The sequence below is a fragment of the Prionailurus bengalensis genome, chromosome C2 (assembly GCF_016509475.1).
Source record: "Prionailurus bengalensis isolate Pbe53 chromosome C2, Fcat_Pben_1.1_paternal_pri, whole genome shotgun sequence".
Lineage (NCBI taxonomy): Eukaryota > Metazoa > Chordata > Mammalia > Carnivora > Felidae > Prionailurus > Prionailurus bengalensis.
The window spans coordinates 136,778,450-136,922,628 of record NC_057350.1 but is presented as its reverse complement, the minus strand read 5'-3'; the positions used below and the strand labels follow the sequence as shown (position 1 = coordinate 136,922,628).

The 144,179-nt window shown below is 39.0% G+C and overlaps 1 pseudogene; it reads left to right on the top strand.

Annotated features, from left to right (window-relative positions):
• Positions 1–1,123: 1,123 nt before the first annotated feature.
• On the top strand, positions 1,124–1,491 carry LOC122492420 (annotated as a pseudogene).
• Positions 1,492–144,179: the final 142,688 nt, after the last annotated feature.

The window sequence follows — 144,179 nt, the reverse complement described above, 5'->3', positions numbered from 1 at the left end:
TTTTTTTAAATTAGGCTTACCTTAGTTTTTAAAAAAAAATTTTTTTTTAACGTTTATTTATTTTTGGGACAGAGAGAGACAGAGCATGAATGGGGGAGGGGCAGAGAGAGAGATACACAGAATTGGAAACAGGCTCCAGGCTCTGAGCCATCAGCCCAGAGCCTGACGCGGGGCTCGAACTCACGGACCGCAAGATTGTGACCTGGCTGAAGCCAGACGCTTAACCGACTGCGCCACCCAGGTGCCCCAGGCTTACCTTAGTTTTTAAAAGTAATGAAGCTCCTGGATGGATTACACAACGTAATTCTGTGCTCTATGGCACAGACTCATCTAAAACAAGGTACTTCAGTAAGTCTGAAAAGAAAAGAATTAAGAAGGGTAAACCAGAAAATAAAAATAAACCAGGGACTTCAGACAAACAGTATTAAGAAAGAAAGCCTAATAGTGCAGAAGTATGTAACTCACAATGGGCATATTACAGTTATGAATATCTGTGCACCAAACATTCATAAAGCATAAATTACAGGTGATAAAAGCAGAAATAGACATAAAAACACTAGTGGGAGACATGAATTCACCTCTCTTGGTCCATGTCAGATCAGGTGGATGAAAATAATTAAGTATATTGAATATTGAAATAACATAAATAATAAGGTAGAGCTAATTGATAAGGTAATTCTGTACTTTATTACTTTTGAATACGCCTTGGAATATTTGGGAAAATTGGCCATATATTGGGTCACCAGAAAATCTTTAAACTATTCTAAATTAAAAATAAATAGGAATCTTAGGTCCAACCATCTGCAATTACCATACAATGAAACTGGACAACAGAAAGACCCTCTTACCTGGAATTTGTAATAACATTTTCTTAAAGTCTGGATTGAAGAGGAAATAAAAAATGAAATTGCGTCATATAGAAAAAAATGTAATAAAAACACTTCAGAATCTATGGGATGCAGTTCAAATGGAGTTTTTAGGCAAATTCATCATCCTAAAACACTTACCTCCGTAAAATATGGAGTCACGGGGCTTCTGCACCCCTGTGGACCAGTGCAGAGCTTCCGGGAAGCTGTTGGACGCATACCTGGTGTATTCTGCCTGGTCAGAGTAACAGAGAGCAATGCAGAAGGACTCCATCCCACCAGTGCCTTTTTGCACTGGATTGGCTTTGGCTCCACATCACCGGTTGCTTCTGGTGGGATCATTGGCTATGCAAAAGCAGGTAGCGTCCCCTCAGTGACTGCCGGGCTTCTTTTTGGTGGTTTGGCAGACCTGGGTGCTTATCAGCTGTCTCGGGATCTGAGGAACATTTGGGGCTTCCTAGCTACACCTGGCACCTTAGCTGGCATTATGGGAATGAGATTCCACCACTCTGGAAAATGTATGCCTGCGGGTTTAGTCGCGGGTGCCAGTTTGCTGATGGTCCCTCACCTTGGAATTAGTGTGTTGAATAGATCCCGTCAGTAGTAGTCGTGTCCCAGCTTGGAGTCATGAAGAATTTAAAAACTTCCACTCTTTTTAGTGTATTAAAAGAAGTAAGTGCAGCATTCTCACATATTCTGATATTTTACTTAAAAAACAAACAAACAAAACAAAACAAATGACACTGAACTTTGAACTTTACAGGAGAAAAAAAGCAGTCGTTAATCATTACAACCTTAAAGAGATGGGTGGTATATAACCCAAAAGCATATTGTTGTAGTTTCACACAGTTGGATTCTTGTGTGTTGATGTTATCTCTTCTTTCTGTATCTATAGGTAACGTTCCAAGGGATAAAATGCCCTACTCAGAACAGTATGAAAAAATTTTTTTGAGATTTAGGATTTCTGTTCTTTGGCTCATCTTAGGGCACAGACATACTTGGAAATTATGTCAAGTGACAAGTCAATGGAAATAAAGTTTACTGTAAAAAAAAAATGGAGTCATGAATAGATACCCAATTCAAAATTTAGAGGCCAGAAAATGAAATTCATTAGCCTAAGAAACGTTGAGGAAGTTTGGTAGATTGAATATTGGTCCCACTTTCAACTCTCTCTGTATTGTCTGCTCCCTCTTGCCTTTGTGCTCTGCCATGTGGATTTCTTTGGCAGATGGGGGGCCGGTAGATGGGATGCATTCTAGGCTTGCAGCACTCACGCGCAGCAGCGTAAAAATCTTGCGCGTCTGCAATTGCCTTCAAAGTAACATGCATTAAGTAGCCTGTCGGTTCTGGAGGAGGAAGAGAGAAACCTAGAAGAGAGATGCACAAACAGTCGAAGGCATGACACAGAGCGTCTTCAACCACCAAGACCTGGAAAGAAACTGCCCCAGGCAACATTGAAGTTCAAGAGTGACAGTGCCATGGAGATTTTGTGGTTCTTTGCTATGTGGCATTAGTATGACAATATGAATTAACTAATTAAAAAATAGAACAATGGTAAATTTTATTTTTTTAAGTTTTTACTTTAAAAAATTTCTTTAGCTTTTATTTATAAGCTTCTATTAAAAAAACTGATAGATTGTTAATCTCATCAGAGACAGAGAGAGTGAGAGAGTGAGAGAGAGAGAGAGGGAAAACCTCAATAGCAAAAGTAAGAAATGTTAAAAGAGAGGGAGAATATTCTGAGAAACAGAGGAAATTTAAAGCTCAGTAAAATCATTTTGCTGCAATATCTAAATAAATTTGAAAACCTTTATGCAATGTTTTATTTTCAGGAATACAAAATATTCCAAAACTTATCTCAGGATGAAATAGAGAATTTAAATGGACTGGTTCCATAGAAGAGAGCCACTACCAAAAACACCAGACCCGAAGAGGTTCATTGAAGAAGTCTACTAAACCTTAATGAGAAGATAAGTTAATAATTTAAACTTTTCCAGAGCATTAGAAAAAAAATCTGAAATATTTTGTAATGAATACAGATATCAAAATCTAACAAATATTGTACAAAAAAGAATGCTAAAGAACATGATCACTTATGCACATCAATGTAAACATTCTCAATAAAACATTAGCTAATGGAACAATTAAACAATATACCAGAGAAGAACTGGGTTCCACTGAAGAGATGCAAGGATGGTTTTATATTAGGGCGTCTATTAATATCCTTTATCACATTGATACATTTAAGGGGAAATATATGATCATAACTAAGCATCTGCAAAGGCATTTGATAAAGGTTAACATTCATTTTGGATTGAAAAATGATAAACATGTAAGAATAGATACAAGTTTCCTATTGATAATCTTACAACTGTGTATCTACCTATTTTTGCCTCTATCTATCTCAGCTCCAAAGCCACATTTTACTTGCTGTGGAAATAAATTGCTTTCTTAGTGCAATTTATAAATATTATATAAAAGAAGGGGCACTGGGGTGGCTCAGTTGGTTAAGCGGCCGCCTTCAGCTCAGGTCATGAACTCAGGTCTTGAGTTTGAGCCCCTTGTCAGGCTCTGTGCTAACAGCTAGGAGCCTGGAGCCTGGAGCCTGCTTCAGATTCTGTGTCTCCCTCTCTTTGCCCCTCCCCTCCTCATGCTCTGTCTGTCTGTGTCTCTCTAAAATAAACATTAAAAAACATTTAAAAAAAGATTATATAAAAGAAGCAAAAACTTACATACCAAAGAAATATTAATAGAAAGTGAAAAAACTAAAAATAAATCTCACAGGAAATGTGTAGCATATATATATATATATATATATATATATATATATATATATATATATATATATATATATATAAAGGACATATTAAAAAGCTCCTGAAGGATACATGCAGAAAAACCCTGAAGAAATGGAAAAAGAGACTATGTTCTTGGTAGGGTACTCTATATCATAAATATATCCAATCTTCCCATGTGAATTAATTTTTTATGATCCCAATAAAAATATCAATTAAAAAAACTAGAAAAGCTGATAAAGTTCATTTGGAGAAAATAAAAACCAAAATGACCAAGAAGAATTTTCATATGGGAAAGCACAAGTGGTGGGCTAAGCCCTTTCATATATGAAAACATCATTAAAACACTCTGGCATTTATGAATAATAGAAAAACAAACCAGTTGGATAGAATTCCAGAAATAGAGCCAAGTGCATGTACAAATGCATTATATAATAGAGATGGGATCTTTAATCTATGAAAACTGGGTGAAATGTCCCTTACAGTTGAATATATATGTGATATCATATACCATAGCAAATTCAAAAAGGATGTAAAAATATAAAATAATAAAAACACTAGAAGAAAACATAGGTTAATTCCATTATAACCTTGGCATGAGGAAGTCCTTACTCTGACTCAAAATCCAGAAGCCATGAAATAAAAGGTTGATAAATTCAATTGTGTTAACAAAACAAAAACAAAAACAAAAACACCCAAAAAACAAAAAACCTGCGCTTGGGAAATGAAATCACCATTAGCAACAATAAAAGATAAACACTAAAGTGTGACTTATGTACATAAATATCTGACTGACCTTACAGATGAAGGGCTAATATCACCAATTTATAATGTACTAGAAATTGCGAGCAACATCAATAACCTTATTAAAATATGAGCCAAAGATATATACAGATACCTCATGAAGAAGCAAATATAACAGGCTTGAAAACACATGAGAAGATGCCCACTTTTATAAAAAAATGCACATTAAAACTACACTAGAATGTTATTTTTTTAAGCTTTAAATTGGCAAGTATTCCAAAGTTTGATAGCACCTTCGTTTGCAGAGATGGTGGGACTAGATAGGGTGAAAAAGGATATTGACTCAAACCAGTATGGTTTCTAAGGGTAATTGGCCATATCTGTTAAAACTGTAAATACATTTGCCTTTGACCCAGCCATCTCATTTCTCTTATTTATTTGAAAGATATGTTTGTACATGTGCAAAATAATGCAGATTGTTATTCATGAAACATAATACATGCATTTTTCTAATATACAATGTTTGGAAATTACTTGAATATCCACCAGCATTGGACTGATTACATAAATTATCTATATATCTATATCTCTCTATATATCTCCTTTCAAAGGAATATGATGTAGCTGTAAAAAGGAAGGAGAAAACACACTATGCATAGATCTATATAAAGGTCATCGGGGTAGATAGATGCTGTGTGTGTGTGTGTGTGTGTGTGTGTGTGTGTGTGTGTGTTTATATATTTGCATGTTTTTATATATTTGTGTTTAAGGTAAAAGTGATTTTTAAGTGATTGGCTTTAGAAAGAGAAAAATGTAGGTATAACATGCAATGTTTTGTCTATAATCGAGGGCACAAAATATGTGTATTTGTGTGCTTATTTAGCTTACCTACAGAGATAATGACATTGGTGGAAACACAAAAACCAGTACCAGAAGTTGTCTGTGAGGGAATGGGAATCAGGAAGGGCACTGGACACACACAAGCAGGGGTGGGAGCAAGGCTTTCACTCTACATCACTTTACATATTCTTTTCATTCTGAATCACATGAATGTATTATCTATTTAGAGAAAAGTACACCCCAGTGAAGGAATAAACATAATAGCCAGGAAAACATTGATGAGGAGGGGGAAATACATCAGACTGCAACCAGGAGACTAATGAATGAGTGTAGAGAGGAAGGGATAGAATCAGTTCCCTAAACGTTGTCATATTGTGTAGTTTGGGGATCAAAATCTCGCGTCCCACTGGCCGAATTTAGCACAGAGATGTGTTTTTTTTCTTTCTGGCCAGCACACTATTGTTTTACAGTGACAACCTTAGTATCTGCGTAAGCCTGTACTTTCCAGTTTGCTGTGGTCACCGAGCCTCTCTTATTTTATACCAGATGCTGAAAAGCATTTGAGTTCTAATCCCTGATGGGGAGTCACTTGTGGCCATGTGTTTTCATTATCGGCTGTTGGAAACTTTACCTTCTCCAGATCAATCCTTAAGAAATTTTTCACTGGAGGAGAGCGATTAGCTTCTAAAACTCAAAATTTCAGGTGATCCTGTAACCAAGGTGAGAGATAATCTTTTTGAACCCACTTCCTCAGGAGCTAGGGGACCCAGACAAGGTGCAAAGGAGCATCTGTGGTTCTGCCACCTGTAACATATTTGACCTGTTTGTGAAAAGCTTTTCAGAAGAGAACCAAATGTTCCCCTTAACATTTACTTAAAAAATTAGAAAATGCGTTAGTAACAGCCTTATCTCCCAGATTTGCACAGGAAAGGACAACATGACCTTTTAAATATTCTTTTTTAGTTAATTCTTGGGATCAAGATTGAGGAAAGAAATTGAGAATAAATATTGGAAAAAAATATGACTGTTAAACAGCCAAACCTGGAAGAGTGAGCCCCACAAAAGGGAAAGTAATTGATAGATGAATAATACAATGTGTAAAGATGTATTAGTGTTTTCATTATTTTGTACTATTTCTATTCAGTTGGAACTGATTTCCATAGTAATATAGTTAGCTAAAAATCTGCCTTTGTATATAAGGTCTCCACAGAAAAAGCAAATATGAAAATGGCAATTTTTAAAACAATATTCTGTTTTTTGTTTAATAAAACTAATGTTTCCAAATCTGCTTTTATTAAAACACAATAAATACCATCAATTTTTGACATGAAATCTCATTATATACTGTAAATATTTATCACTTTCTAGGGGGAAGATTATGCAGTAGATGACTTCTCATTGATTCGCTCATAAAGCTGAGTTAGAAGTGAAGCTTCTTTTTATTTTCATAAAAATAAAAGGAACTCAGAATTTGACATCCATTCCATTTGGACCAGCTAATCAGACAAAGCACAGATGGTGCACTTTTCAAGAGCATTTTTTTTTAGCATTAGAAAAATTATAAAAGTGATGTTAATATAAAAACCTTCCAGGTAAAATAGGAAACAGACAATGCTACCGCAGAGATTATTTCCTCTCCTTTCTGGGATTTATTCTCTTACTAAATCTAAAGTTTTGGTATCAAATGTTACATTTAAAGATGGGCAGGACAGTATAATTTATATTGTTTTATGTCTATATGTCTGAGAAAGAAAATGTTTAGAGTCAAACAATGGCTGAAGTGGAATACAAGGCAATGCGTGCTCTTGAGGTCAACAAGCATAGGGCTCCTTGGGGATCAATGTAGCTCAGTCATTGGTCACATTGCTACAAACTTATAGATTCTTGGTCACTGATCATTGATGTCAACAAAGCTATAGATTTGTGAACTCTGGCATGGCTTTTGAGAGTTTGATGAAAGCTACCTATGTGCATACATCCAGAAAATTTTGGATATGAATCCAAGTGGGTCACAGACCTTCAGAAGTCTCTCACTAATAGTCCGTAGACCACTGGCTAACGACCTCTGAAATAAACAATCTCTAAAAACATACTCCAAATATGTTTTATCCATTTATTATTTGCCCTCTTACATTTCTTTCTCTTTTCTAGAAATGTGTGAACCATTGCCCACCTACAAGTATTCTGATACTGAAGATCTAAGGTTGATTCCATCATTAAGAGTCTTTTGCATAAACTCCTACTTTTTAGTTCTAGTCATAAATCTGACTATCAATCCCACTGTTTGAGACAAAAGAGAGTTAGACTTTATTCATTTTATCTCTTGTTCCTTCTGGGCTAATGATGATGGGGAAAGAAGGGCAGGTGAAATTTCACCACCTTTACTGAATCAATAAAAGTCAACTCATGCAAGACCTGGCATGTTAACTTTTAGATATTTGCTTTTTACTCCAAAGCACCAAGTTATCCTCTAAGACAGTGACACATAATAGTTTGGTGTATTTTTACTGTACCTAGAAAATTTTTTGTATTAAACAATATAAGATCAGATCATCAAAAGAACAAACCAGTTAGCCTTAGAACACTGTTTTTTATTTTGACCATTAAATGCTTAATTTATGTTTTTGAAAAGTGTAGTCGCTTGGTAGAGAAAAATAACATCTTAGAGTTTTCAAAATGATTCTGATTTTTATGATTCCTTCTGAAGGTCAGAATTTTTTTTTTTTGTGGATGCAACTTGCTGATGCAACTACTCATATGCAATTAAACAATTTATCTCTTAAATATCATGGCTTTGCAATACTAAATTGATGTATTTTTAAAAGGGAAAACTATCCACTTTATGAAAGCAATTATTTAGTTATTCTGGACAAAAAGAAATAATAGCAAGCATAACATCCCAGACTTAGCCAAAGTCAATTTCAAATGCTGGCCTTCTCTGTTCTCGGCCATCATCCTTATTGTGTTACAGTCAGACTCCAGGACTAAAAATAATGAAATGTGTTGGTCTTGAACTTGGTGCCTAGAATATCAATCTTAAAAGACCATCCATCTCCTTGAATGTGTTCTGGGAAAACTGGGTTAAGATAGCAAACAGCAGGTAGTTAACTTTCCTCCTGCTCAACACTTCTGAAAATAATAAAGATAATTTTATAAGAAATAAATAATTACTGTGTCTAAAAATTTTTAAAGTTATCAGTGGAGCAGAAATATTCAGAAATTCCTGAATAAATGGAAAAAAGATAGAGTTAGATACATGGCAGTAACTGAAGGTCATGATGTATACAGAAGCTTGGGCAATTGTTTTATATAAGTTCAAAGTTAAGACTCGAAGATTCAGTAGGAGGAGGGGGCACAAGAACAATGGTGAGCGTGATAAATTGAGGAAATATGTTCTGAACACATGGGCAGCTTACCTATCCCCTTCTGACTTGATTCAGTAGGATAAGTTAAAAAAGCAAATGATTGGGAGAAGCTGATTAATATCCAAGGATATGGCAACTTTCAGGAAGGATGTAGAATCTTCCACAATTAGAACACCAATTCCAGGCACTCTCTGTCCAGGAGCACATTCCACTCCCATTGTAATATCACTGCTGGAGAGATATTTATGAATATTTGAACAGGGTAATTCTCCCAAAATGATATATAATTATATGTTTGTGTGTGTGTGTGTGTGTGTGTGTGTGTGTATAATTTCAGAAAAGTCGTATTTGTCATGGAATAGAGATCCATGAATTTCAACACCAATTCCATCTAAAATTTGAAATTCTAGTAAAAGGAAAAGGAAGAATGGAGGAGAGGAAATTATTAAGGAAAGCAAAGGTAGAAAGTAATTCCAAAGAAAGAAAGAAATGATTTTTCATCTTTTGAGATATACTTCATATTAAGCAAAATATAGGCAGTAATTTTATTTCATGGATAAAATTTTAAAACCATTGAGGATGATGAGAAAATTTAAAGTTTCTGGAAAGATAAAAACAGGTTTTGTACAAAGAAATGGAAATCTAATTGGCATCACACTTCTCATCAAAAACAATGTATGTTAGAAAACACTAGAGGAAAATGTTGACTAGTGCTATATTCATGTAAAAACTCTGACATACACATACCTCAAAGTAAATGATGTGGAAGATCATGTAACAAGATGCTAAAATGGTTTTAGATAAATCACTAAGACGTCCCAAGGTGAGATTCTGGGTCAGAATGAAATTTTCAAAGGAGGTGAGCAAAATCCAGTTATATGACCCTTACATCCTCTGCCCAAAAGAAAGATAAAAAGGATTGGATTTAGAGAGAAAGTAAGTAGAGAAGTTTTGGAGAACCCCACCCCCCAAAAGAAAAAGAGTTCAACAAAGATGACTTGAAGAGCTTACTAGGTGAACCTCCAAGAATATAAGGGACACAGGGTATCTGATTCCATTGTAAGAAATCTAAAAGACAAGACATGGTTTGTGAAATGCTTTCAGGATGCAGTAAAGGGGCAGGCTTTGCAGTACAGCCTATATCAGAGAAAAGGATGCAGAAGTGTGTCCTGAGGCTCTAACTGTGAGCCATGTGAAAGAGAGAGCAGGCATGGAATAATCTTAGGTTCTATCCAAAAGGACCCTGGATGACAGACGGATCATATACAGAGCAACTCTAGATATCACTGAATGTCTGTAGATCCCAGAAAGGGGAAGTAACCAGGTAGAACAGAGATGGATTTGCCCACATCAAAGAAAGTGTACCTGAGAGTCTCAACCATGCTCTAGAAAAGAAAGAAGCAGATTCAAACATCTTCTAACTTGACAGAGTTCTACTGGTCGATCGCTACAACAGTAGTAGTTAAGTCAGAAATTTCCTGCTCCCTTGCCTCGGTTCTCCCTACTTCAATTCAGAGACCATCAATAGCAAGGTGGAGGAGCATGAGTAGAAGGGCCAGCAAGAGAAAAAGTAAAGAAAGCCCACCCTCTGATGGCAGGCTTCCCACCAACCCAAGGACTGAGTTGGATGAGAGGTAACTTAAGGAGGTTAAAAGTTGTCTCCTACGCAGGGATAAACATTTTAAGTTATTAAACCCAGATTGTGTTGGAGATTTGAAGTACCAAAGGTTTTACTACTGAAGAAAAATAAAAAAACTAGATGGTGTGTGTGGTCTTTGTCGAAAAGCAGGGGACACCTTAAAATAGATTTAAAGGCATAGAGAGAAAGAAAAGTTGTTTTGTAATTACCTCTCTGAAACTGTGTTTGTTCTCAATTTTGCCATTACAATTTTAAAAGGGGACAAGAAAAAGATATATTTCACAACCACTGAAAGTAGGCACGTGCCAATTATAATACCAGAGAAAATAGAATTTAAGGTGAAAAGTATTAAGTGAGATAAAATCTTATTGGTAAAAAGTAGAATTCATCAGAAAAATATTGAGTCACAAACCTCCAGGCACCCAAAAGTATAACTTTGATACATATTAAACTAAAACTAATAGAAATTCAAGAAGTAATTGAAATAGATGTATAGGTTTTATATATGCAAAAATAATTTATATTCCATTCAAAATTCAATGAAACATTCCCCAACATTAACCCTTTATTAGACCTTCAAGTGTATTTCAACAAGTTTCTAATTCAAAAGTCATGTTAGCCATGTTTTCTGGAAACAAACAATTATGCTTATTCTAAATAACTATGATTATAGAGGAAATCCAACACGAAATTACAAATACTTAGAAATAAATGATGAGAGCAATGTGTGTGTGCACACAGACGTGTGTGTAGCCATATTCTGTAAAGTGGTACTCATATGAACATATCTAATATTAAATATATTTTTATGAAGCCGTAAAGAAATGAGTTATGCATTCATTTTAAGAAGGTAGACAAAAATAACAATGAAATATTAAAAAAAATTAAGGGAAGAAATTAAGAGAGAAAAGTGAAGATTAACCATGTAAAAAAACAAAAGCAGGGGCGCCTGGGTGGCGCAGTCGGTTAAGCGTCCGACTTCAGCCAGGTCACGATCTCGCGGACCGTGAGTTCGAGCCCCGCGTCAGGCTCTGGGCTGACGGCTCAGAGCCTGGAGCCTGTTTCCGATTCTGTGTCTCCCTCTCTCTCTCTGCCCCTCCCCCGTTCATGCTCTGTCTCTCTCTGTCCCAAAAATAAATAAACGTTGAAAAAAAAAAAAAGATAAAAAAAAAAAAAACAAAAGCATAAGCCAGGTCATGAAACCAAATCTCATTCTTGGGAAAGACCAATAAATACAAAGTCTTTGGTAAATCTGATCAAAGAAAGAAGAATACAGTTCATAGGATGCCTGGATGGCTCAGTCAGCTGAGTGTCTGACTCTTGATTTCAGCTCAGGTAGTGATCCCAGGGCTATGGGATTAAGCCCCGTGTTGGGCTCTGCGCTGTGTGTGGCCTGCCCAAGATTCTCTCTCTCTTTCCCTCTCCCCCTCTTTCCTGCTTATGCGCGCATGCTCTCTCTTTCTCAAAAATAAAACAAAGACTGCATTTCACAGTTTTTGACAAATGTGTAGTCTCATGCATCCACCATTACCATATCACACAGAATACAATCACTGTCCTAAATATCTCCTGTGTTCCACTTATGTATCCCTTCATCCCCCAGAAACCCTGGCAACCAGTGATCCGTCATTATAATATCATTTAGAGTACTTTCACTATCCTACAAACCTCCTATGCTCTACCTGTTCATCTCTCCCCACCACAACCTCTGGCAAACAGTAATCTTTTTCATTATATCCAAAGTTTTGCCTTTCCCAGAATGTCATATAATTGAAATCCTACAGTGTGTAGCCTTTGCAGACTGTCTTCTTTCGCTTGGCAATATGCATTTAAGTTTCCTCCATATCTTTTGGTGGCTTGAGAACATATTTCTTTATATGCTGAATACTATTCCTTTGCGTGGGTATACCGCAGTTTGTTTATCCAGTCATCTATTAAAGGACTTGGTTGTTTCCAGTTACGGCAATTATGCATAAAACTGCTGTAAACATTCATGTACAGATTTTTGTGCAAACATGTTTTCGACTCATTTGGATAAATGCCTGAGAGTGCAATAGCTGGATTCTTTGGTAAACCTATGTTTACCTTTGTAAGAAACTGCTGAACTTTCTTCCAAAGCGGCTGAGGCATTTTGCATTCCCCTGAAAGTTTCTGTTGCTCCATACCCTTGCTGGCATTTGTTGTTGTTAGTATTTGGATTTTAGTTATTCTAATAGTTGTGTGATGGTATCTCATTGTTGTTTTATTTTTTTTAATATTTATTTTTGAGAAAGAGAGAGAAAGATCAAAGAGAGAGGAGAGAGAGAATCCCAAGCAGGCTCTGCCTGTTAGCGCCAGCCTGACACAGGGCTGGATCCCACTAACCATGAGATTATGACCTGAGCCGAAATCAAAAGTTGTCTGCTTCATTGGCTGAGCCACCCAGACACCCCTCTCATTGTTGCTTGAGTTTGCAATTCCTGAATGACATGTGATGTTGAACATCTTTTCATAGGTTTATTTGATACCTGTATATCTTTCTTGGTGAAGTGTCTATTCAGATCTTTTGCCCACAGTTTTAATTGGGTTGTTTGTTTTCTTATTACTGAGTTTTAAGAGCAGTTTGCAGATTTTGGATACAAGTTCTTCATTGGATGTAGGTTTTACAAGCCTTTTTTCTCAATATGTGTCCTGTCTTTTTTTTTTCTCTTAACAATGTCTTTCATAAAGCAGAATATTTTCGCTTAAATGAAAGTTGACATCAACTTTTTTTTTCATAGATTGTGTTTTTGGTGTTATATCTAAGAATTCATCTTCAAACCCAATGTATATCTTTTTCCCGGATTATCTCCTAGAAGTTTTATATTTTTTACTTTACATTTAGGTTGTTTTCGGAAAGGCAAAATGTCTGTGTCATTTTTTTCTTTTTTCTTTTTGTCCTATTCTATTCTACTCTATTCTGTTCTATTCTGTTCTATTCTGTTCTATTCTATTCTATTCTATTCTTCTATTTTAGAGCACATGAGCAAGCAAGAGAGAGGCAAAGGGAGAGGGAGAGAATCTTAAGTAGGTTCCACTCTCAGCATGAAGCCCAATGCGGGGCCCAATCCCACGACCCTGGGATAATGACCTGAGCCAAAATCAAGAGTTGGCCACTTAACTGACTGAGCCACACAGGCACCCCTGTGTCATATGAGTTTCCATATAGACTTCCATTGGTTCCAGTGCCCTTTGTTAAAAAGATTATCCTTTTCCAATTGAATTGCTTTTCTTTCTTGTCAGAGATCATTGGCCATATTTTCGTGGATCTATTTCTGGGCTTTCTATTCTGTCCTGTTAATCTGTGTTTTATTCTGCCAATACCACACTGTCTTATTTACTCTGGCTTGAATAGTTAAGTCTTGAAGTCAGGTAGTATCAGTCTGCTAACTTTGCTGTTCTTCAATATTGTGTTGGTTATTCTGTGTCTTTTACCTTTCACTATAAACTGTGCCATCATTTTGTCAATATTCACAAAATAATTTACTGGGCTTTTGTTTGAGATTACACTGAATCTTTAAATCATATTGGGAAGAACTGATACATTAACAATATTGAGTTTTCCTTTGCTTGCTGGATCTGTCAATTACTGATACAAGAGTTCTGAAGTCTTCAACTATAATAATGGATTTGTCTATTGCTCCTTAAAATTCTATCAGTTTTTGCCTCATGTATTTTGGTTAAGGTTTGTCAAGTCTTGGAGAAATGACCCTTTCATCATTACGTATGACTCTCTTTATCCCTGAAAATTATCCTTGCTTCTGAAGTCTGCTTCATCTGCCATTCATATAGGCACTTCAGCTTTCTTTGATTAATATTAGCATGGTGTATCTTTTTTCATCTTGTACTTTTTTTTTCATAGCATCATAAGTCATAACGTCCTCCCCTTTGAGAGAAGCGTGGTCGTACAATCACTTTTGGAGACACCTCAAAGATTGTTTGGCACTTTGGTACAGAAAGGATTGGTCCAATTTCTTGCTCTCTTGGGATACTGTTGGTGGCTCAAACCCACCCTGGGCTAGGGTAGGGCAGAAGATAGATAGGAAGGGGGTCTGGGACAGATGGGCAGAGCATGAGTGTGTGCTCAAGTTTTTGTCAATAGAGATCGTCGTGGGGCGCCTGGGTGGCGCAGTCGGTTAGGCGTCCGACTTCAGCCAGGTCACGATCTCACGGTCCGTGAGTTCGAGCCCCGCGTCGGGCTCTGGGCTGATGGCTCAGAGCCTGGAGCCTGTTTCTGATTCTGTGTCTCCCTCTCTCTCTGCCCCTCCCCCGTTCATGCTCTGTCTCTCTCTGTCCCAAAAATAAATCAACGTTGAAAAAAAAAAATTAAAAAAAAATAGAGATCGTCGATCCTAGGTGGATGCTGGGATGGCAGAGGGCACCCTGAGGGCTCAAGCTGGGTGATGTTACTGTGGTAGCGTTCTTTGGCCCAGTCCACCAGCTCACTTCTCTGGAATCACAGCTGGCTTTCCTTCGGGGTCCCCTCCATGAGGTACTGGCATAAATGACATTCCCACAGCTTCACGGACCAGTCCGGGCTGTTTTGGGGAGCCTCACTCTCCCATCAGTCCTCCTGTGCCCACCCCTCAGGTTGTGCCCTGATGTGAATGTTGAAATCTGTGAAGGTGTCGGGAACAGCCTTAGCTAAGTTGGTGTAGACTTCCTTGGGGCCTTCCCAGACCATGGCCACCAGGGGGGCAGTGGCTGATGAGGGCTGGGTAGAAGGTCTTCCTCTGTAGGTCATGGTAGAGCTCAACAAGGATGCTTTCTGGCACCTGTGGCATCTCCACCCCCCACCAGCTTGTAGCCCCTCTTCTCCAAGCACTGGATTACATGCCTGCCCCAGTGAGTCACTGCTGCAACCCTCCTCACCAGAGTCTGCTTCAGGTCCAGGAGGGCCCTCCTGAGCTGAGGTGCACAAGCAGCCTCTACCAGGGGCAGCGGGCTGCTGAGAAGGCTCCATAGCACCGTGCACCAGAAGAGAGGCCACTCATGACACCCCACCTTGTTGAGCCAGCCTGACCCAGCTGCCTGAGGCCCCCTCCATCCATTTACTTTTAATCTATTACTTTATAGTTAAAATGGGTTTCTTGCTGAGCTGGGCCTGGTTTTTGTTTGTTTTTAATCCATGCTAACAGTGTCTGTCTTTTAACTGGTGAATTTAGACCATTTACATTTAAAATGATTATTCATACAGTTGGATAAATTAACTGCCCTGTTTTTACCATTTCCTACTCATCGCTCTTTCTTTGTTACTTTGTTATCTTCATATTGTTTTCTACCTTCTCTGATCGTAATTCAGCTTTTTTTTTTTTTTTAAAGGAATCTCTACACCTATCTTGAGGCTGGAACTCACCACCCAGAGATCAAGTTGTGTGCTTTTCCAACTGAGCCAGCCAGGCACTCCTAATTCAGCTTTTTATGTGATTTGATTTTCTCCCCTTCCTTAGCATACCAATCACACATTTTTAAAAATTTTTAATGGTTGCCCTGGAGTCTGGCAATGAACATTTAGTAATCGAAGCCCATTTCTGAATGACACTAGATCACTTCACAAGTACTGCAAGGTACTCTCTAACAGGGCATTTCCAATCTTTTCTCTCATTCCTTAGAACATTGCTGTCATTCATTTCACTTATCCATAGGCTTTAATCATCCAGTGCATTATTGCTACTATTATTTTGAGCAAGTTACTTTTTAGATCAATTATCAAAATAAAGTCTTTTCTTTTACTTTCATTGATTCCTATTCTAATGTCCTTTCTTTCTTCATGTAGACTGAATTTTCTTACCTGTATCATTTCCCATCTCTCTGAAGAATTTTTTTTAAACATTTTCTGAAAGCAAGGCTACTGGCAACAAATTCCCCCAATTTTTGTTTGAGAATGTCTTTATTTTTCCTTAATTTTTGAAGGACAATTTCACTGGATATAGAAATCTAGGCTGATAGGTTTTTTTTCCCCAATACTTCAAATATTTCATTTACTGTCCTCCTGTTTGCATGGTTTCTGAAAAGAAATCTGATATAATTCTTACACTTTTTCTTATATAGGTAAAGATTTTTTTCTCTCTGATTTCAAAACTTTTTAAAATGTTTATTTATTTATTTTGAGAGAGAGAGAGAGAGTGCAAGCAGGGTAGGGGATGAGAGAGAGGGAGAGAAAGAATCCCAAGCAGGCTCCATGCCACCAGCACAGAGCCTGATGTGGGGATCAATCCCATGAACTGCAAGATCATGACCTGAGCCAATATCAAGAGTTAGATGTTTAAATGACTGAGCCACCCAGGCACCCCCTTTTTAAAAATATTTGTTTATTTATCTATTAGAACTTTTTATTTGTTTATTTTTGTTTTTGTGTTCTGCAGCTTGAATATAAGATACCTAGGTGTAGGGTTTGTGTGTGTGTGTGTGTGTTTATTATTTATCCTGCTTGGTGCTCTCTGATCTTTGATCAGAGGTTTGGTGCTTGTTACTAATTTTGGAAAATTCTCCGTCACTATTGCTTCAGATATTTTTCCCGTTCCTTTTTTTCCTCTTCTTTCTGGTATTCCTATTATAGGTGTCTTACGACCTTTGTAATTGTCCCCAAATTCTTGGATATCTGTTCCTTTTTTTAAAGACTACTTTCTCTCTGCTTTTCAGTTTGGGAAGTTTCTGTTAACATGACTTCAAATCTTACACCACTGATCACTGATTATTTCCTCAGCTGTTTTCAGTCTACTGATGAACCATCAAAGCATTCTTCATTTCTGTTACCTTTTTTTAATTTCTAGCATTTAGTTTTGATTCTTTCTTAGTTTCCATCTCTCTGCTTACATTACCCATCTGTTCTCCTATGCTGTTAACTCTTCCATTAGAGTCCTTAGTATATTAACCAGAGTTATATTAAATTCCTGGCCTGATGATTTTAAAATCTGTCCTTTCTGAGTCTTGTTCTGATGCTTGCTTTGTGTCTTGAGACTGTGTTTTTGTTTTTTGTTTTACCTTTCTTAACTTATATCTTGTAACTTTTTATTGAAAGCTGGACACGATGTATTGGTTAAAAAGCCGAGGCAAACAGACCTTTCGTGTCAGGTATTATATTTATCTGGCTAGAAGCTAGGCTGTTTTTATTGTTTGCTCTTTCTGCAGGTGTCAGAGGTTAAAATTTTGTCTGGTGTCCTTGTTTTGGTGTCCTGTGTTGCCTTTGGGTTTCTCTAAAGATTCCTTTTTAAATAGAATCCGAGCATTGCAGGGGTGCCTGTGTGGCTCAGTCAGTTAAGTGTCTGACTCTTGATTTTGGCTCACATCATGATCTCATGGTTCATAGGTTTGAACCTTGCATCAGGCTCTGTGCTGACAGTGTGGAGCCTACTTGGGATTCTCTCTGTACCTCTCTCTCTGCCTCTCCCCTGTTCTCTCTCTCTTTCTCTTTCAAAATAAATAAATAAACTTAATAAAAAATTTAAAAAGAGAATCTGAGCATTGCAGTTCTTTCTGCTATACTTCCCTGTTATTATAAAGGAGTCCTGTTGCTGTGACAGTAAGGTGTGAAGGGGGAGTGTTCTATGACCATACTATTAGATCTCAATCTTTCAGTGGACCTGTGCCCCTGGCCTGTGATCTTTACAAGTACTTGTCAGCTTTTCCTGTCCCTTTGGTGAGACAGGGAGGCTTGATGGCACTGGAATTGTGCATGACTTCCTCCCATCTGACAAACTGGAGGGAATTTGTTCTGGGCACTTCCCTTGCCGCATATCAGTTGGGGTCTGGTAAGATAACTTTTCTTGAAGGAAGCTCTTTGTTAACAGAGAACAGAATGATGTGGGCATATTGCAGAATGGTTACTTTCCCCCTTCCTTTGTTAGAACACCAGATAGTTGTCTCTGACCTTCACTGTAAGAAGCTGGTGGGGCTTATAAGGGTAAGACTTACAAAAGTGTGGAGACACCCTTAATATTTGGCTTTTAGGAGTTTTTATTTCTTAAGCTAGTCCATGCTTAGCCTCCAGCAACTGATCAACTGCCATTTATATGTTCCTGCTAGTTGCTGGATGCAGTGGCTTCTGTTCCCAATAAGCTGTAATTCTCTCTCTCTCTCTCTCTCTCTCTCTCTTTCTCTCTCTCTGTCCCTTCAGTTGTGGGGGCAGCAGTTTGTCCTGTGGTCTCAGTCTTCTGAAGGATCCAAGAACAGTTGTTGATTTTTAGTTTGTTCAGCAATTTTGTTGTGAGGATTGAAGTGATGGCTTTCAAACTCTTTACGTGTTAGACCCAGACTGTTTTATTGATAAATTCTACTAAACTTAAAAGAACAGATCTTAATGACATAAAAATTACGGACCATCATAAAAATGCAATGATTTCAAAAGAATATACAAATTTATTATAACTCTTATACAAATACTAAAGTTACACAAAAACGGAACATTGTAAGTTCATCTGTCTTAGGAACCTAGAGGTAAATGTCCTAAATAAAATATTTAAAGCTGATCAGTCAGATTTTTTTTATAACTACTTTTCCTTTAAAAAATATTTTTGGAGAAACATCTTAGCTTTCCTAATGGCTTCATTACCACAAATGAGAGTCTTATCATTTTCAATTCCCTGAACCATTTATTGAGCACAGTGCGGGGCACAAAACAGTATTCTACAAACTTGTTTGCAAAGAACGAGTGAATGAATATTGAACACAATGCTCTATAAGGGGAATTGTGAGAGGCACATAATGAAAAGTGCAAGGTCACTGCCTTTCCAGAGCTCACAACCTTGTGAGGAGTCAGCCACAAACATAACAGACTAACCCAAATCGGATTGTGATAATTGCCGCTATAGAGAAACAATCACACTTCTATAAGCGTATGTGGGAAAGAGAGATTAATTCTAAAAGGCAGTGTTTATTTAGATCATGGCTTAAGAAATAGAGGGAAATGAAGCTTTCTGACTAAACTTAATTTCACAATTACCCAGAATCATAGAATTAGATTTGCACAGTGGTCTATCAGAGGCTTAGTTATTGCCAATTAGATCATAGAATCATTTTAGAATGCATTCTAGATTTAAAAAAATGATTTTGGAACCTGGGTTTTCTAGGACTTTGTTATTCTAAAGATAATATCAGGTCATATTTATGGCAAATATAAAATACCCTCGGTATCTTGTGTCAATGTGCAGACCTTTAAAAACTCTAGCCCCTAAATGTTTCCGGAGATCTTCAAGAATAGATTCAGTAAAGAATCTTCTGCCCTACTCTGAATCTTTACTGAATCTTCTGCCCTCTTATTTGGTCCACAGCTCTAGAAGCTGCTTATGGTGCACCTCACCTGTCACTGCTGCTAACACCTCCTGACCCTCAGCGGTGATGCCTTCCACTTTTTTTCTGCAGCAAAGTTAGTTGTTTTACCCATAAAACAGGGAAAAGGTCTCTGTGTGGCCCTTTGTAAAATGGGGACTAGTGTGGCTTGAGATTTCACATTCCATAATGAGGTACACACACACACACACACACACACACACACACACCCCTCTTCCTTTCTTTTTTGCCTTCACCTAAACCTGCATGGTTTGGCAAGGGGACCATCTTCAAAAACACGCTCTGTTTTCTTTTCCCCATTCCCCATGAACTTTCCCCATTACCCTCTCTTATAAGAAAAATACTCTCTGCTCTCCCAAACCAGGCAAAAAACTTCTCCAAATCCTGGAAGCTCAACTCATCAGTTCTTGAAATATCTCTGATCACTCCTAACTCCCAGTGTAGGATATGAATCACCCTTCACAGACTCAGGAAGACAAGAAAAATCACATCTCTTCATTTTTTATATGTCAACTTATTTTGATTTTCAGGTTCTTCCTGCTTGGTAATTCTCTGGGGCTTCATGCCATGTTTGGGACACGGGGCTCTATTTCAAGTCCTCCCAGAATCCCACTGTCCAGACATATCATTCTTCTCTGGAGATTTACTGCTTCCTCAGGCTGCTGCCAAGGAGATGCACACAGCCCTCCCTGCTTGCAAGAATTTCAGATCTTTCTTTCCTTTCTCTCTACCCCAACCTCAGTCCAGAGGGATCTCCTTATATTTGTGTGTGTGTGTGTGTGTGTGTGTGTGTGTGTGTGTGTGTGTATGGAGGGGGGGTGGTTTATCTCTCTCCTGCTCCTATATTTTTTCCCGAGCTCATCTGCCTCGTACTGCGTGTTACTTTACTTCCTTTCCTCCATCTCTCAAAAGTGCATGTGATTTCCTAAAGGCTTGGGTTTGGGAGATAAAGAGCCAAGATATTCCTGGTTTCGGTCCCATGACATCCTCCCCGGGCAATGCTTGACAGAGAAGTCTGTACTTTGAAGGACAGGAAGGAAAAGAGGCACAATATGGGGTTAAACTAACCCCCAAATTTACCTCAAATACTGTCCCTTCGCATCAGCTTCAACTTCAACTTATATTCTCCACTACATTTTAGAATTGTAAAGACATTTAGAGATGGCCTATTCCTATCCTTGATGACAAGAAAGATGCTCATAAAAAAGTCGATTTAAAGGGTGAATTCTGGTTATCTATTAACTGGGTAACGAAGCATTTCAAAACTTTGTGGCTTAAAACAACGACAGTATTTATTATGATGATCATTATTATCTCTGAATGGCCTGGAATTGACTGAGCTCAGTCGGCCATTCTTTCGTGGAGTCTCTGCAAGGTTGAATCAGACAGTGGTGACTTGGGATACCTGAAGCCTTGTTCATTCACACGTCTGAAGGTTAAGGTTGCCTGGTGGCATTTTCGAGTGGGGGCTGAACAGATGGGGCTTCTTTAGCTTCTTCCTCTATCTTTATGTAGTCTTTTTTTTTTTAAGTTTATTGATTTATTTTGAGAGAGAGTGAGAGACAGCACAAGCAAGGGAGGGCCAGAGAGAGAGAGAGAGAGGGAGACAGAGAATCCCAAGCAGGTTCCGCACTGACAAGTGCGGAGCCTGACGTAGGGCTCGAACTCACAAACTGTGAGGTCATGACCTGAGCCCAAACCAAGAGTCAGGCTCTTAACCAACTGAGGCATCCAGGCGCCCCTTTATGTAGTCTGTTGACATAATCTCTCCAGCATGATTTCTTACCTTGTGGATCAGGGTTCTAAATATACATGTTGAAAGTGAGACTGAGTGAGAGCTGGCTGAACCCCCTTTCACAAGCTAGCTTCTGACAGTCAGTCTTAATGACATGAGTAGGGGCAGCCATTTTTCAATGATGAATGATTAGACTCTAATTTTTGATACAAGTATCAGGTCATTTGCAGACATGTTTTAAAATCACCCCAAGTCATATATCTTCTTCCAGGATGTTGATCAGCTCCATTTTCTTAATGTCTCATATCATATCTAGCCTCCCTCCCCAGCATATAATTTATTCCTTTAATATGGTGATGGTTAATTTTATGTGTCAACTTGACGAGGTTGTGAGATGCCCAGATTATTTGGTTGAACATTATTTCTGGGGGTGAGGATATCTCCAGAAGATGTCAGCATTTGAATCAGACAGTAAAGAAGATGTCCTTCCCACTGTGGGAAGGCAGAGGGAGGGAGAGTTTGCTTTCTCTTGAATGCTTGAGCTGAGACATTGGTCATTTTCGACCTTTGGACTGGGACTTAACACCATCAGTTCTTCTGGTTCCTAGGCCTTCAGGCTCAGACTGGAATATGACGCTAATAGTTTTTATGGGTCTTCTGCTTGCAGATGTCAGATTGTGGGACTTCTCAGCCTTTATAACTGCATGAACCAATTCCTTATATTCATTCTCTCTTTCTACCTCTCTCTCTCTTTCCCTCTCCTTATCTCTCCTTCTCCCTCTCCGCCCCTCCCCCGCACACACACACACACACACACACACACACACACACACACACAGTTTCTCTGGAGAACCCTGACTAATATAATATATCTTTCAGATTGGAAAATTTCTCTTCACTCTTAGAGTCAAATTTCTTATTGGCTCCCTTGTCACTTAACATGTAAAGTTCAGCCAACTCCTCTCTCGCTTTCTTGCCTTTTCCACTTTTCTGCCATTTTTTTCCAGCTCTAGTCAGGCTTAAACGTTAGAGTTAAAATTATTTTCCAGACTCTAAGATGATTTCATTCATTCATTTTTAGACTAATTTAAAAGATACATTAACACATTTCATCCTATCTGAGAAACTGAAAACTGTAGTTTGAACAAGGCATAGTAATTATGGAATACTGAGGGTCTGACCTAAGGGAGTCAGTCCTGCTGAAGAGATTCTAAATTCCATCTTACTTGCATGAGAAGTGTTGATTCACAGTTAGATGTTGCATACCAAAGGAAGTCTTGTGAAGGAGATAGCTAGGACTCAACTGCTGATTTCTCTGGAAAGTGAAAAGCAGAGAGTTTAGGACAGAGCTGGCAAACACCCAGACAAAATGGGACAATGCTCGTTTTCCTTACTCATGTTAGGCATGGCTAATCAGTCATAGCACTATAGCTGGAAGTGGCCTCAACACCATGCCCAAGAGCTACTACAAATAAAACTTTCTGGATTGATACAGAAGAGAAAAATGTTGTGTCCTCTTGGGTCCACAATCTAGAGAAAAAGAACTGAAGTCAAACGACTGTTAAGAAGACTGTGGGTGTGGATTTTTGCTTCCAAAACTTATTGATGACAGAAGACATATTTATAGCAATGGGAACGTGGTGGTTTTCTGACCGGCATGAAAGTCCTGCCAGACGATCCATCCGAGCAGATATAGTCAATATTCACTTGTGTTGATTGTGATGTGTGGTATCTTCAGATTGCTGTGTCCTCAGCCTCTAAGAGATTAATTGTCTTGGGTACACATGGGGACATAACATTCTGTTGTCATTGGTTTTCTCAAGCTATGCAACTTGTCATGATAAGTGGCACAAGAATCTTCCAGCAGCAAATAAATTGGTGTAATTGTGGTAAATCCGATTCCATCCTCAAAATACTTCCTTTTCAGACTTCCTTCATTTCCTGGATTTCTTTTACTTCTCCCACATCCTTACCTCTGTGTAGAATTTAGCACTCTGAAGAGGTATAAGAATCAATGATGATGACGTGACACAATGATTTTTAATTTTATACCTTTCAGCATGCTGCCGAAAAATCAAAAAGAGAAATTCAGAAACGCTTTACAAGAATGCCACATGTATCATTATGGATACATATATAGTGTCCTGATGTTGCAGACAACTGCTTAGCTATTCATTTTATTAAAAACAAACAAACAAACAAAATTACCAAAAAAAAAAAACCTGAGCCCCTTAAGAGCTGAAACTGAACCACATTTTGATTTTAATGTTTAGAAAATAGAAAAGAACATTTTGGCAAGCCTGTGATTATTTCTAATTGCCTTAGAGAACTCGTGTTCTGGGGATGGGTTTGATAAGAAACAAAGCATAAAGAATCGATTTTGTATGCTATTAATTGGATGCCAATGCCACACTCAATAAATGACCATTCTGTTTCGTACCAGCTCCTCCTAGAGGGCAGAGTGGAAGACAGGTAATTCCAGGGCAACCGTTGGGTCAATCTCTGTGGAAGGCCTCAGAAACACATGCTATCTGGGCATGCGCGTTTATCAGACAATTTACACAATTTTTTTCCAAGCCTATATTACTGACATGACACAATTACTAGATTTATTAATTCCTTGTTGCAGGGACTAGAGATTTCCCAATGTGATGGACTAATGCATATTGCATTAGCTCTAACATCCGGGGCTCTACACCCACCAATATCAAGAGATTAACTGAAACATAACAATATAACTCAATGCGAGCCTCCTCCCTCCTTCCTTCCCTCTCCGTATCTTCCTCTTTCTCTCGCTCTCTTAAGCACTCAACAAGCTTTTCTGAGCAAGGAGAGTAAAAACGTGTTTGATTTACAACCTCATTTTGTCTCTGCTTGTATTTCATCTTCCATCTTCACATTTCTTATTGAAACCAATATGAGTAGGGGGAAACGAATAGAGTATCTATTTCCCTCTCAATCTTTCAAGTCTTTGGAGGAGCACCAATCACCATTCAGGTTGTCAAGAATTCTATCAAGATCTAGGAGCAGGGCTCAAAAGAGCACAACAGCATATGGTTCTTACATTAGACCTGGGGCCTGGGGGCCACTTCATCTTTTGGTGGGGCTAAGACAACAGGCAGAGAATATGATGGTCATATGCCTACTGGGATCATTGTCCTCTCATCACACCTGCTCACATAAATGCCTTCTGCCATCACAGTTCTTGTTGCCTGAGATTCCTCTGTTGTCAGTACTGCTGTCTCTTATCTCCCACTTCCTTTTTTTCTTGCTGTCCAATTCTTGTGCCCTAGGATCTTGCCTCTAAGGCAAATGTCTAAGGCAGGTGTTCCAATGTAGGTAGTTATTTGTAAGATTGCATGTGGAAGCAGATCAAGCTTTTAAAAAGCAAGAAAGCAAGCACTATGATATCGATGGCAATTGGCAAATGGCCTCGATGTTGCAGAGACAATGTCATAGTCATCATGAACTGATTCCTCATGTCCTGACTAAAAGGGGCACCCATGCCTCTAGCCAATTTGTTACCATATACGCCCCAATTTTCCAGATCTTTTTATTTTTCAAAAGAAGCCAGAAACATAGATTTCCATGTAAACTCTATTTATGAACATTGGCAACTAATTCACATTTTTAAAAAAGTGTAGTGCAAGCCAAAAAAACCCATCTGTAGGTGTGATTAGACCCATGGGATGATGGAGGGACACCTCTGTTTTAGGACTCTATTTCTCAATTGGTATGCCCAGCAATGCCAGGAAATCTTGTCCAGAAGTTTAAGCTTAAATAGCTTTTCCTCATCAGTGGACTGCTCCTCAATATGCTTTTGCCTAAATACCCTTTATCTTCTCACACTCTCTCCTCATCTATTCTATGTCAATTCACCAAATGTTCAATTGAGTATCTCTGATAAGTGAGATGCCATACAAGACACTATGAGAAGTGCAAAAATGTTATCGAGAATGGACTAGACTGCTGCAAAACTGACCCAAATCAGTGGTGGCTTAAACAGATAAATATTTATTTACCCATATAAATCTTAGGAGTAAATAATTCAGAGGTGACATGTTATCTCCACAATGTCAGGGGCCCAGATCCTTCTGTATCATAATTCTGTTACCCCTGAGGTGTTGAACTTGACTACATGGCCTTCAGGTGGTTCACTATCTGCTCTGGTGAAATGCCACCAGACTGTGCTGCAGTAACAAATTTTCTCCAAATCTGAATTGCCTTATATGGGTCCAGTGGTCCTTCTCATTGCTATATATTTGGCACTAGCGGCCTCCAAGTTTATTGTGGAAAAAGAGAGATGAAGAAAACACATTGGGTCTTAATTAACTCTTTCTGGAAGTGACACAACTCATGCTTCAATCACATGGTAAGAGATGGTCACATGATCCCAACATACTGGCACAAGAGGATGGAAAATGTAGAGGACCACATATATATTCGGTAACTAATAATATTCTTTGCTACACCATCAAATTTATATGCCACCTAGCAGGAATATGAATTGGCAGAGGGGAGGGGAATGCCCAAAAAGTGCATGCATAAGTAGCAACTTTATTCCATCGTGTACATTTTTATCAGGCGGTTATTCCTAGCTACAAAGGTGGCTGGCTGAGAAATACAGCTTTAATTCTGGGCAACCATGTGCTTAGCTAAAACTTAAGGTTCTAGTATGATAGAAAAGAGAAAAGGAGAAAACAGATATTTGGAGGCAATTAGAATATTTTGCTATAATGAAGTTGATATGGTCTTTGCCCCAAAGGATCTTACTGTTTAGTGGGAAAGATAGATGTGTACATAAAGGATTATATTGAGGTTAATTGTGTTTTGCTTTAAAAGAAAAAAACTGTTATGGGAAGCATAAACAAAGTTAAGGGAGAGATAATCCATTAATAATAACTTAACGAATCAAACAAGTATAATGAGTTAGAGAAAAATTTATTCTTTGGAATACCCTAGGGTCCCGGGGAAAGTTTACCAGTCCAATCAGGAAAGCCCTCAAAGCTGAGGAGACAGAACTGCATTTCCTATAGGTCTGCTCACAGTGGGTAAGGGTCACATATTGGTGGGAAAACCTGTCTCTTGTTTTCTCCTACGTAGTCCAGGTTTACACTTATCATTCTAGTGCATTATTAATAGTGAGCTCTTTTAATGCCGAAATGTTCTGATTTGGGTAATAATAAATTATTTGGTCACTCTAGTGATTAGAGGCTGGGCTCTAGGAAGGGGGGAGAGAATGGGAGTGGGGCTGGGAAATGGTGGAAGGCTGTGTGGTGCCCAGTGTGATTTTTTTCCCCCAAGTTTTGTAAATGTTCATTAAAGTTACTAACTTCATGAAATCATGAGTATGATTGAGCTTCTTATGGAAAAAAGTGAATAGGGTAAAGTCAGTATACTAGCTGGCATGGAATCATTTCTATGAAAATAAAAACTTGCAGAAATCTTGGGAAAGGTGCTAGGTTTCACAGCTATGAAATTGAAGGCTCAAATCAAGTTTAGTTGAGCGTCCAAAGGAGAAGGACAGTCCACACAGCATCAATGTTCTATCCTACACTTAGTTGTAGGTACCATCTGAGCAGAGTCCTGAAGGACACTTTATTGATTTGGAATTCTGCTTGGGGTCTGCTTTTCCATGGGTATCCAAGTCCCCTTTCATATCCTCTAATAAATCAGTAACTCCCTTGCAACTTTTCTTTTTATACTCATGATCATTTTAAGGGCATACACTAAAGCTTTCTCAACTTCTTTCTTCGCCAGATAGAATTATACAAGCCACCCCACAGCAATGCTCACTACTCGTAACTTTTCCACTCCTCATTCATATCATAGCTGATGTATACAAATGAAATGAAAATGAGAAAGCACTGGTTCAGGGCAGGCTTGCCCACATGCCACTCAATGAAAACATGTAAACGAACAATGAACTGACACTCAGGAGAACTGAGTTGAATTTTAATTTGGAATCGTCCACAATTTTTGGGAAAGTCGCTTCACCCCTTTGAATTTCAATTTAGATGTTCATAAAATGGTACTTGGAGACCAGACCAGTTCTTGACTAAATGTTTATTCCATGAGATGCTTTTCTTCAAGTAAAAAACAAAACAAAACAAAACAAAAAAACAAAAACAAAAACAAACAAAAAAAGCAACGCTTCCATTGGAGTGCATGGGAAACTGACATCACACATTGGAATTCCTGGAAAGATTTCCTCCCTTAAGAATTCCTTAATTCTTGAGAATGGTGAGATCTACCATATCCCAAACAAAGAATGTCTCTATTAGTATTTAATATTGATAGAACAAAGCTGGCTCCATATTTTGGATGCTTGCATGAATCAAATATACTTTCCCATAAATGGGCAGAAGACGTGAATAGACACTTTTCCAAAGAAGACATCCAGACGGCCAACAGACACATGAAAAGATGCTCAACAGCACTCATCATCAGGGAAATACAAATCAAAACCACACTGAGATACCACCTCACACCAGTCAGAGGGGCTAAAATTAACAAGTCAGGAAACAGATGCTGGTGAGGATGTGGAGAAACGAGAACTCTCTTGCACTGTTGGTGGGAATGCAAACTGGTGCAGCCACTCTGGAAAACAGTGTGGAGGTTCCTCAAAAAATTAAAAATAGAACTACCCTATAACTCAGAAATAGCACTACTAGGAATTTATCCAAAGGATACAGGAGTGCTGATTCAGAGGGGTACAGGTACCCCAATGTGTATAGCAGCCCTATTGACAGTAGCCAAATTATGGAAAGAGCCTAAATGTCCATCAACTGATGAATGGGTAAATAAAATGTCGTTTATATATACAATGGAATATTACTTGGCAACGAGAAAGAATGAAACCCTGCCATTCGCAGCAATGTGGATGGAACTGGAGGGTATTATGCTAAGTGAAATAAGTCAGTCAGAGAAAGACAGATATCATATGTTTTCACTCATATGTGGGTCTTGAGAAACTTAACAGAAGACCATGGGGGAAGGGAAGGGGAAAAAATAGTTACAGAGAGGGGGGAGGCAAACCATAAGAGACTCTTAAATACTGAGAACAAACTGAGGGTGGATGGATGGGGGGGCAGGAAGAGGAGAAAATTGGTGATGCATATTGAGGAGGGCACTTGTTGGGATGAGCACTGGGTGTTGTATGTAAGTGATGAATCACAGGAATCTAACCTCAAAACCAAGAGCACAGTGTATACACTGTATGTTAGCCAACTTGACAATAAATTATATTTAGAAAAATAATTTAAAAAATTGAAAAAAACACAAATATACCTTCCCTTCATCTATTTCCGCCCATCTATATCCACACTAGTTTGTTTTCAGCTCCTGCTTTTCCTGGCTATGCTTAGGGAAAGTTATGTCCAAATATAGTTACCCAGGGAGTCCTGGGGCAGCTCAATCCCACCTCATTAGGCTTTTCCTTTCCTAAGGTCACCTCTACTCTGGGTCTTCTTCAACTTAGCATTTACAGTGCACTTCTGAATTTTCAACGTTATTTTCTGAATTATACCTTCTGATATTAAAGCACAATTTGCCTATTCTTGGTTTTGTCTCTGAATTTTCTGAAGGGCTTGAACCTATTCTGAGCTTAGTTTTTGAGCAGTATTTCTCCGTTTAGTCTTTCCTTCCAGCTGTCTTTTCTTTTAGTATTTTTTCTCTTTAGCTTAAATGGTGCTCCTGTTTGGTTCCATGACCCAACTGTGGTTAACATTTTTATGTCTTGTTGCTTTATTTTAGCTGGGTTTTTGGGGAAGGGGTTGTAGATATTGAACTTCATAGATTATCACACTATTTTTCCCGTCCAAGCAGTGTCTTAAAGTCATTTTTGGAAAAGAGTGGGTGATGAATTCCTGGAAACTTATCTGGTTTTTATTTATAATACATTTATTATAATGAGATGTTTTGTTTTTATTTGCCAACTTTACTAAGAGCTAAACGAATTATTGACTCAGAGTAGGTGGAACGGTTTTTAATCACCTTGTGCGTCCAGGGGTCTCCTACCACCTTGGATAGGTAGACAAAGATTTTCTAGAAAGAAATTATTTGTAACCTTCTGGTCTATGAAGATGTCCCACATGCCTATTTAGATCTCCCCCTCAAGCTGGTCTAAAGAGAGAACTTTGAAGAAAGGAAAACCTGTTTTAGACAAAGCATGGAATTGTGTTATTGCCAGCAAGCTATTTAACTTTGATCTTCATATCCTCAACTGTATAATGGGCATAATGATATCTATTGTATTCAATGAGTTATTCAAGTTGAGTTGCTGATGTTCAACCATTTTTGATCTACAAAAATGGCGATTTCGTATTTTTAACCTTGTACCTAGTAAAATGAGCCAGCACCAGTCATTAATAAAAGCTGATTCTCTTAACCTCCCCTCCACCATATGATTTCCCCAGTGCCCTAGTCCTTCTCTACACTTCTTCCTCTCTCTTTAGGCTCCCATGTTCTCCCTAGGCTCTTCTATCAAAGCTCAGGAATGAAAGACTGAAAATAAAAAAATAAAAACCCAAAAGTCGTGCTTCATTCACCACATTTCATAAACATTTTTTTCTGATAAAATTAATGCATTTTTTTCTGTAGAATATTAGGAAAATACAAAAGATTCTGAAAAACACTAATAATAAACCATTATCTACCAGCCCTCACAAATTTGTTTCTAACATTTCCAGATATACAGAAAGAGAAATATAGCATGTAAATATATGGGGGAGGAGAGAGTTTTCATTTTAGTTTTTCAAAATAAGTTTATTTGGTAGGTACTCTTTTGTATCATTTCTAAATTTAATGTATTGCCAACATTTTCAATGCTATCTATTATTCTCTTACATATTTTCACATGTTTTTAATGGGTTGCATGATATCCCATCTTAAGGAAATACTAAAGTTTATTTAAACAATCTCCTGGATATTTACAGATGTTGTTTGGTCTTATAGAACATACCATGATGAAAATTCTAATAAATAAATGTCTGTACCAATCTACAACTCTTTGCTAAGGATTAACTACGAGAGGTAGAAATTGTTGGTCACAGTTACCCAAATTTTAATAGCTTTGATCCTGTAAATTGCCCTGCAGAAAGGTTGTACCAATTTACACACTCAAGGGCAATTCATACATACTTAGATCAGCAGTTCTCAAACTTTTTATTCTCAGACCCTTTTAGGCTTTCAAAGATTACTGAGATCCCCCAAAAGCTTGGGTTTATGTGGATATTATTTATGTATTAATACTTGCCATATAAGAAATTAAAACTGAGACTATTGTAAACGTTTATATGTTAATTGATTTCTAAAATAATAAGCATGTTACAGATTAATAACAGTTAACATTTTAATGAAAAATAATTGTGTTTTCCAAACTAAAAAAATCTCTTTAATATTTGGCTTAATAGAAGGCTGTTGGGCTCTCATATTCGCTTCCACATTCAACCTGCCTTTGGTTGAAATATATATGATTAAAGGTTCTGACTCTCATAGAAAGGTAACTGAAACAGGGAAAAGCATTTGAACAGCCTTTTCACATAACTGTAGATATGTTTTCTACTACCTGAAATTCAACAAGTAGTGGTTTCTTAAAGGTCAGTTGCATATGGAATCAGAAGTCAATGTTTTGTACTCTGCTGAGTTAAAATCCAATGGTCTATCTTCCACTTAAATGGATCTTTTACCATCCACCAGTACCTACAATACTGTACTGGTCACACATTGGAAAATATTGTTTTTCAGAGTTACGCATGTCTTTCAATCTTTGACGCATTTCACTATAAAATATCAAAACCCTACATTTATTAGCATCAACATCAGTCTCATCAGAACATTCTTGAAGTATTGGGGAGCTGTCAAGGCACTGCTGCTTGAAAGCTTTAATTTTATTATTGGCCGTAAATATTGTCAGTTGTTTTCCTTGAGGCCACAAGCTCCCTTCATTTATATTCAAGCTAGTATCTGCCAAATATCCAACTTTGAAAACCCGTACTTCATCCCTCATTCTTACAGGTAAAAATGGTCATCCTTGCACAATCACACAAGTGCTTTTCCTTGAGATAATTGTCATACGTTGGAATGCAGCAGAAGGGCTTTAAATGTTCTTCCCATTTCATCACACAGAATATTAAAAATACTTGTACTCAAGGGTTGAGATTTAATGAAATTAATATTTTTACTACTTCACCAAGGACTTTCTTAAATGAAACTGACTTTTCCCCCCTGCACATGAATATTGGTGAAGAATATTTATCATCAGCATACTTTGTTTTCATGGTCTTAATTCGTGTTAGGGCACCCTTGCTTTGGCACCATCAATGCAAGTATCAGCACAGTTTAAAGGCAAATAGTAGCTGCGTGTTACTGTGAAAATAATTTTGGCCTCGTGGCCCCCTGAAAAGGAAAGAGTGGCTCTTGCTACTGTATTCTGATGATGATGATTGTAACTATTCTTCGTCTCTCCTCTTCAGTGAACGAGGGCAGGGATGAATTGAGAGTTATTTTTGGATCCCCGCCTTCTCCACCTCCCACCAGCAATATTTACTGTTTAATTCTACTTACTAATACTCAAAAAACAAAACCAAACATCTCAACTGATGGCACAAAGGCACCACAAAGACACAGGTTCTGAAGCTGAAGAGAAGGTAAACACAGAATTACTTTTTTAAAAAATGATTATTTATGTGCTTAAAGCACAAATCAGTTTGGTAGAGAACATCCTATGTCTGTTTTATTTCCATATCTCTCAGACTGACAATGGGATGCCTATCAATTAATTCATTTAGAAAGCCATACCCCACAAGAAATAAATTATTTGTCCTCTGGAGCTTGTCACAAGGGGATTTTTTAAAAACCATTAAACAGAAAGACAACTGCTCATCTTGGAAAGATGAAAGGCCACTTCTTTTTCCTCAGCTGATAGTTTCTTAGTAATGATACCTACGAGGTATGGTGTTTCACATATTATAAAGCACGTCCAAGTGTAACTTAACTCAGCCTCTTTGAACCTCACTTATCTTATATGTGAAATTGGATTAATGAGAACATTTGGGGGGTATTTAATACGACAATGCACATGATGTGTTTAGCACTGTGCCTGACACCTAGTAAGTTTTCAGAGTGGTCATAGTGGTAATAGTGATAGCGGATCAGCACTACGAGTGACGGCTGTGGGGGTTGTTGTTTTAGGCATCAGTAACGAGGCCTGGCAAAGCGAATGGGCTCTTTCCTGACAGGCAAAGATGGAGGGAGCTGCTCTTCAGACCCTGGCTATTTTCACTCCATGCCCCTAATTCTTCCTTCTGAGCCACAGCCGTACCCCGGGGGCTCTCAGAAGGTGTCCTTAGCTCTCCTGCTGGCTTCATCTACCTCCTGCCGTTGGGTTTCTCTTAACCAGCCTAGCAAGCGGGGCATCTAAGCTGGACCCCTCCCTGCCGTGACATTGATCCAATGCTTCCGGAGAACGGAAGTCGTGCATCTACACGGAAGCACAGGTAGTAAAGGGTATACAGCCCGCGCTTTGGAGTGAGCAACACCTGAGGCAGAATCCAGTCTGTTTCCTATACCCTTGACATTGTGCACATGGGACGGTGCTAATCTTTGCTTCCGGGAGCTGCGATGAAGATTATTATATGAAGTTGGCACCTGGAAACAGCTGAGCGCCAGCGCACAAAGCCGGGCACACAGTGAGTGATAAACAAATAGCCTATTTGATGATTAAGTCTTACAGAAACATTTGCTCTTCTGGGTCCTGATTTTTAGTCTCCTAGACTAAACAGTTCCACTATTTTCCTTACTGCTCAGACCCAGACATGTCCCACAATTATAATATTAAAAACTCAGGATTATCCCTACACAGAATTTTCCATAACCCTCTTTCTTCTTGGAGCTCCTAAAGCTATTTCATAAAAAAGTGACCTTATTTTTAAATAGAGGGGGCAATTGAAAATCAGTGAACGGACCTACCCCCTAATGATTTTTTTCTCAGACATAATTATAATAATTAGCATTATAAAGTGCTAATTATCTTTGGACACAGAGGACCTGCACACCAGAGACAGAGGTCCGCATTAAGTAAAGTGGATTTCACTTTCTTTAGTTACGAGATTTCTCTATTTTTCTCTTTGAAGTGATGCAAAAGATATTTAGTCCATCAAGCCTCACTTGAGAACTTTTTTCAGATAAAGAAACTTACCTGCTGGCCATCCACAGCCTAACTCCATCTTGAACTTATGGAGGTACAAAGAATTGTTCCAAACTCACCACTTTTTGTTAGATGATTGTTCTGGAGTTCTAGGCCAATACCTAGAACCCAGGAGGAATCTCAAACTGTAAAGATCACGAGTTTCTTGTTTAGATGGCAGATCACTCTTATTAACAATTGGATAGACAAACATCATACTCCAAGTCTTGGAAAGTCTGGTGGGCAATTGCTGAATGTGTTAGGTATGTAGAAGAGAAATTCAGGACGTGGCATATAGAATTTCAAGCTGAATGGCACTAAGGAATCATTTATTCTAACCATTTAATTTTACAGAAGGGAAATTGAGACCCAGAACTACTCGCTAAGAGTACCAGGATTGAAACCGGAGCTGTGGGTGTTTCCAGTAGAATTTTTGTCACACCATATTGTGCTTTAAGTTACAGGGCTCCTTATTAGGTAAAATCAGGGTCATGTATTAAAGTGTAGAAAAAAAATTAGGGCAAGTAATGAGGCATTGGTGTGAGACTATGAAGAGTATAACTCTGGACTCCCTTTTATCATCTGTTGTCAGTGATGAATAATTGTTAGTATTATCTAGTACTCACCTCATTAACACAGACATTGGATAGTGAGGCAGAGTTTAGAACAGAATATTAGTAATGCAGAGCTGTGAAGAGCCATGGACATTTTCTGAGAGCCTAGAACACTGCATCCTTAGTTCATTACCCTGAATCCAAAGTAGGCACCTGTGTCCCACATCAGCCTAGACATACCCAGCCCTCCCCAAGTGGGTCAGTGTCATCCACCAATAGCTCTATTCACTTGGAAGTTCTCATCTGTGTAAGGTCAAAATCTACCCCCTTAAATGTCCATTTACTGGACATGTTCTGTACGTTGAAGCACAAATGAATCGGTCTCACTTTCACGGATACTTTCAGGGAGCCTGGGTGGCTCAGTCTGTTAAACGTGGGACTCTTGATTTTGATCTTGTGGTCCAGCATTCCATGTGCCCAATGTCAAGGGTGTAGGAAACAGAAAACTGGATTCTGACTCAGGTTTTGCTAACAGCATGGAGCTTGCTTAGGCTTCTCTCTGTTTCCCTCTCTCTCTGCCTCTCCCCCACTCATTCTCTCCCCCTCTCTCTCTTTCTCAAAAATAAAGAAACTTTAAAAAAAAATAAAAATAAAAAAATAAAAAATACTTGCAATTATTTAAAAATATGAATCCCCTTAGATTTCTCTAAGCTGGAGTTTCTCAAATTCAGCTGTATTGGAATCCCTTGAAGGATTTGTTAAATCACCTATTGCTAGTCAGACTGAGAAAGACAAATGACGTACAATTTCGCTCATATATGCGGATTCTAAAAAAACCCAGAGAAGCAGACAAACCAAAAACAGAATCAGACTTATAAATGCAGAGAACACCCTGATAACTAAAACTAATGTAACTATGCGTCAACTATAATCAAATTAAAAAAAATTAAAAATCCCCACCCATTGCTGGCCCCATGCTTAGAGCTTCTGATTCAGCAGGTCTGGAGTGGTACCTGAGAATCAGCATTTCTAAGTTTCTAGGTGGATGTCTGTATGCTGGTCTGAGGACCACATCTTGAGGTTCTCATCTTTATAAAGCCCCTCTATTATACTTTTTGTGGAATCTTTTCTAATCTGATGCCATTCCATTTGTCTTTTTTCTCAATGCTTTACAAATTTGGCTGTTCATCGTTTTTTATACTTTTTTATTTTTGTTCAAGCTTTCCTTAGTAGGCATATATGACTTTTTTTTATTTAGAAAAAATCAGAACATTAAACACTTTTAATTACCATTTTAGTGTTAAGTCATTTAGGAAGATTTTGGGGGAATGTACTCTCAAAAAAAGCCCAGATTCAGATCTGCATTAGTAAAAAACTATGCCAAACCCTGAAGAGTGTGGATGTTACGACTTTTCTGCTTGGGGGAAAAAAGCGCATTTTTCTTTAAAATAAAGTTAAATAAAAGTGTAATTATCAATGTAAAGCAAGATGGCTAAAAAGAAACTGTCTCATTATTATGTTTTTATAGCTTATGTACAGATTATTTGAACTAGAATGCATTTGCTAAGTCGATTATTTCTATTTCTGTCACTGCACACTATGGTGATTGGGGGAAAATACGCCTTTTTGGTATTAAGCTTATTTTCACATTCTGGAGTTTATGGTAGTGTGAGAAGGCCTAAATTTGTAAGCAGAAGGCCTGATTTTGTAACCCAGAGATCTGGATTTCATGGACAGTGATGTTGTTTGCGTGTCTTTAGACAACTTTTCCGTCTCCTCATTTTCAAATGGCAATAAAATAGTAATGGCTGCCTTTTATACTCCATACAGAAGTAGGAGAAAACATAACAGCACTTGTGTATCTATAAAGGCTTTGCAAATTTTGTTATTATCTCTAATGTTTATTCACATGACTGCTGCTTTCATTTTTTTTATCTGGAATTCCATTTTGTGAGAAGAAAAGTAACGGAAGACTTCATCTTGCCTCTAAGTGCCCTTAGGCATGAGCCTTCACCACTGAGCACATTGCCTGCCTCGTGTCACCTAACTCAAGTGAACTTCTAGTTAGACCAGGGAGTGATGGTGCACTGTCTCCAGAGAACGCCAGGTCCATGCTTCCTGAGCACCTGCAGTCTGTGCCTCTTAGCACCTCTGAGTAGACAGTGGTGGTAATGAGACTTGAAGTTCCCCTTGGAGGCCACAGACGGTACCTGTATTTCCACCCAAGTTTTAAATGTATACTCTTTGTTAACAAAGAGTGACAATGGGGTGTCTGGATAGCTCCGCCAGTTAAGCGACAGTCTCTTGATTTCGTCTCAGGTCATGATCTCACGGCTCGTGGGTTTGAGCCCTGCATCGGGCTCTGTGCTGACAGTGCAAAGCCTGCTTAGGATTCTTTCTCCCTCTCTGTCTACCCCTCCGACCCCTCAAAATAAATAAATAAACTAAATAGGCTATAAGAAGTGATATTTTGGGTTTTTTTAAGTTTTATTTATTTTTGAGAAAGAGAGAGATTGATCAGGGGAAGGGCGGAGAGAGAGGGAGACACAGAATCTGAAGCAGGCTCCAGGCTCTGAGCTGTCAGCACAGAGCCCGACAGGAGGCTTGAGATCGTGACCTGAGCCGAAGTCGGATGCTCAACCGACTGAGCCACCCGGGCGCCCCAAGAAGTGATATTTTGACATCACTGTTTTAGGCAAAGACACCCACACCAGCTTACTCTGTAAGAGTTTCTGATCTGAGAAAACCACGTGGATCATTTTGATTTGCTCCGGTGCTAGGCTGAGTCCTAAATGATTTTCTGTGCACACGAACACCTGGTGAGAAGGCTGGGAGATGTCACGTATACATCTCTTTATTCTGGTGTGTGTGGTGTTGCCATATTTTTCTTAGCCTTTGTTTTGCCTTGGGATTTTTTTCTTCTCTGTGCTAAAACTTTACTTCTGTCTAGTCTGAGTTCAAGCAAACCTACAAGCTCACGAAAAGATTAAAAACAACTTATGAAAAAAGTGATACAGAAAGAAAATGAATTTTCCAAAAAACAAGTCCTTTGCAGACCTCCTGCAGCACCTACTACCTTCTATTGTCTTGTCTTCCTTCTAGACTGAGTATCATAAAGTTTCAACTCATTACATTCTCAGTACAAGCTCACTTACTAACCTTCAAGTTATTCTTTGGTACTCATATAAGCTCCTTTTCCATGTTCAACTGACGTATTATTCAACTGATTTCTCTTTTCAGTTGTATTTTAATACATATTGATCATTGATTTCTATAATTCAATTGATATATTTTGGATGTAATGAGTTGGATGGAACACATGGTCATTTTTCTATTTAAAATGAAATGACAACCCTTTTCATTTAACAACTTCTTCCTTGGGGCTGAAGTTTTCAGGGATATATGAAAGTCATTAAGTGAGGCCTGTGTGTGTACACACACACACACACACACACATATATATATATATATATATACATATATATATATACATATATATATATATATACATTTAAGAATTTACAGCAAAAGAAGTGACAATTTACCCAGGCCGAGGGATAGAACTTTAGACCTCAGTTGCCTGATTCTTGGGACAAATCAATTCTTTATTCTTGGATATTTTTGTAGAATTCCCTCCTCCCCTTCCAGTTGCCAAGTCAATATTTATACCTGAATGTTGCTCAGCTCCTTAAAAGATGGGCTGGCTGGATCAGTTGCTGTCTCAGACAGACTTTAAATGTATTTTCAGCATGTCTTCAGACAGTTACTTTTCCTCTGTTCAATTTTGTTCATCTTCTTACTTAACTTTTCAAGTGCTACTATTTCCTTTTTAAATGTGGAATTGAGAAGTGCAAACATTATTGGAAGAGAGAGTCTTACTAGCATAATTGTGCATTATCTTCCTTTTATATTGCAGATGGAAAACATTAAATCTAGGGGGAATAGAAATCTGCTCAATCAGATAATGATAGTACAATTTCCTTTAAAAATACTTACCTGTGGAGAAGAAAAGTACTGATTTTTTAAGGTGGCACCTTTCCATCATTTTTAAAAACAGCCAAATGACACAGAGAGTTAAAATTCTGTCTTATGGGAGCCAGACTTCCTTGCTGAGGCTACTCCTTTCTACTTGCAATTTGATATTTTAGGTAGAGATTTGGGTGGGGTGAGAAGAAGGCATACTCCAGAGCAATGTATCGTAATTTGGGGATTAGAAGAGTACTTAGGAAAGGGCACAATGCTCTGTCCGATGTCTTATATTAATTTTTGTAACAATAATTACTTTCAAAACATTTTAACAGCTTTATTAAAGGGCAATTGAGAGAGTAAACTGCACATATTTAGTGTGCAATCTGATACAATTGATCTATGTATAAATCCATAAACCATCTTCCAAATCAAGATAGTGAACATGTTCATCGTCCCCACTAGTGTCTGCAATCCTTGATCCTGGTCGGATACAACCACTTATCTGCTTTCTGTCCCTGCAGAGTAGTTTACATTTGCTACTGTTTCATATAGGTGGAATTATGTTGTATATACTCTTCATTGTCTGACTTCTTGCATTCTGCATAATTATTTTTAGATTCATCTAGGTTGTTGCTTGTATCAACTGTAATCCATTCCTTTTTATTGTTAGTTACTAGTCTTTGAGTGGACATGTGCTTTCATTCATTTGGAGCCAATAAATAGGATTGGAAGTAGTTAACTCTATGGTGGATGTCTATTTACTTTTAAAGAAATAGCTAACCTACCTTCTAAAGAGGTTGTATCTGGGAAAAAAAAAGAAAACTGGACAAAATACTTCAAATAATGGATTTGAAGACAGTGAACACAGTTGGCAAGTAATTTGGTCCCTCTTACTCCATGTTTTCTAGAAGCAGAAGAACAATAATTACTTTTAGTGAGAGAAAAAACAGTCAAGGAGAGCATGAGATTTCAATCTTTTTTCAAAAACAGCATGAGACCTTAGTTGAAGAGATAATATACAGAAGTATTAGCCAAACCAGAGTTTTACTCCACTGTCATGTTCACAGTGGTTCATACGAAGATCTGAAATTTCACAGACCTGAAAAATTTTGTGATTTGATAAATGATAATTTTCATCATAAGGATAATTCTGATCAATGACAATCTTCAGAAATATAAACTTTGCTAGTTAGAAAGGGGAAATTTTTCTTTTGTGTAATAATTCCCAGTGTAAAGGTGTTCTAATAGATTAATACTTCAATTTCCTGAGTCTTTCTTCCAAACTGGAATCAATGTAGAAGTCTTTGAAAAATACTAACATTGAACATTCTCCCCTCTCTCTAAAAATATGGTTCTCATAGAATACAGATGTTTCTTAGACATGAAAATAAGTGAGCATAATTAGAGAGTTTAGCAGTTAAAAGGAAATGAAATCTAGGGAGCTGGGCTCATCAGAGCTTTAGGGAGAAGTGGCTAGCTTCAAAGACCTCTGACAAGAAATGACTGGATACTGGCTGGAGAAATGACTGTTACTTAGCTTATCTTCTCTCACAGTGGAAACCCATACGTAGTGCAATAGACGTACTAAAGATCTCAAAAAAAAAAAAGTACTAAGGATCTCCATATGGGTATGTATTGTACCTCTTATTAGCTCTTGGTGATATCGATTCTTCATTACCCTCCCTAACCCTTCCCACTCATGCCAAAAATCCACAACCAAATATTTATTTAATTTCAAGGTATCCATCTACTTTCAGATACAATTTATTTGTCTGGCTACTGTTAGAATTATTTTTCTAGACCAATACTGCCACACTCTTCATCTTCAATCTCGCCCCTATAAAGATGGTGATTGCTAATTCAGAATGCAACCTCCAAAGACAAAATCAGCTCCATCAACCCAAATGGCTGTCTCGAAAGTCCCTAAAATCATTATTGTTCAAGGCTTGACATGTTGTCTTCATTAGCCCAGCCATGTGTCCATCATAAATCCCATCAAAGAGCTGACTTTTCTCCACACTGTTTTGAAAGTCTAATTTAAATGTTAACTAGCCCAGCAATAATACAATTCGGATTGTTAACAGCAACCTCCAGACTCAGAGACAGTTCAAATGACCATTATCTGGAAAAACGAGACAGAGTGAAGAGCTGTTTCTTATTATGATGCTTAATTTACAAATTAAAAGCTCCTCAAACCCTCATTTCAGAGCTGGCCCTATTTGGGGCAGTGGTGATGGATAACAAACATTGTTCTAAATAATAAAATTGTTTTAAAATGTAGGATGGCAAAATAATTATAATTACATTGACAATTTTTTCAGTTCCTTAAAATTTTCACAACCATGATGCAATCAAAATTGTTATGGGCATTATTAGTCTATAAATAAACGTGAATTAAATAATACGTACTTAATTTAGTTTTAAGTTTTCTTTGACTATCACTGCCTAGAATTTAGTCTTTCTAGACTGGGAGAAAACATCTGCCTTTAAACATATAGAGAAGTAGAGGTGTTCAAGATTGGCTTTGTTAGCTCTTTTTAAATATAAATATATATACTGCACACATATGTATTTAAGAACTGAGATCATATAGAATGTCAAAAATTATGAATGATGATTCTTGCCTTGGTCTACAGAGGCTCAGAGTTATTACCATCTGAAGAGAGTTTGTTTGTTAGACCAGTGTTTTTCAAGTTTCAGGGATTGATACTTTAATTTTTGTGACAGACAGGATCTAAGGTGACCCCCCAAGTCTTCTCCTGGTATTAACGCCCTTGCATAATTGCTCCCATTTGAGTATGTACCGGACCTATGATGTGCTTCCAACTAATAGAGTGTGGTAAAGCAGCTATCAGGGCATATGTGATTCCGTCTGTGTGATCACATTATACGATGGTAGTACTTGTTTTCGCAAGGAGATTTGTTCCCTTCCTGGCTTTAAAAAGCAAGCTGCCATGTTGTGAGCTTCTCTATGGAAAGGGTCACATGGCTAGAGACTAAGGGCAGCCTCCAGCCAGCCGGAAACCCAACCTTTTTGTCCAGCAAGCCTACAAGGAGCTGAATGCTGACAAAAACCAAGTGAGCAAGGGAATGAATCCTTTCCCAGTTGAATCTCATGTGAAACCCCAGCCCTGGATGACCTGTTGACTGCAGCCTTGCAGAGGATGCAGCCAAGGTACACATCGATCCCTGACCCACGGGAAGTGTGACAAAGTAAGAACGTGCTTTTTTAAGCTGCTGAATTTGTGGCAATATTGTTACACAGTAACAAGCAGTGAATATAATGGTGTAAGATAAATTTGGTAAGTGGCCATCTACAATTAAAAAAATGAAATAGATTGGATTAATAGAACAGAATGAAGTATAAGCATATTTCATTAAAACTTTATTATATATATAGTATATATATGTACATCTACATTGGGTCACAATATATATGCATTTCACAGTGTGGGTTGTAGTAAAAAAATTGATGAATCTTCTGGAAAAGACCCTTTGAAGTTTGAAACGTGTATATTCTCACTTGTCTACGAACCCTTTGCAAGGCCCGTGAATCCTGCTGAAACAGGAGTATAGGAGCAGCCAGGGAGAAAGTAAGAATATTGAAGACTAAGAATATCTCATCACATTTGGGGGATTTTAGATTTTGGAGGAGTACTAAGAAGGTTATATCGGGAGTAAATTATAGAGTTATCTACTGTTCGGTACTCAATTTATAAACATATAGAGACAGAAGAACTAGGCAAGACTTTGGGTTGTTCTAATTTAGACTTTTCCCCACAAAGTGTAGCGTTCATTTCACTGGTAGTACTGTACAATTTTAGTTTGCACATAGACAATTCCATTTTTTTAAACATTTATGTGTTTATCTTAGTATTCAAACCCCAACAATGTTACTGCTTAGCTGATATTAAACTGTGCCCCCATTATCATCTCTGCTTTCTTTTTAGCAGCAGTCCGTGCTCTTTTGAGGACATGTGAATAAGGCAGTAAAGCATTAGGAAGGTTATTTGCAAATGTCTGAAGTCTGAAAATTGGGAAACCCTTTCCCAAGTCAAACTCTGGTGTACCAAAGAAACGGAACCTCAGAGCAGTTAGGAGGACTTGCCTTTGCTCCCTTGTTACACATGGGGTCAAACACTGAAGGAAAGGAATTGAGCTGTTGCCCAAGTTTACATAAACTGCAGACTCTCCAGTTAAATACGTTACACAGGTAGGGTGCTTGTGATGTGGGTAAATGTCTGAGGGGAAATGTGTGGTTGCGCATGTGTGTTTTCTGGTGAGTCCTGTGTCAGACATTGTGCTAGACATAGCCGATGAGATGGCTAAGGTATACTTCTTGTTCTATCAGAGTTTACAGATTAACAGATAATCATTGTTAGTTATAAGCCCCAATAATCAATGAATTGATGAAATGATTATTAGAAGCCTCTTTTGAGGGCTTTACAAAACATGCAAAAGAACATTGGCTTTCACATTAGGAGATGTGATTGCAATTTTTTTTTAACGTTTATTTAGTTTTGAGAGGGAAAGAGAGAGACAGAGTGCCAGCAGGGGAGAGGCAGAGAGAGAGGGAGACACAGAATCCGAAACAGTCTTCAGGCTCTGAGCTGTCAGCACAGAGCCCAATGCAGGGCTCGAACTCACAGGCTATGAGATCATGACCTGAGCCAAAGTTGGACACTTAACCGACTGAGCTACCCAGGTGCCCCTAGAAGATGTGAGTTCAGATTCTAACTCCACTACTTGCTGGCCTTGTGATCTTGGACAATGAAACCTCTGTGAGCTTCGTTTTGCTCGTGTATATAATTGAGATCTGAGTTCTTTCTTCACTGAACTATGTATAGTCAGGGTTCTCCAGAGAAACAGAACCAGTTGTGTATAATATATATATGTGTATATATATATATGTACTATATTTATATGTAATATATAGTAATATAGTATTATATATTATATAGTAATATAGTATACATATTGTAGATTAATACATATTTATATATTTATAAGTAAATATTATAAATATATTAATAATATATATTAACATATATAAGGAGATTTATTTTAACGAATCAGCTCATATGATTATGAAGGCTGGCAAGTCCAAAAATCTGCAGGATGGGATGGTAGGCTGTAGACCCAAGGAAAATCCAATGTTGCAAAGAGTCCAAAGAATGTCTGCTGCACAAATCCCTCTTGCTCAGGGAGGGTCGATCTTTTGTTCTCTTCAGGTCTTCAGTTGATTGAATAACGCCCACTCACATCATAGAGAGGAATATGCTTTACTTAAAGTCCACTGACTGGGGCACCAGGGTGGTTCAGTTGGTTAAACATCCAGCTCTTGGTTTCTGCTCAGGTCATGATCTCACGGTTTGTGAGTTTGAACACTGCATTGGGCTCTGTCCTGAGTGTGGAGTCTGCTTGGGATTCTCTCTCTCTCTCTCTCTCTCTCTCTCTCTCTCTCTCTCTTTCTCTGCCTCATTCAGACTCATGCTGTCTCTCTTCCAAGATAAATAAACTTAAAAAAAAAGTCCATTGATTTAAATGTTAATCTCATCCCAAAAAACTCTCACAGGAATATCTGGAATAATATGTGCCCATGTATCTGAGCACCATGACCCAGCCAAGTTGGCACATTAAAATTAACCATTTTGAGTTCAACCCCTGTCAACTTGGCACCCATGCGCATCTCCTTAAGCTGTACTTCATTTCTAAATAAAAGTCATACTTCCATCTGTCATGATACAACTATCCTGTGTGCAAGTGAAAACACACTAATCCTTTTCTCAGAAGAGAATAGAAAGTCACTGGATGATGTTCACCCCTCTCCTTGATATCCCGTTACTTAAATATTATGATGTAAGGTAACAACACTTAAATACAATGATATATGGTCAGTACATCTTACGTTATATAATAAGAGGATTCGAAAGGGAAGAAAACAAAGATTTTTTATTTATTCATGTATGTATATATGTATGTATGTATGTTTATATACCAATTACCCTTGAATGATGTGGAAGCTAGGGGTGTCAAATGCCCCATGAAGTTGAAAATATATGTATCCGGGCATCTGGGTGGCTTCGTCAGTTGGGTGTCCAACTGTTGATCTCAGCTCAGGTCATGATCTCACGGTTCGGGAGACTGAACCCCATCTCAGGCTCTGAGCTGATGGTGCAGAGCCTGCCTGGGATTCTCTCTCCCTGGCCCTCTCCCACTCTTTCTCTCTCTCTCTTTCTCAAAATAAATAAATCAACATTTTTTAAAAAAAGAAAAAAAAACTCCATGTATGACTTTTGACTCTGCCCAAACTTAACTACTAAGCTGAAAGCCTTACCAATAACATACATAGTTGATAACACATTGTTCATATGTTCTATGTATTATATACTGTATTTTTACAATAAAGCAGGCTAAAAAGGAAAATGTTAATAAGAAAATTACAAGAAGAGTAGATACATTTACGGTACTTTACTGTAAAAAATTCTGTGTATAAGTTGACTTGCACAGTCCAAATCCAATGGTCAACTGTGTGTGTGTATGTGTGTATGTGTGTGTGTGTGTGTGTGTATAGCACCTAGATTTTCCAGCACATGGCATATTGTTACCAGATGCTGTTTCTTCATACTATATTTTGATTTAGAATCGATCCCTGCTACATAGTGTCACATGTTAGCCGTGATAAGAATTAGCCTTCGTACAAGTGTGGGCATACAGATTTGTATGTGGTATGTGTTTACACTTTTTGGTAAATAATAAATTACATGTGCAGGAATTCGGTGCTTGCTTCTTTTATATAAAAATCACCTACTGAATTTCTCACATTATATACCATGGGCACATAATTGTGGAATTCTTGGCAGAGGAAATCAGTGTTTTTATCTTTTTGAGAATCTGAAACTAATTTATTAAAATTTTACCTGCACATAATGAAATAGGCCCAAAAGACTGCATGAGAATTGGGCAGCGATATACCTGTCTGAATTATTTGCCCTAAAGTGGGTGGTAATAATGGCAATTTTGTGTGTGTGTGTGTGTGTGTGTGTGTGTGTGTGTGTATGTGTGTGTGTGCATCTATGCATATACATATGTATGTGCATAAAATAATTGACTTTTAAATCTCTTGCAATTGATACCTGAAACTTTATGTATTTCGCTCAACGTTCAATCTAACTATATATCCACAATGTAATTGAAAATCCTGCCAATGTTATGTACGTTGCCTCCTGCTCTATCCTAGCTAATCTGAAATATAAAGAAAAATATTGGACTTTGAGCATTTAATCCAGATACAGATAAAGAGCTCTACTTCCATATACCTTGCATTTATACTCTCTTTTCCACTTATAAAATGTCTTTTCCTCAATAAGGCAAGAGATGCATGTCTACGTTAAAATTCTGTTCCTACCTTCATAATACTCTTCCTAATTCTCCCCTGAGTATAATAGGTAGCAAATATTTTTTCTATTAATTAAAATCCTTCACTTTTAGGATGAATTTTTTGAAAGCTCTCTAAATCTTTCATGCTCTCTAAAAAAATATCTTCTCACATGGAAATGCTGAATTCGTTACTTGACACTACAAAAATTAAAAAGTATTTATTCAAACTGGTCTACTTTGTCCTTCCTTCTCCAGTATCCATTATTCCCCTCCTCATAGGCGCAAACAAATAGGATCAGGGGAAGAAGACTGTCACTCACACACCTGCACAAGACTCTATGGAAAGTCTTGCATACCAAGAAGGCTAGTCCACATTATAGCTCTCCTCCTATCCAAAATTATAATAATCAGGATGACTAATGATTAGGAATTTAAATTCTGCTTTTTTATTTCCAATCATTATGCTAAGATCACAGAGATAAATAAACTTTTAGCAGTGTGGAGAGAGAGAACATCTTTTCAAATTCACCCAATCAAGTTATTCTACATCCAATCTTTCTGTGCCTTGCAAAATCAGCTATATCTGGTTGTTTTCACAATTTCCTGATTAAATCTGTCAATAGATTTTCTACTGCTCGTTCTGTTATTTATCCAGAGCATTAATGAACTTCTCTACCTCCTGTGGATCCATAAATATTTCTATTTTATTATCAAAAACAACCCCTAATTGGACTAAAAATAGGATTGTAGATCTATCTGCTCCGCCTAAGTAGTGAATTAACTTTTGTGGCTCCAGAGTCACCATCTATTTATTCATCACTCACTGCTATTTATTGCATGCCTACCACATGCCAGGCACCGTTCCTGGGGCTCCGGATTAACTGGTGAAAAAGACAAGCAGGGCGGCCGCTCCCACAGGTGTTAGATTCAGTAAGAGAGATAGTTAATACACACGTCATCAAATAAAGCAGAAACTTCTTATGATGGAAACTTGTGCAGGAGAAGAGAACGGGAAATCTGGAACGTGGTGACTAAATGGAGGAGAGGACAAATGTGTGCCAAGGAAGAGAGCCCCAGGAAGTCCTCTTGCTGGAGCTGACATCTGAACTGCCATCAGAATACTAAGAAGGAACTGGTCAGGCAAAGATCCAGGGGAGAGATTTTTCAGACAGCAGGAACAGCAGATGCAAAGGCCCAGAGTCAGGAAAGTGGTATGTTTGAGGACACTGAAAGAGTCATGTGATTGGAACTGAGTAAACAAGAAACTGCCACTAACATGACATAGGCAATGTTTCAACTATCTGACTTTAATAACAATGGCTAAAATGTCCTGGGCTCTCAGTATGAGCCAAACACTAAGTACATTCACTCACTACCTCAATTAATTAAAAAAATAACTGAATAAAGAAATTAACTTTTATTATTTCCATTTTACAGTGGGCTAAACTGAAATTTGGAGGAGTGATTTGCTGAAGGATACCTATCTGGTAAGTGGACCAACCCAAATTGAAACAAGCCCAATTCCTTAACCAGTAAGGTACATTGCCCACGTGACATCTTTTCCACAAATAATTTGAACTAGTTTTACCTTGTTTTATGAATTACTTTTGCAAGTAGTGTTTAGCCACTTTTGTTTCAGGACTACCATACACGATAACTTCAGCATCTGTATAATACTTTACCTCCTGGTAGGAGGCTGTGATGTACTGGTAACTGTTGAGCAACTAGCCCCTATCTTCCCCCGCAAAAGCCCAGATTTGTGGTGATTGTTGATTTCCATAGTGTAAATACTACCACAATGGCCTATTTCAAGTTCACAATGAGTCATCTGCTAAATGTGTGATTGAGAAGAGATGTGCCCAATCAGCTCCTAGGAGCCAGAATGAATGGGCTCCAATCTACCACTAGGAGATGCCCAATAAATATTCATTTGAAAGAAAGCCTACCCATAGGAAAACAGTTTGGGATCCCTTTGGTGAAAGTCAGAATCACAAAGGCTAAAGCAAATTGCATTTCATTACTTTCCATCCTCTCAATTTACTAGTTGGGAGAAAGGTAGGAGGCAGTGCATGAAAAAGAAAAAAATGGATGTCTTTTTCCCTGATGTGTGCCAGTGAGAGTTTTATCACTGCCACCTGAAACGTTTGCCATTGAGTTTGCTCATTGTTGAGCGAATCATCTTCCTGAATGTAGTATACACAAATGGTTATTTCAAAATGGAGAGGCACAGCACCTTCGGCACCTATATAAAAGTTCAGGATGGTTTTGCTAATTGAGAATTTAGGAGACCAAGCCCTTGGATGCAGCACCTAAGGAATTGTTTTACAACATGGAAGCCATTAGACAATATGGACCTTCTATGAATGAGAGGGAATCTTTGCGGAGGGGGTGGAGAAACTGCCTTCCAAGTGCAAATTCCAATGTGCAATCACCAAATCATAATTCATGACAGAGATACAACATATGCTCTCCTGATAGAGTGGGAGTTACAGGACACAGAGAGCAAGTAAGCAGCAGAACCTCCGTGAGTTATGGCACCTCATTGCCATTATAAAACATCTTTATTGGGAGGGAAAATGCAATATTTTGGTAGAAGGAGATGAAGTAGGTAGTCTGGATTGCTCACTTACGGTAGAATGTGCAATTTTACAGCTGGGATATGCCCGTCTGCTCTGTGTCTTCCTTGACTCACAGCCTGTCCTGAGCAGGCGTTGAGTATACACAGTTTAATCTGTAAAGCAATCAAGGTGCTTAGGTAGAACCTGGGAAATGGAGAATTTTATGAAAGCGAAGCCTATATGCTCTGCACGAAGTTCTCAAACGCCATCCCCTCCATTCCTTCTTTAATGTTAACTTGATTTGTGCTACTTTGGGGGAGCCGTGTTAGTGGTCATTGTGTGTGCGTTCTTGAGACAATTGGATTGATTCACCTGTATAAAATGCTTTTTTTTTTTTTTAACTGTTCAAGTTTGGAAGGTGCTGCCATTTCATTTTCTTAGCAAAATCTAAATGCTAAGAGCACATCACTGGATTCAGGTGCAAAAAAAAAAAAAAGCCTAGTGCCCTTGGATCCTTGAGGCTTACAGCAAAAGTCTGCTTTACTCCCCCAGTGTTATAGTGGCAGACAGGGCAGCTTAGAAAGTCATCAGAGAGATGCAGAGTCAATCTAAATTTTTTAGAGCTGAAAAGAAATCGACCATGCAAATCCTTCAGTAAGCTTAGTGCGTGAGAAGAGATGTTTTTTGTTTTTTGTTTTTTTACACCGCCCCCCCACCCCCCCCCACCCCCCGCAGGAGCAAGGGAAGGAAACTCATACTCTCTGCAAAAAGAGTTTTCAATCTAGCATTTCTGTGTTTTTTTAATTCTTTCTTGTGAAAGGACAAGTTAAAAGATTTGAACCCTTTATCTGTTTGACAAATCAGAATACCAAAATAACATGAGGAAGGTTTATAGCCAAAGATAGGAGTCTCAGAGAATGGAGATGTTATGTAAATGCATGATATTTAGAAGTCTCTACTCTATACCGTATCATTTTCATCAAAGGGAATATAATTCCTCTATGCAAACATATGAGTGAATTCATATATTCATTCTTTCTTAAATCACCTGCTTGTTTTGTTGAAATGTTCCTTTAAAATATTTAGAATCTCAATCATATGTTGAGGGATTTTTGAAAGATGAGAGGTCACCGATTTCATGATTTTAGTGACATGACCCTGAAATGTCATTATTTTCCTCTTATAAATTTGATCAGAAAAAAAAACTACCATAAAATGGTCATGGCGATTCCCTGTAAGGTAGTCTTCTAACATCTAAGTTTAGAAAAGAATGTTTCAAGGGGTACTTTATGTTGATACACATAGCTGTTAAGTCTTCTTTGTTATTGTCTTTTAAAAAGCATGAAAATGTCTTTTCTATTTGGAGTTGTTTTCAGGAAATATGGACTCTTGTCTCTCTCGTTACCTCCTGGCTACACTCACTTTCTATGCTATTTGTGTATCTACATTATTCATGCTTACAAGCCCAGCTGTAAAATAAAAATAGAGTGAATGAATGAGTTCTAAGGATCAACATAAAAATACGGCCTGAACTCCAGCCAAACCTTGAATCTAACTTATTTTACATAGTTCACCACTTTCTTATTTTATACAAAAATTCTATTAGTCAAACTACTTCTCTTCGGAAAACCTGCTCATCTGAAATTAAGTTTTGGGCCCAGGACTTTTCTTGATTAAAATGATAAAATCTACAATATTCCATGTGTCCTGAACATCACTAGATTCCCCGTGAGACCTGGGAAGTTTTCCTATCAATTAAAAATGAAGAAAAGTGCTTCATTTGGTTTCTTTATTTCTGAAGTTTAGACCTCTTTATTTTTATTTACTCATCAGTCGGAAAGCATCGTGTGGCCTTCTCTGAAGCTATGAAAAAATTAATACAAAATGGCCCCAACTTCACTATGCTAATATGCTGGGAGGCACCGTCCTCAGAGACCATCTTAGGCTGGCGGCGGCTGCTTCTGATGTTGGTAAATTGAAAAGCAAAATACCACCGACACCGTGAAAAAGCATGGTCAACTTTACATCAGCCTTCATTGTTCCTGCTATAATGCACTGCTTTCCACACTTAATAGTGACTGATCTGGGTGATCCTTTACACTTAGGGGGGAAAAAAACATTTCTAAATTCATTTTATCAGCTCCAGAGTTTCACATGTATAAAACAGAGAATTATATATGTGACAGGGCTCAACACTGGGACTAAGAGATCTCCAAGCCTGGAATGAAAAACATATAGTTTTCTGGCAATTTGAGCCTTTTGTAAATTCTCCTCTCAAGCTGATTCACATGGCTGAGTAGAAAAATGTGTATTCCTCATTGAACTCCAACCGGCAGCTTCCTAGCTTTCTGCCGTCAATTGTGGTGAAATCATTGTCAATTAATCAACTGGAAGAGCAAACACCTGCCCAATTTATTATTATTTTTTTACAAGTAATTAGGGGGTCCAATAAAGCAGCAGGAGTAGATACATTTTCAGGTAAAAGCATATGTCAAAACCCGCATGTTTCTAAGCAATCCTACAGCAGAGAGAGAGAGACAGAGAGAGAGAGAGACAGACAGAGAGAGAGAGAGAAAGAGACAGAGAATATATATATTTCTTGTGACAACAAACAACCACAAAAAAAAATCTAAAACGTGGAACAAAAAGGCTTGTCAAGCAATGATCTTTATTGCCTAGGCTCCCAGCACCTGCAAGCATATTTAGGCGCATGATGTGTGACAGATATATGTAGGTCACTGTTGCGTAGGTGGCACAGGTACTCTTGGCCTGGGTGCAGACCATGAGCCTGTATCTCCTGGTTTTATGTCTCTTTCATAAGCCAGACAACAGAGACGGATTTTGAAGTTTGTCTCTTCTCCATAGAGAGAGGGAGAGAGACAGAGAAAGAGAGAGAGGGAGCGAGACAGAGAAAGAGAGAGGGAGAGAGACAGAGAGACGGAGAGAACGAGAGACAGAGAGACAGAGAGAAGCAGCCGGGTGGCAGAAGCCCATGTATACTTGCACAAAACAGGTGGTGTTCTAGTTAGGATGCCATATTTGCTATTTAGGGTTCCTGTGATCTCTGGAAGGATGGGTAAGCTATAGGGTGCGTAGGATGAATCTACACAAAGCATCCATAGCGCTCCAAGCCTACAGGCTCCGTGCGACCTGGCACCCCACATACCGAGATGGGTTATCTTAGCAAGCCTGCTACGGAGTCTCTGTGAAATTTGGGTTACCGCATTTAGCTGTGGGATTACAGCACATAATACCACAGATAGGAGATAATGCCTGAGGCGTGTGGCTGTGGCAATGTGAGCCTCGGAAGGCTAATTATGGCAGATTTGGGGGCTGGGGGGCGACAGGGGTAAGGCAGGACGTGGAATGGGCAAGACAGCGTGGCTTGTGGCTTGCTGGTGGCTGTCGTGGCATAACCTGCCCCCACAGCCTGGCGCCCCACCTACACTGACAACCCGGACAAGGCTGTAAAACGTCATTCCGTGCCCCCATCCTTCTTTCTGAGGCGGGCGGCACTAAATCAGAATTTATTTTCCTCAACAGGAGTCCAACAGCACATAAAAAGGGCAGAATTTATTTTTATTTTTTTTCTTCTTACTTTTAGCTGTCTTTTTGGAGGCTGAAGTGATAGGTTGAAATTTTCTCTCCAGTGGCACCGTATGATTTTTCCTTAATGATTCGTGTTCACTGCTTCCAGTGGCCAGAAGCTCTCAAGATATTTATGAAACAAGTTGTCACCTCATGGTACCTCACCCAAACTGGGATCCCCCCCCCCCGCCACATTTTTGTTAGTGAGATTTACTTCTCACTGTATTCCTGTTGAATAATCTCCCCAATACTTGGACAAGTCCTGGAAAAATCTGATAGAGTTCAGAATAAAACTGACTGGCGGTGATAATTCTTGCTAATCCAGCTGTCTCGAATTTTGAACCCGTTCACATTTCCCATATCCCAGCATTTCCTTCTGATTTACAAAGGCCATTTGGGTACCGTATCAGCCCGCAGAGCCATCACACTTGTCTCGATTTTCTCAAACGGAAACGCTTATCATAATCGATGCCCTCGTCCCCTAACTAGCTCTTCTGAAGCTCAAGTGTAAAAGGTGTTGCTCACATAATTGAAGTATTTCCAATATACTACCGCGCTGTAATCTCTCTTCCCTTTCTCCCAGGTGCAACTCTTCTCGATCTTGGAAAAAATGCACGATGGGTTTTGAAGCATCTAAAAGACATAAATTGTCCAGAAAGTCTTAACGTATATTCTGAAAAATACTAGATATGGTAGTTTTTAATGCTATTCCCAGATTATTTTACAATCTCTGCCTTTTGGACGCAAGTTAAGATTATATTTCCTGCCCCCTTGTGTTTGCACAGAACAATCTGACCAGTTCTGCACAATTAATTGTGATCAGAAGGGCTGTGAGTCACCTCTGACTCAGGGTATTTGATGGTTGATAGATATATGAGACTTTCCAGAGCTTTCTTTTCCTCTAGCATGACCACTGACCCACTTTATGTGCTAGGCCTTTCTTCGGGTTTGGTCCATGAGAAGCTACAATGAACACAACACTCCTGCTGATCCTTAAGGATGTGCCAGACATGGACTATCAGCAGAAAATAAACGTGTGTTGAAATAAACCATTGAGATTTGGGAGGCTCTTTGTCACCTCAGCGTAACCTGGCCTATCCTGACTGTCAAACTAGTTCAGTGGGACTGCAGTACACGAGGTGTGCAAAAAGGGTTGCAAGATGAAACAAGTTTGGGAAAGGCTAGTTTGGACAAGATGAAATGAGTTACGTAGGCTCTTTCAGAGTCATGAACGGTCTGTGAATCTTCACAAATCTATTATAAGGGAATTAAAGCATCCCAATACAGCACTTCCTGCTTGAAGATCATCCCAAAGGACTCAATGCCAAGGGATGCATGCCAACTCTCCACCACCCTGCCAGTCTTTGTCCTCCAGTGAGGGCATCGGGGCAGTCTTTCTCACTCCTTGGTGACACTAGCTCATGGCACGGCACTGGTTTCACTGCCATTCCGGGTTCCCTGTAATCCATTTGCTTGAGGAAATCTGTAAATTCATTCTCCTTTTGAATGTTAGCTAATTTCAAAGGCAACGGTATAATACTTTGCACGTGGACGAGAGAGTGGTGCTATTCTCTAGAAGGTGATATATTTAAAAAAAAAACATAGACTTTGACATTTTTCTGGCTCACTAATTTCTTTTCTTTTTCTGATTAAAAAATACACCTCGTTTATGAGAAAAAATATATTACCATACGTGCTACAAATAGAAGCCAACACACCAAAGAAAGTAACTGCTGCTAAAAGCTGGCTAATTGAAATGTAATTCATTAGTTTCAAACAGAACTGGCTCTGCACACACACACACACACACACACACACACACACACACACAATTACACATATACATAGCATTTTGGCCTCACAACCCTTTCCAAGGTTGCATTTATGCTTCTTTATCTGGCAGTGTTTTTGCTGCACTTGAGAGACTGGAAAAACCTATTGTATTGAAAACTAAAGGTGGCCACTCACACACAAAGTCAGTAGCTATGTTTTTTATTCCATCACTATTTTTTGCTGTGGGATGATTGTATAGACGCCAACCTAACAAAGCATGCTGTCTGTCAATGGTGTGCTGAATTTGGAGAGGGTGATCAGAACTTAATTCTCAAAATGTTACTCTAATGCAAATCGAGGCCATTCTATTTCAAGAGACTCCAGTTTCTTTATTCAAAGTCATCCTGCATGCCTGGAGCTAATTTGGTCTGAAAAGTAACCGGTTAGGTGAAGAACCAAAGTGTTTCCAAGCCTTAGGCTGCAGGTGGCTGAGATAAAAGTAAATTCCAAGCTGTTAGAAGAAGACAAGGAAGTGGAGGAGGAGGGGAAAAAGTAAAATAAAGAAAAAAAGGAAATAAAAAGGGAAGAAGGATGGCAGGAAGGATGGAAGGCATGAAGGATGGAAGGAAGGAAGGAAAGAAGAAAGGAAGGAAAGAAAGTACTTCTGCTCCTGCACTCATTGACTTTCTGAATTGACACACGAGCAGCCCAGATCTTATCAGATAATACACACATTTAGAAATCCGTCTGCACGTGTCTATGTTCCTACAGCCCATTCTGCCTAGCTAAAACAACATCTTTTTTTTTTCCCGAAAAATCTGTTTCCTTCTTACATAGTCCAAATGTTAGAATGTGGTTTGAATTCTTTTTTGAACATTAATTTAAACAGTATGGGAATAGATCAGCCCTTATAAGTCTAAATAAAACTTCCTTCGACATATATAATATGGTGTGCTTATTTGGAGGCTAATGGAGCTGGAAAGAAAAAGTGGGAAAGAGTTAAATACAGAAAGGAGTAAGCTTCATGGGAGTTTTTTCTTATAAAAATTTAATTGCTGCGTATTTTTTTTCCATCCAACCTATTTAGCAGAAATTTACAGCAAAGCTTTAAACTGGTTTTCATACCGGCATTCCAAATGTTCGGATATTTTGACCTGAACAGAAAAATGCAAATAACACAGTGCCACTTAGTGGAAAGGGGAAAAAAAATCATGTGGATGAGGAAGAAAGTCAACAGGCATCCAAATCCTTGCCTGGAATTACAGATACAAGTCATGTTTGACATTCAGATGCTATGCCTTTTGATGGCTTTCAATCACATTAAATTTCTACTGCCACAATAATAAGTAAATTGTGTCACATGCTATCACAACAAACATTTCCAAAAAGAGCATGGAGGAATCCATTCGACGTTGGTAGGATAGAAACATTACAAACTATTCGCTCAAGGAGAGAAATATTAGTAACTTCTTAAGGTGAGACAGTCTCATCAACTGATGAACCATATAATTTTTGTAGCTATATGAATTATAATCAGACACTTAGACTGTGCTCAACAGAGCAACTTTCTTCTCTGCATTAAGGTAGAAGTCATACTCTTAGAAAAGCTGGTGAATCATTCACTTCCATAAGATTTTGAGGACCTTGGAAAAACCAGTACTGGGGTGGGACCACATCTCTCCAGTTTCTGGTGAGTCAGGGACCAGGGCCACCAATTTAGTTTGCAAGCTGAATGTTTCTTTTCCACTAACAATTAAAACCAGTCTCCACAATGAAGCTTTTTATAGCTGTTGTTGCATTGTCCTTGGGGGTGAGTTTGGAAATACCTTCAGGAAATCTCTCTGTTTACCTCTTAAACGGAGTCATCTATCCAGCTATCAAATAGCATTTCATTATTCTAATATTTTGCAAAATTCGCAGCATGCATGGACATAAGCACTGACTCTATTTATGTACATATAACTTGACACACCCAGTAAAGAGCATCAAGGCGCTCTTTCCCTCTCCCACTCCCTCCTGTTCTCTGTTGAAGCTAGAGCTTATTTATCCAGCTCCGAAGTGCTCTCAAAGTCTGCTTTCACCCACCGCCTCTCAGCTTCCCAACACACTTACAAAAATGCTACCTTTGGATACTAGATTTTATTTCTACAGCCCCACCCCCAACAGCACACAACTTTAGCCCTCACCTAGGTAACTCAGTGGGATACGTTCAAAAGTCTACAGGTCCTCCATTGGGCTAAGTTGCGACCTTTTAGGATAGGTAGCGCTGAATGCAAATGGCAGCCTGATGGTTTCACAAAAAGTATTTGAGGCATCCTAGACAGCACTTGGGGAGTCAGCATGGAATTAAAGATGAACAGCATTCACAGCTCTTAATCAGAAGCTCTTTTTACCAGAAAAAAAGAGAAATTAAAAAAAATGTTCCTACATTACCTACAGTGTTGTTAATGTAACTTTCTATTTACATAATATGCAAAAAGGGCTGTCTGCAAACTGCAGTAATCTATATGGAATGAGGACAAAAGATACTGATTTCTCTAAAATGTTCTTGTTAAGGAATAATCAAGAAGTTAGAACCTCTAATCTTGCAGTCAAAGCAGAAGTTTGGGAGATTTTTTTTCTTTTTTTCATTTTGCTCATGTATATATATTCACATGCACAGACGAGTACAGACAGATTTACAGATATCAAATATATCGTCTTTAACATTCAGGAACTAAATTAAACTTCAAAGAAAAAGTTAAAGTTCCCAGTAAAAGAAACATTTATTCACTTTTGATTTAGCCTTAAGTCTTCCAGCAAGTTTGCTCTGAGATGTCTAAGGAAAAGTTAAGGATGTGTGTGTGTGTGTGTGTGTGTGTGTGCGCGCGTGTGCGCGCGCGCGTGTTCCTGCTTGCATAAGAGTGAGAGACACCGAGAAAGGGGGAGATGAGAAAGGGAGGAGAGGAGAGGGGAGGAAGAAAGGGAGGGAAGGAAAGTAGACTGGACTGAACTGGAATAGAATGGAATGGAGTAAGGGAAAGTGAAAAGAGGTGGAAAGAGGGAAGCAGAGAAGGAAGGAGGGAAGGAAGAAAAGATTTCCAGATGTTCTTTCTATCATGAGTCCCTGAACTTTCCAATCTTTTAATCAGTGGGAGGGATATTTGACCAGGAGTTAAAGCACCGCCTAAAGGAGCTTCTGGAGAAGGAAATTCCAAGGGCAAAGCTATCTAAGAAAATGTCCAACTGTTTGTTGATTCTGTCTTCCACCGCTAGATGATGATAAGGAAAATTCTGGTTGACATCAACTCCGAGGGGAGAAGATGTAGAGAAAAGACTGGTAGGGCAACACAGCGTCGAACCAGCAAGGGATGACTGGATGAAGAACCAGCACCTGGAATCGCATTTGCAAACAGCCAGCTTCTAACCAATACCAGTGCCATTAGGCCCACTGTGTGAACTGCTGCATCCTGTATTTATTTTAGAGAGGAGAGAGCAAGCAGGGGAACTTCCCAGAGGGGATAGCAGGATTCAATGAGCTGGCAGTCTTGAAATTGACCTCCCTGTCCTCACAGTCCAAACGTCTGCTAAATTCAGGTGTAAAAATGTAAATCATCAGAAAGTTTCAGACTGATGAATGCATATTTTAGGACTAAGATTGCTATGAGATTTCACTTGCAGTTCTTCAGATACACCAACTAATCCGCCTGTTGATTAATTCGACTCTGCAATACAATGATAACTTAAAAATTCGTGTTAGTCTGACACTGTTCGAGTTTTCTTAAAAAAATTTTTTTTAACGTTTATTTATTTTTGAGACAGGGAGAGACAGAGCACGAACGGGGGAGGGGCAGAGAGAGAGAGGGAGACACAGAATCCGAAGCAGGCTCCAGGCCCTGAGCCATCAGCCCAGAGCCCGACGCGGGGCTCGAACTCACGGATCACGAGATCGTGACCTGAGCTGAAGTCCGACGCTTAACCGACTGAGCCACCCACGCGCCCCAATTGTTCGAGTTTTCTACGGTGAAATGGCAGCAGCCTAGATTTCCAAATCCAAACACCCAGGTTTGTGTCCCAGATCTAGTTCGCATTAGCTCTGCGTCCTTGTTCAAGTATCAGCTTACTCGGCACCTTCAGTTTTCCCCCCTGTAAAATAAAAATAGTATAAACAATACCTCACAGAGGCCTCATAGGAGTCAAATGAGATCATCTTTGTGAAAAACCTTTCTTGGTCATGACTAGTGTATCTATGGGGCCTTTTAGTGATTTCTTTACGTGGAAGGTTGACAACTGGTAATAACATCTCTAAAAACCATCCGTTTTAACACTGTTTATACCGTACTTGGTGGTCTAGAGTGCTGGGTCTCTTAGTCAAGCTGTTATAAAGACCCTTATGAGGAGAATCCAAATCTCCTTCCAGAATAAAATGCTGGATAATCTGCTTTATCTGCAGATTTCGTGGGGAAACCTGTGTGGAAGTGGAGTGCCCTTGTCAATTTTCCCAGCGGAACATCTTATCTACCACCAACTAGTCAGCTTTCTAAAGGGGACGAGATCTTTCTGTCTGCGAGGGCTGTTCTTACCATTCCAATATTTCATTTAAGCTTACTGAAAGTCCTGCGTGAAAGGTGGTATGCTATTATCATTCCCACTGTGCCGATGAAGAAACTGAGGTGTAAAAGCTTATATGTCTAAGATCACCAGATGAGCAACAAGGGAGGTCATACTTAGCTGCACCCCAAAATCTAAAGCCCATGTTTTTATCTACTGGTCAAAACACTTATTTCATTTTCACTTTTTCTCCTGCAGATCCTAGCAGAGGATTTGCCAGGGGGGAAAAATGCTTTCGGACAAAAAAAGAGCATAATAGAGAAATAGTATACTGTGTGAGTAAACCAATTAAAGCATATGTATATAATATGATATTTTAAGCATAAAAACTCTATGTGTTTTTATAGGGAGAGAGAGAAAAGAAATGGGAGATGGCCTGAAGGAATGGATACGTACCAAACTTAATGTTGGTGTAAGATAGCAGTGGGAATGAAACGTAAATTTTTATTATTTCCTATTTTTAAAATAAGTGTGTCCTATTTTGCTCTAAAAAGAAGAAAATTAAAACTGTGTGTATTCCAACACTTCTGATATTTTTCTAAGTTCTGTGTGTGGATTGATGTAAGCCAAGGAACAGCTATTTATTTGAACATTAGAGAATTTGCTTTGTTCCTTCACACACATTTGATCTTAAGGCCTCAGCTTCTATCAGAGTCATCGTAAGAAAGAGCCATATGAGGGGGCGCCTGGGTGGCTCAGTCGGTCGAGTGTCTGACTCTTGATTTTGGCTCAGGTCATGATCCCAGGTCTTGCTTAAGACTCTCTCTCTCTCTCTCTCTCTCTCTCTCTCTCTCTCTTTCCCCTGCTCTCCTTCTCCCCTGCTTGCTCTCTCCTCTCTAAAATAAAGGAAAAAGAAAAAGAAAGAAAGAAAGAAAGAAAGAAAGAAAGAAAGGAGAAAGCAAACCACATGGGAAGAACCTCTGTTTTCCTTGCAAAATGTTTATCGGGGCATTACTTACCGTGCCATTACTCTAACCTGTGTTAGGTTGCATACACTTATTAGAACTTAGTGCCAGGAGAAACTGTTTCCGCTTAAAGAATGAACATGCCCTCTTCTTTCTAATAGTACAGAAGATAGGCCAGATTCTGGAGAGGTCATCCAGATTTGCTCCTTCATTAGAGCTGTGTTGATCTTTGTGCCCAGTTTAACCATTTCCCTCTTATCCCTCCTCAGATCTTGTTTCCTCTTTCTTTGCTTTTCTTACTCCTACTGGATATATATTATTTGTTCCAAGTTTCTTCATTCAAAATAATTTTTGTAAGTTTATTTTGAGAGAGACAGAGACAACACGAGTGGGGGAGGGACAGAGGGAGAGAGAGAATCCCAAGCAGGCTCTGTGCTGCCAGTGCAGAGCCCGACTTGAACTCATAAACCGTGAGATCATGACCTGAGCAGAAACCAAGAGTCGGTGCTTAACTGACTGAGCCACCCAGGCGCCCCTGTTCTAAGTTTCTTCAAATCGTGTTTGAAAAGTGGCACTCTATAAAGTACTTAGTTGTACAATACAAGAATTAGTTATGCAGTTAGGAGGCAGAGCAATGCAACTGTCCAGAGTGAAAAAGAAAAAAAAAAAGACTTCCAATATAAATTTTAAGAAAAACATTACCCCCCACCTTTTGGATAACAACAAATAGAAAACTATAAATAATTGGAAAAATATGTTGACCATGACAAACTTGGTAAGACAACGGGTAGAGAATCACAGGAGTTCTCTGTTTGCATGAGTTGCAGTCAACTGGTTTAGTTGGGTTGTTCAGTTACTCACTTATATTTTTGAAACTCAACAACTGTAGAAATGACCGGAAGGTGGCCTGACCGTGGGCAAGAGTTAATGGCCACGTCCTGGGAGAGGTTTAAGGCAGAAACACTAAGTTTAAATTGGTGAAATATTGAAGACATTTGTCAGAGAGGGATTGGAAAAACCTTCTCAAGATGGATTGGGAGGAGATTAGCTAGAGTTGAACAAATTCCAGAGAGGTCTGGGCTTTAAAAAGGATGGAGATGTGATCTGTGCTATGAAGAGAGGCAAAGATGATAATATAAGGTGCAGAGACAAAATGCTCTGGCACGTACCATGGTGAGTGCCACAAAGGGTCAGGCTCTGTGCTTCGTGCATTGCCATGCACCAGACTGAAGTCACAATAAGGGGCACATGATAAAGGTAAATGGATGAGAGCAGACATCCATGTCTGGCGCTGAGGCTGTGGCGGGAAAACGGCAAAGGTTTTTTGAGATATGAAGGCTACTGGATCAAGATACGGAAAGTGACCGGATTCTGAGAAGTTATCCTAAACTTTCTTGTTTGGGTTGGGAGACCAGAGAAGATTTTCATCATCTGATGTGAGACAGTAATAGGAAAAGTAATAACAAAGGGGAGGCCATATTAGGTCGCTTGAGACTACAATGCTGAAAGTGATATTGACTTAGGGTACTAGTGGATGGGGAGGCTTTCTTCACGTCCTTCCCTTTGTCACATTACCCACACCACAAATCTGTCATTCCATAAGGGAAAGATCCAAGAACTGTGTGGTGCTCTCATCAGATGTGTTTTGTATACTGGGTCATATCCCCTCAGCTCAATTCTCAATCCACATGGCTGTGGTAGGTGGTTCCGGGCATGCCTACGACAGCCCACCTCAATCAGCCAGCTCAGCACCTGTTTTTCTGTCCTAGGACTTTGCCTGCAGCCAAAACAGTATGCTCAGAAGGCACGCAGATGTTCCCTGGAAGTGAGGGGGTTAACATCCCTATGGATATCCCTCAAGTAATGAGGAGTGGGTGTTGGTGGATATTTGCCCAGGCCTCTGATCCTTGGAGGCACGATTCTGATGACCTTTCTATACATTTGCTCACAAGTCCCCAGCTGGGTTGAGCCCCAATTGCTCACAGCAATAACCAGCTTGGTAATGTACAGGTTATTACTTGTGCTAGTTGCCCATCTTACTCTCCCTGTTCCCTCATTCCTGCTTCCTGGGATCACTTCCCAAATAAATGACCTATATCCAACTCATTCTTTTGCCTCTGCTTTCAAAGGGACCCAAGCTAAGGCAGAGCTCAAGGTGGTTCTTTAGAGTCTCTCTTTCCTATTACTTTACTGCCCCAACTTACTTCGGTGCTAATTTCTTAGTGATAAATCCTGTTTTAGTTCTGAAAAACACCAAAGGTACCCACTAATTGTTAGAGAAGCTGCCAGGCAAGAATTCTGACCTAAAGAAAGGTGAATTCAACCCTGAATAGTAACAGTCTTCCTCCACCCATGGCTGTTGCCTTTAAGACCTTTATTGATTCTCACCAATGACAAAAGTTAACAATCGCTTTATTCAGAGGTACTAATGTTGGAGGTGACAAGTAAAATGTAACTCTTGGAATGGCAAGAGTGGACCTGTTTTTCTTTATACTGGAAGACACAGTTTTGGTATGTACCCCCAAGTAACTCTACATTCCGAAGAAGGCCCTTTATAGGTATGGTGTATTTATACAATGGAGTAAAACCTAATGTACAGATATCACGGAGGGGCATTTTCTACATTTACCTATCAGATTCTTATTTTCATTTCTGTTCTCATCTCCAATAATGTATTTATTTGCACCAAGTTGCCCCTCTTTCATTAAACTTATAAGTAACTATCAATCATCAATAAGAAGTTTGAATGTCTAAGGAAAAATAAAATTATCCAATGATAGCTAGTGAGATGGGATAGTATTTTTATGTAGTAATCAATATCCTTTTGCAGAATAGCTTCTAAAACATTGATACATATTATCTTTGGGGAGTGGTTGCTACGGCAAAAATTGAAAAAAGAAATTGACAACATTAGGCTCATGAACTTCTAAGAAGGTGCTGTAATTCTAAGTTAAATGAGTAATAGTTTTGAGAAAAGCAGCACTTTTGAGTAGCAAGAGCCTGTATCTTTTAAGCATCAGATTCCAAGATGCTGACCCAAAATAGAGTCACAAAAGGACACACGATCGGTCAGGATAACTTATTGCCACCAGCCCAAACTAGATAACACAGGCTAGTTAGAGAACAGTCAGAAATGGAGCAAACTGGATTAAATGTTTGGAGGCTCACTGAAAAGGGGGTGCCTCCATTCTTATTCTCATTTGTGGGTGACAAAATGGAGGGCTGGCCATCCCCGAGGACTAGGTGCAATTGTGCCTATCAACAGATGCCAGAGAGTACACAGTCTGACGGCAGGGTGAGAATCCTCCCTCAGTGCCATCACACCTCCCATTTCCCTGGAACTCAGACAAAAACCATGGAGGATGAGGATGGGAGGAGAAAAATGTATAGTTGAGTGGCTTTAAATCTGAGTGGACTGATTTACCATTCTTCAACTTGGGAAGATTTCACTTAAAAGCTTATATTTCCAGTTTATGTCATTAAATCAGAAGATCTGGCAATACCAGGGGGCTCTTTCTGGCCTGGAATTTTCCCACTGGGTATTATCTGCCCTCTAATCTTAGTTCTCTAGTTTGTCTCAATCCCTTACCACTCCTTAATGTCTTACACCTGTACCAATGCACTCATTAAATTATTAGCCTGGGACCTATGGGTATTTAAGTGCCTATCTTTAAGTTTAGAGGGGAAAACAAGGGAAAGGAATTCTGCAGAAGATATACATCTATCTGCAGAATAGAAATTATATTTATCGTGTGTCCATGGAGTTCCCACTTCAAGCCCATCCAAGTCAGAGACTGTTTTACCCAGGCAGTGATTGCCTGCTTTTCTCATAAAAAGATTGCCACCTAGACTCCATGAGACTGGGTGAACAGAAGTCTTAGTCCCTACTGGATATAAGTGGATATAATGATAATAATTACAAACACGCATATGCCCAGTATGTGTGTGCGTGAATTAGCTCCCCTAGAACCCAGTAAGTTTGTCAGCATCTTTCTACAGAAAAGCTTAGTTAGAGAAGACCCGACTTTCAAGTTACAATTATGAAAACAAAACTGGTTTCTTCTTAATTTTGTAGATACCAGGTTTGCATACAGCATTAGCCATTTTCCTGTACATTTCCATTAGTAATGTCTTTGCTGATTAGTTTTTTCTAAATTAGCATGTTTATCCATTAGCATATCAATATTCCTGCCAACCATCCTCTTAATTTTTAGTTTTCTTGTTGCAACAAAAAAATTTTTTTTGCCAATAAAAGCAGGCATTTCTTAAAGCCTTAATTAACTCCAGCACAATTCCTTTCTGCTTCTTTAATAATAGTGTGTAATATTTACTAAGATTATAGATTTTGCCTTATTCAAAACCACCACTCATTCGAATAAGCAAAATCTTCACATTTTCGGGTTTGGCATTAGTACAGTCTACTCTTGTCAAGAATTTCCCTGAGTTCTGGAATGCTTTGGAAATACTGTAAGTTTTCAAGATAAGCATCAAAGAAACTTCAAGGATAAGGATTCCATAAATGTAAGATTTTTTACTAAGTGATGATTAAAATAAGTTGGACTTTCAGTAACCACGTTAAAGGGAAAAGATGAGGGTCGAAACTCGAATTCTATTGGCCAAGTGTCTTTATCTATATTATTCCACCACAAATAAACAGAATTCTGGCTGACTCATAGCTTTGATGTGTACAATTATATAAATTTAAAGTCACCTACATCAAATAAGGAACACTATGTTTAACAAAGTACACGGGAAGCAAGCTAAAATATATAGTCTGTTAAAGACTCCTGTCTACACTGTTATTCAAGGTAAGTTCTTTTCACTACAATGATTAAATATCTGCAATAATTTTTTTTCTGCTGAGTCTGAGGAGGCTGTGAAAGTTATGCTTACTCAATTTTAAGCACTGTCTTATTAAGGTAAGTGCTAGTAATTATAAATCTTTATGTGTAAGTGTGGGGTTTATTTTCACACCTTTCTGGTGATTAAAAAGGGAAAAATGATGAAGTTGATGATATCGATGACTGTATCTCACATACTGTTTGTGGGGGTGTAAATTGTCACTGTCTTTCTGGAGGGCAATTTGGCAATATCTCTCAAATGAGGATGTCCTTTGCCCTAAAAGTTCCACTTGTGAGAATTATTCCTAGGGAAATAATTGGAGAAGAAGGCACAGACGAATGTGCAGAGATGTCTGTAATAGTGGGGAAATGAAAAACCGTCTCAGTACCCATCGGTAGGAAATCAGTTGAGTAACTTATTAAAACCCAAATAATGGAATACTAGGAAGCCATAAAAATGGAGTGGATAAGACTCTATATAGATTAAAATGAAAAGGCTAAGATTTGATATTCAAAGTTTGAATACAGTTGTAGAATATTAGACATAATATGATATAGTAAGATACACTTTTATGTGTAAATACGAAAGACTGGAGAGAGATAAGCAAAACCGTTCAAACTGTTAATCTCTGATAGTCCAATTATGAAGGCATTTTCCCCTTTTTAATTTTCTTGACTTCTCTACTGTCTAATGGTCTCACAATTGGCAAGTTTTATTCAAGCATTGTCGATATCTACTACTTTAGGGTTGTGTTGTAGCACTTTTCCCTTTAATCTTCCTTTGGAGGGAAGTCCCAGTTGTGTGCCATGTGCCTCCTGGCTGAGCACAATTCTCACCCCCAAGAGGGTGTCAAGGCATCTGGATCCTCCCTCTTTCCACCCAGAGCTGTAAGGCACACACATGACCTTCTTTCTCCAGGACTTGATGCTAAAGAGAGCAACTCAAAGGCAGGGGAGGAGTTAGCCGTAAGGTTTGTTGTAGGGGTGGGGGTGGCATGGAACCCAACCATTCCCATGTGGTGACCCTTGCTGTAGGTCCTGCTGTCCAGCTCTTGGAACATTCCTGGTTCTTGTCCATTTGTTAAACCTCATCCTCTAGCCACCTGCCATTCTATGAGCCCTTGCTATGCTTCTACTTAATCTCCCTTTACCTTTTGATGGCCGCAGTCTGCTTCTGACTGATATGTATGTTTTGTTTTATAAGAGAAAACAAAACTCTGTTTCTATTTATCAAATGAAACAAATAACATACACTATTTAGAAATAAAAGCCAGACCACTGAATAAAAAAGCAAGAGGAAGAAAAAGAAGAAAAAGAAGAAGGAAAAAAAAAACCAAACCAAACCAAAACAAAAAAATCCTTGTGATTCCAAATGGATGTAAGTGTGGGGCAACCTGGCAAATTTTGATATGGGCAAAAAAAAAAAAAAAAAAAAAGAAAGTGAGAATAAAAGTTAAAGTGTGTGTAACCATGAGCATCTGAGGAGTATAATTAGTATATGTCAGGGAGAAGTTCACCTCTGTTTTGCTTTTCATAAAATAAAACAAGGGCTTTAATATTAAGGGTTTAATTCTTATTGTTCGCTGTAGATTTATTGAACTATGAGTCCCTTGAGGAGGCCTGGTTAATTTATTTCATATGAAACAGGTATCTTCTGAATTGGAAAGTATCATATTTTATTCGGTTTTGAATTGCTAAACTATCCAGACTTGTATCTTTCCCTTGCTAAGATTGGATAGATTCATGGAATCACAAATAATAATAGAAACATAAACAAATAATACTGAAATGGTTTATATCATGACTTTCTCTAAGCTGAAGACATAAATGTTCCTTTTTGAATACCTGAATAATTCAAGTAAAGGTATTCTTTAAACTTTTCCAGTATTCATATCTAAGAACATAAAATATTTTCACAATACAAGTACATTTACCAAGAGCAAATGTTTAAACAAAAGAACCAGGGTTCTTAATGAAACACCCTCAGGAAAATGTTTAAACTTTGCCCTTAAGTTTACTTTGTTCACTAATAGGCTTCTATTTCGAGTAGAGAGTAGGAAGGGTAAGTTCAATGTGTTAATAAGAAAAAAGTAATAATATTTAATTAATTCTGGCTGAACACACATGGTTTAATATACTTGGCAATATCATTCCATCACATGATATGATAATTTAATGGAACTTTTTTATTTAAATTGCTGGCAAGTTTATGAAATTATAAAGCAAATAGGCCATGCACTTGGGTGTAATTGACTGTATAAATGTGTTTTATACTATACTGTTGGCAAATTAGCCAATCCCTGTCACGGAATCAATTATTATCTAGCTGAATTCCACAAACACAATAGCAGAAATATTGCATTTATACAAAAAAACACCATGATTGTTAATCTTACATTGTGCATCTTAAAGCAATGCAATAAACATTTATACACTGGATAATCGTCTTAAGATAATGCGACCGCCAAATGACGCACATTTAAAGATTCCTTGTTGTTGGAGACAGTCGTTTGGATTTTATTTGTGTTTGCCTCTCTGGATCAATGAAGAAGATAATGGAAGCTTCAGTAGTTTGAGTCAAGTAGGGGTTCAGGCATCTGACCTGCATTTAAGAGACGCACACTGCCCAAAGCCAGCATAGCGAGGTCTGTCATACCTCTCTCTGGATGCTTTAGAAATAATAACAATGTCACGTGTTTACACAGAGCTATCACTTTCCCAGTGCTGTCACGCACGCTCTATCTTGTTACCTTTCAGGATGGAAACTGTCATGGATGGCCCAAAGAACTCTGTTTCTTCATCTGTTTCTAGTCTAGCTTAACTTAGCCCACTTCATTTGGACCAGAAGGAGGTTTCTTTCTCCCTCAGTTAGCCCTCCAGTGTCCCTAGCACAGGCTGCTGCAAACTGCTGGCTGGGTAAAGCCTTGACACCAGCTTTTCGGATTCTGAATGGTTGAGGGTGCAGCCGCGCTTGAGATAACTAACGTTTTCAAAGCTGAATCTGATGGGACCAAGTGTACCTTCTCCCCGGCCGTTCACATTTAAGCTTCAGAAAAGTCTGTGAGGCTTACTTTTTTCATTTGATGAGAAAACTGCGGCTTAAGAAGTCAGAGATTTATCCAAGGCGACACACGCAGAAAGAGAGAGTCTGAACGTCCGTCCCACAGACGGAAACACAGACTGTTTCAAAACCTTTGTTCTTTGTGCTAAGATACACATCCACACAGCAAGACCCTCTTCCTGTAGATGCTGACATGAAACCAAGTCTAAAGAAATAATGCTAAAACGGAGTCAACAGGGAAACTAGTAAGCATATTCCTTACAAGTAGGTTTTTCTCCTTAAAGAGAGCACATTCTTTTTTCTTTCATCAGTTCAGTGGGGAGTAGATTTCTTCAAATATTCAGCCGAAGCGTGTTATCCCCTCTTGGTCTTTTTCATATTCACTTGAATGCATATTATCAATGCCGGCTGTTTTTAATAGACATTTCTCTGCCTCGTAGTAAGCATTTGGACATTCCTTCCTTCCGGAAGAGGTTTGCTTCCCCCTTAAGATTTTCTTTCTGTTGTTTTTTAAAGTGCTGGCCTTGATTTGAATCCGTTTCTCCACCACTCCATTTGCTTCCTCCTCTTTAACCTTTGAATTTCTCCGGAGCCTTATTCTCTCTGCTTCATAGTAGTTGGCCACACTGCTTGGGGAGCTATGTCTCCAGGAGATTTGCTCTGTGGACCCTGAGGTGGAGGAGTGACAAAAGGGAGAAGAGATCCTTGCCCTGAAATAGGGGGTTTTCATTTCTGTTCGGCTTTGTGGGTGTGTGATGTTCAGTTAACATAACGATACTGAAAGGCCCTACCTCCATGCTGGGCCCTACCTACCATACAGATAAGCCCTACCTCGACGCTACAATTGTATTTAATATAAATGAATGCATTTAAAAAAAACTTAATAGCTTTGGGGCGCCTGGGTGGCTCAGTCAGTTAAGCGTCCGACCTCAGCTCAGGTCATGATCTCACAGTTCACGAGTTTGAGCCCTGTGTGGGGCTCTGTGCTGACAGTGCAGGGCCTGGAGCCTGTTTTGGATTCTGTGTCTCCCTCTCTCTCTGCCCTACCCCGCTTGCACTCTGTCTCTTTCTCTCTCTCTCAGAAACAAGTAAACGTTAAAAAAAATTTAAAAACTTAATAACTTTTACCATGAGATTTACTCATCTTTAGGGCATCCAAGGAGCCAGTAAACTCTTTAAAATCTGCAGAAGTCTTCCCTTACAAGATCTTTTATGGAATGAATACTTTTTGAATTCCTATATATATATATATATATATATATATATATATAAAATTTATTGTCACATTGGTTTCCATACAACACCCAGTGCTCATCCCAACAGGTCCCCTCCTCAATGCCCATCACCCACTTTCCCCTCTCCCCCACCCCCCCATCAACCCTCAGTTTGTTCTTTGGTCCATGACTTCTTTCCATTCCTTGCCTCAGAAGAAATGGGAAGCCCTGGGATATGGCTGTGACTTTTATAATAAAACAAAAGTGACTCTTGAGAAACTTCAAAACAATCACAGCAAGTTTTCCAACACAGTCATTAGTTCAAAGATTTATATCAAACTTAGAGCAGCTGTAGATTGATTTCTACATCCTTCTGAATATCCTTTGTACAGCACTGAATGAAAGTGAATGTTTTCCATTTACCTTGCCCCCAACCTGCAAAATGTGAAAAATGACAAAAAGAAAAGCAACATGTTTAATCCGCCTCATCAATCAACGTTTCAGATTTGGAAAAGAAGACAACAATATCTTTCCTAGAATATCAAGGAGAGCAGTGGGGATGTGGATTAAAGCCTACCTCAACTATAGACTTTCATCTTTTTTCTTGCTGACATAATTTAGATACTCGTTCAACAAATACTTGTTGATTTATTTAGGATCTTTGATATGTGAATCATTTAGATCCCGCAACAGTGTTCTTAACTGAATGACCAGATAAGTGATTGAATGTCCATCTCTGTGTGTGTGTGTGTGTGTGTGTGTGCACGCGCATGAGTGTACATACATGCATTTATCTCCAATTAATTGCCAGAAGGCTTCAAGTGGGTGTCCCCAAATTGTCCTAGTACAAAACTCCACAGGTACGAAACTCCAGGTACAAAAACTCCACATAGTCCCCTTAAAGCTGGCTCTTCTTCTTGGGGAAACACAGCTACCCAATATAGAAATATAATTTAGAGATACAGTCTAGAAATTTTAAAGTCATATTGGAACCCCTCACATAAACCAAAGAACCCACCAATCAATGAGTCTTCAATGCCTACCCATACTGCCTCAGAAATACCTCTTCCCCCTCAATTTCACTATGGTTAGTTCTGACATGTATGATTTCTCAGTCCTAGCGATACAAGTAGTTTTCTAATACGATGTAGCAAGTCTGACAGATTTCTCCATGTGGTCACTAACTTTTATACTGAAAAACTAAGCTTATATGCCATTTGTCTGCTTTAAAACCCTTAGGATGCCCCCATCTCTGACAGGGTAAAGTCCAATCTTCTTACCATGATAACTAGGTCCCTCGTGATCTTGTCTCCTCTTGTCTCCCAGCACGCCACACTGAAGCTGCTCCCACCAGACTTGTTGTGATGTTGTGTTTGGAAACAAGAATCTCACATCTTTTCGTGACGATGAGTGCAATTTTTTTTTTTTTTTACAAATCAATGTCTATGGGCCTCAAATTACTCAGGTATTAAATGTAGCTAGTAATATTGAATAGTTTATGTGAATGTTGTGAGGGTTAAAATAAGCTAATCCATGTAAAGTGCTTCAGCGGCCTCCGGCACATGATGCATCTGCAACAAATATTAGCTATTATTGTCGTTAGTATGATTCAAATATTGCTTTCAGTCTAGGAAGCTTTTATTCTCTTCATCCTCCTGGACAGTTCTGACTCCTAATGACCATCTCCTAGGGAAGTCGTCTCTGATTTGGCAGGAGAGTTACTCCTCTGTACATCTACGGTTCTTTGTTCATTTATCTAATAGAGACCTGCCTGACTTAAAATTATATATTGGTTTCATTGTTTCCTCCATTAAACTTTAATATCATTAAGAGCAGATACAAGGTCTTAATCTTTTTTGGAAGCCTCAGAAAGCTAGCCAAGTGCAGGCCATTTAGTAGGGGCACAATAAATGGTTGTTGGTTGAGTAAAAGATGTGTTACATGACATTGGAAAATGAAGACTGCTGTGTGATCTCTCTAAAAACGTAAGGGGACTTTAGAAATTTTTGAAAAATCTTAAAAAAATTTTTTTAAACATGTATTCATTTTTGAGTGATGGAGAGAGACAGAGCATGAGTGGGGTAGGGACAGACAGAGAGGGAGACACAGAATCCGAAGCAGGCTGTCAGCACAGAGCCCAACGCGGGGCTCCAACCCATAGACTGTGAGATCATGACCTGAGCCGAAGTCGGACACTTAACCGACTGAGCCATCCAGGCGCCCTGAAATTAAAAAAAAAAAATTCTAATAATCCATTTCCACCCCTAATAGATCTTGTCCTAGGCTGTTGAACAGTGGAAAGTCCTGCTTTGGGACATCTTTCTCAAGTGACATGGGAGATTGGCCCAATCTATTGTTTTGTGTCTCATACGTCAGAGAGAAATGGAATGGGTGGGGCAGAAATAGTCTACCTTACCTTGTCTTACACATATTTTCTGAGTTTGAGGTACAGTATGTCTAAGCTAGTAAAATTCAGAAAACATTTCATTCATTTACATATGATTTATGCCAGAGAGCTGCCAGAAGAGTGTAGATATGAATCAAAAAATGTGATTCATTATTCCCCATATAGAAGTAATTATCTGTGCCCATAAGATTCTCCCAAAGGGACAGCATCATATTTAAAACAGGAGAATTTATAGGCTCTCACACACATTTGCATCGTTTACAAAGTTGATAATATTTTGAAAAGAACTGTGTGGAATATATGGGTGCCCTCAGGCCTACAGAGTTCCAATGAATCCCGCCAAATATCACATACTGTAAAGAACTGCAGACTGATTGGCAATCCTTAGCTTGATCAACGGGTGTGGAATATTCACTTCTTGAGGGGGTACCCCTTGCAAGTAACAGCTCTTACACCCCAGGTTTTCTCCAGAACATGTTCTCAAGTGTCTTTTGGTTCTTCCCAAGTGTCAGGGGGACTGAGAATTAATTTAAAATGATTGATGATTTGGCATCCATAGAATGAGAATGATTCACTCCTTCCCTCCTTGGCAGTCGAAACGCAATTTGGTTTCCTGCTTTCTACAACCCAGGAAAAGTTTTCTGAGTTGTAGTGGATACTGTTGAATAGTCTCACCACTAGCCTTGGCTGACTTGCCAAAACAGGGGCCAGGAGAGGTCTAGGATAGGGAATAAAGGCTAACATCTTACACAGTTTTGGTGTTTTTTTTTTTTCTCAGCTGAACCCTAAGATGACAATGGGTGACTTAGGCTCGCCCCAGTCAAGGCAGACTTACCTGGTCAGAGAATGGCTCCATTTCAGTGGTTAGGGAAGATTTTAACTCATTCAGTTCTTAACGACCAGTCCCTTCCCCACTCCCTCTCTAGCCCAAGTTCCCCACGTTTTGAAGGGCTCGTCCAGTTATCAGTTCATGACAAGAAACTTTAATATGCACGCGAATCTCCCGTGGATCTTTGTGAAAAGGCAGTTCTTGGTTCACTAGGTCTGAGCTGGGGCATGCATTTCCAACAAGCTCCCAGCTAATGCTTCTGGGCTGCAGACCACACTGAGTCTCAAGTGTCTGGATGCAACCTCAGAGCAGGGTAGAGCCCTTTATGCCACTCTGGTTTCTCGGCTATGCAATATGCAGGCAAAAATTAGGTATTTTAGGATAGCAGAGCAAAACACACATTCTGAAAAGCAAAAGTTCTTCAGAAGTCATTTAGAATTGGAGAGTCTTAGACCCAAGAAATGACGTATCTTCTAATCTCGTTATAGATAAACAAAGGCCTAGAATTGCCCATATTTTTAGCCTTTTTCAGCATCACCCCAGCATGTCAAGAACAAGAAAAAACTTTACTAGACGTTTAACTTCACATCTCTGAAACTGAAATCCATTCTAGTGATATAAGGGTCAATCTTGAAACTCCTTAAAACCATCCAATTGATGTGCCTACTGCCCATTTGCTGGGGTCCTGTAGAGGTTGCTGTTTGTGCCTCATCTAGACCCCTTGGTGTGCCCATTCCCCTGTAGGCTGGGGGGAATTTCCCTGCTGGTCTGGGAGGCTACCCAACCCAGACCTCATTCCCGTCCCCTCCATCACTGCTGTCAGAGCCAGACCAATGACCAGATCCTCCTGACTTACCAAACATCAGCTCCCTTGCCTCAAGGTGGGCCCAGCTCCATAGTGCAACTCATGCTCCAGAGCTCCACATGTGAAGGCTGGAGATGATCTCTAATTGTCTTCGCTTCTTTGCTTGGTTCCTTCCCCGGCCGTACACTGCTTCCTTCACTCTCTTTATTTGAGGGCACTCCCCCAGTAAACACTCAGTACAATAATCCTTATCCCAGGGTCTGCTCCTAGGGAGTTGAGCTGAGATAGATTATATCATAACTTTCTTCTACCGAAGTCAAGAAATGCCGTTTAATTCCAGGAAATGTCATTGGGTTCTAGAAAGAAAAGAACAAAGAAAAAGAAGAAAAAGAAATGAACCATCTAAATGGTAGAAAATGATTCTATGATATGGTGGCAATATTAATTTCTTGAGTTATTCTTACTCCATTTGTAGTTTAGAATAGAATAATCTGCTCATCCTTAGTAGAAAGAATTACCAACGTTGATTTTTTTGCCTAAGTCAGATGAGACGGGAGAGCTCTCTCTGCTAGCAGTTACCTGCTAGGATAGCTAATGTTATCAATTCTTCAGCCAGAGCCACGGTCACTTCTGTTCACCTTCTGAAATCCAAAAGTGACTGGGCAAAAAGCAAATTCTCATATGAACAAGCCATACCCCAGATTGTTCAGGTTCGTATAGATTAGCTGTGTTCATAAGGCAAAGATGAGGCAATCATCTATGGCTGATGTCTCCTTACTTTATCTTGTCTTTGAATGAATGGGGGAGTTATAAATAAAATGTTGTTCAAGGAGGTGTATAAATAAATTGGCATAATTAGATGTCATAATTAGGTGCCCAATGCTGTTCCAGACACATTTACATAATTGTCAGTGCTGCAATGAAAATAATTGTTTGCCAGGATTGCTTCTGTTAAGGCTGATAGTTCCTTACTTAGTATAGTTTGTTCTAAGTGGTTGTTTAGAAAATATTCTAAACTCTGATTGTGGAATCATTGTACACAGATTAAATTTTGGTTTATTCTTTAAAAGTAAAGCAAAGGGCAAATATCTCATTTTTGGAAACTTTATCCATCAGTGGGACCGAGAAAAATTAAAGTTTTTATACACATGCACATGAAGAATGATATATATATATATATATATATACACACACACATATATATATATACACATATATATATATATTTAGAAAAATAAAGTATATTTTAAACTTCAGCTCTTAAAATCTAGAACTCTCTTTTGAGCATGAAATTGTACCCTTTATTAATGAGTAACTGGCTAAGTCCAACTGAAATATGGCTGAAAAGAAATTAGTATGCTTCTGTCTGAGAAAGGAAGGTAGGGCACAGGTGCTCTTGTTGCTTAGATCCCTTTATTAATCTCCTGTCTTAAGGTCTAGACTGTCTGGAATACTTTCTGGAATACTCTTTATCCAGATGCCCCTCACATCCTCATGTCTTTGCTCAGATGTCACCTTCTCAGAGGGTCCAAAGTTGGCCACTCGTTTTTAAAGTTGTTCTTCACTGTCCTGCTCCCACTCTCACCCCGACTTCTTGCCCTGCTCTACTTCTTTTTCACAGCATTTGCCATCTACCAGTCTATATGATTTGCTGTTTAATTATGCTTATTGCTTATTGCCTGTTTCTGCACTCTAGAAAGTATGTTCTATGAGGCAGAGATCTTTGCTTTAAAAAAAATACTACTGTGAAGAACCATAGCTGAAAGGAATTTATTGGTTCATATAAAAGTCCAGGAATATCCACCTGCAGGCATGGCTGTATCAAGGGGTTCACATACTATTCTAAGAATGTATTAGTTCCTTCTTTGTCTTCCGCCTTACTTTTCCCCTTCGTTCCAAGGCAAATTTTCCATATAGTGGCAAGATGACCTATAACAACCCCAGGTTACTTTCTATCAGCAGAGAAGTATCACAGAAAAGAGGAGGTCCTGCTTCTAACAGCTCCAACATAAGACTGAAGAGTGGCTTTCAATGCCAATTCCATTTAATGCCAATGCCATTAAACCTGGGGTTTAATGCACATTCATGGCCAGAACTAAGTCCCATACCCCTACTTGGGGGTTGGCAATGGGATGAACTCCACCAAAAACCCATTCCAGTGTAGTTTCCTAGAGAAAATCAAGGCTATACAAAGCTCTTGTATTTGTTGATTTTGCTTCTCTATTGAACACATCAGCCATTTGTAATTTAAGTATTTAAGAATACGTTTATTCTGAATTTTGATGCTTGTCCCTTAGGAATGATTTATGGATCTACGAATGCCCTCAAACACCTTTCCTTCCCGACTGAACAAATCATTACAACAATGAAGAATTCATGTGATCATTTGCAACAGAAGAGCTCAGTTCTAACCCATTTTTCAGGCCACGGACTGATTTCAGTGTTCTTCCTATCATTCAGAAGGATTTGCTACAAACTCCCTCTTGAATCTACAGCTGCTAAAGCCTTAGACTTTCCTGGCACTCAACTCCATCATATGAATGTACTCTGTGTTACAAAAATTGTTCCTAATATTAGGTAGAATGGGTGTAGCTCTGTTCTTCTAATTGCCCTGTTCTACTTCTACTAATAATTAATGCCTCTTCTGCTTGTAACATCATTTAACTTTTAGGTCGACAGTTATATCTCCCCTCAGCCTCCTTCAACTAGAATGAATATTCCCATGCTCTTAGCCTTCTCTCATAGGTCTTGTTTTCCAGGCCTTTTATCATTTTTGTTGGTCTCTTCTGAACTACCTACAGCCTATCTTCTTTAAAAACACAGTGTCTGATATTCTCACCTGAAGCAGAAACATGTCCTCACAGAGCAGAATCAGTTCTTTTGTTTGAGACATTTGGTGGTGGTGGGGGGGGGGGTAATACTGTATAAAGTCTCTTTTCTCACCCACAGGTGGGTTCTATTATTGCTCAACTGGTATTCCCCAGTTTTACATCTATTTGGAAATTTACCAATGTCATCGTCAGACCCCTGCACAGATGTACAAAATATAATGAAGCAATTATTTAAAAGAACATAAAACTAATTGTTAAAAAAAAAAACTTTCCAAGTTGATCCAGCTGTTAACTCTGACCTGCTTTCAGCAGGAAGTTTACATTTAAAGAAGAGAATATAATCTGCAGGTGTGGGCACCCCTTGACACAGAATTTAAGTTAAAAAAAAATTAACTTAGGATATTTGTTGTGCTACTTGGCTTTGTTCATTTTTTAGAAAAAAATCTTCCATTATACCTAACCAGACCTTTAAAAAAATGCAAACATGGATGCTTTTCAAAATTGCAATAGATACGGAAGCATTATAAAATTACACAATAGGGGGAAAATCCCAGTTACGATGAAGAAAATCCATCTGCCATTCTACATGTAATGTGCTGATCATATTTTCATTATTATAGATGGGCCACGATGGTTATAGTTTCCCTGCGAAAAGATGTCACTTAAGGCATAGTACAATCCAGAAGGCATGTATGATACCCTTACACTCTCTGACAGTCTAATGCAATGTACTGTCTGATTACACACACGTATTCTGTAACATACCGTTGTGCTACCCAACCATCCTTCTTTAATGAAACTTCAAACCTTTGTGCCATATCAATCTGCCAAAGAAAGTAGTCCCTTTGCAAGTGATACAAGCAAACTCAGCTGCTTCCCTTTTAAACTTCCAGGTTCCTCTCCCATAATCAATCTAGTTGCTACGATTATCTATGTGACAGATGTTAAATGGAGAGATGTTTAATTTTCCCAAGGTGTTATTATATACTTATTTTATGTTCATTTGTTTTCACTCATTTAAGTGCTTCATTGGAATGAAATTTCCTCAATGACTGTCTTGGGTTGCGAGAACTCCACATCTTATTCGTAAATAAGCCTTCCCTGACCTAAAAAAGCATTTTACTGTCCTATAAAAATAAATCCTTTTTGTTTTGTGTCTACTCAACTAGCTAATGATTAGATCCACATTTCCCAATGCAAGGTCCATTAGATATTCTATGACCAAAGGGTTCTCTGATCAAATATGTTTGGGAAACTGTGTATTCTATTCCCCTCTTGGAGAATTCACGTAGGTAGATATGGATACAAAAGGCTTTGAGTCGTCCCAGAGGAAAGAAGCCTGTTCAAGGCGGTGTTCCCCCACATTTTTGGACTTGACATGTTTTTACTCCCACATTGTTCCTATTAACAGTCCTGGGAAACCATTTGGAACATTGAAATATTGTTTTCTAACAGTACTTCAACCAATAATACTGTCATTTTCAGGCATAGTCTTCTACATCAAAGGAGTCAGTTCAGTGGTGTTTCCTTCATTTATATACTTCTGTAATATGTGAAGACAGATGACAAAATGGATGGACCCTCCATCTTGAGCCTGGGGGTCAGAAAGAGGCAGTGCCCATACTAATTTCTGGGAGGGGACAAGAAGGGAATAATGATTAAGCACCAAATTACATTTAGACACTCTTACATACTTCATGGACATACATACAATTATTTATTCAACAAATATTTGAGAAGTGCCTATTATTCTAAGAGCTGAGAATCAATCCAGAACCAGGCAAATTCCCCATTCTGATGGTACTCAGACTATCATGCAGAATCCTCGAGAGGTAAGGGCTTTATCTTCATTTTAAAGATGAGAAAATTAAAGCTCAGAGATATTACAGAAGTTGTCCAAGGTCACAGAGATAGTAAGTCAGCATGGGAAGGGTCTGGAAACTCACAGCAGACCTCCTTGTGAGGCTCACATCCCAGCCCAGAACGCTGTGTGCAGGACTTTGGTGCTGAGAAGTTTCAGGGGCTGGCATGGGAGATGAGATCAGGGGATGCTAACTGGGAGACAGCTCATCAAAGGCATTGTCCTCCACATACTTTATTACCTGTTACACACCCTCTTTACCAACGGTCTATAATAATAAGAGTCAAACCTGGAGGCATATTTATGTATAGGTAAATAACACTCCTCTCCTTTCCAAGACAATTTTACATCAGCATTCTCAGCAAGTACTTTCATCCTTGGTTTCCAACCTAACCTTAAGGGGAAACTTAATCTATATATTTACAAATCACTCTCTGACAGTGAGCCTCAAACCCATCTTTAAGTTCACAAAACCTCTTATTCTGCCTCTAACAGCTAAGAATATGCTGTATCCAGAAGTTCTTCTGAGCTCTTGGCCTGTGGCTTTCATGGGGATACCGAATGAGCTGTGAATTCTAGGTTGGAATCCATGTTTTTCTACTTACTTAGAGAATATGAAAAATTCAGACTAAGTTTATCTTACCTCCTCCTGCACTGCTCTTTCTCCTGCTTCCTTATATACAGGATATCCTTTCAAAACTTACTGTCAGGAAAAGATTTGAAAGGTATTCAGGCAACATAGACTCCTTTTTATGGTCTCGCCTCTCATGGGGTGAAGTTCTCCCAGGTTCTTTTCAGGAACTTGTCTTTGTTCTCCCTGAGGAACTCCTTCACACCCTTGGCTTTAACTCCTGCCTGGATGCTGTTGACTCCTCAGTCTCCAGGCAGGTATTTTCTCCTGAACTCTAAACCCTTATTTCCAATAGCCCACTTGGCATTGCCTTCTACATGTCTTGCAGATACCCCAAATTCACCCCATCCAAACCTGCTCCCCCACTAAGCATTCCCTATCTGACATCTGCTCCGTGACTTAACCACTCTATAGGTCTTGCCTTTGCCAGGACAGGAAATTTTATATTTATGTATTTATGCCTCTGCCTGTTTGAACCATGAGGTTTCAACCACAGCCCCTCTAAGTCATGATGATGCTTATTGTTTTGCCGTCTGTCTCCCCTTCCAGGCTGTGGACATTTTAAGGACAGCTACCATATCTTTTCTGCCTTTATATTCCCAATGCTTAGCAAGCACAAGTGAGTATCGAGTGAATGATAATTGCCTGAATGAGTGTATAAATAAAGCGTGAATACAGGTAAAAGCGACTGATAATTACTGAGTGTGATCTATTTGTGAAGTATACTTATATTTTAAAAGACTTATAAAGCCCAAATAAAGTAGTAAAACAGGAGCAGCAATATTCTTTATTTAACCATTTCTTCGGCAGTGGTTCTGAAAAGTTCTATGCACACAATACAATAGAGAGCCGCATGGGAATATGCCTACTAAAAGTGGTTTTAGGCCAATATCTATCAAGTTTAGGACACGTTCCAATTTTTAAAATAGTTATAACTTTAGGTTTACGTGTTTGTAATTTTTGTGGTTGTTGTTGTTACGGAGTCACAGTATCATTTTGGTACGACAGTAGAGGTGAGGAAAGCCTAAAATGGTGGTCAGAACATTTCTCCAAGTTCAGCAACTGTCTGGTATGTTTCTTCATGTCCGGAATTGCTCTACCCAAATCTTCCCACATTTTCTTCAGCTTACTGGTTTCCTTTGCCTGTAAAGAATAGAGAGTGTATGGCTGTACATCAAGTTTGTACAAATTGATTCTGGGACGATAGGAAAGGGTTTTAGAAGGCGAGCTTCACTTCCCTTGTCATCCGAGGCAGAACTTTACCTGCATATTAACCACACTAATGTCCACAAAGAACCCCTTTTTTTCTTATAGTAAAACAACAATAATGAGACTGTAGCCAAATTTCCCAAGTTTCTCCATATATAAATAGAAGAATCATAAGCCTTCTGGTCTTTAAGATGTTATCTGTGTTCTTATATTTCATTCAGTACACAAACAGGGGAGATTCCATAACTTTTTGTGTGATTCTGTTGACACTTGCCTTTCTGACAATGGAAAAGAACTAAGTATCCTACATTGCTTTTTAAGCATAGGAGTTTCACGTTTAAATGATAGTCTGTCCGCTGCACAAAATAAAGAACCCCACACCAGTTGTCTAAAAATGGGGACAGAGATCTTCCACTCCCAAGAAAATATGTATTGTGTCTGATAGCAGGGACTATAATGTAGTAAACGGGCCTTGGATTCGTAAGCAATAATAGCAAACACATACTGGCCTCTCCTATAAGCCAAGTTTTCTGAGTGTGTCACATAAATTAACATTTTTCATCTTCACAACCACCTTCTGAAGTAGGTACTCTTTTTCTCTCCTCTATAGTTGAGGACATTGGCCAGTAAAAATGTGCCCAGGACCAAGAGCACACATGTGGTAAGACCAGTTCCACTTACAATGTGGGCCAATAAACCTCTCTAAAGACATAGTATACAAATGTATAAAAATGATAATACCCACCATACAGGGTTATTGTAAGAATGAAATGAATGTTGAATGTAAAACCCTTAGTAGAGTGCCTGGTCTAGGGAAAGATCTCCCCAAATATAGCTATTATCAATGAGGACATTAAGACATATTTCATATGATTGCTATTAGACTGCATCACTGTCTCAGAAGGAAATAAGCGGCATGCTCACACAAATAATTGAGATAAGTTTAATGAAGAGGCCATTAAGAAAATCCAATAGGGGAAAGAAAGCACCCGAAGGCAAGATAGTAATTATGGAAGGCACCCCTAGACCTGAGAGGGACCAGACAGGGAGCAGTTTCTAGAACCTTCTTTTCCAGAAGGCTGCCTAATAAGTGCCGTGAGCTTCAGTGGAGGAAGCAGCCTCGCAACGTGCGGATGGGCAGGGAATGACATAGAGTGATGAATACCTAGACCTCTGTCTCGTTTCCTGCTGTCACCTCCTAGAGGCCACACCCAAAGGAAAGTCAGACTGTGAGGGAATCTGTTCCATCCTGTCCACAACCTTCTATATATGGTTTATGGATTCTGCCATTACCTCTGTTACAGTGATGTGTGCTTATGTGTGGTCTGCGTGCTTCTTTGGAAAAATGTGTTATAGACAAAATTTTAAATAGAGCATTGTAGACAATTTCTGGGCTGAGAGTGAATCATTCCTACCATCTCTAGACAATTCATTCATTTTAGTATGTCATGGCTAAAAGCTGAATGTATTTACTTATTTTCATTTATTTAACCCTTCCATAAGGCTTACCTTGCACTAGGCACTATTACAAATGCTCAAATATTAGCTCATTTAATTTAATCCTGGTAAGAAGCCTATGAGATAGATACTTTTTAAAATTTTATTTAATTATTTATATATTTTTAAATTTACATCCAAGTTAGTTAGCATATCGTGCAATAATGGTTTCAGGAGTAGATTCCAGTGATTCATCCCTTATGTATAACACCCAGTGCTCATCCCAACAAGTGTCTTCCTTAATGCCCCTTACTGATTTAGCCCATCCCCCCAACCACAACCCCTCCATACTGGGCTTTTTCCATACTTTGACTATTTTCAATAGCACTGCTATAAACATTAGGGTGCATATGCCCCTTCGAAACATCACACCTGTTTCCCTTGGATAAAGACCTAGTACTGCAATTGCTGGGTCATAGGGTAGTTCTATTTTTAATTTTTTGAGGAACGTCCATACTGTTTTCCAGAGTGGCTGCACCAGTTTGCATTCCCACCAGCAGTGCAAAAGAGATCCTCTTTCTCTGCATCCTTGCCAACATCTGTTGTTGCCTGAGTTGTTAATGTTAGCTATTCTGACGGGTGTGAGGTGGTATCTCATTGTGGTTTTGATTTGTATTTCCCTGATGATGAGTGATGTCGAACATTTTTTCATGTGTCGGTTGGCCATCTGGATGTCTTCTTTGGAGAAGTGTCTATTCATGTCTTTTGCCCATTTCTTGACTGGATTATTTGGTTTTTGGGTGTTGAGTTTGATAAGTGCTTAATAGATTTTGGATATTAACCCTTTACCTGATATGTTATTTGCAAATATCTTCTCCCATTCCATTGGTTGCTTTTTGGTTTTGCTGATTGTTTCCTTCACTGTGCAGAAGATTTTTAGCTTGGTGAGGTCCCAATAGTTCATGTTTGCTTTGGTTTCCCTTGCCTCTGGAGATGTGCTGAGTAAGAAATTGCTGAGGCTGATGTCAAAGTTGCCTGCTTTCTTCTCTAGGATTTTGATGGCTTCCTGTCTTATGTTTAGGTCTTTCTTCCATTTTGAGTTTATTTTTGTGTGTGGTGTAAGAAAGTGGTCCAGATTCATTTTTCTGCATGTCATTGTCCAGTTTTTCTAGCCCCATTTTCTGAAGAGACTGTCTTTTATCCACTGGATATTCTTTCCTGCTTTGTCAAAGATTAGTTGGCCACACATTTGTGGGTCCATTTCTGGGTTTCTATTCTGTTATATTTATCTGAGTGTCTTTTTTTTTGTGCCAGTATCATACTGCCTTGATGATTACAGCTTTGTAACACAGCTTGAAGCCTGGGATTGTAATGGCTCCAGCTTTGGTCTTCTTTTTCAGTATTGCTTTGGCTATTCAGGGTCATTTCTGGTTCTATACAAGAGAGATACTTTTTAATTGCCATTTTACAGATGAAGAAATTAAAGCAAGAGGCTACACCTAAGGTCACACAGCAGTATTTAGCAGAGTCTAAACTTGAACTCAGGCAGACTGACTCCAGAGTGAAAGCAAGTAGCAAGGGCACTGAACATAGCCCACTTTTCATGTGTTTATTGTTGAGGGCGTTGTAGTTTTTTAAAGTAAGTAACTTTGTCTTTTGAGTAAAGTTTTAAAGTCTACTTAAAAGTATAAACCTTCTCTGGATCCTGATTTGGACAAACAAACTGAAAAGAAAAAAAAGACATTTTATTAAACAAAGAAGGTTACACACTGCCTGGGTACTAGATGAAAATTAGGAATTATTGCAATATTTTTCAGTGTGATAATATTTAAAATATTCTTATCTCTTGGAGAAATATTGAAGTTTTATGGGTGAAGGAATGCAATGTCTAGGATTTGAAGAGTGAGCAGATGGATAAACAAGAATGGTGAAATGTTGGTAATTGTTGAAGCTGGGTAATAAATTGGTACTTGGGATTCACTGTGAATTTCTACTTGTGTCTATGCTTACAATTTTTCATCATTAATTGTTTTAAATACTGTTAATTCCTATAGAGATATTTCAAGAAGATTGAAAGAAAGGAAAACTTCTTAAGCGTAATGTAGTAATAACATTGATAGTAATTACAGTAAAACATAATAAATCGCACAAACACATAGGCTCGGACTGTCTTGCTTCTTAGGGCAGTGGAACCAATTTGGAATTGGTTAGCACTTCCTCACATTTATGTGTGTCATCTCTTGTAGTCTTTCCTACATGCCCAAATGACCACCTTTCACTGCAGTCGTGGTAAAAACCTTGTAGTAACAGCAGGTTTGCCTTCTTCAAGACATGAATCCACTGGAGCTGAGAGCTAACATCCTCCCTCAGAGAGCATGCATCTTCAAGCTGAGCACAGGCCCCATCACACCCTATTTTGTTACCCTCACCTGCTTTGCCCACCTGGAAGATTATAGTCTTTGAAGATTACAACCTCTGAAGACACATCTCTCCTCCCCCTCCCCTTTCTTCTTCTTCCTCCTCTTCTTCTCCCTCTTTTTCTCCTTCTCCTTCTCCTCCCCCTCCTCCTCCTCTTTTTCCTCTTCCTCCTTTATGTTCTCCTTCTCCTCCCTCCTCTTTTTTAATCTTAATTTCAGTATAGGTAATATACGGTGTTATATTTGTATCAGGTGTACAATACAGTGATTCAACAATTCCATGTATTAGTGCTCATCAAGATAAGTGTATGATTTCTTCTTAGATCCTAATGTGGAATACATTTTTTCTCAGGTTCATAGCTTTGTATGCATTGGAGACTCTGCCTGAAATTTACCCCTAGTCCTGCCCCACCCCTCCTCCATCACCTACCACTCCACGATGTTTCTCACCTGGCTAGATTCCCCACATCCTTTAATATTTATTTCCTTCCATTGGCCTTTCTCAATGGGCCATTCTGGATTTCCTTATCTGTCTTCCTCCTCTGTGTGGTCCTTGGGGGCAGACATTGGGTTTTTAAACATGTATGTGTTCTCATTTGCTAACATAGAAGGGCAAAATAAATGATTGTTGAGTAAATTAATGAAGCTGTTTATTTAAGCCTTGATGAACTACTGTACGTTAACCAGAGTTAAATTCTTCCAACCAAATTTACCAGTATTCCCTGGCACCAGTCATCTAGTCCTACTTTCCCATTTCTTTTCGTGTACATATAAAGTAATTTGAAGGACAAGTTTGGATGTTTTCTTAATGTTGCACTCGTATGGTTCCTCAAAAGTCACCATGCATGCCATCTGTATGGACTAGGTAATCACATGGTTTTTTATTTTGATTAGACTTAAGAAAATCTAAGAATTTAGAGCTTGAGAGGCCTCAGAATAATCTACTTTTTGCTACTCTTTCAGTAGCAAAGATATGGAGATACGGGGAGGTTAAGTGACTTGCCCAAGTTAAGTTATACTTAACTTTGGTCTTCCCCAGAGAATTCAATCTTGATTCTCTATTTTGGCCTTCCCTTTTAAGACCTGAGGCTTACATAATTTTGTCAATGCTTTTTAAGAAAAAGAACATAGAATTATAAAGACAAAACTTAGTACAAACACAATTATTTATTTAGGATGGGAAAATAGTCATCATTTAGTATTTTAAACTGCTAATAATACCACAAGTATCACAAATTCCAAAAGATAACTACATTTCTATAAATTAACTGCCTAATGAACCTCTTCATTAATCCATTTATTTGAGATTATTGAATTAGTGGTTTTAAAGAATTCTCTTTTATAATATTATATGGTAGGATTCCTTTGAAAATAGTTTAATGTTGTATGTAAGTTTATAATAGAAGGATATTTAATTCCTACAAGTTGTAAAACATTACCTCTGGTAGTTTCTGCCAGGTATACCTAAGTCATAACAGAGTCCCAGCAGCTAGACTTACATCAGACATGGCTAAGTAAGAGAAGTGACTGTGTAAGCATTCATTCATTCATTCATTCATTCATTTATCAGACATTCGTGACATCCCTACTAGGTGTCAGTCACTGTGCTGGTCACTAGTGATAAAAAGATGAATAAAGCATCTTGTCTTAACCCTTGAGGCCCCAGTCTACTGACAGAGAGAGGCAAATAAAGAATCAGAATTCAATGCCATACCTACTGAAACAGGGATGTGGAACGAGAAGATTAGAGGAGAGGTGGCTTATTCTTTTCCTGGGCAATATGTTAGAGAAGGATTCACAGAGGAGGTGACTCTGAGGTGAGTCTTGAAGGACAAGTAAAATGGGGAGAAGACTATAGGGAAAACATATTCAAAGATGAAGAACCAGAAAGGGATATATCTAGCTCAGTAAGGCTAGAACAAAATATCTTGGAAGGCAGTGTGAGGGCTCAGAGCTTAAAAGAGGAAAGGAGAGCTTAAGTGGCATCTATGGTGTGCTAAAGATCTTGGGCAATAACTAGTAGGTGATGAGAAGCCGTTATCTTAGTCTACAAAACAGAACAATGTGGACCGTATGGTTTAAGCAACAAACATTTATTGCTCATAGTTCTGGGGGCTGAGAAATCGAAGGTCAAGGGGCTAAGCTGATCTGGTGTCTGTGTCTTTCCTGGTTTGCAGACAAGTGTCCACTTGTATCATTACATGACAAAGAGCAGAGATAAAAGGGAAGGTCTTTGTGTCTCTTCTTGTGAGGGCTCTGATCCCATTCGTGAGGGCTCAAGTCTCATGACCTAATTACTTCCCAAAGGCCTCATCTTCTGATGCCTTCCCATTGGGGGATAAGACTTAAACATATGAGTTTGGGGGAGACACAAATGTCCCATCTGTTGCACTCTTGAAGAATTTTAAGCGGGTGAGCAACATGACCTTGGTACTTGTAGGGAGGGTTGACTAGAAAGAGAGGGGAGAGCCAGAAGATAATGATGATGTACACCTAATAGTCTAGGTGGGAAGGGGCATAAACAAAGGTGGTGATCCAGAGGATGAAGAGAAGAGAACCAAAATGAATTATCTGTAAACCATAAGAAAAACAGGACTTGGTGATTGATTATATATTGGTGATGAACAGAAAGGGAGGAATTGGGATTAGCTTGGGCACCCAGGAATGGAATTATCATTTGCTGAGATGAGAATATTAAATTAATATAGGTAGTCCAGTTGATATTCTAAATACTTTATATATATATATGTATATATATATATACATATATATAATATATTCACTTTCTACTTATAAAAATGTTCCAATTAGAGCAAAATTTAAGTAATAATAGTATTAATAATGATGCCTAAGTAGTTTTTAAACTATTTAATTAGTAGCTATGATCTCTGTTCTCTAAATACATGGGTTTTTTTGAAAAATATTTCATCTGTTTTATGTTTCATAAAATTTAGTCCTATCATCACCGCTTTGTGCAGCTGTTTCATATATGCATAGACCCACTCTTCCAGTAAGTTCCACTGCTGTTCAGATTTCAAAATCTATATGGCTTCCCTTTCCTTTCTTATCTTTTCTGATTTGTCCTAATCTGTATTATAAAAGGGGGAACCCATCTGCTGCCATCACTTCTGCTTCTCTAACCCAGTACTACTCCCATAGGTAAATAGTTCTTCAAGCTTTTTCTTAAAGGGGCTAAATTTCCTGCATATCCAACATGGTATTTGCTGCTACATGTGTTTATTTATATTAAAGTCAAAATTAAATACATTAAATTTTCAGTTGTTCTGTTATACTAGCATTTCAAATGCTCAAGCCCCATATGTGACTAGTGGCTACCATATTGAGTAGCTCAGACATAAAAGATGTATCATTCCAGAAAGTTTTACCTTATTCTAGAAAGTTCTATCGGAAGTGTTGGGCTACATCATTATCCTTGTTGATTCTTTTGAAACTATATAACTATTCATTCAGGATGAGACTTTCCCTCTAATTCTCTTCATTGAAAACATACTCCACATGCGTTTTCATATAAACTGCCCATTGTGTTTTGCATATAATTTTGATATTATCACGAAAATCGTGAAGCTTTAAATTTAGGAAACAATTTTGGGTCCAGTTAGCAGAGGCTGCCAATACTGAAAAAGATCATCAAGATACAATAGCGCTCTGTTAAGATGTCAAAGTGTCACCACTAGTTTTACAAGGGAAAAGGTACTTTGAAATACTAAACAGGCCATCTTGGTCGATTTGTCTCCAGTGAGTAATAAATCCTCCCAGTTTGCTAACTCAGCCAACTGATGTGCTTGGTTGACTCTAGAGAATTTATAGTCTCTTTCTAAAAATTTATTGCTGAGTGGATCAGTATATTCATAATTTCAGGATTCCAAACAAACTCTTACCCAGCCATGTCACAAATGAATAGAGTGGCATCATTTATTTAAGCAGTAACTAGAATTTCATGACTATTTCACCTCCAAATCTATCTCTGTCATGACTGTCAGTAAGTCAAAAAGTAGTTACCTTGAAAAAAAAAAAAGACAAAAGCCATATCACCACATCACCAACTCTGGGTACATTTGAAAAATGAATCAATCTCCATTCTGAAAAGACTAAACACCAGTAATTCATCTACTTAGAATATCCAAAAGAGAAATAGGTCATCAATGAAGCAAAAACAATAAGCATAGCACTCTTTGGAAGAATCAATAGTGTCATGATAAATGAAGTCCCCTCTTGTATTGCAGCAACAAACCTCCTGTGACTGGGAAGTCCCAACTGACTCCCTGCCTCCAACCCCTCCTCCCTTGCACTTGGTCCCCAGGGTCCTCTCAGAGACTCGTCTAAAACAAGAGTCTAGGTCACACAAACCATGCAAAGCCTTGTAGATCCAGCTACCGTCAGAAAAAAAAAAACAAAAAACAACAACCCTTTCTGAAAGGGCACCCCAACGTGGTGACTGATCGCTGGACCTTCGTCATATTTCAGCTGTGCTGGCTGTATCATGCGGCCACCCTACTTAGCAAGTGTGACGGACACTCGGTGCTGGGAGAAGTTGATGTCATTCCCGCTGACAAGGACACTACCAGACTATATTCTTCTTGTGCCATTCGGAGGCGCATTGAACAAAGAAGCGAGTGGCCGGCGTGTTCAAAGTCAACTGCACACGGGGAAAAGAAAGTTAATGTGACACGCTGCAGCATTCTCTCTTAGCATGCAGTTGCAAGCTTTGAAAGTCCCGTTAAGTATCTCTTTTTTAAGATAAATACCTATTAAGTAATGTATATGCACAAGCTGAAGTGTTAAATGGTTTGTTGAAACCTATTAGAGTACACAAGATGATAAACATAAATTATAGCTAATATACTGCACCAGTGATTTTTAAACATAAAAATTACTGACACTGTAAAAACACACTTGAGTCACCGTAGCAGCATAATAGCACTAATCCATGTTTATCCAACCATGCACTTTTCAAAAACAACACAAACCTCTAATAAATGCTTTGGCTTCACCTTGACAACTTATATGGGTTATTGCCTCGTTCATGCCTGGATAACCATGTGTTATGACTTAAATGTTCTTTAATATCAATTTATGCCTTGAAGAAAAAAGATTGAATAACATAGTGTACATATGGTTCAATTTATTACAGCAAAACAATCATTTTAGTTTGAAGATATTTTCTCATGGCGCATATCATAGAAATCTTCTTCAATAGAGCTCTCAATAAACCAGATTTTTTATGTCACAATAAATGAAACTAAGGCAGCTAATTGTTGCTAAGATTCTAAATAGATGGGTCTATTTGGCTTCCTTGTCAATCAAGAAATACATTCCTTAACACTTGTATTTCTGGATTCTAATGTCTCTAATTGGATTTTACACTATCTGATTAACGAGGTAGTTTATAGGCTACTATAAAAAAATGGATCCTTAAAAAGTGAAGGAGGAAATTGTAGACCGTCAGCGTTACTGAAAAGTCAAGAAGACTCCAAGAACCACAGTGGTTGCAAAAACCAAAGAAGAGGGCGGAGGGGGTGAGGAACTAAATTCTACAAAGAGAATAAGTCAGTATTGACCGTAATTGTCTCAGACATTCTTGAGATGGTATCCCCCTGCTCCCAACCTCCAAAATTCCAAGTCTTGAAGGAGATATTTTCTTTTAGTTCTTTTGGTTCTGAAGTATGAGGCTTGAGTCACACACTCAGCACACTGATCTGAGAGACCAGTGTGGCAGTGGGCTTGATGTGTTGGCAGATGACACGGGCTCCGTAGATATCTGTTTCCTTACGAAGAGTTAACCAATCAAATCAACAGGTCTTTATGGAACCAAAAATAGAACAAACACGGTCACCTATGGCTCATTATAAAACAGCCAACACTACAGCAATTTAAAAATATACTCCTTTAATCATTTATTCTTTACTTCTCACTCTCCTTTTGCCAATCAATGATGCTACTTGGGAACTCACTGTGTGATGTTAAGGATGAGTGAGCATCACTTTTGGGGTGGGGCTGGGGGTTGGAGCGGACAGGCTGAAAATAAAAAGATTACATTCGTGTCTGATAAATGATATTATAAACACTTGCAGGCAAGTATTGAGGAAAGAAAGCTTTATGGAGGAGGTAGCATTGGTTACTGAATCTTGAAAGACACAGATGAGTCTGAAAATGATCCGGGATTGCCTAGAAAACCAACAAAAAACAGACATATCTTTCCTGGAATTAATAGTGATAGTAAGCTCTAGAAGCTCTAAGAACTTCCTCCAACAAATGCTAGGCAATACAGCACTCCACACACTCAGCAAACCGAGTTCCAAACAGGGTTTGTTTGGGATGCATGAACCATTACTTCAGTCACCTTCCATTCAAGCAAATAGTAATTCTCCTTGTTCAAATGAACCCACCTGCTCTGTATGGTCTTCTCTATAACCACTTGCTCTCTCTTACTCAAGTAGTAATTAATTTTGAAGGTCAAGTAGGTGAAAAATATTCTTGCAACCACATACATTTTGCTAGGCACCCTAAACAAACCAATTGCAAGCGGATTAATAAAAAAAAAATCCAGTCAAACTGACTTTCTCTGTTTCCAGATCTTGGCTTTGTTTTCTTACCTAGCTCTCCAAGCTTTTGATTGCATTGGTTTCTCGAGGATTCCTTCGTCTCCCATACCTACGTACTTAAATCCCACGTGTTCTTTAAAATTTTTTTGAAATTTTTTTTTTAATTTATTTTGAGGGAGGGAGAATGAGAGCATGAGTGGTGGAGGGGCAGAGGCAGGGATAGAGAGAGTCCTAAGCAGGCTCCTTGCTGTCAGCACAGAGCCTGATGTGGGGCTCAATCTCACGAACCGTGAGATCGTGACCTGAGCCGAAATCAAGAGTCTGACGCTTAACTGTCTGAGCCACCCAGGCGCCCCTCAAGTTCTGCCGGTTCTTTAAAGCAACCATCTCCTCTGACTTCCATAAGCAAGCCTTCCCTGATTACCAATGGCTTCAAGTAGCTTCTTCATTTCTTCTCTCCCACAGCTCAGCTTGTTCTTGAACTTCTTCTGCAGACTTACTGATGTTCTTTCTGTACTCTTACTGTTTACTTTTGTGTTTACTGTCTTCCCTGGCAGACTCTCTCTTCACTCCTTGAGGGCAGGTAGAAAAATTCTCTCTCTTGCTCTGTGTGCTAGAGTTGGGCACTCTTCCTTGAGCAGCATAACTTCAACCAGGTTTTGTTTAATGAACATGCTAGATTTGCCCATAATTTTGAGCTTTCATTCTGCTAGTGCCACAGAAACTTGCCGCCATGAAGATTATACTCTTGCAAAACTGTTAATGAGAAACTGGAAATGGAGATATTTGTTTTGTATCTCTCTTTCTTTCTTTCTTTTTAAATTTTAAACGTTTACTTATTATTGAGAGACAGAGAGACACAGAGCATGAGCAAGGCAGGAGCAGAGAGAGGGGGAGACACAGAATCTGAAGCAGGCTCCAGGCTCTGAGCTATCAGCACAGAGCCGGACGTGGGGCTCCAACTCACAAACCATGAGATCGTGACCTGAGCCGAAGTCAGACGCTTAACCGACTGAGCCACCCAGGCGCCCCACTTTTGTATCCCTATTACTATGTTTTACAAAAAGGCTGATTGATAACCACAACTTTTTTCACTTTTGTTTTATTCTTAACCCATCCAAAGGGATGGGATTATACACTTCTATGATTCGCAGACACATAGAGGCATTTAAAACTCCAGAAAATAATGCCTGTCTTGTCCATCCTTGAAAGTATCATAGGGACGCACTGCAAGTACCGGTATATGGTCACCTACTAGGCTCAGCTTGTGTGTGTGTGCCCATTGGAATGCATCCTTGAACTGTCTAATCCTTCTTCATTATCCATTAGCCCAGCACACATATTCTGGGATGAAACTCAAAGTCAATGACTGTTTATCATCATTAGCTCCTCCAAGCAATGATTTACATGCAAGTCCCGATATTGTTCACCACAGCTTCTGTAGCCCGTCAGCATCCAGGTTTCCCCTAGAGCATCCTTAAGTGATTCCAGCTTGAGAAAACCCATCCCAGATTCCAATGTGGTGGTCCTTGAGCAGCATCTGAGTAGACTAAACAATCTACATTTATGGTGCCCTCCCCCCTTGGGAGCATTACCTCCATAGAGGAAACAATACACGCAAATACACACGGTCATGTAAACATCACCTACTCCTTCCGTAAGAGCGCTATGTATGTGCTTTGAAATCAGTTTGCCACTGAGGATGTGATGGGGGTAGATGACCTAGTGGTCACAGACACTGGGTAGTAGTAATTTAGAAAATGGCTGCCAGAATGTCCCTGGCTCACTTGGGGAAAAAATTATCCTTTCTCTGGAGCTACACGAATGGTTTTGTGTGATAACTAAAAGGGAAGACCATCCAGCAGATTAGAACAGGGACCTGGAAGACAAATCTCTCAGCTCTAACTTTGGCAATGCTGACAATTTTCTGGGTTCGTCTTTGAAAAGTATTTGTTCTGATGTGTTAAGGTATCATTTTCTTCCCTAAAAACACGGAAATATCACAATGGATGCTGTTCTCTGATTTTTGTAAAAACACATCTCAATCTCAATCTCCCATAATACATGATTGGGCTCCCATGAAATTTTAAGGTCATGTTAAGAATTCCATCATCCTTTAGAATTGTGACTGCATGGCCCCAGAAATCAGCTTTTAACAACTTGGGAAGAATCCATCCACTCCGTTTAAAAAGCAAAATCAAAACAAGCAAACAAAACTGTTAACTTTCACCATGATCCCTATATTTTAAAAGTCGGTGAATCTGTACTTTTAAGCTATATTTAGGAATTATACAAGCGATGGTGTTCATTTTATTTCACATAATTTTTCCTCTTCGGGTTTAAAATTCTTCATTTGCAGAAATGCAACGTGCATTTTGCATATATTAACTCATATATACTCGAGGGTGAAGTTTACAAAATCATCAGGGTAAAAAAGTCCAGGCTCATGCAAAAATGTTAGTGATATTTGCCTTCACAATTTTCACTTCCTGCCACTTCATCTTGTCCTGCTTCTAGTGATATAGCCCTGTCATCAAAACCTGACCTCAGCCTATAATGTCACTCTTTTATAGTCTCATGTAAATTTCAGATAATGTATTCACTTTCCTATCACCTTATAAGTCACGACTGAACCCAAATTTGGAATATTTGCCTTCTGTTAAGGAATTAGAACAGCAGTTGGTAGGTGAGACATCCCTGGGGATGAAAGTTGGAATACGAGGCAAGATGCCTTCTCCGGTATCCTAGAAGTCATATTTCTAGGATATTGACTATATTCAGCAACAGAGCGCACCCGTGCAAATGAGAAACCTCACAACATTCACCCTGTATTTGCATTTGTTTGATGTTGCTAGGTTGAGTACTTATTGAAAAATAATCATTAAATTTGATAAAGAAAAAACATTTCCACCAAATTGTCAATTCCCAGTGGTATCGTGGAGCTTTATTTTCCTCTCTTTCAGTATTCCTCGGCCATTTGAAGGGACCGCTAGTCTCAAAACGGCAAGAGCAAGGGTGACCTCAAAGGCACGTGCTCTCCTTGTCCCCTTTCTCTGAATCCCATTACAGTTTACCTCAATTTCCCCTGAGGGTACAGTTCGTGTAGAGACAGGGTTTATCTTCTTTACATTCAGATGGTTGCATTTCCTGCTTAAAATGTTAGCTAGATTGTCTCTGTACCCTGCCTCCCCCCATCCTTTGGTCTCCCAGAAGCTGTCTGCTGCTTCAGGCAAACTTAATGATGGCAGGGCCGCAGAGCCAAAAAAGGAAAAACACCTGTGGCCAGTGTAAAGTTTAGTCCTGAAATAGACAGGCAATGGCCATCACCTGCCTGCTGTGTGAGAGCCCAATCAAGTCTATTCATCACAACTGTGCAGATAAGGGCTTTTTTTTCCCCCCTCCTCTTTTTTTTTTTTTTTTTTTTTTTTTTTTTTTTTTTTTTGCTGTTGTTTTTGTTGAACTGCATGTAATAGGAATAGAACAGAATACAGCAAAGAAACGGTACCCTCTGCCTGGCCCTAAGGGGCTGGGCCCTTGGATACATCCCACGGAAGTGGTCACTCTGTCAAAAATGGCTCACGGGATGTTCGTTTCAGAAAATAAGCTTGGGCTGCCTTTTCAAAAATTCTATTACGAAATTTTCTTTCTGTTTCCCGAGGAAATTACGAAAGAGAAGGGAATGAGGGCTAAGGACAGCTAAACTTAATGAGGACCTATCATGTGGCAGGGAGCATGTCAGGAGGGACTGGTGGGGCACTTTCTTGTCCATGCCTTATCATAGCAGGAAAAGAAACAAGGAAAGGTGAAGAATCACACATTTGTGGACACCAGGACAAAAATATACGATTCTCTCCTTATCTTCCCGCAATTCTTGATTTTTTAAATTCCTATCCCTTCTTGAAATACTAGCTTCCTTTGGCTTCTATGATTTCAAAGTCTCCTGGTCCTTTTCCAATCTTCTTGGCTGGCTCATCTCCATTTCCTTTGCAGGCTCCTTTTCCTCTGCTCATCTTTCTTAAGTGGTGTTGATCCTAGACCTAAGTCATATATTCTTTGCACACTGTCCTTGGGAGATTTCATCTCATCCACCACCACAAAGCTGCAAATAATATCTATATGTTGACGCTCCCCAAGCAGTCTCTCTACCCAAGATCTCTCTCCTAAGCTCCACACCAATCTATAGCGTGGATACCTACCAATGAGATACATGTGGGTACTGGGGATTTCTTAGGGTGTTCAGCCTTTCTGATAGAAGTGCTGAAGTGCATCCTTTTGAAACTCTTCTTGTATAGAGATTGATATGAGGCTAAAAATGAAAGAAAAATATCCCAGTGAACAAGAGGTAGCCATAAGGAAGAAAGCCACCTGCCGAAAATAAAATAACAATGATAAATGGAGGCTGGGACTTTAATGAAATTGTGAAATTACTGCATAAGCTGTCGACTGCCTGCTGTAGCCTTCTTATATTGTGAGAAAGATAATTCCTCTCTTTGGTTTTATGCATAGTTATATGTATAGAGAGAATTATATGTACAGTTGCATATCATTTTATACCTTAAAAAAGAGAATACAAACTTAAATGAGAGAATCATAGTTAACAGGGAGGAAATGTTCATAAAAATTGATTATGCATTTTACCACAAAGGATATCTCAACATCTTCAAGACAGGGAAAATTCTTTGGGCTGCATTCATTGACTACAACTTAATAAAATCATAAATTAGTTATAATAAGCAAACAACTCTCACCGTCATCACCACATCCACACCTCACCATCCAAACTTATTCAACTGGAAATTTAAAATTATATCTTCTAAGAACTCTTGAATTAAAGAAAAAATAACATTCAAAGCATAAACAATTTAACAATAAATGGCATTCTACTGTAAGGAAGAATTTCCTTCTCTCTTTCTCTATCTATATACCTGTTTATCTAGGTATTTGTATCTATATTGGCCCATGGATTCTTATTTGATTCAATGGGACATAATCTCTTATAATCATTATTTATTTTGAACCCAAAATTGTTAGAAATTTGGCCACTAGGAACTTCTTCAAGGTGGCTCTTGTGTATTTCTGACATGACTCTATTATTCTCTGAATACTCCTTTACTTTCTGGCCCAAGATATTCCACGCTTATTTTTCACATTCCTGCTCTGTCTCTGGAACCAGCCAACTCCTCAGAACCCCTGGTTCCTTTAATGAGGAATGCTGTTTATGATCTGAGCTCTAGGCATGCTGGCCGCTCTAGAAGCGCCATTATTTCCAGGCCCTTCCAGAGGACAAGATTCATTCTAGTTTTCTGCCTTCTCATATTTATAACTGTTTTTTCTTTTGTTTAAAAAAAATTTTTTTTAACGTTTATTCATTTTTGAGAGACAGAGAGAGACAGAGCATGAGGGGGGAAGGGGCAGAGAGAGGGAGACACAGAATCTGAAGTAGGCTCCAGGCTCCGAGCTGCCAGCACAGAGCCCGACACGGGGCTTGAACTCAAGAACCATGAGATCATGACCTGAGTCGAAGACGGACGCTCAACCGACTAAACCACCCAGGTGCCCCTATAACTATTTTTTCTGTCAGTGGGGAATCTGGCTCCATTTATCCATGATATATTTATTTATTTCCTCTAGCGTAAGTAGTTTCAGAATTGCTAATTGCTATCTTTTTAAAAAAAGTTTATGTTTACTTATTTTTGAGAGAGAGTGGGGCAGAGCCTCAGAGGGGGAAGGGAGACACAGAATCCAGAGCAGGCTCCAGGCTCTGAGCTGTCGGCACAGAGCCCTAGGCAGGGCTCGAACCCAGGAACCATGATCTGAGCCAAAGTCAGACACTTAACCAACTGAGCCACACAGGCGCCTGGTTAATAGATATCTTTGTGAAAAGCAGACCTACTGACTAGAATTCCGTATTTGTTTACAGGTCTTTATTCTTCAAAAATATAAGGGTCTTGAAAGACAAAGAAAGGCTGAAAAAAAATCTCCAGATTAAATGATTAAAAAAAAATCATAATAACTGAATGAAATGAATACTCTTGGTTTATATCCTGGACCAGAAAAGACAAGAATATTTGGGCAATTAGTGAAGTTTAATATGGTTCTAAGATTAGATAATATCACTGAATCAATGCTATATTTCAAGAATTGAAAATTCATTTGTGATTATGTGAGAAGTACTCGGGAGTGTAGGAACAGGATGTCTGTGGTTTACTTTCAAATTGTTCAGAAAAATATATGTATATACACAAAGATATATGTATATATATGTTTACCTATGGAAGGATACAGTGAGTGATAAAGGAAATGGGGCAAAATATTAACAACTACAAATCTGGATAGGAGGTATAATGCAGTTGTTCCTACTATTTTTGTGGTTTTTCTGCAAATTTTAAATCATACAAAAAAAAACAAAGTTGCAGATAAAAGGAAATAAGAAACGGATGACAATGCATGTTCTACGTACCAACCCGTGGTGGGCTCCCAAAGAAATGTGTAAGGAAAATTTATAACTTCAGGGGCATATATTAGAAATAGAGAAAATGAGCTAAAGAGCAATGAAATAAGCTAGAAAAATGTCAAGAAAAATTCTAAAAATTAGCACTACCGATGATACCTGCATAAATTAGAGAAATAGGAGAACAGGAACAAAACCAGAAGAATAAATCGAAAATATTAACCAATGGAATAAAACGCTTCTTCTCTGAAGAGACCGAAAAAATAGACACATTCTTGACATGTCTCATTCAGAGGAATAGGGCTTGTATAAGGCAACAGAGTTGTGGAGCATAACTATAGATACAGAGATACAATGTTAGGCCAGTAAACTTGAAAATCTAGATGAAGTGGATGATAGAGTAAGAAAATAAAAATTTCCAGGGGCGCCTGGGTGGCTCAGTCGGTTAAGCGTCCGACTTCAGCTCAGGTCATGATCTCCCAGTCTGTGAGTTCGAGCCCCGCGTTGGGCTCTGTGCTGACAGCTAGGAGCCTGGAGCCCTGCTTTGGATTCTGTGTCTCCCTGTCTCTCTGCCCCTCCCCTGCTCATGCTCTATCTCTCTCTCTGTCTCAAAAATAAATAAAAGCATTTAAAAAATTAAAAAACAAAGAAAAGAAAAATTACCAAAAGTGGCTCAAGAAGTCAAGGAAAATTTAAACAGTATCACATGTGCATAACAAAAATAAATTTGGAAGTTGTAAAAGATGACCCCCCATGAAAAGGAGGTAGTGTGAACACTCAACAACTTTGAAAAAAATGTCAATGACCCTTAATGTAACCATAATGTAATCTGATCTCAATCAAAATCTCGTTATGACCTTTTCCATAACTTAAGAATCTAATTCTAAATTCTTGTGAGAGACAGAATGAATATGTATGTAGCCAAGATTATCTTGAAAAACTAGGAAATTTTGAGAGCTTCCATATTTCCACCCATCATACCATAGTAGAACCTCGTGAAAATTAGAATAGTACTGATACATTAAAAAATCGATCAGTGAAGAACAATAGAAATCTAAGACACAGATCTGTATACACATGGAAATGGTGTACATTTTGCATGCAGTGAAAAAAAGATCAAGCAACAAGTCCCAAGTACATTAAAGGTCTAAATTGACAAAAAATAAATGACAAATCTCTTCAAAAGCACTGTGGCAAAATGTGCTTAGAAGCTTGGAATAGGACTGGTCATCTTAAACAAGACATAAATTGAAAATGTCTCTTATGGAGGGGCGCCTGGGTGACTCAGTCGGTTGGGCGTCTGACTTCAGTTCAGGTCATGCATGATCTTGTGGTTCGTGAGTTCGAGCCCCGCATTGGGCTCTGTGCTAACAGCTTGGAGCCTGGAGCCTGCTTTAGATTCTGTGTCTCCCTCTCTCTCTGCCCCTCCCCTGCTTGCACCCTGTCTCTGTCTCTCTCAAAAATAAATAAACATTAAAAAAAAAAAAAGAAAATGTCTTTTATGGAAAAGACTGATATATTTGAAATTTGAAAAGAATATCAGTAAGACAAATGATACAAAATTTTAAAAAATTTACAAGACAAGAACAGATTGGGATGATGTTTTCATTGTTTATTACTGAAAGGGATTAAAAAACAGATATGCTTTTAAGCTCCTAAATTTACTAAGAAAGAGACAATCAATCTAGTCAAAAATGGGGCAAAAGATGTGAACAGATCATGTACAGAATAGGAAGTACACATGGGTGAAAAAATTTAGACACGAGCTGTTTAGCACCATTAACAACCAGGGGAATGCCAAAGAATACAATGAGACTGACAATAACTACCAAGACTGACAATATTAAGAGGTGGTGAAATGTGAGAAGATGGGTATTTTTAATGCTACTCATGAAGCATCAATTCATACAGCCACTTTGACATTGGTATTTCTAAATCTTTCAAAACAAAATAAGTGAATGAATTCTCTTTGACTCCGGATTTCCACTTCTCATTATCTAATCTTGGGAAATGTGTGTATGTGTGCATAAAGAGGCACAGAAGTGATGTCTACCACAGCATTGTTGTGATAGCAAGTAAATTTAGGGAGACAATTTTCATCAGAATTAGAAAGAAAAAATACTGTACAATGGAATTTCAAGTGTAATCTGGGCCATACGTGGTAAATTGATGTAAACAATATGAAAGGACTGTCAGGACGTATTGAGTGACAAAAGCAAGCTACGAAAGAATAAATATGGTATAATACCATTTATTTTAAAAAATACTCATGCAAAATAAAACTATAGACAACTAAGCATCACTGTGTACAGGCAGAGAAGACATGCCTATTCCAAACTGATTTAATGAACAAAAAAAATCTCTTTGGTATCCTTAGGGAAAATATAGAAACAGAGGTGATGATTAAGGATGACATAACTTCATCTCTACTGTTTACATTTTTTACATCTATTCAAATGGCACTGTTGTAATAGAATTTTTTTCAATTTTTAAAAAGAAAAGCAGAAGGAAGCTATTTGCTCTGCAGCTATAACTAGCCATGTGTATTATATTCACATACATCAGTTGAAGGTCCCAAAGATCACTTTCTCTGGTGAATTATCACACAAGTAATGTCATTTATACAACTCCATACATACATACATACATAACGGCATGCATACATGTATGTGCGGCTAGTTTGATTAAACATTCATATTTAAAGGGTGCCTGGCTGACTCAGTTGGTTAAACATCTGACTTCAGCTCAGGTCATGATCTCAGGGTCTGTGAGTTTGAACCCCACGTCGGGCTCTGTGCTGACAGATCAGAGCCAGGAGCTGGTTCAGATTCTGTGTCTCCCTCGCTCTCCGCCCCACCCCACTCACGCCCTCTCTCTCTCTCTCTCAAAAAATAAATAAACATTAAAAAATTGATATTTAAAATAATCACGTATGTTTAATTTTATGTAATGTTTACATTCCTAAAGAGTTAAACCTAAATAGCTTTTTCCTAAGTTCAATCATATTTTCAATGCTGTAACAGAGTACAATTATCTAAAAAAATATGCCATGGTGAGTTATTTTTTAAAGTGAACAAATACTCCACAAAATGCTTTCTTTATAAATGTGAAATTTATATATCAACTTTACTTCATAGAAGATAGCCCTGCAGGTAACTTTGCTCCCTGCCTTTCAGATAAAATATAGCTAATTTATACAGATTATTTTTATTATATTCTTGGACTAGTTTATTTTTATAAAAAGCACTGTCAGAATGCAGCCCTATCATTTAAATACCAAATATCCTCCACAGATTTCTTTCTGAATCATCAAAATCTCCTTGGAAAACTGTGTGTTTGGGGGCAATTGCTATATTAGTTTTCATATTTTAATTTTCTTGCCAAATATTTAAATATATTTGATAACTACCAATGCAAGCTGAAGGATTTTAAGAATGTGTTCAAGGGGATTATATTAGAGACTTCAGAGTAACTTGCAGATCTAGAGGGGTTTCCAAGGCTAAATGAATTCTTAGCAGGTTTACGAGAGAACCTTTTGGAAATAATTTGTAAGTTTATCTGTTAATCAGCAAATCTGATTTCTACAATATTGCCCACAGTGAATAATTAGCTATTTTTCATGGCTGTAATGCTTAGTTAAGAATGATAAATTTTAATTATAGATTTTTATTATTTTTCTTTAAGGGAGATGAGATCCGAGAATAGAAGGCGTGTTTTAAAATAAAAGGTCACCAAATTCCAATTCTCTTGAAAATACAGGCCTTTGCCTATCAATAGCCAAATCTCAGGGGACCTTAATGGTCCAAATCACATATTTTGTCATCTTGTGGTAGTTAGGGGTAAGCTGAATATTAGAAATTAGTGTGAAAGGCCAGCAATCACCTGGACAGGTGGAAGGTAATGCCCAGATCTGATTGTAGCCTCTAGTGTATTTTCCTTTTAAATATCCTTTTTCTCTCTCCAAAATCTGTTGACAGCTATATCCTTAAATACAAAGGGAAAAACTACGGGTCTAGCTCCAAACTTTTCTCAGGGATTAGGAAAAATAGCCAAGGCCAAATGGGGTAAAAATCTATACCCACAAAGCCATTTTTTAATACTCCATTTGAAATGTTTTTATTATTACATGAAAGAGAAAAGTACAGAATAATAGAAATGAAAACAAATTATAGAAAATTTAAATTTGGCTAGTCACATGACTGAGAAATAGTTTTGAATGCCCACTGGAAGTTGGTAAAAATGCTTTTGTGTTTCGTTTAATAATGAAAGGCAGTATTTGTTACACTTGTCTAACAAAGTACAAAGGTAAATCTGCCTACCCAATAATTTGCATTCATAGTTCAGGGGAAACTAATTAAATCATCTCAATAGTCATACAGCAAGAAAATAGGCACTCACAAAAAATTAACATACAGCAAGTATTAAATAGAAAATGGAAGTGGTCCCATAATTCCATGCTCAAAAGAGAGTGAATGCAAATGGTTTGATGTGTATTCAGCCAGATGTTTTGCAAAGATAAGGATATCTAGGTAAGTATCTCTTGTATATTTTCTTCCAATTTATCCTTTACTCTTTTTTTTTTTAATGTTTATTTATTTTTGAGACAGAGAGAGACAGAGCATGAACATGGGAGGGACAGAGAGAGAGGGAGACACAGAATCCAAAGCAGGCTCCAGGCTCTGAGCCATCAGCCCAGAGCCCGACGTGGGGCTTGAACTCACAGACCGTGAGATTGTGACCTGAGCTGCAGTCTGACGCTTAACCAACTGAGCCACCCAGGCGCCCCTATCCTTTACTAAGATTCACTCTAAGACTGCGTTGTAGGAGAGAAGACAATGTTTGTAAAAAAGCTGAAAGGAAGCAGATTAGACCAGGAGATAAGAGAGTTCCAGGAAAATTGAACAATATTAGAAAAGATTTTTTGGAATTAGCTATTTGGTCAATCTAGAAATAGAAATAATTATATAGTGGCACATTCATTTGGAATGCCCTGATCTTTCCCAATTCCTTCTGCTAAAAAATCTAAATCGAACCTCACAACTACTGACCCTTTTCACTGGTAGGGTATTTGGGTCTTTCTATTTAACTGAGCTCAAAATCCCAATACATTCATAAAGAAAGGAAGCAAAAGCATGTTGTAGGAATTGCCAGGTTCTAGGTGCTCCACTGAATGTTGGCTAAGATACACCAGGGTCCTGGATAGAGCTGGACATAGATGAAGCTTCGAGGGAGACTGTTTTGCTTTTAGCCATTTTGGCTTGTGCTGAATTTATTTATTTAAATTCCTATTTCTCAATCTCCACATTTCTCATTGTCTTCATCTATAAGAGTAATCACCTTCCTAATATGCCTTGCGAAGATTTTGTGATGTCAAAATCATGTTAAAATAAACCAAACTTTGTTTAAAAACTTAACAAGTGAACTCTATCTGGTGGTGAGCTGAGTGTCCCTTCTTCTTTGGATAAGAAGTTTATTGATATGAGTCAATTTGGGGATGACCCCATTATTTCTCAAACTGAACCATTAGTGATTCTCATGTAAATGGGCTCAGGAAGGAAGTGATACTTACAGTGAGATATCAGTAATGTCAGGGTTTCCATTTCATGAGGAGTAGACTTTGAACGGTAGAAATGTGCTCGCTCATTTAAGACTGGACTGTGTGCCTCTGAGGTAAAGTGAATGTGTATATTTCTTTTATCACAAAGAAAATTAAGTCAGTTAGAAACAGTAAGAAAATCAAATATGTACCAGAAATGCTTGGTCCAGGGCGCCTGGGTGTCTCAGTCGGTTGAGCATCGACTCTTGATTTTGGCTCAGGTCATGATCCCAGCGCCATGGTTTTACTCTGCGGAACACTCTCTAATAAATTTCCTGAGCGTAAATCTCTTTCTCAGAATTGTATTTTTTGGGGTTTTTTTTTTGGTTGTTGTTGGTTTTTTTTGGTTTTGAGAGAGAGAGAGAGCACGCGAGCACGTATGATCAGGGTAGGCGCAGAGAGAGAAAGAAAATCTTTTTTTTTTTTAAGTTTGTTTTTGAGAGAGAGAGGGAGAGAGCATGTGAATGCTAATGGGAGAGGAGCAGAGAGAGAGAGAGAGGGAATACCAAGCAGGCTCTGCACTGTCAGTTTTGAACCCAACCCAGGGCTCAAATTTAATAAATCAAAAAGCACAGTAAAATCCAATTACTTGACATTATGAAGAAAATAAACATAGAAATTGCTAAAAAACTTTGTTGGACTGTGGAATAGAAGAACCTAGTTTTTTGTTATGGACCATCTATACATGCAATATGCATGCACTACTTTGAATTGTCTCAGGATAGGAATCTGTAAAAAATGCATATGTCTACTTTTTACCTTCAAAAATAATATAAAGGTCTGTGAAATGTAAAGAAGCCAGAGTGAAGCTAAATCAGTGAATTGACCTCTCCAAATATATAATGGAATCATTTAAAATTTGGTTTAAAACAAACAAGCAAAAGACTACCAAATGTCCAAACAAGTAAGGAGGTCAACCTCATGGTCCTAAACATCAAAACATGGCAGCCAAGAAAGAGAAGTTTGTAGTATGATCTTGTCTACTACACCTCGATTCTTCTGCTTTCCAACCCTCATTGTCACAATTTCACGAACACTATTTATGGAAGAAGATGATTTTTTTTAAATGAAAATTCTCCTCAATATTTGCCCTCCAAACTCACACTCACCTTGATTTGAAGAAATGCACTAAGGAGGTGAATGAAGATTATGAAGAGAAAGCCTTGTGCATAGAAGCTTCTTCCACTATTGTCCTGTTAAAAGCTGTCTGATTCACCATTTTTTTTTTAATTTTAGGGAGAGGAAGAGAGTGTGAGTGGGGAAAAGGAGCAGAGAGAGAGAGAGAGAGAGAGAGAGAATGAATCTCAAGCAGGTTCCACACACTCAGCACAGATCCTGACCTGGGACTTGATCCCAAGATCCTAGGATCATAACCTGAACCAAAATCAAGAGTTGGATGCTCAACTGACTGAGCCACCCAAGTGCCCCTGCTTCACCATTTCTAAAGCCTTCAGGCTGAAATGAAAGAGTCAAAGTTTAGTGATATTTCTCCTTAAGAAAGAAGATATATTCCTGAGTAGGGAAGTGAAACTTAGTACCAGATATTTGATAACCTTTCGGGATAGTAAACAGAGTCTGGGTCATCCTGCAAAGGGAGGAAACAGCCCAGTTGAGCCATGGTTTTCCCACCAGCATAGTCTCTCTATCTCCCTCTCTTCGTCTCTCTCTCTCTCTTCACTGTAGGGTTACACAGATGAGGAAGAGACACAATGCATAGTCCTTGAACTATGACTTGGATGTAAAAGAAACAGGCCTCAAATGAAATAGTGTGTCAAGGAAAATATACCCAAAATGTATATTGTGAGATCTTGAGAGAACTTCTTGTGTTAAACAAGAGAAAGATGAAAACAAAGGGCACAAGAAATAGTCTGAAAAAAACACAGGAGAAAAAGGCAGGAAGGAAGGAGGGAAGGGAGGGAAAAAGGGAAGGAGAAAGAGGAGGACGGGTAAGGGAAGAGAGAGAGAAGGAGGTGAGAGGAAGGAAAAAAGAATGCAAAAGGAGTGCTAAGAACCTATTCACAGTTTCACCATCAAAAATCAATCCATGTAATTCACCATATTAACAAAAGAAAAAGAAGAAAAACCATTTGATCAGATCATCTCAATAGAGGCAGAAAAAAAATCATTTAACAAACCCTAGCACTCACTCATGTTAAAAGCTCAGCGAACAAAATAGAAGAGATCTTCCTGGAGATGCTTTACTTCTTTAACAGTTCTAGGGAAATGACCATGCAGATCCATGAAGCATAACGAAAGGAACGAGACAAGAAGGAAAGGCAGGCATCACTAACTGTACCTGCATCACTCCTCATTCCCAGGTAGGCTTGCAGGATTTGTTAGAAGGAACACTCTTTCTTCACCAGTGTGGGTCCGTAGATTGATCCAAAAGGTGGAAGACTTGATCCTCTGTGTCAGAACAATGGCAAACCTCACTTAATAGGATAATGAATGACTTACTCCCATTTTTTCAAATTCTCTATCATCCTAGAACTTCATCCATTTTCTCCTTCCTCTGAACCTCAATAGTATTTGTATTTCCCTTTCTTAGGTTACTTCTTTGACTTTTAGTTGTGTCAAATAATTTTTGTTTGTTTTTTCTTTTCTTTTCTTTTTTCTTTTTTTGTTTTTGGGGTCTTTTTTAGAGAGAGAGAGAGCATATGCAAGCAGGAGAGAGGCAGAGAGAGAAAGAGAGAGAGAGACTCATAAGTAGGTTCCATGCTCAACACAGAGCCTGATTTGGGGCTCGACTCCATGACCCTAGGACCATGATCTGAGCCAAAATCAAGAGTTGGATGCTCAACAAACTGAGCCACTGGGGCGCCCCAGTATCAACAATCTTCATCATTCTATTCAACTCTAAATTCTTGAAAACAGGGTTCTGTATTGACCATCTTTGTATTTCCCCAGAGCATGCGTGAGAGTCTTTCTCCTACTTGTTGCTCAATAACGACTTATAAGTAAAATTGAATCAAAGGGCATTACAAGGGACAGAGCCCTGAACTAGAAATGAGGGGTCTTGAATTCTAAGCCTGTTGTAGTCATTGACTAGTTATAGGACCTCGTAGAAGCCTCTGCCTCTCTGGGTTTCAGTTTCCTTTCCTATTAAATGTAAGAGTTAGAATGAAATTGCAAGGTCTTAAGATTCCTGCCAGCTGTAAAACTGTTTTGTGATGAATTTTAAAAGATAAAGTTAAAAACTACTTTTGTTTTATTTTTTGTTTATTTTAGTGAACTTTATGCCCAATGTGGGGCTTGTCATGACCCCAAGATTAAGAGTCTCTACCGGTTGAGCCAACCAGGTGCCCCAGACTTTTCTTTTAGATATATGAATGGTGCCTCTGTTGTTTTGCTAGATGTTGTCTTCATCGTAAAGATAGGTTGGGGAAGAAAGAATCCAGAAAATACATCCCTGATAGAAACTGCAACAGCGACCTACCCAGGTGTTTAAAGTAGGACACTCTGTGGGTGCCCCCACAGGCTTTGTGGTGAGGCTGACGATCAGAGGACCTAAGAAATTTGGGGAAGATAGAGCATCACAGGTGTATCTACAGTTAAAGAATTCTGAGCTATAGATCACTACAAAGTCTGGAGAGGAAGAAAGGCAGCTGCCAGACCAATATACCCTTTTTAGAGACTGAGTTTACACGGGAACAGTTGCCAGTGTGGGACTGGTCTAATGATTTTATCTCATTCTTTGTCTGACTTCCCTCCAGTGAATCTTGTAAGGGAACCAGCTACCTGATCCTTTAATCCTGCTAACATTTTATAAAAGAAGATTCAAATTAGTTTTGCTTATTCCAGATGCTTTATATGCAAATGAGCTTTAGAATTGGTGGCAACTAAAATGTGAAGCAGACTCCATGATCAGTTGGAGGAAATACTCCCACCTGAAAACCCTCCCCAAACAAAAAGATGACTCCCTTATCCTTGCTGCTCCTGGCTGTCTTTTCTTAAGGGAATTTCAGAATCTTCAGATATCCACTGTGACTCTTTGATACCAAAGAGGAACTCTTCAGATTCCTTTCATGTGTAATTGGCTTTGACTTCCCCCAAACAACATGTGGATCACTATCCCTGCCTTCCATAAATAGCATTACCTATGCAGTATTAATCAGAGTTTGCAAGTCAAATATTAAGATCATTCCTTGGGGTAATCCAATGGTACAACTTTGCCATTTTATTTTCCCCTTTGCAACTCTAACTAGACAAGGGAAACTAAAACACTGAGCTAGGAATTATTTATTTAAAGCCTCAATCCAACACACGCAGACTCTGGATAAAGATTGCTCACTCTCCTTTAGAATAAAAGTGGCATCTTAATGCAGAGCGGTGTGGAGCCTCAGCCTTGCCTGTGGGCCAGCTCTTACATCCTCCCATGTAGCCTGGCATTTGCCCTCTAGCATTCCCATGTTGCTTGGCTCCAAATGGAAGTGCTCTTAATTTCAAATGATTTATTGGGGACAAATGGGAGGCCTGTCTGATCTAAGTCTGTTTGTATTTGGTTTCCTGCATCTCAGGGGTGATTTTAAGACAATATCTCATGTTGTAAAGGAGGGATAAGAAAAAGAGCAATGCCCACCTGCTGTTGGGTTAAAGCTTGCTGGTTGGTTATGCAGCTGTGTGGTGCCATTTTCTGCAGCAATGAAAAGAAAGAGAATCAACTGTGAGGACAGCAGCTAAATCATGGACTGGCAAGAGAAATTTGTGCAATTCCCATCAAGTTATTAGCTGAAGGGCAGTTCTGTTGGATTGTTCAAAGAACAGAGGGCTAGCCCTAGCGACTCCAATATGGGTGATGGGGTCACTGGCCAACTTCTCTGTTGTTCTGCTCCCACAATATTCCCTTCTGTTACATCTTCCAGACTATACAAAAATTACACTTTTTAAATGTTTGTTTTCATTATTTCCTATGAGCTACTCATAGGAAGGGGACTGTATTTGTATCCTATTGATTCTCTGTAGTCCGAAGGAAATAGCAAATACTCAAGAAAAAATGTGAAATGAATAGATGTGTGTGTGAATGAATTAAAACCTTTTTTTCAGGTAAAGCAGGTGCATCCTTGTGGGGAAAGGTGTTGTATTTACATGGTGGCATCTAATGGAAAACACAGTTCATGACCCTTACTACCATTTCTCTTCATAAAATATCAGATAAAAAGATTAAAGCAGCCAGATAACTTTCTGCAGTGCTGAGAATGTTCTATATTTGTGCTGTCCAACACAGTAGCCACTACCCCTTGTAGCTATTGAGCACTTAAATATTGAGCTTAGTATGACCGAGGAACTGGATTTTAGATTTTATTTAATTTTAATTATTTTAAATTTAAGTAGCCACATGTGGTTTGTAGTTACGATATTGGCTAGCACAGATCTAGAGAAATCCCCACGAAAGACAGAGAAACGAAAAGTATACTACTTCTTGATGCTTTTCAAAGGGAAATGTGTGTATATGTGTACCTGTGCACATGCACGCATATATGTGTGAATGTGGTATATGTACGGATGTGGTGGGTTATAAGCGGTTAGTATCGAGTTCATCATCAATATGGCAAGATGTGTTAGAAGCATGGTCTTCAGAATAAGCCAGTTTGAGTCTTTGGCTCTGCCACTTACTAGCTATGTGACCTTGAATAACTCATTGTTGTTGTTGGTATGCAAAATGGCCCTGCCTGCCAAACATGTCAGCATGGAAACCTTAATCTTTCAGAGAAGATATGGTATGATGTCAACCTTATTGTAAAAGTGAGTTGCTGGTGAGGCCCCTGTGCCATCCTAACTGCAGAGAATATTGACAGAATGACATCATCAACATGGCAACTTAGGTCATCCCTGACCTCAGTCCCTCTCATGAGAAGACAAACTTGGAACTATCCATAGACAAGACACCATTGTAAGAATCCTGCAATCCAGTGGTGAGGCTGAAGGACCCACCCTGGACCACAGAGACAGAGAAGGACTACACTAGAAGAATTACAGAAGTGGCTATACTCTGATGGCATGGCCTTTCCCTCACACTGTCCCTAGAGGATGCCCTGGGCCTATTGTTTCTCCAGTGGGGAAAAAAGAATCCAAAGTGGACATCCAGCTCACCCAGCATTGGGAGATGCTCTTCTGGAGGCCCACTTGAGTCTCACCTCACAAGGATCCCTGGGGGACACTGAAAGACTTTACCCCTGGGGAGTCAATAGTGATGGAGAAGAGGGGCAGGGATTATAGTAGCTAGCACTTAGATCTTGGTGAATGACATTCTTGCCCACAGCAGAGCCCAAGTGATGATCCCAGCTCTGGGCATTTGAAGAGCTGAGCAGGTGGTGTCATCTGGCCAAGGAACTCAACTAGCAGTTCTGCCTAATTCAGATCCCCTGTCAAGGGGCCAGGCTGGCATTAGAGCCCAGTCTACTTGCTCCACTTGGGCAGGAAACCAAATTTGCAACCTCACCCAACTTTTGTCAGAAACCTCCCAACAAAGAAAAATCAGGCTGAGAAGATTTCACTGATGAATTCTATGAAATATTTAAAAAGACTCGCTGCCAATCCTCCTTAAACTCTTCTAAAAAATTGCAGAAGAGAGGATACTCTCAAACTCATTACACGAGGCCAGCCTTCCCCTGATACCAAAGCCAAATAAAGATGCCACAAGAAAAGTATAGGCCAATATTCCTGATGAATACAGATGCAACACTTCTCAACAAAATACTAGCAAACTTAATTCAACAGCATCTTAAAAGGATCATACTCCACGATCATGTGGGATTTATCTCTGGGATGCAAAGATGGTTCAATATACTATCTTTTTATTACATTACAATAACAAAATGAAAAATAAAAATTGTATGAGCATCTCAATAGGTTCAGAAAAAATACTTGACAAAATTCAACATCCATTCATGATAAAAAAAAACTTTCAATATATTGAGAAGGAAGGTGGATACCTCAACATAGTAAAGACCATATATAACAAGCCCACAGCTAATAGCATACTGAATGGTAAAAGGTTGAAAACTTTTCAAGATCAGTAACAAGACAAGGATGCCCACTCTCACCACTCCTATTTTTTTCTTTTCTTTTCTTTTCTTTTCTTTTCTTTTCTTTTCTTTTCTTTTCTTCTTTTCTCTTCTTTTCCCTTTCCTCTTTCTTTCTTTCTTTCTTTCTTTCTTTCTTTCTTTCTTTCTTGTTTCTTTCTTCTGAGAAAAAGCATGCATACAGGAGGGGAAGAAAGGGAAAGAGAGAGCAGGGGAGGGGCGAGGGGGAAAGGGAGAGAGAATCCCAAGCAGGGTCTGCACTGAGCCCGAACTCACAACTCCGACCTCATGACCTGAGCTGAAATCAAAAGTTGGGCGCTTAACCAACTGAGCCATCCAGGTGCCCCATCACCCCTCTTATTCAATGCAGTACTGGAAGCCCTAGCCACAGAAATTAGGAAAGAAAAAGGGGGAGAAAAACCCATGCAAATTGGAAAGGAACAAAGGAACATGTAAATTGTCAGGAATCCCCAGGGACATGTAAATGGAAAACACAATGAGATATCACCTCACATCTATTACAATGGCATTTATAAGAAAGATAAGAGATAACAAGTGTGGGGCACCCGGGTAGCTCAGTCAGTTAAACGTCTGACTTCGTCTCAGGTTATGATCTCGTGGTTCATGAGTTTGAGCCCTGCATCCGGCTCTCTGTTGTCAGCACAGAGCCCTCTTTGCATCCTCTGTCTTCCTCTCTTTCTGCCCTCCTCCACCCTCATATATAAATAAACATTAAAAAAAAAGAGAGATAACAAGTGTTGGTAAGGATATAGGAAAAGGGGAAAACTTGTGCTCTGTTAGTGGCAATATAAATATAGTCATTGTGGAAAACAGTATGGAGATTCCTCGAAACAATTAAAAATAGGACTATCATATGATCCAGCAGTCCACCTTTTGGGTATATATCCAGAGAAAATGAAGCCAGTGTTTCAAAAAATATCTACACTCCCATGTTCATTGCAGCATTATTCACTCTAGCCCAGATAGGGAAACAAGCTAAGTGCCTATTGAGAGATGAATGGGTATAAAGAAAATGTGATATGTGCACACACACACACACACACACACACACGATGGAATATTAGCCTTAAAAAAAGAAGGAAATCCCACCTAGTTTGCAACAATACAGCTGAAACTAAGTGAAATAAGTCAGACAGAAAACGACAAATACTGTATAATTTCACTTATATGTGAAATTAAAAAAAAAAACGTACGGAAACAGAAACAGAGAGTAGATGAGGGGTTGCCGGGGGGGGGGGGGAGGTGATCAAAAGGTACAAACTTCCAGTTATCAGATGATTAAGTTCTGAAGATTTAATGTATACCATGGTGACTATAGTTAACAAGAACGCATTGTATATTTGAAAGTTGCTAAGATAGTGTCCATAAATTTCTTCCCACAAAAATAAATCCTAATTATGTAAGGTGATTGACATGTTAACCAACCTTGTTGCGGTAATTATTTCTCTCTCTCTATCACTATATAAAAATATGTTTTATATATATAAACTTACGTAACATTATATATGTCAATTATATCTCAATAAATAAAGCTGGAAAAAAGAAATAAAAATGAATTGCTGGTAAGTAGCCCTGCCCCTCCCATATATTTTGTGATAGATGCATATTAGACATCAAAGCACCCAAGATACGTTGACATTGTTCTTGGCTTATGACATCTTCTGTCACTTCTTTTGACTGCCGTGTCTCCAACTTAATGCCTCTGGAAAAACAGTCACTTCATCTTTTGTGAAAGAAGAGCATCAAGAGTTTTGGTGTATTTTGGAATTTATAACTGGAACGGCAAACTTTGAATATAAAAAGTAAAGTGGGAAGAAAGACAGGGAAGGGAAAAGAGGAAAACGCCTCAAGATGTAAGAACTCAGATGAATGCTTGGTTTAAAAAAAATTATTTTGGGGACAGCACAAGCAGAGGAGGGGCAGAGAAATGGGGACAGAGGATCTGAAGCGAGCTCTGCACTGAGAGGCTGACAGCAGCGAGCTGATGTGGGGCTGGAACCGTGAGATCAGGACCTGAGCAGAAGTCAGACACTCAACCGACTGAGCCACCCAGGTGCCCCTACATGCCTGTTTTTTGTTTGTTCTGTTCCAATTAAATATCGTAAGCACTGGCTAACATGCCTGGGCTTAGTGGAGGTGTAGTACAGCAGAGAAAAGAGCCATTTATCCTTGGATCTGGATTATCTCTCGGCAGGTTAACTATGAAGCTTTGGCCAAATTATTTAACCTCTTTCTGTATCGGTTCTCCACCAGCAAAATAGGGGTTAATTTTACTGCAGGGTTCAGAGATTATGACAAGGACAGTATTTGGCACATAGCAGGCACCTAAGAATGTCTCATCCTTCCCCTTTCTTCCATGACCACTATCAGCATTTTCCCCAGTTTCAGCTTCCCCTGGGTATTAGGGGACCAGGTTACATAAGTCATCTAACCCACCCACCACCCATACATCTTTTTTTAAAAGTCTGACAAAGCGGGATTTACATTTTCTTTATCTGTGTCTTGAGATCAACAAACCTGATGAATAAAGGAGCTGAAAGAAAGCTATCCTAAAGAAATGATCGACTTTTACCACATGCAAAATGAATCAAATTCTATTTTTCTACTGTTCTTTCCATGTCAGTGTGCACATATTCCATGAGACCAATATTAGGAACTAACAAGACATGAAACTATGACTTGGGCCTGGATAGCTTGGGCATGCATACACTCTGCTCCCTGATCTTTAGGACTTAGAGATGAACCAACTGGGTCGGAGAAAAATGGGTAAGCAGCTCAGGAAACTCACATGACTCCCAGACTGTGATCAGTCCATTAGGAACCAGGACTTACGCGTTCCTGGGTAACTCTCTTTAATGTGAAGAAGGAATAGATTTGGGTGCCGTCTTCTTGCATGTGCCTTTGGGCACGTTGCTAGCGATCAAAAAATGTTCTCTGAGCTACCTCTTTCCTGTCACCACAACAAAATAATTTCCCCTAGAAACACCTGCACATTTTTAAGAACCTCTATCAACCAAAAAGGGTTGGTCCATTAATCAACTGAAGTTGACAAAAAATGTTAGCATTCTTCACGTGCATGCTGAAGAGCATTGTGGTCCTAGATTACTATCTTCTATCTTCCTTTCATTGCTTGAGGCACCTAAGGAAATGAGTCCTTCCCATTGATATCTTTGCATCATATTCTTTCTCCTCAGTAATAATAACAAATAGTTCTGCTTCTTGGGGAGCAAAATTAAAAGCAAAAAAAAATTTGGACAAGTTTGAATTTGTTGCAATAAATATTTCAGAGAGCCAAAATGAGTTCTTAACTGCTTATATTATGACAGATGTATTCCTATATTTTGGGGAAAGTTGTGATCACCATCAAATACGTTTACAAACTTGTAATCTCTTTATGGTTAGGGGCTGGATGCTTTACAAGGCAAGATTTTAGAGTTGGGACTTGGAGCATTGGTATTCTAGAAGAAAAAACTTGAGGGTCTTAGAAATATCAGACAGGAGAAAAATATAACTTGTACAATATTGACGTACAATATTGAAGCTGATGTAAATGAAAGTAGTGAACAATTCTTTTCTTTAAATTTCTAGCAGTTAGCTACATAAGCCCGATATATAGTAGTTGCCTGATAGCTTGTGAATGGGTTAAAATGTTGGAAGAGAAAAGGACAAAGGAGACCCAGGGATGAATTTAGATTTTTCAAGACCCCAAGCTTTGAGAAGATGATAGGCTCCCCTATGTAATTCAAAATAATATATAAGCAATTCTGAACTGTAAAATAAGAATAAGGAAATCCAATAACATTGAGATTTCTCCCATGTTACTTTTTAATAAGATCATAAAATAAAATCTTTCCAATATTTTTCTAATTTTTTGGTGCCTTTGCTTTGCTGGTATCCTAAACATTCACTTGGTTTCCTACTGGATAATCTAGCCCTGAGGACGGCTAACCTTTCACCTGTAGACTTGTTTAACCGTTCCTTCCACAGACCTTTACTGAAGGTAAGTTATTTGAGAGACTGGGAATTCATGCATAAAAAAAGTACAGTCCTTCCTCTGGAAGGACCCAAAATCTAGTGGAAAGATAAATGCAAGCAGAGCAGTGTAGTGAGTATTATACAGTTCTCAGCAAAGCTCAGAAGAGGTAATGAAGAAAAAAAAGCAAACTCCGGAGATATCAGAGAAGCCTTTCCAGAGCTGATGAGAGACAGGTTTGGAATACCAACACAAGTGGAGAATGGAAGGGGGGATTCTATGCACATGCTGTAGCACTGATCCTTTTATAAACGGGACGTAGAAATGGAAGTAGGGAACTGTAGTTGATTTCAACTTCAGGGGCAAAGAATTTCGGGCCCACTTTGACACACTTCCTCCTTGTCTCTATGTTCTGAGATTTAGCACCTCCACAATCTCACGTTCTGCACCTTGTTGTTGTGGTTGTTTTGGTTAGAGCCGTAGAGGTTCTAAAGCTGCCTCACTTGTTAAGAAAGCATTCTGACTCTTTGTGCTCCTTTATAATGGATCACGGTTCTCGCACAACTTTACAGTTAGTACTTAAATATCTAGTAGCATTCCACATTTCCTTTGCCTTGATTTGTGTGAGTCGTCTCCTTTGTGATGAGAATATAGTAAGATAGAGAGATCGTTCCCTCTGTCCACATTTATTATGTCAGATTTATGTAACTGTAATGCTCCTCTTAATTTGATGTGTGGATCCCGGACATGGGGGAGGACGTGCATAGATGGAAGTGATACACTTGGTGCCTCGATGTCTGAGCACCTGGACGCATCTGGGGACTGTTACAGGGCTAATTGGCGGGTGTCGTGCACTCCAAGTCCCAAGGTCTTCCAAGCTTCAAGAAATAACCATTCTGTGGGGTCCCCAAAGAGAAACATTCAAGGGTATCTCTGTTCTGTTTGTTAATTACAAGAAGCAGATTGCCCTGGTGATGGGAGGGGGGGCTAAATTAGGAGGGGCAAGGAGACGATCAGTAGCGTGTGGAAAAGATGCCTGACATTTAGAAGCATCCAGAAAACTTTATTCCTTTCAGCCTACCTTGAAATGATTCAATCCCCTAAACCCATGGGGGAGACACGCATTGTATTTTTCGTAGTCTGCATGGATGATTGGTCTTTCCCTTGTGTAGGATCAGGAAAACCTCAGGTAGCCCATGGCTATTTGGAGGTGGAGGCAGTGTGTGCCTGTGGATGTGGGTGGAGTGAGGATTAAAAGGTCCTGGATGCATTAAGAAAGAGATTGCAGGCCAGTGGGCAAAAAGGTCATGGAGCACAGCAAGGGTCGTGACCTGGCCCTGAACAATGGCGGAGGGATAGCAAATGTAACCAAATATAATGATGTACTTTACAGCCATGCCAAGAATTGATACTTTGGCTAATAACTAGAGATGGCCCCATGGGTTTTAAATTGGGAAACCGTGTGAGCAGCTCAGTGTTTCAGAGAGAATAACTTATGTGCAGTTTGAAGCATAGGTTGAAGACAACACTATCAGCCGCAGGGTTATTGGCTCATCTGTCCGTGGTAAGAGTGATAAGGCCATAAAATAGAAAAGAGAAGTGGTGAGGTCCTTAATTAAGGCGTTGGGAATGGAAATGATAGAAGGGAATTCAAGGGCACCTAGAAAACACAACAAAAAAGTACTTGGCCATCACAAGAGAAGATTAGGGGAAAATCTAAAATATCTCTCTTCTGGCTTTAGTAAGTGGGTTGATGAAGGTTGAGACCAGTAACCCAAATAAGAAAAACGTTTGTAGATAAAACACAGAGAAAAGAAATGGTTCTGAAATAGCTGAATGTATATTCTTCCATTAATTCACTTTGGAAGTTTGATCCTTTGCTTTCATATTGATGAAAGAAGGGTCTTCTTGTCATTTTCGTCCTGCTAGGCTTGACTTTTTATTTTCTTTAGCTAGCACTGTGTGCTTAAAATTTTGAATTAGTTGCTAAGATTTAAAAATAAGAAACATTTTACATAAAAATCTGGATTTCTGACTGCTGGTGAAAAATTGAAACATCTGTGTGATGGTTAATTTTATGTGTCAACGTGACTGGGCTAAGGGATGCCCAGATAGCTGGTAATATATTATTTCTGGATGTGTCTGGGAGGGTGTTTCCAGAAGAGATTAGCATTCGAATCAGTTGACTAAGTAAAGAAGATCACCATCGCTAAGTGGGTGGGTATCATCTACTCTGTTGAGGGACTGAATAAAACAAAAAGGCTGAGGAAGGGTGGGTTTTCTTCTCTGCTTGAGTTGAGACATCCAAATTCTCCTGCCCACTGGCACTTGTGGTTCTCAAGTCTTTGGCCTCAGACTGGGACTGATGTTATCAGCTCTCTGGTTCTCAGACCTTTGGACTAGGACTGAATTACACCGCCAGGTTTGCTGGTTTTCCAGTGGGCAGCAGACTGTGGGACTTTTTGACTTCCATACTTGCATGAACGAATGCCTATAATAAATCTCCTCTTATATATATCTATATATTCTACTGAGTCTGTTTTTCCTGAAGACTGATACAATCTGCTTAAATCAATAATCCCTTTAGACTGGACATATGCTCTCCAGTTTGGCCTAATCCCTACCACTCCCCATTGTCTCCTTCACAGGCTTGTTTCACTCATTCATTTTTCCCTGTATGAGACCTATAGGGAGCAGATTCTGTCAAAACTCTACCCTTAATCCTTCCGCCTGTGCCCCAGAGGTTCTCCTTAGATAGTCCACCAGGTTCCTGTATCTTTCTGTCTGAAGTTGTTCTCTTTCCATTGGAGTATAACTGCTGCATCTGTAGACCAGGCTAGAGGCACCAGAGAGTTAGCCCCACCCCCACCCTAATAACTATCAATGAGGGATGGGAGTTGTTGGATAAAGACCCAGCTTTCTTGCCATCTCATGAGATAGTTATGAGGGGTTTCCAGGCAGTCTATCAGAGAGTTCCCAGCAGGACTGAGCCCCAGTTGCCCACTGTGGTGACCCACTCATTCCCACACTTTATGAACTGTCTCCATTTTCCTGGCCCACTTTCCCACACTTTCACATGCTTCACGGGCTCACCTCCAAAATAAGTTCCTTGCACCCAAATTCTTGTCTCAGGAACTGTGTGGAGGCAGCTCAAACTAAGACAGGACCTGCAACCAATTCAATGTGCCATCTCTCAATTAGACCATCTTCTGGGTCCTACCCGCTCTTCAGTTTCGGTGTCAGATGGGCAGAGATAGAAATGACCTTAGAGGAAGGGGAAGCTAAGGACCACAAGTGAATTGTCTGAGGTCGCACAGCATGATTTGCTCCAGAGACCGAGGCCCTCTCTCCTGACTCCCAGGCCAGTGCTCCATCCACGACCTCACGGGTGGCCAAGAGATCGCACCCACATCAGCCAAATCCAGCAACTGCTTATTTCTGAAACTACAGTTTAATCAGAACATGACCCTGTTCACCTGCTTATTGATTGTCCCTGGCTCTCTCACCTCCTTAGCAATACTGAGTGGCTGCAACAGAGATCATCCAGCCCACGAAGCCTAAAATATTCGCTATCTGGGAATGGAAGGTTGTTGACCCTTGCACCATGCAGTCGTGGTATTGAGGGCACCACAGTCTCCTGGGCTCACTTACAGGTACAACAGTAAGAACAGTCTCTCCTTTTCACGTATGCTCAGTGGAGTCGAAATTGCAACCACCTCCTTTTTGTTCAGCCAGCAGAGGATGTTCGTGGCAGAGCCAAAGGACCAAGGCTGCGACTCTGACTTCTCTCGATAAATTAATTTATTATTTAAGCACATCTGCCTGTTTATTTAGAGAGGTGCAGTGGCCTCCACTTGTGCACTTGTGGGGAGGAAAACATCACACTGAGATCTCAAGTGTCACAGCAATTAGTCAAATGGGAAAAGATGCTGCTCTAGGATGTTCAGGGACACTGTACTTGATAATCTTTAATTTGCTCAATATTACAATTAAGGTAACTTCAAATGTGTTATAGCCTTAATAATGTCAACATGTTTCCATTATCTCGGGTGTACATATTATTTTTAACCTACTTCACACACAAGAATGTATTAATGCATTTTTTGGCTGCCGGTAAAGTGGCCCTCTAACATGCTTGTGAAGGACTTAATAACCTTGTAGAAATGTTTTACTGATGAGTATTTAAAAATTATTGGAAAATCACTCGGTAAGGATTGAAAAAAAAGTTCCGCTACATTACCATTGGCTGGAAAATAGATTTTCACGAGGAGAGACGCAATCAACAGAAAGACAGACAAAACTAATGTTGTGGTGACGAAAGAAAGATAGGAGCCGTGAGGGAAATATAGCTGAATTAGAAGTCAAAGAGCTGGGGGGGGCTTCACAAGTCATTAGCTGTGTGATCTTGGGCAAGTTGCTCAACTTGTCTGAGAGGTAGTTTCTGCATCTTTAGCTTAAAAAAGCCCTGCCTGGTTCCAGCAGTGTTCATGTGATAATATGATTAATCGAAGCTGGTAAAAGAGTTGTGTCAACTATATGGAGCTATGCAAATGTCCATTATTATCTCACGAAGCTAGGGACAAAAAATATTGGGATGATGAGTGACGTTGTTTGCCATGGTCATTTATTGCACTGTCCAGTGGTATTTTAAGACAATTAAATATAAACAAGAAGAAGAAGAGACTTAGGGGACAATTTATTTCCTCCATCTTAGAGCCGCCTAGGCAGAAATGACAGATGATCACCTTTGCCCAACGCAAGGGAGGGAGAGAGCAGCTTGTGACGTGGCAACCACAAAATGGAGTCTGTGGGAGTCATGGTTTTCGTACCACACTGAGAGTGACCAATGACCAGTGCCTGGTTTTATTTTCTTATTTTGGGAGCAACTTCACTAACCTTAGGCAGTTGTTTGTGTCCCCTCCTGCTTCACCAAGTTTTCAGAGACAGGCATAACCCTGTGCCTGGATTATTGAGGTAAACATTTATGTAACTCCAATGCCTTCCACTGGTGTGAAATTACTGATACGTTGGGATCCTCCATTTTCCCTAATTAGACCAGTGAGTGAGGGATTTGCAGAAACAATTCCAGAGACTCTCACTTTAATATTAACTAATGTGCACTTGGCCTACTTTTTGATTTTCCCACTGAACATATAGGGTCAGTTTCTCATCTTGCTTGGCGCCCCTGTGGAGTAAGCTCTGAGCTCGGAACTGCAATGTTTTCCAGGGCGGTGTCTTTCCTCCCGTTACCTCTCTCTTTCCTTTGCCTCCCACTAGGATTTTGTTCGCTGTCCATCCAGCTACGCCAGCTATATTTCATGGGGCTCTAGAACGATTTTGATAGGGCTTTTCCAGAGAATTCAATTAAGGAAATTGAAACCATTCAATAGAATTTTTTGTAGACTTGTATGAGGATCACCACGTGTGGATATGTGTGTGTGTGTGTGTGTGTGTGTGTGCCTGTGTGTGTGTGCGCATGCACACGCCTGTGCGTATGAATTTTTTAGAACAGGGATTGAATTTCAGAGATACGGGGTCCCCTATTCATGTAACTTTTGGGAAGAGAAACCAGGATCATAAAAGGAAACACGCTCCTTGAGAATCCAAGGGAGACCCCATGGGAAGAATGAAAGTTTTGGGGGTCAGATGGATTACATTCAGTTTCTGGTTCCTGAAACACTTTGTTTGTGAGCTTTAGGCAATTTCTCTGAACTCTAGATTCCCATCAATAAAGTGGGGGTGAAACGTAGCTTGTAATTTGATTGTAAGGTTATGATAAGGTGGATCCATTATTCCTTGTTCTCTGGCACATAAGGGGCACTGGGGGACTTACTGCTATTGCTGTGGTCCTAGTACCATCAGCTTACTCGTTTCTGAGAGGGTACCGAGATGCATAAAAGGTAAGTGTGTAGAAAATCTACACAGTAAAAAGGAAAATAAAAATTTTGAGTTGGAGATCAAGAAAAGTAGGGTCAAGGCTTCTAGCCAGCTACCTTGTCTCTTTAGCTGAGAAACGTTGCTCAGCTAAGAATGAGGTGTTATGACTCTCAGTGGTTTTTCAAATGATGCCCTTCTAGCATCCTATAGACTGTGGGGACAAACAGACCCACACTTTGGAAGGAGAAGGGAGGAAAAAGAGTGGACAGGGCACTAGCCTCCCAACCCAGCTTCACCCAAAGGAGCTGTTTTTGTCGCCTTGCACACTTGGCTTCCGAGTAGGATTTGGTTAGCTAAAAAAGCTTCCTCATCTAGACCTTGGCAAATGATTGGACAAGACGATCCTGCCGTCCCTTCCAGCTCTTGTATTCTGTCAAGATTTTGTCACCTTTTCCAAATGTTCATTTGGCAGACTGTCAGGCTGCCTGAGGCACCGGGAAATTTCAAGGTGGTTACGGGGCAGAGTCAGCTTTTTGAAAACTTCGAAGTAGGCACCTAATTCTCCAGCTCCATTTATATGTGGAGATGGCCCTGCTCATCTTCAGACTCCTCACTCCCACAGCCTGTCTGGCCCCTGCAGTTTCCTAGAACAACTCCCTTCTCTGGGCTCCCTCCCCACCAGCCCAGTCCTCCATAGCCTCACGGTGCAAGGCTCCTGGCTCCATTTTGTTTTAAACACCCAAATTTCATCTTGTGCTGCTGCCCACCCCCCATGTGAACTGTGGCTGATGAGGAGAAAGTACTTCACACCCTCCTCCTCAAGAAATAACTTTATTACTCAAAATTATATACCTCAGAGGGACATACTTTTCTTCAGGGGCGTCTTTTCTCAGCTTTCAGATCCCACTGCAATGCCAGCTGTCTGGTTTGTCTGCCCATAAAGCCAGGTTTGAGGTCAGAGGTCAAGTTGCTCCTACGGTCATTAAAAGATGAGCTTTGGGGGTCAGACAGACCCATGTGTTAGTCCCGGCCGTGTAACTCCTTTGCTTATCGACCTTGTGCAACTTCAGTTCCCCAGTTTTCTGTTTTTTGTTTGATTTGTTTTGTTTGTTTGTTTGTTTGTTTTTTTATGTAGCAGCGATCTCAGATTTATCATAAGAATGTGAAGTTTTCTTGGGATAAAACACACCTGAAAACCAATCACACCTCATATCTGTTGTCATTATCAGCATTATACAGTCATTCAACTCTTAGTGGAAAACTCAAGATGCAAGAAATACAACACTCCTCTATTTTATATAAATAAGCTCTGGGGCGCTCGAGTGGCTCAGTTGGTTAAGCGGCCAGCTCAGGTCATGCTCTTGTGGTTCCTGAGTTGGAGCCTGCTTCGGATTCTGTGTCCCCCTCTCTCTCCGCCCCTCCCCAGCTCACGCTCTGCCTCTGTCTCTCAAAAGTAATTAGGGACGCCTGGGTGGCTCAGTCAGTTAAGCGTCCGACTTCAGCTCAGGTCATGATCTCACGGTTTGTGGGCTCGAGCCCCGCATCGGGCCCTGTGCTGACAGCTCGGAGCCTGGAGTCTGCTTCGGATTCTGTGTCTCCCTCTTTCTCTCTGCCTCTCCCCGACTCATGCTTTGTCTCTCTCTCTCTCTCTCTCTCTCTCTCTCTCAAAAATAAATAAACATTAAAAAAAATTTTAAATAAAATAAATGAGCTCAAAATTCTATGTTAGTTATCAGGGTTCCACCCTGCACACAGACACTCACACACACATGCACACGTCCAAAGGTGTACCCAAAGGACTACTGTCTTCCCAGGTATAAAGTGGCGAGAAAGCCCTCCTGCCATTGCTGGTGGGTGACCACTCATTGTCCTAGCTCCTCTGGCAAGCTTTCAGTCCATCCAGGGGCTCTGTTGAGTCATACTCAGGACATAAAATGCTTGGGTGGGAACGGGCACTCTCATGCCTACAGTCTACTCTCAGGCCCCCACCATCACATACTCAATTATGAGGTTAGCATGTCCCCCCAGAGTAATGAGCAATCAGACCTTCTCTTGAGATAGGCCAACCTCTAACCTCTTCCAGTCTGGGGAAAATTTCTCCTTTTCCTCCTCATTCTTTTCTTTCTTTCCTCAGATTCGTATTCCTCCTACCATCTCACTTCAGGATACCGAGGACTTTACGGAATGCTAGAAGGGCTAGACATACACCTACTGAGGAAAAGGGGACTAACACCTAGAATTGAGCAAAAGAAAGTGTCCGTATGCAAACAGAAGTTATAATAATCCTCTGCCATAATTAGCATCACAATTGTCAGCGACATTGCCACCGCCATCACTGTCATTCCCACTCATGCCACCAATATCAGGAAGTCTGTCTAAAGTCATGACACTTGGCAGTTCTTAAAAGAGGGCAAAGATGAGTCAGACTTGCAAGAGCTTGGGAGATTTCATTATTCCTGTGAAGACAGAGAGAGAGAGAGAGAGAGAGAGAGATGAGATAGACAATGCAAAATTCTAGGCCTGAAAGGCATTCATTTTTGACCAAGGTCTACACAGTACCAAGAAACTCTTCCCTTGCACAGTGCTGCACAGTCTTTTCACCACGTCAAATCCCCTTCCAATACATAACTGTAAACCACCGTGACATATGAGGGAAGGGGGAATATTCTCAGGAACGACTGAATAAATCAGCTTGACACTAAAGTTTCAGCTTAAATTTGAAGATGTTAGTGGCTTCTCCTTATGAGCTCGTAGCAGTGAATGATTCACATTAATCACATTAGGTGATGGGTCCTTCCTCTATTTTTAGACAAATGCCAACTTCATATAAATCTCATTTAACTAAAGGAAAGTAAAACACTTTCAAAGACAAAGGTAAATGCAGCTTATAACTGCGTCCCTGTTTGATAAGGAAATCCACATAGAACGTTTCATATTGTTTCTTAATCCTGGAATAGTACAATGCCAGGCCTTTGGTGCTTACAGGCTGCACCTGAAGTATTCTTCCAATTCTGATTAAGGAATAATAGTTACTATGTATTAAGACGTAACTGTGTACTATGGGCTTAGCAGCAAGATAAGGTCTTTACAAACAGTAGTTCAGTTAATCTTTATATCAACTTTGAAAAAAAAAAAGCGACTGCATCTCAGAATGGCTGCACAACTTCTTTACAATGCATAACCGGGAAGTGGTAAATTACGATTCAACCATTGTTTGAATGACTCCAAGACCTGTGCTCTTAACTACTAGGCGAGACTGCCTCCCACTTCCAACCTCGTCACCTTGATGAGAGAAGTTAAGATGTTCGTGATACCAAATTTGGTTACTGACAGCTCTCCTTCTCCCCCACCAACTTTCAACCTTTTCCTACTTCGGTAATTTTCCATTTATTCAATTCAGTTCAATAAATGGGAACATTTAATTGCCTTACGTAAACATGGCGTTACCTTTCAATCCTTCTTCCAATTCTCCACATCTATTAGTTGATCGGCACTTTTCTATCTTCTAAAAGTCCCTTTCGGTTATCCCTCTTTTGGGCACGCATTCTTGCTACTTGTCATGTGAATGTTGAACTCCAAATCTTCCTGGATTTATGAGGGTGTTACCTCCTGATAAACCCATCACAAATTGAAAATATCCCAAGTCAAGAATGCATTTAATACACTTAACCTACTAGGCGTCAGAACTCAGAATAGCCCACCTTTAATGTGCTCAGACACTTACATTAGTTTGCAGTTGGGCGAAATCATCTAACACAAAGCCTATTGGATAATAAAAGTATTAACTATCTAATGTAATTTGTTGAATTCTGTACTGGAAGTGAAAAACCGAATGGTTGTGAGTGTATCAGTCGTTTACCCTCATGGGTCCGTGGCTGACGGAGTTGCAGCTCACTGCCCCTGCCTGGTATCACCAGAGAGAATCATGCCCCATATCACAAATGCATTTCTACTGAGTGCATATCACTTTGGCACCATTGCAAAGTCAAAAAATCATTAAGTTGAGCCATTGTAAGTCAGGGGCCACATGTAGTTCCTACTGAGTTTCTCGGCGATGTTTCTTATTTTCGTCTGTAAGGAAAAGGTGTGAAAGACTGAAATGCATCAAATAAATAAGTTGCTGAGTGTCCTTATTGGCATCCTTCCAGGTTCTTTGTGCCCTTAATGTCTTTGACCTATTTAAAACCCTTTAATTGTAGCTAATAGCAATATAAATGGATCCAGTCTATACACATGCAAATGAATTCTGCTCCAAGAAGGGACAACTCTTCTCTCCCTGCTGGGGGAAAAAAAAAAAGTCAGTTTTGGATGTATGTGTTCATTTCAGTAATCCTGATTGAGCTATTTTTGTATAGTACTTTGAATTCTCCTTTGAACCACTTGTAACATCTTATCGGTTCCCTCATTAATTAAGTTAAATTAAGTTAAATTAATTAAGTTAAATAAAATCTTTGATGTGTCCATTTTATATTTGTAGGGGAACGGTGGTTCTACCTTAAAAAAAAAAACCTTTAACACATAACACATATTAACTTGACTTTGCTATTTATCTTAATTTGAATTTCCCAGAAAGCTGAGCCTGAGGCATGGATTTGGTTGCAAGTATTTATCAGGAGGTGATCACAGAAAGCTACAATGATGATGCGAGAGAGCAAGACAGGCAGGAAGGGAAAGTCAGGGTGCGTTACCAAGTTCCTTACCACTGTGGGCTCTAGGAATCAGTCCTGCTGGGGTACATCTGAACAACCACATAGAATATATACCTCCAAATTATCCCCCCAAAGGGCAAGAGATTGGAACATTTGTCTTCCAGCCACTGTCTTCTGTATGTTGAAGGTTGCCCTATTGGTATGAACTCTCTTGTCCTTCTTAGCTGTACTTTCCATGGCTTTGGAAAAAGTTTTAAGACAGAAGAGTGAAAAAACATTGCTGTGTGCACTAAGCTGACAGAAATGCGGAGCCAATCATCCCAACCACACGAAAATTGGTGGCTGAGGGGATGTGGTGCAGGGTACAAAATCAGCTGCTACAGGACCCGTGTGATCTGTCTAAACTGAAGATCGTTATATTCTTCTTCACTTTAGAACCTTTAAGTGATTTCTTATTGCCTGTAGGATAAAATCCAAACACCCACATGGCCCTTCATGCTCTGACCTTGGCCTCCTCTCAGCCCTCTCCTCATACCCCAGCCTCCAGATCCACTCTGACACTTGCCGTTCCCCTGACACTCCTGTGACCTGGTACATATGTTTACGCTATTTCTTCCTCCTCCCTTCTAGCTGAGCCATCATTAGATGTCATTAGAAGTGCTTCAGGATTGCCCATCTCCCTCCCACTCCCCTACAAGATAGGACATTACCCTATGACAGTCTGCTGTGTTTCCTTTATCAGAGCATCAACTACACTGGATTCTCTTTGCCTCTTTTTTCTTTCATTACCCTGCGAGTTATTTGATGGCAGAGACAATATTTTTTATCACCATATTTTTATCACTATATTATTTGTATCACCAATGCTCAATAGCTTCTCCTCCGTAGCAGGTACTCAAAAACACTTTGTTAATTTCATTAGACACCTACCTGACACCTGTCTGTACTGGCTATGACACACTGTAAAGACTTTTCGCTAGTCAGGATAGGGTAAGTCATGCTGCAGTAGCAAATAACTGGGAAGTCTCCGTGCTTCAAAACTCCCAGTTTATCTCCCACTAATGCTACACAGCAATCACATGTGGGCAGAGGGCCTCTGCTCATGATCGTTACTCAGGAACCCAGGCAGCCAAGGAGCCTTTATCTGGCATACTGCTGGTTGCTTTATACAAAGGAAAAGTGAGCTCTTGATAATTTTGCACTGGCAATTATATGCTGATTCCAAGAGTGACACAAATAACTTTTCTCAAAATTCATAGGCATAGGGAGAAGACAAAGGAAAAATGATCCCCAAAGGTGGCTCCTCCTTGGTTCCAGAAGGCTGGGTCACCTCTTCAGTTGCCGAAGGGCAGGTGACTACCCAGTGATGAGGGAGCAGGGTCTCCACTCCTATAGTAGATTATTTTAAAGGTTTAAAACAAACTGAGGGTTCCTGAAAGGGTTGTGGGAGGGGTGATGGGCTAAATGGGCAAGGGGCACTAAGGAATCTACTCCCGAGATCATTGTTGCACTATATGCTAACTAATTTGGATGTCAATTAAAAAAAAAAATCTAATGGAATTCACCATGCTGATTTTAGGACTTTTTTGTACACTTTTTTTTCCTTCTACTTTCTTCTTTGGGAATGGAAATGTCTATCCTGTGCCTAACCCAATATTGAATTTTGGAAGTAGATAACTTGTGCTCTGGTTTTATAGGTTCACAGATAAAGTGGAACTTTGTCTCAGGGTGAATGATATCCTGAATCTCACCCATATCTGATTTAGATGATATTTAGATGGTATTTTAGGCTTAGAATTAATGCTGGGATGGGTTAAGACTCTGGGGGATTTTGAGATGGGTGAATGTATTTTGCACGTGAGAAGGACATGAATTTTGAGGGATGAGAAGGTGGACTGTTATGGGTTGAATTTTGTCACTCCTAAACACATATGCTGATGCTCTAATTCCCAGCACCTCGGCATGTGGTTTTATTTAGAAATAAGGTCATTGAAAACATCTTGAATAATAACATAATGTCTTAATTTGGCCAAACCACTATCAAGGTTTTCTTCTAGGAGGTCTGGGTAATCAAGTCTTACATTTAAGTCTTCAATCCATTTCAAGTTAATGTTTGTGAGTGTTGTAATATAGGGGTCTAATTTCAAGTTTTGTATGTGGTCATTCACTTTTCCTGGCACTATTTTTTGAAGAGGCTCTCTTTTCCCCATTGAGTGTTCTTGTCTCCCTGTCAAACATTAGTCGGCCATAGATTCAGGAGTTTATTTTTGTAGCTTCTATTTTGTTCCATTGGTCTATGTGTCTATTATTTATGCCAGTACCATACTCCATACTGTTTTAATTACTAGAGCTTTATAGTGTAGTTTGAAAACAGGAAGTGTGATGCCTCAGCTTTGTTTGTCTCCTCAAAATTACTTTTGGGTGTTTTGTGGTTCCATATGAATTTTAAAGTTGTTTTTTCTATGTGAAAAATGCCACTGTAATTTTCATAGGGATTGCACTGACTCTATGGACGTCAACCGTTTTTCCTAAAAATCTCTCTTGCAACATAGAGTAACTGTGCACATTGACACAAAGCAAGACAGCCTTGGTCCGCACAGTTGTCTCAAAGCAAAGATTTTTGTTCTAAGGTCCCTTGCACATCTTCAAGGTTGTGTGCATATTTGAAGGTAGTGCTAGACTCAATGGGTGAGATCATTTCTATGACTTCCCTGGTCCTCCTGGTCTGTGAATTTCTGCTCTGCTGTTGTGGTACTTCCTTTTTCCAATCTCCATGTTTTCCACAGTACCTTTCTCTTTATTTCTTCTATCCCAGGTTCTGGTTCTCTTCCCTTCTGTCTCCTTCCTTCACCTTCCTGATAAATAAAATATACCATTTCAACCCACACTTCTTTTCATCCACTTTCCTTGCACCCTCTCCACTTATTTGGGAAGAAATTTGTAGAAAAGTTCCATATAGACTATATATTTGACAAGAGGACTTCCCTTCAGTTCTCTTTACCCAGTGACATTTTCCTGATGGGAGATGGGGTAGCAATCACAGTGGCGTCAATAGAAGTAGCAATGGGGATAGTAATGCATTACATGTCTGCAGACGGTGGAATGTTTTCCTAGCCCTGTAGAGTCTAGACTCACTTTCTTGCTAAATTCCATTCTCTGTACATTTTGGGAACAGCAATTCCCCAGCCCAAGTGTGATTATCTCTAGACTCTAGTATTTTAGATGAACTCCGTGTTTGAAAACCTCAAAATAAGTCTGTTGTCTATTTATCTGTCTGTCATCTATCGTTCTCTATATTTAATTTACAATGTGACGAGATAGAAAATAGTTAAGGAAAAACCTCCAATGAGAAAACAGAAGGCTCATCAAGCAGAAGAAACACTATTTTGGTGAGGAAAATATTTCCATATTATATTTTCAAGAGGTCGACATAAACAATAGTGAGTTAAAAAATATTTTTAAAATTATGCACAGTGTCACTTGCCAGTGTTGTGTTAATTAATGCAAATGTAGAACACGGCATCAGCTCTTGCTTGAATTCTATCAATGTACATCTGTACAGTAAATATGTTAGCGAATAACCCTAAGCCACCGTCAGAAGATTCTTTTCTCCACTGCTAAATTCTAGAAAATCATTGCCAGCACTCCAGGCATATTTTCATGCGCTCAGGGATATCCAAAAGGAGCCAACGGAAGCCTACAGAAGAGGTGTGTCACTTTCTCATTCTTCGTATGTATAAATACTATTGTCCAAGAATAGGCAGAGAATAGAAAGAAAATCGACATTAGTTAATACCTCTTAAAGGAGTGCACTTTAGGCCAGTTATACAATTTAATGTGTATAAAATAGGTATTATCGAAATGTCTGCTAAGAGATCCTAGTTTTTCCAAAGTGGCTGAGAACAGAATAAGTGTGAATAGTTAAAACAAGGATAATGTCTTTTGTCAACATTCTATTAGTGTACCAGCCCACCATTCCATGACTGACATTTTTACCAGTTTAGAAGGATTTCAATATGGGCAGTCTTTTTTTTTTTTTTTTAGTGAACAGGAAACAAAAAATTAATGTCTAAATATTCAAAACCTCTTCCCCCACACACACTGTAAGGAGAAATCTATGTCTGCCAGCTTGGATCCTGAGTCTTTCTTGTAAAGAATCGTGAAAAGAATTGAAGGAAAGAATAGCAAGTCACTGATAATTGCTTGAGTGATTGACGTTGGAAAAAGCAAGGGCTGGTGGCAGAAGAGAAATGAACATATCCAAATAGAAAAAAAAAGGAGTAGAGAAGACAAAAGCCTGTGTAGATTGGGCTGTACTGGCGGAAGGGGAATGCACTGAGTTTTTATAAAGAATATAAAGACTTAGGACCTAACTTACATAAAGGAAACAGCTGTCAAGGTATAAGAACTTAAAAATATGATAATATCAAATGGTATCCTCTTTCCACACTTACAAGAGTTAAAAAGTATTAAATTGCTTTTCAGATGAAATGTTGGACTAATTGTAAAATGTCAGGTCTAAACTGGACCACAAAGTTAAACAGTTAAACAAACAGTTAAACAGTTTAACAGTTTAACAAAGTTAAATCATAATATAGTAATATAATAATATATTATAATATAATAATAATATTATATAAATATAATATATATATAGCAGTATAAATCACATCCAAATTTCATGGGTCAGTCTTTGTTCATGATCTCAGAAAATTTCATATCCTTGACCCTGACTCACTGTAAAACAAGAAGAAAAAGAAATCCTTACATTTGCATTAAGATTTTTAAAACATGCAAAATTCCCATTCTGAAGAAGTCTTGGAAAATTATTGAACTTATAACAAACAAAACCTAAATCCATTACTGAGTTGGAATGAAGTTCGAGGAGTTCTGCAGACGCTCTCTTTAATGAAAAAATAATCACTAATAAAAAATTGTCTTAAGAAAATAATACTTAAGGTTTCTGGAGGAAATTATCCTAAGGGCATGAAGCAAATGGTGAAATGTTGATTTAGGAAAATTTACTAAATCTCAGTGACAGTGAGAGTCTGATATTTGAACTACGACTAGATCCTCTCCCATTCTTCCTTCAATTTAGTGTGATGGAAGCTTTAGTCCTGGTGGCAAAATCACAGCGTTCTATTTCTTCCTAGTGCTCGGGCTAGAACTAAGGTTTCTCTGCTGGAAAAACAGGACATCAGCATTTCTCCTCTCTCCCAAGCTCCAGCCGCAGAAGCTCTACCCCAGTCAAGTGTGATACTGAGGTTTGAGGCTTCCTACTTCCATCCATCCCCATCTGTAAGGTGGAAGCTCTACCCAAGATGTAGTAGGTCAAGAATACTCGGCCCTGATTGGCCCGTGTCCCAGATTTACCTCCCGGATTTAGTGCCCCACTTATAGACTAGGATTGTGATTCTGAGAGAAGCTGGCCATTTTTAATGCCCCAATCCTCCAGAACAAGGAGTTTGGATACTGAGTTTCTTCCCAGGGAGAGAGGCAGATTGTAAGAGAAGAAAGCTTCATAGCTCTCTGTGACAAGATCAACTTTATTTGGAGCACAGCATAGGGAATTCCAAACCTAAGGGCACTATCAAAAATGAGGGAGATTTTGGTGATGAGAAACTAAAAGGAGTCCAGTAATTCCAAGATAGCAATAAAGAAAACAGCAGAAGTTTAACAGGGAACCAGGGAAAGAGATAGCCAAGAGGCTATCTCAAGGGTCTGAGCAGACTTCAGAGACAGGCCTCAAAGACTATCCCTGAAAAGAAGCCTGTATTTAATTGGATAAGAAAATGTGACAACTTATGCCCTGGGGCATTGTTAAAAACAATAGAGCAATCAGCTAGCAATTAGCAAAGACTAACAACTTGGTGTGATGTCAATGCAGACAGACCAGCCAGAAGCTTAACACAAAAATCAGGCCAAGAAACAAATAAAGAAAACCTTGATAAGACCATTGTCATTCTGGGAGTGGAGGGAGGGAAGGATGAAGTCAGGATGGCTGTGTGCATGTTCAAGGTTGCACTCTGTGAGAAGCAACACATAAGGTTTCACACTATGGGGAAAATGGACTTCATAGATTCAGTTCAATCAAGTTATTAAACAAATCAACAAAGGCTCAAGCAAGCAACAATAACAACTCCTGAGGTTGAAGAATCAATAAGCAAAGTACCTACAATGTATTATCTAAAATATTTAAATAATATTTTTAAAATTTTCTCATAATAAAAAATTATGAGACATACAAATAAGCAGAAAAATATGACCAATACACAGGTAAGAAAAACAGGCAACAGAAATAATCTGTGACCATGATCAGATGTCGGATTTAACAAAGATATCAAATTAACCATTATAAACATGTTTAAAAACTATAGAATGATGCACCTCAATAATTAAAGAAAGGTATGTCTTACCATACCTTGATGAGATGATATTATCTCATCAAATATAAAATATCAATAGGTAGATTTTTTTTAAAAAGAAGAACGAAATGAAATCTGTAAAATCACAAAGTCAAATAAATGAAGTGAAATATTCACAAGAGTTCATCAATAGATTGGAGCTAGCAAAAGAGAGAATTAGAGAACCTGAAGACAGATCAGTAGAGAATATGCAATCTGAAAAAAGAATAAAGAAAAATTAAGAAAGGCCCAGAGATATATAATTTTAAGAACACTAACATAAGCCTAATTGGAGTACCAGTAGAAAAGGAGGGAAAGTAGCAACAAAAATATTTGAAGAAATAAAGGCTGAAGTCTTTCCAAATTTGATGAAAATCATTGATCTTCACATCAAAGAAGCTCAAGAAATTTTAAATAGGATAAATTAAGAGATCCACACCCAGGCACATCATGGTTAAAATGTTGAGAGATAAATACAGAGGAAATCTTGGAAACAGTAAGGGAAAAATGATTCATCATTGTATAAGTGAAGCCCAAAGCATAACAGATGACTTCTCATCCAAAACAATGAATGCTGAAAGGCAATTTAGAGTGCTAAAAGTTAAAAAAAAAAAAAAGTCAACTGAGAATCTTGTATCCAGCAAAACTATCTTTCAAAAGGATGAAGTGAAGACATTCCAAGATAAACAAAAACTGGGAGAATTTATTGCAAGAATATCTGCCTTAATGATGAGCACTGGGTGTTGTATGTTAGTGATGAATCACTGAATTCTACTCTGGAAACTAATATTGCACTGTATGTTAACTAACTAAAATTTAAATAAAAATTTGAAAAGAAAAATAAGGATATCTGCCTTACAAGAAATATTAAAGAAAATTCTTCAGACTGAAGGCAAGTGACTTGAAACAGTAATTTGAATATACATGAAAAAATATAAGAAATTACAGTAGAGATAATCATGTAGCATAAAATGATATGTATAGAATTGTATTTGGGAGCATATAACATCTAGAAATGTAACATATTTGATAATTACAGTTCAGAGGAAGTAGGCAGCTACTTCCAATACAGCTATTGGAGCAAAAAATAACAGTGGATGATGATTAAAATCCATAGGAATAAATCAAGAGAAGCAGAAAAGGTAATAAGAGGTTAATATAGATAAAGAAATAATAAAATACAGTAAAAATGTAGTAAAAATAGGGAAGGAGAGTTCTAAAAGTTCTCTATTTTACTAGAACTATTTCATTGCAAATTTGAAATCAATTCTGGTAATGGAACAGAATTGAGAGTCTAGAAATAAACTTTTACATATATGGTGAATTGATTTTCTATGAGGGTGCTAAGATAATTCAATAGGAAAAGACTAATCTTTATAACACGCAGTACTGGAACAACTGAATATCCATATGCAAAAGAATGAAGTTGGATCCTTTCCTCACACCATACCCAAAATTAACTCAAAATGAATTATAGTCCTAAGTGTAAGAGATAAAACCATACAACTCTTAGAAGAAAACAGGAATAAATTTTTATAATCTTGGGTTAGGCAAATCTTTCTTAGATGTAATACCATAAATACAAGTTTAGAGGAAAGATTGATAAATTAGACTTCATAAAAAAAAAAAAAAAACTTCTGTGTTTCAAAGGGCATCAAGAAAGTGCTAAGATACCACACAGAATGGGAAGACATATTTGCAAGTCATATATCTGATACTTGTCTCCAGAAATAGGAAAAAAATATTAAAACTCAACAACAAAAAGCAATTTAAAGGTAGACAATGAAGGGCACCTGGGTGGCTCAGCCGGTTAAGCATCCAACTCTTGATTTTGACTCAGGTTGTGATCTGACAGTTGATGGGTTCAATCCCTGCATGGGGCTCCCAGGTGACAGTACAGAGCCTGCTTGGGATTCTCTCTCTCCCTCCTTCTGCCCCTCCTCTGCTTGAGCTTGCTCTCTCACCACCCCCCCCCCAAATAAATAAACTTGAAAAAATGGGCAAAGAATATGAATAAACATTTATTCAAGAAGGCAAATAATGATAAATAAACATGGTAAAATGTGCTAAACATCATTACTCTTTAGAGAAATACAGATAAAAATCACAATGAGATACCACTTCACATACCAAATGACCAAAATAAAAAAGGTAGACAATTACAAGTGTGGAATAATTAAAACACTCATACATTGCAGTTCCACTGCTTGGTATATACCTATGAGAAATGAAAACATATGTCCACACAAAGCTTGTACATACATTCTCATAGTAGCATCATAACTGAAAAGTAGAAACAACACAAATGTCCATCAAATAATAAATGGACAAGAAAATGTGGTCAAGTCATACTATAAAATATTATTTGGTGGTAAAAAGGAATGAAGCACTAATACATGCTACAAGTTGGATGAATCTTGAAAATATTAAGCAGTGAAAGAATATGGTCATAAAAGACTACATATCGTATGATCCCATTTGTATGAAATATCCAGAATAGACAATTCTATAGATACAGAGAACAGATTAGTAGTTGGCCAGGATTAGGAGAAGAGGGAAATGGAGAGTGACTGTTAATAGGTATTTGGATATCTTTTGAAGGATGGTGGGAATATTTAAAAATTACATTGTGGTGAATGTTCGCCTTAAATGTGTGAATTGCATGATACGTTAATTATATCTAAATCAGTGGGTGAATCGCATGATATGTGAATTATACGTAAATCAAAACTGTTAAAATTGTATCGCCAAAATTCTGTCAATAATCATTCCTATCCCATGAGGAGATGAAAGCTCAGAAATGGAAAGTGGTTGCTCAAACCATGTAAGCAAAAAGGTGCAGAGATTAAATTTGAAATCCACCTCCATTTTGGTCAAAAGCTATTGCTCTTTGCATCTTACCAAACTGTGGGTAAAAGTGTTGAGATAAAAAATTTTAGAAAACAGTTGGGGGACTGAAGCAGTTTCATACTATTTATTAAAGCAAACACAAAAAAAACTTCTCAAATATTACATTCAAAAGGCATTTACTAAACGTAACTTTGTGTTGGGCCAATTTCTGAGTGTGCTGTAAATTCAAATAAAACATACCCTCTGATTTCTATGAATGTAGAGTAATGTAGAAGACATAATGCAAAGATATGCCACGATAAAGTTATACTCTGGGAAAATATAGAGAAGAGAGTTTGGAATCAAGTACGAGTTTTTGGAGGTGACGTTTGAGCCAACTCTCAGAGCATACACAGGGTTTTAGGTAGATTATAAGGGTACAACTCCAATTGTGGAGTCTTTGCCAGTCAATACATAGTACTGTTTTCTTCCTTCCCAGAGTTTGGATTCAATCGATACGCAGACCCAAGAGTTGAAAGACTGAAATTAAAATATCTTAATTACTGACAAAACTATTTGGAAAACAAGATTTAAGTCTGTGTCCACGTGGTTTTGTTAAGTGTTCAACCCTAAAACTACATAAAATTACCAACAAAAGATGCATTGTATATTGCTGTGTAACAAACTCCAAAACTTTTAGTGTTAAAACAACGATTGATTACTTCTGGTGATTCTGTGGGTCGACTGAACAGTTTTTCTCTTCCGTGGGGTGTTGTTTGGAGTCACTCATAGGGCTGCATTCAGGTGGCAGGGAGGCTGAGCTGGATGGTTGAAGACAGCTCTCTCGCGTGTCTGAACGCTGAGATGCTGGCAGCTGGCTGTGGTACTTTGGTTCCCCTGTACATGGCTCCTTACTTCATGGGTTGCTTCTTTCCCACATCCTCGTCCTCTCTGGAGCAAGGCAGCCTGGACTTCCCTGCAGCATGGCAACCAGATTCCAAGAGAAGGGTAATGGGAGCTACACTTCCCCGTATTCTGTTGGCATAAATACATCAGCAGGCCTGCCTGGATTTAAGAGTTGGTTAATAGATTTCAGTTCTTGATGAGAGAATAAACAAGCATGTCCAGGAAGAGGAGGAAGTGTTGGCAATCTTTTTTTTTTTTTCTTTTTTCTTTTTAAAAGGAGATCCAAAACAGACTTACACACCCAGTCATAGGTAGAGCTGAAGACTATCGGGCCTCTCTTATCCTGGGATACTGATTTCGTGGCAGAGAGCAGACAGGTATCTTCTACAGGCAAGTGGAATCAGAATAGAAGAGGAAAAAAGGCACTGCTCCGGGAACTCCCAATCCCTTCTCCCAAACTCACCAGTCGGATGAGTGCTTCTTCCCTGAGGTAAGAATGAGTAAGAAAGTGGAGAGGATCCTAGTGTTTCTCACGTAGAGCCCCCTCCATATGGAAGCATGAGGGAATAATGGATTTTCCTTTTCTGAGATTATTTCAGCCGCACCTCAGCTATCTTGCCTAACTCCTGGTGGGGGTCTTTGAGCGATGCCTGCTTTTCTTCTTCTAAAAGGTTTAGGTACTTTTAAGTTTGCGCACATACTCGTGAAACCTGAAGAAGGTTATTTTAATGACAGATGGGAGCAGTGCCCATGTTGTAGAGGGTGGATATCAATTAAGGATACAGAAAGCCCAGTCATGACCAGGTCAGGTCATAGCACCTAGACTCCTCCCATCATGCTGTATGATTCCACCACCTAATTAATGAGGCAGATTCTGGAATCTGTTGATGATCACTCTTAATGAGTACATACAGTAGGGCAGGATGCTTCCATTTAGATATGCTAATGAATGTAATTACAATTTTATTCCAGCTTCTCTCCAAAGCAATTGGGGTTTCACAACCTGGAAAAAAATAGTGATAGACCAGGGGTATCAGAAACAGGCTTTCTCCCTGAGGTAATTCACCTGCAACAGGAACCCTGATGCAAAATAAATAAATAAAATATAAAAAAAATCACCATTTGGTGCAGAATAGAGAAGGCTTCTTGTCCTCATTTTGGAATCCCACTGGGCCTAGAACGCTCTATGCTCAAGGACTCTCAAAGTTGTTTGTTCTTTTGTTTGTTATTCCTTCCTTTGAGTTTATTTTTAGTGGTTGTTGCTTATAAGAACAATGAATTTGAAAGGATGTTAGTAGTGATTTAGGATATAAAGATATTATATCCAGCTGTGTGCGTAACTACCTGCAGTTGGAAGTTATAACAACCAAAGTTGAGATAAAGAGTGGATTCAGATTTTGTGGAGTCCAACATTTTTATAATCTGGGATACCCTCTTTAAGAAAAAGTATTCTGATTTAGAGTATAAAATTAGGTACTGGGCCTTAGATGGGGTCGACGTAATTGGGGAACCTTAAAGCTTAAATTTCATTGGTTTCATGATAAATGTATCTCTGTTGGGAAGCAAAATCTTATTAAAAACCATAGACGTCCCAATCATTTCTATTAAGTTTTGTATAAACACGAGCAGAATATTTCTTATCATCAGCATATGTATTTTGTAGCAGACAAAAAGAATTATGGAAAATACACTGGGGTTACAGGTGGATTAGTTTACAAAGGCTGCCATAACAAAATACCACAAACTGGGGAACTTAAACAATAGAAATTTCTTGCTCACAGTTCTAGAGGCCAGGAGTCCAAGATCAGGGTGTTGACGGAGCGGATTTCTTCTGAGGGCTGTGAGAGAGAATCTCTTCCTTGCCTCCTGACCAGCGTCTGGGTTTCCTGGCAACCTTTAGTATTCCTTGCCTTATAGATGCATCACCCTGATTTCTGCTTTCATTTTCCCATGGTGTTCTTCCTGCGTGCTTGTCTGTTTCTCTCCTAACTTTGCAGCCTTTTTAAGGACACAGTTATATTGGATTAGGACCAACCCTAATAACCTCATTTTAACTTGATCCCCTGCAAAGATCCAATTTCCAAATAAGGTCACATTCACAGATAACTGGGGGTTAGGACTTCAACATCTTTTGGGGGGACACAATTCAATCCATGGTGAAAGGGGACATGATATTAATACATGGACTATCATTTGAAATTCAGTGTCCTTGGGTGAAAATGCTCTGACCTGTCCCTTGTATCCTTCCTATTATAATAGGTGGAAACATGCTCAGAAAATGCTGGAATTTATCATTTTATCAACAAAAAAACCAACTTGTAAAAGGACTATAAGTTAATTCCTTCCATTATGTGCCTAGAAAACTAAGGGTCCTTCAAAATACTGTGGAGACATCATCATAGAGACACCATTTCGAGCCCATCTTGTCTGTTTGCCCTCCAGATCCAAGCTCACCTTTCTCCTCTGCCCTCTGTCTGGAAAGGCATAGTTTATAGAAAATGTCAACTAGGTCCTCAAGTCCTGTGATTTCAGGCTGGGTTCAGCATGAGGAGCCCTCCAGGTGGAGATGGGAAAGAGGTAAAAGGGTAAGATCTGGGAATGTATCTCCCCCAGATCCTTGCTGTGAACTCACTTCTGGTTTTGTCTCTCAAATGAATCTACTGTTGTTGTTTTTTAAGGCCTCCCACTGTGCAACTTTCCCTCCAGGTCCTGGGACTTCTTCCTCCCCTTTGGACCGTGGATGATAATAGCTCAGCTTTTCTAAGTCCTGGATGATGGCTCTTTGCCCGGTGCCCTCTTACATCCACATGTTTGTAAACAAACAAACAAACAAACAAACATCCTTACAGAATTGGTCTCTTTTAATAGAATGTTTCTATTTTGTATGGGGACCCTGACTGATACATTCCCAATCTCCATCCTCCTCTATCTTTCAAGTGTGTTGGATTTAATTCTATTTATCTAGGATGTCATACTTTATTGTTTTCTATATAAGCAATGATATATGCCAGCCTGACTCTCCTACTAGGCTAAGAGGGATGAACTATCAAGTTAGATACTGTAGGGACACCGTTAGTAACAATGATATCCAACCCTTCAACGTGGAATTCATATGTCCAATTATAATAACTCAATCTAGAATCTGTTTAAATCTGCCCCCCACGTTCCGCCCCTGTTTCTGGCAATTGACCTCCAGAAGCAGCCAAGCCAGTGGTACTTAAGTTCATTTCAGGATAGTAAGTCTTCCCTGTACCGTACATTGTCAAAATAAAGTAAATGAAAAGACATAATCCTAGTGAGAAAAAAGGTACAGGCTTAGGAAACGTTAACTCCATTCTATATGCTTAGTTGTACAAGAAATATTACCCTTTTTTTCCCCCCATAAATCAGCCCATATCATAGTTTTGGAGAGAAATTGAACTTTAGCTGTTTTCCATGTTCCACTTGTGGAATTTTACAGTGACTGGGTGTTTGAAGGGAATGCTGTAGAACCAGTCATGAGTCATTTGTCCACAGAGATACTGCCATGGCCCCCACTGTCCTGGGAGCTCTGTTTTATCTCCTTTAGGTTTGAGGCCCTGAAATCCTTCTTTGAGGTTTCCTCTGCTCCCTCAGGCCTACACATACCTGATAAACCATTTTCTTTCTGAAATCCTTCTCACTATCAGGCCATGAAGAAGTTCTATTTCATCTTTTCTCTCTTCCCTTTTGAATCTCTAACCTTCAGCCAAAGGCAAATCTTCCCCTCAGTATTTTTTTACGATGACATCTTGTCTCTAGTTGAGTCCTTTTTCTTCAGCTGTTGACAAATCTGCTAAAGTCCCCCAAAGTCTTAGCAGGATGGAACAGTAAAGCCAAAGAGAGTTAGGTCTTCAGCTTTGATCATAGGAGCAGAGGAACAAGGAGGAGATAAAGTGTGAAAAACGCCCCCCGTGGTGATCAGCATTTCAAAATATTATCCTACCATAATATCAGACATTGAGTTCGGGAGATAAGCTCGTGGCTGTGATGAGGGAAATGAAGCAGGAGTCTGGACTGAGTGAGATTAGGACTGGGTTAAGAAGTAGCTGCAGGCAGAGGAGGTGGGGTAGTTGAGAATCCTAGCCCTAATCCGAATCACGTTATCTCTAGGCTTTTTAAATGGTTGATTCTACAGGCACTGACTTTCCTTTAGACAAACAAGGACTTTCTTAAGGAGAGACGTGACCACACATAAGTTAGAGAATGTGATGTGGTTGTGTCACCCTTCCATGATCATTTGTATCAAAGTGCCTGAGTAACAGGGTGGCAACCCTTGATGTATAGCTCGTCAGATTACCCAGAGCTTGCCCGATAACCGGAAATTGACTCCCCACCTGTCAAAAGCATGTGTGGAAAAGGTGCTGCCATATACCCCTGGAGAAATCCCCTACATGTTGGCTGGGTGACTCTTTCTTATCTGCATCTGTGTGATGTACTTGCTCCTAATATTGCCTTACTTTGTCCACTTTTGCCTAGCTATCCTTTATTTATTTATTTATTTATTTATTAAAAAATTTTTTTAACATTTATTCATTTTTGAGAGTGAGAGAGACAGAGCATGAGCCGGGGAGGGCCAGAGAGAGAGGGAGATACAGAATCCGAAGCAGGCTCCAGGCTCCAAGCTGTCAGCACAGGGCCTGACTCAGGGCTCGAACTCACAGACTGCGAGATCATGACCTGAGCCGAAGTCGGACACTCAACTGGCTGAGCCACCCAAGTGCCCCTGACTAGCTATCCTGTGTTGTCTAAAGTTGCAGCTTAGTGATTCTGTGTCACTTCTTGTACTCACCAAACATGCAGATTCATCAAATGGGACTTCCTTCAGCCTCTCCTTTTATTCAGTAGCCCAGGAATTCAGCATCTCTAGATCAGTGATTCTCAAACTTGAGTGTGCATCCATTACCTTGAGGGCTTGTCCACACAGAGTGGTAGGCTCCACCCCCAGAATTTCTGATTCAGTGAGTCTGGGGTGAAACTCGGGAATATTCCTTTCTAACACATTCCCAGGTGATGCTGACGCTTCTGTCCCCAGGCAATGCTGGTCTAGCAATGCCAGAATACAATGTTTACCTTTTGAAATGGGACCCTTAATCCTGCTCTCCTAAAAACGAAGTGTTTCAATGGCAAAGGGATCATTCTACATTCCTCTGGTCAAAGTGACTTTTTTTTTTTTTCTAGACTGTGTGCTTTGATACAAAGTCAACTGGGAGAATGTAAGAATTTTATTCTCTAGATTCACTTTTAGGTGAGGCCTATACAATACTATGTGAATTATCTATTTACTAAATATTAAGCAAGTGTCCGCTTTCCTCGGTAGGTATTGTGAGTATATGAAAATGAGGCATCCTGTGTGTTATATGAAGGAGATAATACTGTGTAATCAAAAGCATGCAACTCAGCTGGAGCTACATTTCTAAGAATTCTGATCCTTGTATGATTCTGGCCAGGGCTGGTCACAAGAGAACTTTGTACAAGATGCAGAAGCAGTAGCCTTTAGACTGTAAGTTCACTGGAGGGCAACATGTTCTGTCATAGCTTATGCGTGTTATCCCTGATCTCATGGCTCACCTTTTAGGCCTGGGCAGCAGCCAGGCCATGGCTCCTCCAGTGCAGCTTCTCTGAGACCTGGGCCAGGTGTAAGTATAACCACAAGGTACAAGGTGCTGGCGCTCCCTGCAGATCGCCCAGCTCACTGGGGTTGGGGGCAGTAAGACACAGATATGGGTTCCAATTTGTCACTGTGGAATCCATTTCTCTTCTTTGGGCTTTCAGTTTGTTCTTGCTTTCCCCCACTTTATATAATATTTTCTTAGCACTATTAGTCTTGATCACCTTGGGGGGATGACTTTCAACCCCACGGGGCAAAGAGCAACCAATTTCCCATGGACTCTTTATCAGTTCTCACAGTTATGTAAGGCCTCATCTCTACCATAAATCCATTATTCTACAACATCTGGAGTGGTTCTGCTTCTCTATCTAATCCTGACTGGTAGAGACACCATTTACATGGTGCTTTTTGAGGTTTTGCAATGAGCAACCTATACAACTGTATTTGTTAGCCCTGTTCTAATACTGATGACCTGAATGATCTTGATCAACCTATGGAACTTCATTTAGTTTCAATTTGCTCATATATAAACTGGCAATAGCAATAAGCAATTCAAAGTATTATTCTGAGGATTAAATGAGCTAAGATGTGCAAAATGCCCTGACCATTCTAACTTAATGTAGTAATCCATTCCTCAGTTATCCTCAATACCTTTATTGGGTTTCAATCTCTACGTATCACTTGCCACTTTCCAAATAGTCGTATTTATTTCTTTTTTACTGTTTATGACCTATGTTCCTCCACGAGGATATAAACCATATGAGGGAATGTGCTTTGTGCACCTGGTTTATTTTTGTAGTCCCAATGCTTGGCCCCAGAACTAATATGATGGATGGCTGGATCAGAGAAGGAGGGAATATACATGGATGAACGGCTAAATGAATTAATGAAAGAAATATCTAGAAGAGTAGCTAGTTCATGGTGAGAATTCAATGTACAGCAGTCTTATTTTAAGAATTTATAAATTGGTAATGGAAATGTGCCCACTATTAGCCACCATATCCAATAGATTGAGATACATGCCATAAAAACCGTAGTATATAATTTGAGAACACAAGGAAACCATATTTAGTTAAGCAATAAACCAAAATGTTATGGATAAAGAGACAGTTTGGGTGGGGCCTTAAATTATGGGCAAAATTTTAACTGGAGAAGATTAGATGGGATAGTGGGAGGAAGAAAAGAGGAAAAAACCCAGGTGTAAGACAAAGCATAGGATTTGTTGGAGTAGTAAGTAGCCTTTTTTCCTGGAATATAAAGTTAAGTTAGTAACAAGAAATTTATAGAAGGTAAATAGGATAAATAGGAAGGGAAATGAGGACTAAATCATGGAAGCCTCTTAATTACTTTCTAATTACTTAAAACTTTACTTTGTTTAACAGTGTTTCACTAAATGTGTGCTCCACAGGGCACTAACACCAGCTATTCAAGATGCCCTAGGGGAAAAAAAAAGGTGTTCCCGGTCAAGTACCATATCCTTTATCTTCCTTTTGGAATATTACCAGTACCTTAGTATATTTAAGGCTCAGGGAGGTGCTGCAGTAAAGAAATCTTATTTAAGTTTTGTTAAGCTGGTGGTTCCCAGATTGACTGGTGGACAATTGTCTGTGCAAAATGCACATTGATATTGAGTGGAAAAAGCATCCAGTGGATAAATGTTGAATACTCTACCAAGATCCTGTGCTAGTTGTCAGGGAAACACAAGGATGAGTATTGTACATTCCCTACCACAAGTAATGTGCACATTGTACCTTCCCTACCACAAGAGCTGTGCAGTGAACAGTGAATAAAGCACAAGGTTTGTGGCAAGAGTTGGAGAACAATATAATCAGAATAGGCCATAGATATATTCATCTTGAAATGGGAGATAATAAGCTTGAGTGTTGGGGGGAATAAATACAGAGAAACCAGTTATGAAGCCTCCATAATTGTCCAGAAAGGAGGCAATGAAACTTTGGACTAGGGGTTAACAGTAGAATGTGCTTCATCATCTCTTTTCCCCCCTCTTGGGGATGTAGGCCAGGCTCAGATAGAAATCCCATTAGACCCAGAGGCAGGGCGGGGCTACACTGTGGGAAATTTTCAAGTTCTGAGGGCATTTGTCAGAAGGTCAGAGCTGAGAGAAAGAATGAAAACTATGTGATCAAGTAAGAGGGCTAGAAGAGAAGACCCCAATGGAAGGTGAGGTGATGCAAAATAAAAAGCGGGTCAAGGAAATAGAACCAGGAAGAATGAGAAGTCACCAAGAGGGCAAGTGAGAGATGGTCCCAGAGAGCTCAGGAGATATACAGGTGCCATTAGGACTGGAGTTCAGCTTTGTGGCCAAAGCCAGGTTAATTTAAAGGTGCAAATGGTAGGAAACAGACAGAAAGGCATTGGAGAGGGAGCATCCTGTACTTTGGAGGCTGATTAAGGTGGAGACAGGCACAGTTTTATAAAGAATATGGGCTTTTGTCAGGTGTATAATTTGTATTCATTGCTCTTCTCCTTAGGGAAAGATAGAAATTTTGCTAAGTGGATATGGAAATGGGGTTGGATAAGGAAAGTTGTCTGGGCTTTCTGGCAATGTAGAAACTAGGCCTCTGGGAAGAAAAGCAGCCCATTTCTCTATATTTACTTGAGACCCCAGTGGCTATGTATACTTGTCATCCACAAGCAAAGAACTTCAGCTGCCATCAACGGTGATTTCCTTGAATGTGCTGTGTGTGCGAACCCATAGATTCTGGCTCAGTACTAGTATGTAGTATGAATTCAATAAATATTTGATGAGTGAATAAGAGAGGGAAGGAAGGAAAGAAGGGAGGGACGGAGGAAAGGTGAACCTGCCTAAGTTCAGAAAAACATATAAAGGTTATTTAACAACATGAGAGCCTCTGATCAAACCAAAGTGCATTTATGAAAAAGCCTAACGACATGGACATGCTCTGACAGATTTTCTCTGACTTCTTGAGGTGCCAAATCAGAACCAGGGTATCTCTCAGATGCCTTCTAATTCTTTGCCTTTGTCAATATAATGTTAACAAAAGGCGATTTGGTATTTGCACGAGTGAGTCAACTTTCAAAGACTACCACCGTCCTGTGTATTTGCCGTGAATGGTAGAAGCCATTTGAACATGCACACTAAAGCACATCTATTTAGAAACATAAATAATCAGAACATGGAGCAAAGTAGAGGAGATTTGTCACCTGATAAGCTGAACAGTATTGAGAAAAAGATGGGTTTTTTGAGGTCTAGAATTGGTCCATGATATTTTTACAGTTCAAAATTTTTGTCTACATAGACACAACAAAGGTGTCCTTCCAGCAGTCCGATTTTAAAAGCAAAAGGAAGAAGAATTCTTCTTTGCTGTTAACATTTGCCTAATGGATAGTGTCAGCTGACATTAAGAAAAGTTGGCCAGGTATAGTTAGGCTAGACTGAATTCTTTGGGGGAGGAGAAGAAAAACTGGATTATTCTGGTATGAAAGTCATTTAAATATCCATAATAAATAAAGTAATGAGATTTTCAGAGAATCACTTAAGCAGAAAAAAAAATGGCATAAACTTACCTAATCTAAAGCAGAATAAGGGTTCTTTAAAAGTTTTAGCTTTTAATGTGTTGAACAGCAATTTCATGTTTCTTTTCTGATAAAAAATAAAAGAGCTATCTTTTCTGGTTTTGTGTGTGAAATCTAAATATTGTTTTGCTATTTGTATAAATTTACTGCTGAAATTTTAGCGTTGTGAACCTGCATAGCATCGCACATTAAATGGATATTGATCTAACATTAGAAATAAAAAACAATACCCATTACATTAATCAATAAAGATTTAATTCCTGATGAACTCAGCAGCCTAGGGTGGGGTATTTGTTTGCTTCTCTCTTTTCCAAGCAAACTCTTTCACGTTATAGGAAATAATCCAACATTTAAAAGATTATACTGGGGGAAAAACAGCACTGGTGAAAGCTGCAGTTTGTAATTGCAAAGTTAATTATCTTCCTAAACCATCAGTTGTCGCTTAGAGAGACCAGATTCTTGCAGACTCTCCAGGGACTGCCTTTATTTCATTCCTAATGGCTTGGGACCCACCATTTTGCTGTCTCTGAACATTTGGTCACTGAATGCACCATTTATGGAGTATTGTTTAATTAAGGACAAATTAAGAGAACTGTGCACAGAATTTAATTTCATAGACTCTGTAAATTCTTTTAAAGAGGATACTAACTATAGGCATGATAAGTTTTCATTATCCATTGCTTCTATAAGGTATTGACAATTTATTGTTTGCAACAGTTCCAAGTTTTGTTTACTCTTCAGGGGATTTTGTTGGCACTGTACTTTTTGTGCTTCACAGAAATCCTATGGAGGCATCCGACTCTTCATTAACCCCTTCAGTTCTGAATCAACCCAGAAGCGGAAACGCACATGTCTGAAAGGTTGCATTTGATCTTTGTAAAGGCTAGGGGTTTATGGTAAGGGCCAAATGAAAACAGATATCACTAAAACATGTGCTCGGTGTTCTAGATCTTGGGATATAAAACATCTCAAGCGGATAGTCATTCATTCATTCTTTCATTTGACAAATATTTGCTGAGTGCCTGCTATGTACCAGAAAATATCCTAATGGAGAATGCATGATTTACTAAGAAGTAGAGGACTTCTGAAGTATTTTGGCTTCAAAATTTTTTAGAATAAATTATCACCAGACTCCTCACTGCTTCCTTTGAAAAGTCAAGTGCAAATAATAAGTTTGCCTACTGGCACTCTGATAGAATAATTTTGTGTTAGACATAAAGTAAATTTCAGAGATTTTATTGTCCAAACTTCCATATGTTACTGATGAATAAACTAAGTCACAGGAGGTTCTTTTACTTGTCCAAATCCATTCAACACATTAATATCAAGTACCAGATACTTGAATTCTCAAATATAAAATTATTGATAAATATCGTTATTTAAGAAATTGTCATGAATAGTGTCTTAATTAAATAGTTAAAAATATTTGGGGCGCCTGGGTGGCGCAGTCGGTTAAGCGTCCGACTTCAGCCAGGTCACAATCTCGCGGTCCGTGAGTTCGAGCCCCGCGACAGGCTCTGGGCTGATGGCTCGGAGCCTGGAGGCTGTTTCCGACTCTGTGTCTCCCTCTCTCTCTGCCCCTCCCCCGTTCATGCTCTGTCTCTCTCTGTCCCAAAAATAAATAAAAATGTTGAAAAAAAAATTAAAAAAAAATATCTGTAATGTTAGGACTATTGTATTTCCACGTGACAGAAGCTCACTCAAACTCTCTTAAGCCAATGGGACATTTATTATAAGGGAGTAAAAACTTCAGAACAAACTGAAACCTGGAATTTGATCATCAGGATTCTTTACAGTCTTATAATTGTGCCCCTCTGGGCATCTTCTTATTTCTTTTCTTCCTCTGCAGATATTTCTAATTTTTTCTCCTGTCCACTTGGAAAACATGGCTGCCAATAGCTCTTGATTTACAGTTTGTATTCTAACAACTCAGAGACATATTGTCTCCTTCTGTTCTAATTCAAAATTCCCAGGAAGGCACTCATTGGAGAAACTTGCAGCCAAGAACCTTACTGAATCAATACATTACGGCCAAAATAGGAACGATCTCTTGGGGACACTGTGATCAACTCTTTCTGTGACAGAAGTTCAAGTACAGATCAAGTAACTAATGTGGGAGTTTGTAGTGGTGGACATGTAGTTGGGGGTGGGGGTGGCTATGCATATTAATTTTGAGCCTGGCTGCTCTTGCTCAAATCACCCGAATTCTCATTCTAAGAACTGAAAATAATTCAAATTCTCTTCAACAACGAGACAGCTAAACAAATTGTGTGTTTTTAAATAATGAAATACTACACTGCGATAGAAAATTAATGAATTGCAGCTACCCACAATAATATGTATCAATTTCACAAACAAAATAAT